This window comes from Scyliorhinus canicula, chromosome 13 (genome assembly GCF_902713615.1).
Source record: "Scyliorhinus canicula chromosome 13, sScyCan1.1, whole genome shotgun sequence".
Classification (NCBI taxonomy): Eukaryota; Metazoa; Chordata; class Chondrichthyes; order Carcharhiniformes; family Scyliorhinidae; genus Scyliorhinus; species Scyliorhinus canicula.
The window spans coordinates 50,261,389-50,405,567 of NC_052158.1; the positions used below are offsets into that span (position 1 = coordinate 50,261,389).

At 48.0% G+C, this 144,179-nt stretch overlaps 3 protein-coding genes and 1 non-coding gene across 7 annotated transcripts in view; 2 read left to right on the plus strand and 2 right to left on the minus strand.

Moving 5' to 3' along the window:
- Positions 1-30,945: 30,945 nt before the first annotated feature.
- On the minus strand, positions 30,946-33,140 carry LOC119976582 (gastrula zinc finger protein XlCGF71.1-like). Of its 3 annotated transcripts, none has more exons than XM_038817183.1 (2): positions 32,892-33,140; positions 30,946-32,345 (listed from the first exon to the last, which is right to left on the minus strand). In XM_038817183.1, exon 2 carries the CDS (start codon positions 31,941-31,943, stop codon positions 31,236-31,238), a length of 708 nt encoding a protein of 235 aa, XP_038673111.1. In that variant the 5' UTR covers positions 31,944-32,345; positions 32,892-33,140; the 3' UTR covers positions 30,946-31,235. The 3 variants fall into 3 exon arrangements, with proteins under 3 accessions (XP_038673111.1, XP_038673114.1, XP_038673113.1); XM_038817186.1 differs by having other exon boundaries at positions 32,867-33,140; XM_038817185.1 differs by having other exon boundaries at positions 32,965-33,127.
- Positions 33,141-48,615: 15,475 nt separating this feature from the next.
- LOC119975600 (zinc finger protein 271-like) lies at positions 48,616-99,630 on the minus strand. Its single transcript, XM_038815386.1, has 7 exons — positions 99,381-99,630; positions 98,448-98,583; positions 94,958-96,400; positions 83,310-83,440; positions 54,247-55,009; positions 49,555-49,711; positions 48,616-49,464 (listed from the first exon to the last, which is right to left on the minus strand). The coding sequence occupies exons 3-7, from the start codon at positions 96,056-96,058 to the stop codon at positions 48,740-48,742; spliced, it is 2,877 nt and encodes a 958-aa protein (XP_038671314.1). The 5' UTR covers positions 96,059-96,400; positions 98,448-98,583; positions 99,381-99,630; the 3' UTR covers positions 48,616-48,739.
- A 12,046-nt stretch (positions 99,631-111,676) lies between these two features.
- Positions 111,677-111,833, plus strand: LOC119976854. Its single transcript, XR_005463028.1, has one exon. It is a non-coding gene; the product is annotated as a U1 spliceosomal RNA (small nuclear RNA).
- An 18,594-nt stretch (positions 111,834-130,427) lies between these two features.
- LOC119976465 (zinc finger protein 420-like) overlaps positions 130,428-144,179 on the plus strand; it is a 15,603-nt gene continuing 1,851 nt past the window's right edge. Inside the window, exons 1-2 of one of the 2 annotated variants that reach the window (XM_038817002.1) lie at positions 130,428-130,619; positions 131,568-132,521. In XM_038817002.1, the coding sequence (XP_038672930.1) occupies positions 132,021-132,521 (501 nt within the window). In that variant the 5' untranslated portion in view covers positions 130,428-130,619; positions 131,568-132,020. Of the gene's footprint in view, positions 130,620-130,720; positions 130,887-131,567; positions 132,522-144,179 lie in introns of those variants that run through there. The other variant, XM_038817003.1, reaches the window with a different exon arrangement.

The window sequence follows — 144,179 nt, forward strand, 5'->3', positions numbered from 1 at the left end:
GCTCCCCTCTTGCTCAGTATATATGAATAAAAATCCTTGGGATTTTACATAGAGCAGGAGGAGGCCTTTTGGCCCTTTGAGCCTGCTCCGCCATTCATCACGATCATGGCTGATCATCCAACTCAATAGCCTAATCCTGCTTTCTCCCCATAGCATTTGATGCCATTCACCTGAAGTGCTATATCTAGCCACCTCTTAATTATATTAAATGTTTTAGCATCAACTACTTCCAGTGGTCATGAATTCCACAGGTTCCCCACTCTTTGGGTGAAGAAATGTCTCCCTATCTCTGTCCGAAATGGTTTACCCTGAATCCTCAGACTGTGACCCCTGGTTCTGAACACATCCATCATTGATAACGTCTTCCCTGCAACTACGCTGTCCAGTCCCGTTAGAATTTTATAAGTCTCGATGAGACCCCCCTTCATTCTTCTGAACTCCAGCGAGAATAATCCTAACCTAGTCAATCTGTCCTCATATGACAGTCCCGCCATCCCTGGAATCAGTCTGGTAAACCTTTGCTGCACTCCCTCGAGAACAAGAGCATCCTTCCTAAGAGAAGGAGACCAAAACTGCACACAATACTCCCGCTGTGGCCTCACAAAGGCCTGTATAATTTCCTTAATCCTGCTGGCTAATGACTTTTCGCAACCCGCTTTACCCCTCCTGATTCCTTGATTAGGTTTCTTTCTACTTTCCTTGTATTCCACACTTGCTTTGTGTGTTTCCAACCTCCGAGCCTTGACAAATGCTTCCTTTTACCTTTTGACTAGATTTACATAGAACATAGAACATAGAATGTTACAGCGCAGTACAGGCCCTTCGGCCCACGATGTTGCACTGACATGGGAAGTCAAAAACTAAAGGCCATCTAACCTACACTATGCCATTATCATCCATATGCTTATCCAATAAACTTTTAAATGCCCTCAATGTTGGCGCGTTCACTACTGTTGCAGGTAGGGCATTCCACGCCTCACCACTCTTTGTGTAAAAAACCTACCTCTGACCTCTGTCCTATATCTATTACCCCTCAATTTAAGGCTATGTTCCCTCGTGCTAGCCACCTCCATCCGCTGGAGAAGGCTCTCACTGTCCACCCTATCTAACCCTCTGATCATTTTGTTTGCCTCTATTAAGTCACCTCTTAACCTTCTTCTATCTAACGAAAACAACCTCAAGTCCATCAGCCTTTCCTCATAAGATTTTCCCTCCATACCAGGTAACATCCTGGTAAATCTCCTCTGCACCCGTTCCAAAGCTTCCACGTCCTTCCTATAATGAGGCAACCAGAACTGTACGCAATACTCCAAATGCGGCCGTAACAGAGTTTTGTACAGCTGCAACATGACCTCATGGCTCTGGAACTCAATCCCTCTACCAATAAAGGCCAACACACCATAGGCCTTCTTCACAACCCTATCAACCTGGGTGGCAACTTTCAGGGATCTATGTACATGGACACCGAGATCCCTCTGCTCATCCACACTACCAAGAATTTTACCATTATCCAAATATTCCGCATTCCTGTTATTCTTTCCAAAGTGAATCACCTCACACTTCTCTACATTAAACTCCATTTGCCACTTACAATATCTCTCATTATCGAAGATTCCAAAAACTTGTCATACTTATCATTCATTCTTCCAGGAACGTACTGGTCCTGAATTCCTATCAATTTACACTTGAAAACCTCTCACATGACATACATTGATTTGCCCTCAAACATCTGCCCTCAGTCTACACCCTTCAGTTCCTGCCTAATAGTGTTGTAATTAGCATTCCCCCAATTTAGCGCCTTTTCCTGAGGACTACATTTGTCTTTATCTATCAGTCCCTTAAAGCTCAATAAATTGAGGTCACTGATCACGAACTGCCCCCCTATTGAAACATCGAGCACCTGGCCGGGCTCATTCCCCAGTACCCGGTCCAGTATGGCCCCTTCACTCGTTGAACTATCTAGATACTGTTTCAAGAAGACCTCCTGGATGTTCCTCACAAACTCTGTCAGATCCCGCCCCTCGTAGTGAGTCCCAGTCAATAGAGGGGAAGTTAAAATCATCCACCACAACAGCCCTGTTACTTTTACACCTTCCCAATATCTGCCTACAAATCTGTTCCTCCATCTACCATTGGCTGTTGGGAGGGCTATAGGATACCCCAACATTGTGACCACACCTTACTATTCACAGGCTCTTGTATATTGCCACGTTGAATGAACCCTCGGAGGGGTCCTCCCACAATACTTGTGATATTATCCTTAACCAGTAGTGAAACTTCCCCACCCCTTTTACACCCCCACCTATCCCACCTGAAACATCTATATCCTGGAACGTTCAGCTACAAATCTTGTCCTTCCCTTAACCAAGCCTCTATCATGGCAACATCATAGTTCCAAGTACTAATCCAAGCCCTAAGTTCACCTGCCTGATCTGTTACACAACTTGTATTGGTATAAATGCACTTCAGTCCTCCAGACCCTCTTTGATCAGCAACCACACCTTGCCTGCTCCTCCTCTGAGTCTTACTGGCCCTATTCTCTGGTTCCCCTTGTTAGTTCACCTTTGCTTTGGTTCTCACCTCCCTGCCAAACTAGTTTAAATCCTCCCGTGTGACACTAGCAGCGGCACTAAATCATTGGTCAGACATTTGGAATATTATGATCAGATCTGGGAATATTATTTAAGGAAGGACGGTGAAGCCCTGGAGATAGTGCAAAGGATATTTACAGGGATGATATCAGCAATGAGGGACTGGATTCTCCGACTCTGTGGCAAAGTACCGACACAGGCGTGGGAACTATTGCATTGTACAACGCTAAAATTTGCGCCGAACCCTCACCGATTCCGGGACCAGTGAGGGCCTAGCAGTGGCGCTACGTAAAACTCATGTGTCAGAAATGGCCGGAGAATGACCAGGTCCGTGGGTGCGCATGTGTACGGGGACGACCTGCAGCGGTCGCGTAGTACAACATGAGGCTTGGCGCATGCAGACCCGACCTGCCAGACAGTGCCTTCCGGATCCCCATCGCCACCCTCGGACCCAATGCCCACCAGTCCCCCAAGCCCTCGCTAAAGCAGCCCTGACCAGGGCCACGGCTTCCCCCTGACCGTGGCACCGCTGAATACTCTGCAACTGCCACACAAAGTTGACAAAAACTGAGAGTACAAGTGATCCGCGCCATTGTGAACTCGGCCCATCAGGGGCGGAGCATCACGGTGCCTTTTGGTGATATACTGAGGTGGTCCTAACGGCGTGCGGCATACTCCATTTTGGAGAGGGCGGAGCTTCGGAAAACAGGCTCTTCACCTGATTCGGTCGTAAAATGTGATTCTCCGTCTGATCACTGATTACGATATTGGCTCAGGCAAGGAGAATCCCACCTGCGGAATTTTAAATACAAGGAAAGATTGGAGAAATTGAGCTTGTTCTCCTTGGAGCAAAGAAGATTAAGAAGTGACCTTATTGAGGTGTTCAAAATTCAGAACAATTTTGACAAGGCAAAGAAGGATATTCTGTTTCCACAGTTGGTATGCGAGTGACTACAGGGTCACAATTTCAAGAGGGTCAGCAAGGGAGCTTGCAAGTGAGATGAGGAGGAAGTCCTTTGCTCAGAGAGTTGTTAGGAATTGGAATGTGCTACCTGGGAGAGTGGTGGAGGTGGATTGTATACAAGGTTTCAAAAGAGAGCTGGATATATATTTGAAAGTGATTAATTTAGAGGACTACAGACATAGGCATGGGGAATAGGACCAGCTATGTTGCTATTTGGGAGCCGATGCAGACACGATGGGCCATGCTGTAAATAACAAACTCACAAAAAAACAAAGGTATATTTTACTGTCTGGATTTAACATTAATTCAAACATTAATTGACTCACTGATTTTAATGATATAATTTCTGGAATTATTGATTAATTGGGCACATTTTTTCATGTTGTGGATAATGTGAGGTCCGCCACCTGTTCTCCATTTTTCCTGATGTTATTTCCCCTCATATTAATGGAAATGAAAATCAGTAGAAAGTAATAATGACAAGGTGATCCGACAATGCTTATTTTACACTGTCATCCATTTTCTCATATTCAAAGAACAAACAAAATTAAAGCACAGGAACAGGCCCTTCGGCCCTCCCAGCCTGCGCCGATCCAGATCCTTTATCTAAACCTGTTGCCTATTTTCCAAGGTTTACTTCTCTCTGTTCCCAACCCATTCATATATCTGTCCAGATGCATCTTAAATGATGCTATTGTGCCCGCCTCTACCACCTCCGCTGGCAAAGCATTCCAGGCACCCACCACCCTCTGCGTAAAAAACTTTCCACGCACATCTCCCTTAAACTTTTCCCCTCTAACCTTGAAATCGTGACCTCTTGTAATTGACACCCCCACTCTTGGAAAAAGCTTGTTGCTGTCCAACCTGTCCATACCTCTTATAATTTTGTAGACCTCAATCAGGTCTCCCCTCAACCTCCGTCTTTCCAGAAAACAATCTACTCAACCTTTCTTCATAGCTAGCAGCATCCATACCAGGCAACATCCTGGTAAACCTCCTCTGCACCCTCTGTAAAGCATCCACATCCTTCTGGTAATGTCAAATCCTCAAATATTATTTCTAATATAGACAACAAAAGGAACACGGGGAGAACTGCAAAATGGGATGTCTCCACATTATCGTCCATTTAAACCATTGCAAACTCCTGATCTAACCCGTGAGCAATTTAGGTGACTTCTCAGAAACGGTGGAAGAAGATTATGTGCCCTTGGCGAAAATTGAACCTTGCCCTCCGCCATCATCCCCACCACCACAAGTAGCTTTTGAAAATGAATATTGTCACTTCCGGTGGCTGTGATGGATCAGTAAGCCACACATTTGGGACCTCCCATTTTAAAGAGATTTTTCGGCTCTTTTGAGAGCCCAAAACGGAAATTTTTCGACGTCTCCCGGTGGGGGAAGGTGTGCTGAACGACTTTCCCTGCAGTCCATGACTCGAACTCGGAGTGGAAAGGGGGAAAAAACAGCAGCAGCTCCTCAGAAAAAACGGGGGAAGGGATCCAAGATGGCCGCTGACAGAGCTCCAGAGGAGTGGAGGCTGTGGGCCCAGGAACAACAAACTGATCTCCTGCGCTGCTTTAAAGAATTCAAGGATGAAGTACTGAGCTCTCTGCAGGAAACGAACAGAAGGCTGTCAGAGATTCAGTCCACCCAGGGTGCTGCCGTCAAGAAGTTGCAGACGCAGGCCATTGAAGGAGAGGAGGAGGCCGTGGTCCTCGTGAGTAAGGTGGAGGGGCACGAAGCACTCCACAAGAAGTGGCAGGAACGCTTTGAGGAGCTGGATCACCGCATGAGGCGGAAAAACCTGCGGATCTTGGGCCTTGCAGAGGGGCTGGAGGGATCGGACCTGACAGCCTATGTGGCTGTAATGCTGAATTCGCTAGTGGGGGCCGGATCTCTCCATTTGCCCTTGGAGCTGGAGGGAGCGCACAGGGTGCTGGCCAGGTGGCCCAAGGAAGATGAACCCCCGCGTGCGGTGCTGGTGAGGTTCCACCGGTTCAGTGATCGGGAGTGCGTGCTGCGCTGGGCCAAGAAGGTGAAGAGCAGCAATTGGGAGAATGGGGTAGTGCGGATCTACCAGGACTGGAGTGCGGAGATGGCTAAGCGGTGGTCCGGATTTAATCGGACGAAAGAGGTGCTTTATAGAAAAAAGATAAAGTTCGGAATGTTGCCGCCCGCGCACCTGTGGGTAACTTATTTGGACCGGCACCATTATTTTGATTCCCCGGAGGAGGCGTGGGCCTTCCTGCGGACGGAGAAACTGGACTTGAACTAGGGGTTGGGGGTTGCGAGGTCGGCTGTAAGATATTAGTGCTGGATTCTGCTGTTGCTGTGTTCTCTTTTTCTTCTGTTGTTTTCTTCTTGTTTTAGTACTTTTGCAATTTTGATATGGTTATTTACGGAGGGGTTGTTCTGCTATGTTTTTGTTTTTGTGCTGTGGGGCATTGTCTGGGCTGTGTATCTTGAGGGGAGGGTCGGGGGGGTATGTTGTATTCTATGCCGGAGTGGGGGTATGGATTGGGGCTGATATTTGGGAGCTGCGTCAGAAGGGTGTGGTGGGGCAGTGCAAAAGCGCGGGCTTTCCTCTGGTTTCCCGCGCTGCGGGGCTGGGGGGTGGAGAGGGTGACGGGGGAGGCGGGGCCTTAACTGGTTCTTCCCCGCGCTGGAGCCGTGCCTGGAGGAGGGATAGATTGGGGGATGATCCCATTTCGGGAGGGGTCGGGCTATTGGCGGGAGTTTCCGGGGTCAGCAGAAGTTAGCTGACCCACGGAAGTACAATGGAGGACGGTTCGCAGCTGGGAGGGTTCCTAGCCTGGGGGGGAAGGGAGGGGGGAAAGGGGAATACCGGGTTGCTGCTGGTAGGGTCAAGAAGGAGCTGGTGGGGGCTGGGGGGACAGAGGTGAGGGGTTGTCGCTATGGGGACGGGGTCGAGCAGGGGGTGCTGGCCTGGGGCGGGCAGTCAACGGGCTATGGCTAGCCGACGGGGGAGGGGGCGGGACGCCCTCTGATCCGGTTGGTCACCTGGAATGTGAGAGGGTTGAATGGGCCGGTGAAGCGGTCAAGGGTACTGGCTCACCTGAAGGGGCTAAAGGCGGATGTGGCAATGCTTCAGGAGACCCACCTGAGGGTGGCGGACCAGGTCCGCCTGAGGAAGGGATGGGTGGGGCAGGTTTTCCACTCGGGGTTGGATGTGAGGAACCGGGGAGTGGCGATTCTGGTGGGGAAAAATGTGTTGTTTGAGGCATCGGAGGTGGTGGCGGATAAGGGGGGTAGGTATGTGATGGTTAGGGGCAGGCTACAAGGAGAGAAGGTGGTACTGGCTAGTGTGTATGCCCCAAAATGGGACGATGCGGGCTTTATGAGGCGTATGTTGGGACGGATCCCGGATCTGGAGGCGGGAGGTCTGATCATAGGGGGGGACTTTAATACGGTGTTGGATCCTTCACTGGATCGGTCCAGCTCTAGGACGGGTAGGAGGCCGGCGGCGGCCAAGGTACTGAGAGTGTTTATGGACCAGATGGGTGGGGTGGATCCATGGAGGTTTGTAAGGCCGAGGGCACGCGAGTACTCTTTCTTCTCCCGCGTACATAGGGTCTACTCTCGGATAGATTTCTTCGTGGTGAGTAGGGGACTGATTCCGAGAGTGGAGGAGGCCGAGTATTCGGCCATTGCAATCTCCGACCACGCTCCGCATTGGATAGAGTTGGAGAAGGGAGAGGTGCGAGACCAACGTCCATTGTGGCGGTTGGATGTGGGGTTGTTGGCGGAGGAGGAGGTGTGTAGGAGGGTCCGGGCAAGTATTGAGGGGTACCTTGAGGTGAATGATACGGGGGAGGTTCAGGTGGGGATGGTCTGGGAAGCCCTGAAGGCAGTAATTCGTGGGGAGCTAATATCCATCCGGGCACACAGGGAGAGGAGCAAGAGGAGTGAGAGGGATAGACTGGTAGGAAAGATGCTGGAGGTGGACAGGAGGTATGCAGAGGCACCAGAGGAGGGACTGTTGGGGGAGAGGCGCAGCCTGCAGGCTAAATTTGATTTGCTGACCACTAGAAAGGCGGAGGCACAGTGGAGGAAGGCACAAGGGGCAGTGTACGAACATGGTGAAAAGGCGAGTAGGATGCTGGCTCATCAGCTGCGTAAGCGGGATGCGGCTAAGGAGATTGCTGGAGTGAGAGATAAGAGTGGGAATGTGGTGCGGAAGGGGGTAGAGGTGAATGAGGTCTTCAAGGATTTTTACGGGGAACTGTACCGGTCGGAGCCAACGGGGGAGAGGAGGGGAATGGAGAGGTTCCTTGACGGGCTTTCTTTCCCGAAGGTGCAGGAGGAGAAGGTGGAGGGGTTGGGTGCGCCGATTGAGCTGGAGGAGCTAGTTAAGGGGATCGGGCAGATGCAGTCAGGGAAGGCACCGGGGCCGGATGGGTTCCCGGTGGAATTTTATAAAAAGTTTGTCGATCTAGTGGGCCCCTTGCTGGTGCGAACACTCAATGAAGCGTGGGAGGGGGGGACTTTGCCCCCGACGATGTCACGGGCGCTGATCTCGTTAATTTTAAAGAAGGACAAGGACCCCCAGCAGTGTGGTTCATACAGGCCCATATCTCTCCTCAACGTGGACGCTAAGGTGCTGGCAAAAATCCTGGCCACCAGGATAGAGGATTGTGTGCCAGGGGTTGTGCACGAGGATCAGACAGGTTTTGTGAAGGGAAGGCAGCTGAACACGAATGTGCGGAGATTGCTGAATGTCATTATGATGCCGGCGATTGAGGGGGAGGCAGAGATAGTGGTGGCGCTGGATGCGGAGAAGGCCTTCGATAGAGTGGAGTGGGGGTACCTATGGGAGGTGTTGGGGAGGTTTGGATTTGGTGAAGGGTTCATTAGATGGGTAAGGCTGTTATATGAGGCCCCGATGGCGTGCGTGGCTACGAATAGGAGGAGGTCGGAGTACTTCCGGCTTTACCGAGGGACCAGGCAGGGTTGCCCCTTGTCCCCCTTGTTGTTTGCACTGGCAATCGAGCCGCTGGCGATGGCATTGAGAGATTCAGAGAGGTGGAGAGGCTTGGTGCGAGGTGGAGAGGAACATAGGGTGTCGTTGTATGCCGACGACCTGTTACTGTATGTGGCGGACCCGGTGGGAGGGATGCCGGGAGTGATGGAGTTACTATCCGAGTTTGGGACCTTCTCAGGTTATAAATTAAACTTAGGCAAGAGCGAGGTGTTTGTGGTGCACCCTGGAGACCAGGAAGAAGGAATTGGTAGGCTCCCGCTTAGGTGGGCAGGGGAGAGCTTTAGGTACCTGGGGGTGCAAGTGGCCAGGGACTGGGGGACTCTCCACAAGCATAACTTTACCAGGCTGGTAGATCAGATGGAGGAGGAGTTCAGGAGGTGGGACATGCTGCCATTGTCGTTGGCGGGGAGGGTGCAGTCCGTCAAAATGACAGTGCTTCCGAGGTTCTTGTTCCTTTTTCAGTGCCTGCCCATATTTATCCCCAGGGCCTTCTTTAGGAGAGTGACTAGCAGTATTCTGAGTTTTGTGTGGGCACATGGGACTCCGAGAGTGAGGAGGGTGTTCCTGGAGCGAGGAAGGGATGGAGGTGGGCTGGCACTGCCCTACCTTCTGGGGTACTATTGGGCAGCCAATGTGTCAATGGTGCGTAAATGGGTGATGGAGGGGGGAGGGGCGGCGTGGAAAAGAATGGAGATGGCGTCATGTAGAGGTACGAGCCTGGGTGCCATGGTAACGGCACCGTTGCCGCTCTCCCCTAAGAGGTTTACCACGAGCCCGGTGGTGGCGGCGACCCTAAGAATCTGGGAACAATGGAGACGGCATCGGGGGGAAACAGGGGGTTCGATGGAAGCTCCACTGGGTGGCAACCATCGGTTCATCCCGGGGAACACGGATGGGGGATTCAGGGGGTGGCAAAGGGCGGGCATCAGCAAATTGAGGGACCTGTTTATTGGCGGAAGGTTTGCGGGCCTGGGGGAACTGGAAGATAAATTTGGCCTTCCCCAGGGGAACATGTTCAGATACCTGCAGGTAAAGGCGTTTGCTAGGCGACAGGTAGAGGGATTCCCTTTGCTGCCCTCGCAGGGGGCGATGGACAGAGTGCTTTCGGGAGTGTGAGTAGGAGAGGGGAAGGTGTCTGACATCTATAAGGTAATGCAGGAGGTGGAGGAGTCGTCAGTGGAGGAGCTGAAGGCTAAATGGGAGGAGGAACTCGGGGAGCAGATAGAGGACGGGACTTGGGCGGATGCCTTGGAGAGAGTCAACTCTTCCTCCTCATGTGCGAGGCTTAGTCTCATCCAATTTAAGGTGCTGCACCGGGCCCACATGTCCGGGACTAGGATGAGTAGGTTCTTCGGGGGTGAGGACAGGTGCACCAGATGTTCGGGGAGTCCTGCGAACCACGCCCATATGTTCTGGGCATGCCCAGCACTGGAAGAATTCTGGAAGGGGGTGGCGAGGACGGTGTCAAGGGTGGTTGGATCCAGGGTCAAACCAGGGTGGGGACTCGCGATTTTTGGAGTTGCGGTAGAGCCGGGAGTGCAGGAGGCGAAAGAGGCCGGTGTCCTGGCCTTTGCGTCCCTAGTAGCCCGCCGAAGGATTCTGCTACAGTGGAAGGATGCAAGGCCCCCAAATGTGGAGACCTGGATCAGTGACATGGCGGGATTTATAAAATTGGAAAAGGTCAAATTTGCCCTGAGAGGATCAATACAAGGGTTCTATAAACGATGGCAGCCTTTTTTGGACTTCCTGGCTCAGAGATAGGTAACTGGGTCAATAGCAGCAGCAACCCGGGGGGGGGGGGGGGGGTGCATTATTGTAGTGTTTATTCTGTAACTTTATAGTGTGTTAATATGCGTTGTTGTTAAAATGCTGGGTTGTTCATGGGGATGGGGCGAATGTATATGATTGTTAATATTATTGTTATTTTCGGTATTTTACTAAGGTGCGTCAATGTTGTATAAAATCAAAATTTCTCAATAAAAATTATTTTAAAAAAAGAAAGAAAATGAATATTGTGCCAAGTATGAATTTAAATTATGAATTCATAATTACAGATTTACTTTATGTGACAAAGTGGAGTATTGTTAGCTTGACTGTGCATTCGCATTGCTCTGCACTTTTCCCTCAATATGTACTGGAAGAAACACAATTTGTAATGTGTAACAACACTCACATGATGGAATTCATGATTTCCGCAATAGTTACTTGGTGATTTTGTGAGGAATTTACATAAAAAATAATCATTTCCATCGAGTGAACCAGGCTAAATGGAATTATTCGAAATTACTCACATGATCATAGTTTTGCAATCATTACAGAAATAGACTGATCAACACAACATGAAATATTTGGAAAGACTAATTGGTGCAGACTCTATGGGCTGAATAGCCTCCTTCTGCACTGTCGAGTTTGCCGTGATGTGGAGATGCCAATGTTGGACAGGGGTAGCTTTCGGAGCACAGCTCCTTCATCAGGTGAGTGACCCTGATGAAGGAGCTGCGCTCTGAAAGCTAGTAACTCCAAACAAAACTGTTGGACTTTAACCTCGTGTTGTAAAACTTCTTACTGTCAAGATTCTATGACATAGTAACTCAAATATATATATATAAATATATATATATATATATGTAAACACATGGAAATCTATATATGTCAGTATATATAGATACATATGAGTAGAGCTCTATTTTTCATTTCCACTGTTGAAACCTGTGTGTACACTTATGGAACTTCATGTATAGTTTGCAGTTTTTGCTTCCCCAAAATGTTGTCTCTCTCTCTGAGGGGCCGTCCAGAGTGCCTGGTAGTTTCACCGGCCCTGTTGCTTCTTGAGTGGTCCCATGAACAGTAAGGAAAGTTCACTCTGTCACTGTTTTGCATGTGGCTTGGTGCGAGTTACCTGGGAAATGTCAGTCCATTCTGTGACTGGTACTTACTGTTGAGCGAACATAATCTGTAAATCTCACCTGACACTCACCTGATGAAGGAGGTGCGCTCCGAAAGGTAGTGACTCCAAACAAACCTGTTGGACTTTAACCTGGTGGTGTAAGACTTCTTACTGTGCTCAGCCCAGTCCAATGCCGACATCTTCACATCATTGAACATAATCTGGGCTCATTGTGAAACTGGTTATGAAACTGGTGACTCATCTGCCATTGCCGGCTGAGGCAAAATCTATTGGCAGACAAAGAAACTGAATTGAGTGACATCAAAAACTTTAGATGTAAATTTTGTCTGCCACATTCTCAAGCTAATTACCCCTGTGAATTGAATCATTTTAATTTCCATTTTATTTTTTCGTTTTCTTGCCGGTAATCTGGTGACAATTGTCACTCTTTCCCGAGGGAGATGCGGCCTTTCTAAATGTATCACTCATTACCTGGTGCCATATTTGATGTCATATATTGAGATTAATGTCACTTATTTCTCATATTCTTTCTTGGACTGCACACCGGTTTGTAGCCTCTGGTTTCACAGCCATTGGTTGTTCTGTGCGGTTAACTGTCTCTTTCACCTTTGATCAATTCATCGCCATTTGTTACCAGAAGATGAGAGAAAAATAGTGCACTGAAAGAATTGTGGCCATCGGTAGAGCGACAGTGTTTCGACTGAGCTTTGTGGAAAATGTTCCCATTTACGTTAAAAATGAGCACTTGGTGATGATTGACAATATAACATAGTTCTGCATTGCAAAATCAAGCCTTTCTAGTTTTCCTCCATGGGAGTCATTCTTCTTTGATATCATTTTAACACCATTTGTATTGTTTGCGTTGATCGTGCTGCTCAATGCATTGACCATTCGGCACAGAATGCGGGTTAATAGAGTGAGGGGATACGGGCTGCAGATCATAGAGCCGTTGTGTCATAGATTTTTACAGCACAGAAAGAGGCCCTTCGGCTTATCCTGTCTGAGTCAACCATCAAACACCAATCCATTCTGATCCCATTTTCCAGCAATTTGTCCGTACCCTTTTATGCTATGAGGTTTAAGTACCCATCTCAATTCTTCTCAAATGCTGTGATGGTTCCGTCTCCACCAGCCTTTCAGACAACGATTTCCAGATTCCCACCACTGTTGCAATGACCCAGAAATGGAGAACCAAAGAAAGTCGATGATATTCCTCCAGGCCATCTCTCGTTGTTTTATATCATTATGAATGGTGTGTACATTTGCAGACAGCCAATCACGGCGCATACATTACAATGATTCTCCATCATCGCTAAATGCTTCAGTATTTGAGCTGATGTACAAACACATATATCTCTGCAGCCGCTCAGTACAAACACAGAGGAATTGAATTATATCATGAAATATCCAATGACTCTAACTTAAGGTTTTCACAAAATTGAAACTCAATGTGTAGGATCTGATTTTATTTTGTTTCAAATCATCTTTTTATGTTTTTAATAAATCCTTTTATTTTACGGATAAATCACAAAGCATCACTGTTAACGTTGCCCAAATCATGTCAGAAGTAAGTGTTCATGGAATGTCCTGAGTAAAAAGAAATGGGTTTCACATAACAATTGATTAATTGAATCAAGGAAGAGACAATGGAAGAAGGAACTTATCTAACAATTATTTAAACTGATCAAGCAAGCGTGGGTCAAGCGATTATTTAGCGAATAAAAGTAGAGACTTTCTGGTCTGAGGTCATGCAGCTATACCACAAGTGTTTCTCCGCCATGTTTCAGAATGCAGCCCCCTTGCTTCCTCAATACTACCTGTTCCTCCGCATATCTTTGCATCATCTGCAAAATTAGGAACAGTGCTCTCAGTTCCTTCTTCCATATTGTTAATGTATATTGTGAAAAGTGTATCACTAACCCCTGAGGCACACCACTAGTCACCGGTTGCCATCTTGAAAAAAGACCTGTTTATCTGCACTCTCTGCCTTCTGCCAGTCAGCCAATTCTCTATCCTAGCCAGTTTCTTACCCGTAACACTTTGAGCTCTTAATTTATTTAACAGCCTCCAATATGGAACCTTCTGGAAATTGAAATAGATCATATCCACTGGTTCTCCTTTGTCTAACTTCCTTGTTACCTCCAAAAATAATTCCAACAGATTTGTCAGACATGACCTCCCCTTGGCAAAGCCTTACTGACTCAATCCTAGTTTATCATGCACTTCCATGTACTCCACAATCTCATATTTAATAATGGACTATAAAATCTTACCAATGACCGGTCAGGCTAACCAGCCGATAATTTCCCATCTTCTGCCTCCCTCCATTCTTAACAGGGGTGTTCCATTAACTATTTTCCAGTCCTCTGGGACCCTCCCTGGCTCCAGTGATTCCTGAAAGATCACCAGCAATGCCTTCACAATCTCCTCAGCGATCTCTTTTAGAACCCTGGGGTTCTTGGTCCTTCCGGTCCAAGTCCCTTATCCACCTTCAGACCTTTCAGATTCCACAGTAGCTTCAACTTAATGATGGCCACTTCACTCATCTTTCCCCATTGATTCTCCTGAAGTTCTGGTATCCCAGAGAGGAAATTGCTGAGACCTTGACAGAAATCTTTGGATCCCCACTGACTTCAGGTGATGTCCTGGGGGACTGGAGAATAGCCAATGTTGTTCCTTTATTTAAGATGGGTAGCAAGGATAATCCAGAGAACTACAGGCCGGTTTTACCTTAAGTGAACCTTACGTCAGTGGTAGGGAAATTACTGGAGAGAATTGTTTGAGACAGGATCTACTCCTATTTGGAAGCAAATGGACGTATTAGTGAGAGACAGCATGGTTTTGTGAAGGGGAGGTTGTGTCGCACTAACTTGATAAGAGTTATTTGAAGAGGTCACAAAGATGATTCATGCAGGTAGGGCAGTGGATGTTGTTTATATGGACTTCAGTAAGGCCTTTGACAAGGTCCCTCATGGTAGACTAGTACAAAAGGTGAAGTCATGTAGGATCAAAGGAGAGCTGGCAAGGTGAATACAGAACTGGCTACGTCATAGAAGGCAGAGAATAGCAATGGAAGGGTGCTTTTTCTAATTGGAGGGCTGTGACTAGTGGTGTTCCGCAGGGATCAGTGCTGGGACCTTTGCTGTTCATAGTATATATAAATGATTTGGAGGAAAATGTAACCGGTCTGATTAGTAAGTTTGAAGACGGCACAAAGGTTTGTGGAATTGCGGATGGCGATGAGGACTGTAAGAGGATACAGCAGGATTTAGATTGTTTGGAGACTTGGGCGGAAGGATGGCAGATAGAGATTAATCCGGACAAATGTGAGGTAATGCATTTTGGAAGGTCTAATGCAGGTAGGGAATATACAGTGAATGGTAGAACCCTCAAAAGTATTGAAATTCAGAGAGATCAAGGTGTACAGGTCCACAGGTCACTGAAAGGGGCAACACAGGTGGAGAAGGTAGTCAAGAAGGCATATGGTATGCTTGCCTTCATTGGCCGGGGCATTGAGTATAAAAATTGGCAAGTCATGTTGCATCTGTATAGAACCTTAGTTGGGCCACACTTGGGAGTATAGTGTTCAATTCTGGTCACCACACTACCAGAAGGAGGTGGAGGCTTTAGAGAGGGTGCAGAAGAGATTTACCAGGATGTTGCCTGGTATGGAGGGCATTAACTATGAGGAGTGGTTGAATAAACATGGTTTCTTCTCACTGGAACAACGTAGGTTCGTAGGTTGAGGGGCGACCTGATAGAGGTCCACAAAAGTCTGAGGGGAATAGACTGAGTGGATAGTCAGAGGCTTTTCCCGAGGGTAGAGGGATCAATTACTAGGGGGCATAGGTTTCAGGTGTGAGGGGCAAGGTTTAGAGGAGATGTACGAGGCAAGATTTTTACACAGATGGTAGTGGGTGCCTGGAACCCGCTGCCAGAGGAGGTGGTTGAAGCAGGGACGATACTGACATTTAAGGCGCATCTTGACAAATACATGTATAGGATGGGAATAGAGGGATACGGACGCAGGAAGTGCAGAAGATTTTTGTTTAGACGGGCAGCATGGTCGGCATGGGCTTGGAGGGCCGAAGGATCTGTTACTGTGCTGTACTTTTCTTTGTTATTGTCTTGCACCATGAGGACTGATGCAAAGTAACTATTCAGTTTCCCTGCTATTTCTTTGTTTCCTATTACTACTTCTGCAGCCTAATTTTCCAGTGATCCAATGTCTATTCTTGCCTTTCTCTTACATTTCATATATTACCCTTTATGGGCAGCACGGTAGTATGGTGGATGGCACAATTGCTTCACAGCGACAGAGTTCCAGGTTTGATTCCCGGCTGGGTCACTGCCTTAGTGGAGTCTGCATGTTCTCCCTGTGTCTGCCTGCGTTTCCTCCGGGTGCTCCAGTTTCCACCCACAGTCCAAAGATGTGCAGGTTAGGTGGATTGGCCATGCTAAGTTGCCCTAAGTGTCCAAAAAGGTTAAGTGGGGATTACTGGGTTACGGGGATAGGGTAGATACGCGGGCTTGAGTAGGATGCTCTTTGTAAAGGCCGGTGCAGACTCAATGGGCCAAATGGCCTCCTTCTGCACTGTAAATTCTATGATCTATGAAAAAAACTCTTGCTATTGACTTTCATATTACAACTAGCTTACACTCATATTTTATCTTTTCCCCCCTTATTGCTATTTTTGCAGTCCTCTGCTCGCTTTTAAAGACTTCCTCATCCTCTGGCTTCCCACTGAGCCTCATCACTGTGTATGAATCTGCTTTTGCTCTTATGCTGTCCTTGACTTACCTTGTCAGCCATTGATGCCTCGTCCTCCCTTCAGCATGTTTCCTACTCCTGGGTTGAATTTCTGTTGTGTCTCCTGAATAACCCCCAAAAACCCATGCCACTGTCTCCCCTGCTAAGCCTCCCCTTCCAATCAACTCTGGCCAGCTCCTCCCTCATGTCTTTGTAATTATCTTTATTCAATTGTAATACCGTTATGTCTGATTGCAGCTCCTCCCTCTCAAACTGCAGAGTAAAGTCTATCACATTGTGCTCACTGTCCTCTAAGAGTTCCTTCTCCTCAAGCTCCCTAATCAAGTCTGCCTCATTACACATCACCGAATCCAGAAATGCCTGTGCCCTAGTAGGCTCTGTCACAAGCTGCTCAAAGAAAACATTTCTTAGACATTCCACAAATTTATTTTCTTGGGATCCACTACCAACCTGATTTTCCCAGTCCACCTGCACATTGAAGTTCCCTATGATATTTGTAATATTGCCTTTCTTGTATGGCTTTTCTATCTTATGATTTATTTTCTGCCCCACAAAAGGTTCGGTGTGGTTACTCAGCTCCGGGGATAGGGTGGAGGCGTGGACTTAAGTAGGGTTTTATTTCCATGGGCTGGTGCATATTCAATGGGCCGAATGGCCTCCTTCTTCACTGCAACGGACTCCCTGCATCCACCACCCTCTGGACTCATGAATTCCACAGATTCACAATCCTTTGGGAGAAGTAGTTTCTCCTCAAATCTGTTTTAAATTTGCTACATCTTATTCTAAGATAATGACCTGTTGTTTTAGAATGCCCAAATTATGTCCTGGAATTTTTTAGAGATAAAGTTAGAACCGTGGTCAGATTGTACTTCTAAGTGTAAACCATAGCTTGAGAAAAATTGTCAACTTTTCCATTACTACCTGAGCTGCAACTGTTCTCAAAGTGAGATCTTCCAGAAATGAGGCAGCCTTGTCCATTACCATAAGAATGTACTGATGCCTTTTTTGAGGCAATGGTCCTATGCAATTTACTACTACCCAGCTAAATCGTCCTTCAAACACTGCGATGGGTATTAAAGGTACTGTTTTAATCATATGATGCGGTTAAACTATTGTTACAGATATAACAGATTCTACAGGATTGCATTCATCCTTATGCATTCCTGTCCTGGAAAAATGCCTGTTGACTGATGCATGAGTTTTCTGAATTCCCACATGTCCTGCCATTGGTGTCGCATGCACTAGCTGCAGTACTTCCCTCAGCTATTTGGGTGGTGCGACTATCTGATGAACAACTGTCCATTCCTCATCCACAGGACTATGAGGATTTCTCCACTTCCTCATCAGCACTCCGCTCCTAATGTAATTGCTAATTCTTAATGTAGTGATGGGCTGAATGGCCTACTCCACCTATTTTCCATATCTATGTGTAATCACACTCTGGAACCCACACACCTTGAGCCTCTATGAGAGCTGGCTGCACTAATCTAGGTATTTCTGGATCTTCCTCCGGGGTCTCAATTAATTAAATTCTAACAAACATTTCCTCGGAATTATCCTCATTCCCAAGGATAGTTTTGACTACTCTACCATCTGATTGAGGCATGACTTTAATCTCTGGTGGTGAACTTTGTTTAGCCATTTCCCTGGTCACCACACACAATGGAAAAATATCTGGAAATTGTTCCTGCAAGTGTTCTCTCTTATTTTTCCTCCAACTCTCTGTAATCATGGGTGAAGTAACAACCTTCACCCTTGCCAAATCATTCCTCAAAGGTGAGTCTACTCCGTCCACTGGTAACCTCTTAAACACTCCATCAATAGTTGGACCGAACAATAAATCAGACTCCAGTTGTACTTTATACAATGCAACTGGGATATAATCTCACTTATCCCTTTCACTAACACCTTAGCTTTCATTGAACTCTCTGGAGGAGAAACCAAATACCTCTCCAGTAAGAGAGTTTGTGTAGAACCTGTGTCCCTTAAAACCCTTTGGGGTTAGCACCATGAGTTGATGAACATAGGACATCTTCCCCGGAGACAGAAACCCTGCATGTCTTTCATCTCCCTCATTCATCACACCTGCTCCCACAGGAGTGTTTACCTCAGGTCTCCTAAGTCCAGTTAGAGCTAAAGTCTGCCCTGCAGTATTTTCCAGCTGTGCTCCCTTTTCAGAATCCTCCTCATGAACTCCAACAGATCCCATGCGCTTTCCTCGCAACTTCCAACATGCTGAACTAAAGTCCTCCACTTTATTGGTGGTAACACCAGGCCTTCAGGTCTCACCACTTTCCTTTCTGGTATGAGGAGGAGATCTCCGAGCATTACCAGCTATCTGTTCTTTACTTTGAACACCTCCTATCCTTTTCAAAATTATGGGGTGACAGAACAAAGGTTTAAATTTATGGATCTGTTCATAATTATCAGCCATTATTGCGGTTTGTCCAGTGGTCACAACCTTTTGGTCTTCGACATAAGAACATAAGAACTAGGAGCAGGAGTAGGCCATCTGGCCCCTCGAGCCTGCTCCGCCATTCAATTAGATCATGGCTGATCTTTTGTGGACTCAGCTCCACTTTCCGGCCCAAACACCATAACCCTTAATCCCATTATTCTTCAAAAAACTATCTATCTTTACCTTAAAAACATGTAATGAAGGAGCCTCAACTGCTTCACTGGGCAAGGAATTCCAATAGATTCACAACACTTTGGGTGAAGAAGTTCCTCCTAAACACACCTAAATCTACTTCCCCTTATTTTGAGGCTATGTCCCCTAGTTCTGCTGTCACCCGCCAGTGGAAACAACCTGTCCGCATCTATCCTATCTATTCTCTTCATAATTTTAAATGTTTCTATAAGATCCCCCCTCATCCTTCTAAATTCCAACGAGTATAGTCACAGTCTACTCAACCTCTCCTCATAATCCAACCCCTTCAGCTCTGGGATTAACCTAGTGAATCTCCTCTGCACACCCTCCAGCGCCAGTACGTCCTTTCTCAAGTAAGGAGACCAAAACTGAACACAATACTCCAGGTGTGGCCGCACTAACACCTTATACAATTGCAACATAACCTCCCTAGTCTTAAACTCCATCCCTCTAGCAATGAAGGACAAAATTCCATTTGCCTTCTTAATCACCTGTTGCACTTGTAAACCAACCTTCTGTGACTCATGCACTCGCACACCCAAGTCTCTCTGAACAGCGGCATGCTTTAATATTTTATCGTTTAAATAATAATCACGTTTGCTGTTATTCCTACCAAAATGGATAACCTCACATTTGTCAACATTGTATTCCATCTGCCAGACCCGAGCCCATTCACTTAACCTATCCAAATCCCTCTGCAGACTTCCAGTATCCTCTGCACTTTTCGCTTTACCACTCATCTTAGTGTCATCTGCAAACTTGGACACATTGCCCTTGGTCCCCAACTCCAATTCATCTATGTACATTGTGAACAATTGTGGGCCCAACACGGATCCCTGAGGGACACCACTAGCTACTGATTGCCAACCAGAGAAACACCCATTTATCCCAACTCTTTGCTTTCTATTAATTAACCAATCCTCTATCCATGCTACTACTTTACCCTTAATGCCATGCATCTTTATCTTATGCAGCAACCTTTTGTGTGGCACCTTGTCAAAGGCTTTCTGGAAATCCAGATATACCACATCCATCGGCTCCCCGTTATCTACTGCACTGGTAATGTCCTCAAAAAATTCCACTAAATTAGTTAGGCATGACCTGCCTTTTATGAACCCATGCTGCGTCTGCCCAATGGGACAATTTCTATCCAGATGCCTCGCTATTTCTTCCTTGATGATAGATTCCAGAACTTCCCTACTACCGGAGTTAAGCTCACTGGCCTATAATTTCCTGCTTTCTGCCAACCTCCTTTTTTAAACAGTGGTGTCACGTTTGCTAATTTCCAATCCACCGGGACCACCCCAGAGTCTAGTGAATTTCGGTAAATTATCACTAGTGCATCTGCAATTTCCCTAGCCATCTCTTTTAGCACTCTGGGATGCATTCCATCAAGGCCAGGAGACTTGTCTACCTTTAGCCCCATTAACTTGCCCATCACTACCTCCTTAGTGATAACAATCCTCTCAAGGTTCTCACCTGTCATAGCCTCATTTCTATCAGTCGCTGGCATGTTATTTGTGTCTTCCACTGTGAAGACCGACACAAAAAACCTGTTCAGTTCCTCAGCCATTTACATAGAACATAGAACAGTACAGCACAGAACAGGCCCTTCGGCCCTCAATGTTGTGCCGAGCCATGATCACCCTACTCAAACCCACGTATCCACCCTATACCCGTAACCCAACAACCCCCCCCTTAACCTTACTTTTTATTAGGACACTACGGGCAATTTAGCATGGCCAATCCACCTAACCCGCACATCTTTGGACTGTGGGAGGAAACCGGAGCACCCGGAGGAAACCCACGCACACAGGGGGAGGACGTGCAGACTCCACACAGACAGTGACCCAGCCGGGAATCGAACCTGGGACCCTGGAGCTGTGAAGCATTTATGCTAACCACCATGCTACCCTGCTGCCCAAGATGATTTCCAAGATGATTTCCTCATCTCCCATTATTAAAACTCCCTTCTCATCCTCTAAAGGACCAATATTTACCTTAGCCACTCTTTTTTGTCTTATATGTTTGTAAAAACTTTTACTGTCTGTTTTTATATTCTGAGCAAGTTTACTCTCATGTTCTAGCTTACTCTTCTTTATAGCTTTTTTAGTAGCTTTCTGTTGCCCCCTAAAGATTTCCCAGTCCTCTAATCTCCCAGCAATCTTTGCCACTTTATATGCGTTTTCCTTCAATTTGATACTCTCCCTTATTTCCTTAGTATCGACGGTCGATTTTCCCTCTTTCTTCCGTCCTTCCTTTTTGTTTGTATAAACCTTTGCTGAGCACTGTGAAAAATCGCTTGGAAGGTTCTCCACTGTTCCTCAACTGTTCCACCATAAAGTCTTAGCTCCCAGTCTACCTTAGCTAGTTCTTCTCTCATCCCCTTATAATCTCCTTTGTTTAAACACAAAACACTAGTATTTGATTTTACTTTCTCGCCCTCCATCTGTATTTTAAATTCCACCATATTGTGATCGCTCGTTCCGAGTGGATCCCTAACTATGAGATCATGAATCAATCCTGTCTCATTGCACAGGACAAGATCTAGGACCGCTTGTTCCCTCGTAGGTTCCATTACATACTGTTCTAGGAAACTATCGCGGATACATTCTATAAACTCCTCCTCAAGGTTGCCTTGACCGACCTGGTTAAACCAATCGACATGTAGATTAAAATCCCCCATGATAACTGCTGTACCATTTCTACATGGGTTCTTATCACAAAAGGTAGTGAATTCTTAAATTTTTCAAAGAGAATGACTTCTCTCAGAGCCTCAAAGGTAGTTTCAACTCCCAACATTCGTACCAATCTATTAACATTTTTCTGTGTAACCCTTTCAAATGCAGGATAAGTCTGCCCTTAAAATTCCAAAACGTTTGCCTCTATGTGTTGGGAACTTATTCACATGCACCCAGAAGAGCATTTTCTTTTTAGAAATTTAGAGTCCCCAATTAATTATTTCCAATTAAGGGGTAATTTAGCGTGGCTAATCCACCTAGCCTGCACATCTTTGGGTTGTGGGGGCGAAACCCATGCAAACACGGGGAAAATGTGCAAACTCCACACGAACAGTGACCCAGAGCCAGAATCTAACCTGGGACCTCGGCGCGTGAGGCAGCAGGGCTAACCCACTGCGCCACCGTGCTGCTCTCAGAATGGCATTTTATACCTCACCATAATACTTAGACACCCCGTCTGTCAGGAAAATATTAACTATGTGCCCGCCTCATCAATTTACTTTTTTTTCGGCCACTCCATTTCGGTTTCTATTTTCTTAAATGCCATTAAAAAATGTTTCTATTTCATTTCCTTCACATTTTGGGAGGGCCTGTATAACTTAAACATATAATAATAATCTTCATTCTGACCCTGTGAAAAGCCCCTAATCGCCACATTCCGGTGCCTGTTCAGGTGCACAGAGGGAGAATTCAGAACGTCCAAATTACCAACAGTGCGTCTTTCGGGACTTGTGGGAGGAAACCGGACCACCCAGAGGAAACCCATGCAGGCACAGGGAGAATGTGCAGGTTCGACAGACAGTGATCCAAGCCGGGAATCGAACCTGGGACCCTGGCAATGTGAAGCAACCGTGCTACCCACAGTGCTACCGTACTGCCCAGAGTGGTTGAGCTTTAATAAGTACTGTAATAAATGTTAGCTTTATTATTGAATTTAGCTTCTGTAGTCTTTGTGAACACTACAACATCCTTTCTGAGAATAAGAATCAAAAAGAACACCACTCTCTTATCTCTCTCCCTCTGCCAGTCCTCTATTTTCTCCCTCTCTCTCCTTTAGCATTACAAATATGACAGGAACGAGGGAGCATTCACCATTTTAAACTCTGTCATAAATGAAAAAAAAATCAGAAACTCCGGTCAATATTATTGAGATAATGATGTGATAATAATTTGCTTGAGCTATTTTTACTATTTAAAAGAATACAAATAATACAAACAATATTATAGCACAGGAAGAAGCCCTTCAGCCCTCCAAACCTGCGCCGATCATGATGCCTGTTTAAACTAAAACATTCTGCATGTCCGGGGTCCATATCATAGAATAATGCGGTGCAGAAGAGGCTCTTCGGCCTGTTGGGTCTGCACTGATGCATGAAGAACATCTGACCTGCCTATCCAATCCTATTTGCAAGCATTTCACCCACAACCTTGAATGTTATGATGTGCCAAGCGCTCATCCAGGTACTTTTTAACGGATGTGAGTCAACCTGCATCTACCTCCCTCCCAGGCAGTGCATTCCAGTGCACCACCCTCTGGGTAAAAACGTTTTTCCTCAAATCCCCCTTAACCTCCTGCCCTTGAGTCACCTCGTAACTGACCCATCAACTAAGAGGAACAGCTGCTCCCTATCCATCCTGACCATGCTCCTCATAATCTTGTATATAGAACATAGAGCATAGAACATTACAGCGCAGTACGGGCCCTTCGGCCCTCGATGTTGCGCCGACCTGTGAACCCATCTGAAGCCTATCTGACCTACACTATTCCATTTTCATCCATATGTCTATCCAGTGACCACTTAAATGCCCTTAAAGTTGGCGAGTCTACTACTGTTGCAGGCAGGGCATTCCACACCCCTACCACTCTCTGAGTAAAGAAATTGCCTCTGACACTGTCCTATATCTACCACCCCTTAATTTAAAGCGACGTCCCCTCGTGTTGGTCATCACCATCCGAGGAAAAAGACTCTCACTGTCCACCCTATCTAACCCTCTATATTATATGTCTCTATTAAGTCACCTCTCAGCCTTCTCCTCTCTAACGAAAACAAACTCAAGTACCTGAGCCTTTCTTCGTAAGACCTTCCCTCTATACCAGGCAACATCCAAGTAAAGCTCCTCTGAACCCTTTCCATAGCTTCCACATCCTTCCTATGTGGTGACCAGAACTGCACGCAGTACTCCAGGTGCGGCCGCACCAGAGTTTTGTACAGTTGCAGCATGACCTTGTGGCTCCGAAACTCAATCCCCCTACTGATAAAGGAAGGCACACCATATGCCTTCTTAAAAGCCCTATTAACCTGGGTGGCAACTTTCAGGGATTTATGTACCTGGATGCCGAGATCTCTCTGTTCATCTACACTACCAAGAATCTTGCCATTAGCCCAGTACTCTGCATTCCTGTTACTCCTTCCAAAGTGAACCACCTCACACTTTTCCGCATTAAACTCCATCTGCCACCTCTCAGCCCAGCTCTGCAGCTTATCTATGTCCCTCTGTAACCTATAACATCCTTCAGCACTATCCACAACTCCACCGACCTTCGTACATCTGCAAATTTACTAACCCATCCTTCTAAACCATCTTCCAGGTCATTTATAAAAATGACAAACAGCAGTGGCCCCAAAACAGATCGTTGCGGTACACCACTAGTAACTGAACTCCAGGATGAACATTTGCCATCAACCGCCACCCTCTGGCTTCTTTCAGCTAGCCAATTACTGATCCAAACCGCTAAATCACCTTCAATCCCATACTTCCGTATTTTCTTCAATAGCCTACCGTGGGGAACCTTATCAAATGCCTTACTGAAATCCATATACACCACATCATCCGCTTTACCCTCATCCACCTGTTTGGTCACCTTCTCAAAAAACTCAATAAGGTTTGTGAGGCATGACTTACCCTTCACAAAACAGTGTTGAGTATCGCTAATGAACTTGTTCTTTTCAAGATGATTATAAACCCTATCTCTTATAACCTTTTCCAACATTTTAAGGCTCACAGGTCTATAATTACCACGGTTGTCTCTACTCCCCTTCTTGAACAAGGGGACAACATTTGCTATTCTCCAGTCGTCCGGCATTATTCCTGTCGACATAAAGATCAAGGGCAAAGGCTTTGCAATCTCCTCCCTGGCTTCCCAGAGAATCCTAGGATAAATCCCATTTGGCCCAGGGGACTTATCTATTTTTACACTTTCCAAAATTGCTAACACCTCCTCCTTGTGAACCTCAATCCCATCTAGCCTGATCGACTCTACCTGAGTATTCTCCTCGACAACATTCTTTCTCCAGTGTAAAGACTGACGAAAAGTATCCATTTAACGCTTCCCCTATCTACTCTGATTCCACACACAACTTTCCAATACTGTCCTTGATTGGCCCTAATCTTACTCGAGTCATTCTTTTGTTCCTGAATACCTATAGAAAGCCTTAGGGTTTTCCTTGATCCTATCCGCCAACAACTTTTCGTGTCCTCTCCTCGCACTTCTTAACTCTCCCTTGAGGTCCTTCCTGGCTAACTTGTAACTCTCAAGTGCCCTAACTGAGCTTTCATGTCTCATCCTAACATACGCCTTCTTCTTCCTCTTGACAAGTGCTTCAACTTCCTTAGTAAACCACGGTGCACTTACTCGACAACTTCCTCCCTGCCTGACAGGTACATAGTTATCAAGGACACGCAGTAGCTGTTCCTTGAAAAAGCTCCAAATTTCGATTGTACCCATCCCCTGCAGTTTCCTTCCCCATCCTATACATCCTAAATCTTGCCAAATAGCATCATAATTGCCTTTCCCCCAGCTATAATTCTTGCCTTGCGGTATATACCTATCCCTGCCGATCGCTAAAGTAAACATAACCGAATTGTGATCACTATCACCAAAGTGCTCACCTACTTCTAAATCTAACACCTGGCCGGGTTCATTACCCAGTACCAAATCCAATGTGGCATCACCCCTTGTTGGCCTGTCTACATACTGTGTCAGAAAACCCTCCTGCACACACTGCACAAACACTGACCCATCTATAGTACTCGAACTATAGTATTTCCAATCAATATTTGGAAAGTTAAAGTCTCCCATAACAACTACCCTGTTACTCTCGCTCCTGTCATTAATCATCTTTGCTATCCTTTCCTCTACATCTCTGGAACTATTCGGAGGTTGATAGACAACTCCCAACAGGGTGACGTCTCCTCTCCTGTTCCTAACCTTGGCCCATACTACCTCAGTAGACGAGTCCTCAAACGTCATACCACCGTAATACTTTCCTTGATTAACAATACCACACCACCCCCTCTTGTACCATCATCTCTGTTCTTACAGAAACATCTAAATCCTGGAACCTGCAACAACCATATCTCAATGAAATCACCCCTCAGTCTTCTCTGCTCTTGCAAAAACAAACCAAGCCTATCCAACCTCTCTTCATAACTTAGATGTTCCTTCCCAGGCAAGGTAGAATAGCCTCTGCACCTTTCCAGTACATCCTTCCTATAATGTAGCGACCAGAATCGCACGCAGTTCTTCAGCTGCGACCTCACCAAAGTTGAATACAACTCCAACATGACCTCCCTGCTTTTGTAATCTATGCCTCGATTGATAAAGGCAAGTGTCCCATATGCCTTTTTCACCATCTTATTAACCTGCTCTTCTGCCTTCAGAGATCTTTGGAGAAACACACAAAGGCCCCTATGTTCCTTGGAACTTCCCAGTGTCATGCCATTCATTGAATACTTCCTTGTCACATTTAATCCTTTTCAAGGTTAAATTCCATCAGCCACTTTCCTGTCCATTTGACCATCCCCTCTATGTAACCCAAGATACTCAACCTCACTATTACCTAACTAGCCTATCTTTGTAGCATCTGCTAACTTACTGATCCTTCACCCCACATAGCCATCTATGTCACCTATATAAATGACAAACAATAGGAACCCAGGACAGATCCCTGTGGTACACTATTGACACTGGCTTCGTCATTAAAGCAGCCATCTGTCATCACTTCTGTCTCCTACACTAAGCCAATTTTGAATCTACCTTAAGTTACCGTCTCCCATGTGCATTTACCTTCTTTATAAGTCTCCAATTTGGGACATTCTCAAAAGGTTCCCACTATTCTCATCCTATTCATGTTTTTGTGAAGATGTCTTTTAAACGCCGCTTTTTGTTTCTTCTTTCACCACCACCCTGGCAGCGGGTTTCAGGCACTCACCACCATCTGTGTAAGAAACATGCCGCACAAATGTCCTCTGAACTTTGTCCCTCACACTTTAAACGTATATCCCCACAGTAATTGACTTTTCCACCCTGGGAAAAAGCATCTGATTGTCCACTCTGTCCATGCCACTCATAATTTTGGAAATCTCTATCAGGTTGCCCTTCAACCTCCATTGCTCCATTAAAAATGATCAGAGTTTATCCAACCTCTCCTCACAGCTAGTACCCTCCAGACCAGGCAACCTTCTGGTAAACCTCTCTGTCTCCTCTCCAAAGCCCACACCCTTCTAATACTGTGCCGACCAGAATTATACACAATATTCCAAGCGTGGCCTAACTAAGGTTCTGTGCAGCTTCAGCATGACGTGCCAATTATTATACTCAATGCCCCACCTAAAGAAGGGAAGCATGCCTTATGCCTTCATGGCTACCTTAGGTCACTAGTGCTTCCACTTTGAGTGATCTGTGGCCCTGTACTGGAGGGGCACCAATATCCTGTGCGGGAGGTTTGCAAGTGCTTTTCGGGAAGGGTGGGAACCAGAATAGCAGACCAGTAAGTGTAGAGACTGGGGGAAAAAGTGAGACTGAGATAAACGTAGCGCAGAGTAAAAGCAGGCAGAGGGAAGTTGCAGGGTTCAGGGCTCAGGAAGACTGTAGTTCTGGAGTGCATTTGCTTCAATGCAAAAAGTATAGCAGGTAAAACAGATGAACTGAGAGGCTGGATTACTGCATTGAACTATGATTTGATTGCTATGATGTAACCCTAACATGAACATTCTGGATATCATTGTTTTAGACGGGACAGAAGGTGAAACAAAAGAGGTGAGAGAGTAGCATTGCTGATTAGAAAGCAGATCACAGCTCTGTTGAGGGAGGCACATTGGAGGTAGCTTGTAGTGAGGCATTATGGGTGGAGCTCAGGAATAAGAAGGATGAAATCACAATGTTGGGAGTGAACTGTAGATCTCCCAATACCCCACAGGAGACAGGGGAGCAGTTGTGTAGTCCGATACTGAAAAGGTGTGAAAAAAGCAGGGAAGGTGTGATGGGTGATTGTAACCTCCCCATTTTGACTTGGAATCCTTTACAGCCAGGGGCTCGGATGGAGAGCAATTTGTTAGATTTGTCCAGGAAGGCTTTTTGATATAGTATGTTGACAATCGAACCAGGGAGGGGGCCATACTAGACTTGGTATTGGGGAATGAGCCAGGCCAGTTGATATTTCGGTGGGTGTGCCTTCTGGGCTTAGCAACCATAATTCCATAACATTTTGAGCAGTCATGGATAAGGACAAGAGTGACAGATCAAAATTATGTCAAAAGATGTGGTGTATTTGGACTTCCAAAAGGCATTTGATATAACAGATCAAAAGTTACGACACAAAATAAGAGCTTGTGGCAATGGGGTAACATATGAGCAAAGATAGAGGATGGTTAGCGAAGAGGGATCAGAGAGAATGCATAATTGGCCATTTTGTGGTTGTGAAGCTGTAAGTAATGGTGTGTCACAGGGATCAGTGCTGGGACCTCAACTGTTTACAATTTAGATGAAAGAATTGAATGAAGGGCCAAACGTTTGGATGCCTCTTTTGCTGACGGCTCAGACAGGATAGTAAGTTACAAACATACAAAATATGAAACTTTCTCCATCTGCCCAGCAAGTTGTGAGAAGTACATAAGCATATGCAGAGAGGTACAGATTGATTATGTGAGTGAGCAAAGTTTGGCAGATAGCATAGAAAGTGTGAAAATGCAAATATGCCCAATTTTGAAGGAATAATTGATAAGCAGTATATTATTCAAATGAAGAGAGATTTTAGAACTCTGAGGTCCATCGTGATCTGGGTGTCCTTGCACATGAATCACACAAGATTTGTCTGCACGTACAGGGTAAGATCCTGGCATGGATAGAGGATTGGCTGACTGGCAGAAGACAAAGAGTAGGGATAAAGGGGTCTTTTTCAGGATGGCAGCTGCTGACTAGTGGTGGGCCTCAGGAGTCTGTGCTGGGACCACAACTTTTCACAATATACATTAATGATCTGGAAGATGGAACTGAAGGCACTGTTGCTAAGTTTGCAGAGGATACAAATATCTGTTGAGGGACAGGTAGTATTGAGGAAGCAGGGGAGCTGCAGACGACTTGGACAGGCTAGGAGAATGGGCAATGAAGTGGCAGATGGAATATAATGTGGCAAAGTGTGAGGTTATGCACTTTGGAAGGAGGAATGGAGGCATAGACTATTTTCTAAATGGGGAAATGCTCAGGAAATCAGAAGCAGGAAATACTTGAGTCTTTTTTCACGATTCTCTAAACATTAACGTGCAGGTTCAGTCGGCAGATAGGAAGGCAACTGCAATGTTATCATTCATGTCGAGAGGGCTAGAATACAAGACCTGGGATGTACTACTAAGGTTGTATAAGGCTCTCGGCAGAATCCATTTGGAGCATTGTGAGCTGTTTTGGGTCCTGTATCTAAGGAAGGATGTGCTGGCCTTGGAAAGGGTCCAGAGGAGGTTCACAAGAATGATCTCTGGAATGAAGAGCTTGTCGTATGAGCAACAGTTGAGGACTCTGGGTCTGTACTCTTGGTTTAAAAGGATAAGGGGGGATCTTAGTGGAACGTACAGGATACTGTGAAGCCTGGATAGAGTTCCACTTGAAGAAAAAACTAGAACCAGAGGACACAATCTCAAACTAAAGGAATGATCCTTTAAAACAGAGATGAGGAGGAATTTCTTCAGCCAGAGGGTGGTGAATCTGTGGAACACATTGCTGCAGTGAGGCCAAATCACTGAAGTGTCTTTACGACAGAGATTGCTATATACGTTATTGATTAATAAGGGGACCAGGGTTATGGGGAGAAGGCAGAAGAATGGGGATGAGAAAAATATCAGCCATGATTGAATGGCGGAGCAGGCTCGATCTGCTCCTATGTCTTATGGTCTTACAGTCAGTGATTCGGAAGGTAAATGGTATGTTGTTATTTACTGCAAGGGGATGGAATATTAAAAGACACTTTCTACAGATGTACAGGGCGCCGGTGAAACTACCTCAGGAATATAGTAAAGTGGAATACGGACTCCAAAAGTTAACTCTATTTCTCAGTCTACATGTAGTGCCAGACCTGCTGAGTTTTTCTAGCTTTTTCTGTTTTATTTCTGGAGTACTGTGTACAGCTTCCATCTTTTTATGTAAGGCTATAATTGCATTAGATAATTGCATAATTAGGATTAGACAGTGGCCTAGTGGCAATGTCACGAGGCGATTAATCCAAACGGTCAGGCAAATTCTCTCATCATTGGTTCAAATCCCACCACAACAGGTGGTGGTATTTAAATTCATTGCAAAGTCTGGAATTGGAAACTAGTCTTAGTAATGGTGACCATGTAACTATCCTCGACTGTTGTTAAAAACCCATCTCGTTCATCAGGACCCTTAAGGGAAGGAAATCTGCCAGCCGTACCTGGTCTGGCCTTCATGTGACTCTAATATGGTGACTCTTAACATCCCTCTGAAATGGCCGAGCAAGCCATCCAGCTCCCGGGCAATTAAGGATGGATAACAATTCAGGCCCTACCCAAATGCCAACATTCCATGAAAGAATAACTAAATAAAAGCAGTTCACTTGTTTACTTGACACTGGTTTAAACTTTTCCTGTATGCACTGGAGTTTAGAAGAATGAGAGGTGGTCTTACTGAAACATATAGGACCCTGACGGGTCAACAGGGAAGGAGGTTGTCCCTTGTGAGAGAGACCAGAACCAAGGCCGTTTTTCAATAATCTTTATTGTCACAAGCAGGCTTACATTAACACTGCAATGAAGTTACTCTGAAAAGCCCCTCGTCACCACACTCCAGCGCCTGTTCGGGTACACGGAGGGAGAATTCAGAATGTCCAAATTGCCTAACACCACATTTTTCGCGACTTGTGGGAGGAAACAGGATAACCCGGAGGAAACCCATGCAGACACGGAATGTGCAAACTTCGCACAGTGACCCAAGCCGGGAATCAAACCTGGGACCCTGGCGTTGTGAAGCCATAGTGCTAACCACTATGCTACTGTACTTCCCCAAAATTTAAAAATAAGAAACGTTTTCTCTCAGAGGGTTGTTGGTGTCTGAAATTCTCTTCCACAGAGAGCAGTGGTGGTTGGGTCATTGAATATTTTCAAGGTTGAGTTGGATAGCTTTTTGATGGACAGGGGAGTAAAGGGGTATGAGGGGAGGCAGGAAAGTGGAGTTGATACCACAATGATGAGTAATGATCATATCAAATAGCGGAGCAGCCCCAAAGGGCAGAATAGCCTCCCCCTGCTCCAAATCAGTCTGTTTGAATGGAAACAGTGTGGATATCTGTTATTCATGAGTCTGGCTGACTGTGGAAGGCTCAGTCACTCACCTCACTTGTCTTCCCTGCTGTGTGAATGCGACGGTGATCCAACATGCCCCATAACTGTTCAAAATTCTTATTACACAAGTCACACGTGAATGTTTTCCTCTCCCCTGTGTGAATGTGCCGGTGCTTCACCAGGCCCGATAGCTGTGTAAACTCCTTATTACACACCTCACATTTGAATGCTTTCACCCCAGTGTGAAGACGTTGGTGTTCGTGGAGGTTCGATGACCGTGAGAACGGTTTCTTGCACACTTCGCATTTGAATGGTTTCTCCCCAGTGTGAATGCGTTGGTGTACACGAAAGTGAGATGAACGTGAGAATGATTTGCCACACACCTCACATCTGAATGGTTTCTCCCCAGTGTGAGTGCTCTGGTGTTCCAGGAACCTTGTAGATGTTGCAAAAGCTTTATCACAAAATTCACACTTGAAGGGTTTATCCCCTGTGTGGATTGTCTGGTGGACCTGGAGGCTTGATAACTGTGTGAAGGCTCTGTCACACACCTCACATATATATGGTCTCTCCCCTGTGTGAATACGTTGATGTCTGCGGAAGTTTGATTGGACAGAGAATGATTTGTTGCACACCTCACACTGAAATGGCTTCTCCCCAGTGTGGACACATCGATGACTCACAAGCTTTGATGTCTGTGTCAGAGCTTGATCACACACCTTGCACTTGAATGATTTCCCTTCCATGAGGCAGCCCTTATGTTAACGATCATACAACAGTGACTTAGGATATTGTATGAGACTGTGGATGCCTCCTCACACCTGTAGGAATGAGTCAGTGTTTCTTGAGGCTCAATGAATGTTTGAAGCTCTCACTTGGGAGCCCATTCAGACTTCTTCCCAGTCCTGATTTGGGCTTGATAGAAGGTTCCACACCATTGACCAGTTTCAGATCTGATATGTCAAAGCTCCCCAGACCCGACCGATTTCCAGATGGTTGTTTAACTGCCCAACCTTCTCTGCGTTGAACAATGCTGTGAAGGGACTGGAGTCTTCCCACAGTTATGGCGTTGTTCTTCGGTGATGGTCAGGATTTATCTGCAGTGTCTTTGCTCGCTGTATTCTCTGGTGTAGTATGGTGCATACCTTCTGTAAAACAGGAAAAGGAAACATGATTTTGTACAACTCCCTCTCCTCCTTTCTGAAGGGGCTGACTCCTCAGTTAGAGACTGTTAGTGACTGCCAATCTGCTATTCCAATGCGGGGATCAGCTACAAGTCCTTTCTTTTTCCTCACTTGACTGTCACACACCCTCTGTTTCCAGCAGGGTCACTGGATAGTGACCAGGAGCAGACAACGTGGATACTTTCTTTTCTTCGACCATACCCCAGTGCAAAACATTCAAAACCAAGCCCAGGCTTTTGGGAAAGGCCGGGGCCTTCAGGGAAAATCTTTAAAGAGGACATTAAAAGCCATTTCAGTAACTATGTCTGTGCCCCGCCCAGATAATTACACCTCAGCTTCTCATATTCAGCAATGACCCATCAACAAAACTCAGCCTGTAAATTAGAAGGGAAATGCTTCCAATAAACACACTCAATATCCAACAGACAATCAAACAGCTCAACTCTCTGATTGACGATTGCAGTAGCAACCGTGCCCATACGGACTTGTCAATCGGTCGTTGAAGCCAACCTCGCTGTCTCCGGCCTGCATCCACTTTAATGGCAGCTTTCCAGACACTCTCGTCCGGTCGGAACGACAATACCTGGGTTCCATGTCCTCTCGGAGCCTGCGCAGTGAGGAGTATGGAATCGCGGGGAGGGGCAGAGAGAGCGCGAGACGGAGAGGGAATCCACGCCAGCCAGCCCGCGGTGCCTGATGGGGGTTGTAGTTCTTCCGCGCGCAGCAACGGTTGGCGCACAGCCACAGTGTTCGGTAGTTGGAATGTGGGGAAGCGCGAGCCCGAGTGGCTGAATCGAATTGAAAAGCAGAGATTGACCCTTGGGAGGAACCAGAGCGATGGCGGTGGGAAGATTCACCATTGCAGCAGATTCTCTGCATACAGCTGAACTGATTGGACAATACAGAAGAGTTGCAGGAGGAGGACAGTGACGTAGGTCATGTCAAAGGCTGCAGAGAGGCTGCTCTCTCCACAGATGTTCCCTGACCTGAGCATTTCCAGCATTTTCTGAATCTCTGCCACATTTCCACAATTCGCAGTATTTTGCCCCATTCGATTCCAAGAGCTGGCTGTGTGCTTTACGGAAGTGGAGACTATGGGCTGATTTGATGCAGATTTGAAAATAACAACAGTTTGTCTTCATGTGGACAAATTATTTCAATTGGAGAGATTAGGGAGGATCAAAGGTTCTATTTACAAGTTGCGCAAGAGCAGAACAGATTCATCAATTATTAAAAGTAACAAGGCAGCTCAAAAGGGACAATTATTTAAAAATCAAACATAGGGCAGCACAGTGGCACAGTGGGTTAGCCCTGCAGCCTTGCGGCGTCGAGGTCCCAGGTTTGATCCTGGCTCTGGGTCACTGTCCGTGTGGAGTTTGCACATTCATAGAACATAGAAAAATACAGCACAGAACAGGCCCTTCGGCCCAGGACGTTGTGCCGAACTTTTGTCCAAGATTAAGAACAAATTAATCTACACCCCATCATTCTACCGTAATCCATATCCAATAGCCGCTTGAAGGTCCCTAATGTTTCCGACTCAACTACTTCCACAGGCAGTGCATTCCATGCCCCCACTACTCTCTGGGTAAAGAACCTACCTCTGACCTCCCCCCTATATCTTCCACCATTCACCTTAAATTTATGTCCCCTTGCAATGGTTTGTTCCACCCGGGGAAAGTCTCTGAATGTCTACTCTGTCTATTCCCCTGATCATCTTATAAACCTCGATCGTCGCCCCTCATCCTTCTTCGTTCTAATGAGAAAAGGCCAAGCACCCTCAACCTTTCCTTGTAAGACCTACTCTCCATTCCAGGCAACATCCTCCTAAATCTCCTTTGCACTTTTTCCAAAGCTTTCACATCCTTCCTAAAATGAGGTGACCAGAATTGCATAGTACTCCAAATGTGGCCTCTCTGCTAATGAATGCTAGCACACCATAGGCCTTCTTCACAGCTCTATCCACTTGAGTGGCAACTTTCAAAGATCTATGAACATAGACCCCAAGATCTCTCTGCTCCTCTACATTGCCAAGAACCCTACCGTAAACCCTGCATTCCACATTCATATTTGTCCTTCCAAAATGGACAATCTCACACTTTTTAGGGTTAAACTCCATCTGCCAGTTCTCAGCCCAGCTCTGCATCAATGTCTCTTTGCAGCCGACAACAACCCTCCTCACTATCCACAACTCCACCAATCTTCGTATCGTCTGCAAAATTACTGACCCACCCTTCAACTCCCGCATCCAGTCATTAATGAAAATCACAAACAGCAGAGGACTCAGAACTGATCCCTGCGGTACGCCACTGGTAACTGGGCTCCAGGCTGAATATTTGCCATCCACCACCACTCTCTGACTTCTATCGGTTAGCCAGTTTGTTATCCAACTGGCCAAATTTCCCACTATCCCATGCCTCCTTACTTTCTGCATAAGCCTACCAAGGGGAACCTTATCAAATGCCTTAGTAAAATCCATGTACACCACATCCACTGCTTTGCCTTCATCCACGTGCTTGGTCACCTCCTCAAAGAATTCAGTAAGACTTGTGAGGCAAGACCTGCCACTCACAAATCTGTGCTGACTATCCCTAATCAAGCAGTGTCTTTCCAGATGCTCAGAAATCCTATCCCTCAGTACCATTTCCATTACTTTGCCTACCACCGAAGTAAGGCTAACTGGCCTGTAATTCCAGGTTATCCCTATTCCCTTTTTTGAACAAGGGCACGACATTCGCCACTCTCCGATCCCCTGGTACCACCCCTGTTGACAGTGAGGACGAAAACATCATTGCCCATGGCTCTGCAATTTCATCTCTTGCTTCCCATAGAATCCTTGGATATATCCCGTCAGGCACGGGGGACTTGTCTATCCTCAAGTTTTTCAAAATGCCCAACACATCTTCCTTCCTAACAAGTATCTTCTCGAGCTTACCAGTCTGTTTCACACTGTCCTCTCCAACAATATGGCCCCTCTCATTCGTTAATACTGAAGAAAAGTGCTCATTCAAGACCTCTCCTATCTCTTCTGACTCAATACACAATCTCCCGCTACTGTCCTTGATCGGACCCACCCTCGCTCTAGTCATTGTCATATTTCTCACATATGTGTAAAAGAGGGCAGCACAGTGGCCTAGTGGTTAGCACAACCGCCTCACGGCGCTGAGGTCCCAGGTTCGATCCCGGCTCTGGGTCACTGTCCGTGTGGAGTTTGCACGTTCTCCCCATGTCTGCATGGGTTTCGCCCCCACAACCCAAAAATGTGCAGAGTAGGTGGATTGGCCACGCTAAATTGCCCCTTAATTGGAAAAAAAATGGCTAATATAAATTTATTTAAAAAAAAAATGTGTAAAAGGCCTTAGGGTTTTCCTTGATTCTACCCACCAATGGTTTTTCATGCCCTCTCTTAGCTCTCTTCATCCCTTACTTTAGTTCCCTCTGAGGTATCTTGTATCCCTCAAGCGCCCTGTCTGAACCTTGTTTCTTCAGCCTTACATAAGAATCCTTCATCCTCTTAACAAGACATTCAACCTCTCTTGTCAACCATGGTTCCCTCACTCGACCATCTCTTCCCTGCCTGAAAGGGACATACATATCAAGAACACGTAGTATCTGTTCCTTTAACAAGTTCCACATTTCAATTGTGTCCTTGCCTGACAGCCTATGTTCCCAACTTATGCAATTCAGTTCTTGTCTGACAGCATCATATTTACCCTTCCCCACAATTGTAAACCTTGCCCTGTTGCACGCACCTATCCCTCTCCATTACTAATGCGAAAGTCACAGAATTGTGGTCACTATCTCTAAAATGCTCCTCTACTAAGAAATCTATCACTTGCCCTGGTTCATTACCAAGTACCAAATCCAATATGGCCGCCCTTCTGGTCAGACAATTTACATGCTGTGTTAGAAAAGCTTCCTGGAAACACTGCACATACACCACCCCATCCAAACTATTTGATCTGAAGAGTTTCCACTCAATATTTGGAAAGTTGAAGTCACCCATGACTACTACCCTGTGACTTCTGCACCTTTCCAAAATCTGTTTCCCAATCTGTTCCTCCACATCTCTGCTGCTATTGAGGGTCTGATAGAAAACTCCCAACAAGGTGGCTGCTCATTTCCTATTTCTGACTTCACCCATACTACCTCAGTAGGCAGATCCTCCTCGAACTGCCTTTCTGCAGCTGTTATACTATCTCTAATTAATAATGCAAACCCCCCCCCCCACCTCTTTTACCACCCTCCCTAATCTTATTGAAACATCTATAACCAGGAACCTCCAACAACCATTTCTGTCCCTCTTCTATCCAAGTTTCCGTGATGGCCACCACATTGTAGTCCCAAGTACCGATCTGTGCCATAAGTTCACCCACCTTATTCCTGATGCTTCTTGCGTTGATGTATACACACTTCAACCCATCTCCGTGCCTGCAAGTACTATTCTTTGTCAGTGTTACCTTCCCCACTGCCTCACTACACGCTTTGCTGTCCTGAACATCGGCTACCTTAGTTGCTGGACTACAAGTCCGGTTCCCATTCCCCAGCCAAATTAGTTTAAACTCTCCCGAAGAGTACTAGAAAACCTCCTCCCAGGATATTGGTGCCCCTCTGGTTTGGATGTTACCCGTCCTGCTTGTACAGGTCCCACCTTCCCCAGAAGGCGCTCCAATTATCCAAATACCTGAAGCCCTCCCTCCTACACTATTCCTGTGTCCACGTGTTCAACTGCACTCTCTCCCTATTCCCAACCTCGCTATCACGTGGCACTGGCAACAAACCAGAGATGACAACTCTGTCTGTCCTGGCTTTTAACTTCCAGCCTAACTCCCTAAACTTGTTTATTACATCCACACCTTGTTCCTACCTACGTGGTTGGTACCAATGTGCACCACAACTTCTGGCTGCTCACCCTCCACGTTAAGGATCCTGAAGACACGATCCGAGACATCCCTGGCCCTGGCACCCGGGAGGCGACATACCACTCTCCTATCTATTCCCCTAACCATTGAGTCTCCTATCACTATTGCTTTTCTATTCTACACCCTTCCCTTCTGAGCCCCAGAGCCAGACACAGTGCGAGAGACCTGGCCGCTAGGGCCTTCCCCCAGTAGGTCATCCCCCCCTAACAGTATCCAAAACGGTATACTTGTTTTGAAGGGGAACGGCCAAAGGTATCCCTGCACTGTCTGCCCGTTGGTTTTCTTTCCCCTGACTGCAACCCAGCTACTCCTGTCCTGTATCTTGGGTGTGGCTACCTTTCTGTAACTCTTCTCTATAACCCCTTCTGCCTCCCAGATGATCCGAAGTTCGTCCAGCTCCAGCTCCAGTTCCCTAACAGTTTCTGAGGAGCTGGAGTTGGGTGCACTTCCCACACGTATAGTCAGCGGGGACACCTGTGGTATCCCTCACCACCCACATCCTACAGGACGAGCATGCAACTGCCCTAGCCTCCATCCCCTCTTACCTTACAGAACACAGCTGCACTGTGGACCAACTGGAACTCCGCCCTCCGACTCTGCTCCCAGTCAGCTGTACTCTCTGTAAACTCCTGGCTCCCTTCACGCTCTTTGAGGAAATGAAATGAAAAGGAGCACCTTACTCCCTCCTCACCTAACTCCCTCAGTCACCAAACTCTCACTATAGTACTCAAATGCACCCAAATTCAGCACTCCCTCAGTCACCAAACTCTCACTATAGCACTCAAAAGCACCCAAATTCAGCACTCCCTCAGTCACCAAATTCTCACTCTCAAATGCACCCAAATTCAGCATTCCCTCAGTCACCACATTCTCACTCTCACACTCAAATGCACCCAAATTCAACACACCGTCAGTCACCAAACTCTCACTCTCAAATGCACCCAAATTCAGCACTCAGTGCAAATAAAGTCTGCACTGTAACTAGCTCAGATTTATACTGTGACTCTAGCCTCTGAAAACTGGCCTAATCCAATTAACTATGATGGGTATGTCCCTGTCAGGCAGAGAGAAAATGGCTGTGTGAGGGAACCATGGTTCACAAAAGAGGTTGAATGTCTTGTCAAGAGGAAAAAGGAAGAGTATGTAAGGATGAGAAAACAAGGTTCAATTGGGTCGCTTGAGGGTTACAAGGCAGCAAGGAATGAGCTAAAAAACGGGCTTAGGAGAGCTAGGAGGGGGCATGAGAAGTCCTTGGTGGGTCGGATCAAGGCTTTTTACTCAGATGTGAGATAGAAAAGAATGACGAGGGTGAGGGTAGGGCTGGTCAAGGACAGTAGTGGGAACTTGTGCATGGAGTCAGAAGAAATAGGATTCTTTGGGAGGCAAGGGATGAGATTGCACAGTCTTTGGCTTTGATCTTTGAGTCCTCACTGTCCACGGGGATAGTGCCAGAGGACTGGAGAGTGGTGAATGTTGTTCCTCTGTTCAAGAAAGGGAATAGGAATGACCCTGGTAATTATAGGCCGGTTAGTCTTACTTTGGTGGTTGCTAAGTTAATGGAAAAGGTCCTGAAGGATAGGATTTGTGACCATTTGGAAAGATGCAGCTAAATCCGGGATAGTCAACACGGATTCGTGAAGGGTAAATCTTGCCTCACAAATTTGATTGAATTCTTTGAGGAGGTAACAAAGTGTGTAGATGAAGGTAGAGCAGTTGATGTTGTATACATGGATTTTAGTAAGGCATTTGATAAGGTTCCCCATGGTCGGCTCATGAAGAAAGTAAGGAGGTGTGGGATAGAGGGAAATTTGGCCAATTGTATAAGTAACTGGCTATCACATAGAAGACAGAGGGTGGTGGTGGTGGTGGATGGAAAGTTTTCAGACTGGAGACCAGTTACCAGCGGTGTACCACAGGGATCAGTGCTGGCTCCTCTGCTATTTGTGATTTTTATCAATGACTTGGAGGAGGGGGCTGAAAAGTGGGTCAGTAAATTTGCTGATGTCACCAAGATTGGTGGAGTAGTGGATGAGGTGGAGGGCTGTTGTAGCCTTCAAAGAGACATTGATAGGATGCAGAGCTGGGCCGAAAAATGGCAGATGGAATTTATCCCTGATAAGTGCGAGGTGATTCATTTTGGTAGTAAAAATTTGAATGCGGATTACAGTGTCAACGGCAGAATTCTGAGGAACAGAGAGATCTTGGGGTTCATGTCCACAGATCTCTGAAGGTTGCCAATCAAGTATATAGAGCAGTGAAGAAGGCTTATAGTGTGTTTGTGTTTATTAACAGGGGGCTTGAGTTTAAGAGCCGTGGGGTTATGCTGCAACTGTACATGACCTTGGTGAGACCACATTTGGAGTATTGTGTGCAGTTCTGGTCACCTCATTATAGGAAGGATGTGGAAGCATTGGAAAGGGTGCAAAGGAGATTTACCAGGATACTGCGTATCCTGGTTTGCAGGATAGGTCTTATGAGGAAAGTTTGAGGGAGCTAGGACTTTTCTCTTTGGAGCGGAAGAGAATGAGAGGCGACTTAATAGAGGTTTATAAGATGATGAGGGTGATAGATGGAGTGGACATTCAGAGACAATTTCCTCGGGTGGATGTAGCTGTTACAAGTGGGCATAACTATAAGCTTCAGGGTGGGAGATACAGGAGGGATATCCGAGGGAGGTTCTTTACTCAGAGAGTGGTTAGGGTGTGGAATGGACTACCTACTGTGATAGTGGAGTTGGACACTTCAGGAACTTTCAAGCGGTTATTGGATAGGCACATGGAGGACACCAGAATGACAGGGAGTGGGATAGTTTGATCTTGGTTTCGGACAATGCTCGGCACAACATCGAGGGCCGAAGGGCCTGTTCTGTGCTGTACTGTTCTATAACAAGCTCCAGCTGCAAGTAGTTACAAGTAGAACCTTTGTTTAAAGCTGACTGAAAATTCTCCTTCTTCTCAACAAATTCAGACTGTGAACTCTGGCTGGAATCTAAAGCAAAACAAAAACAAAATATCCTGGATAATCACAGCAGGTCTCACAGCATCTGTGGAGACAAAAGGGAGCAACCATTTTGAGTCTGGACGACTGTTCATGCTAGGGAGATCTGGAAATAGGATCAGATTTATACTGTTGTGGGAGTCATGGAGTGGTGGGGCTGGATAGGAGCAGCAATAGGTGAAAATTGACAAAGATGAGGACAGAAAGATAAATGCAAATGAGGGTGATTAATATGAGGAAACGTCCTGATAGTGGCACATTAAGAGGTTAGAATGTGGGCCTTCCGGTGGCGCATGCGAGCAGAGCTGTCAGGCTGGAGAGGGGCTCCCACCGGTCGGCGGCAATTCGGCATTTTCCAGGGGTTTACTCATGGTTTTTCCGGTTGCGATTTCTTCGGCCGTTGGGGCATGAGGGACGGGCGCCGGGTCGGGCAGGTTTGGATTCGGTGTGGACTCCCGTGACTTGGGGAGCAGAGGCATCGAGCCCGAAGCAAGCGGCGGGGGAGGAGCATGGCCTGAGGCGAGGCCTGAATCCAGCACCAGCACAGACGTACAGGGGGGAGGGGGGGGCAACGCACATCGGATGACCCCCCCCCCCCCCCCCCCCCCGCTGAAAATGAAGTTTAGGGTGTTTGAAGTCTGGTCCCAGGAGAAGAGATCTTTTGAACTTTGAGTTTTGAAAAAAAAAATGTATTCTTAAAAAAAATTATTTTTAATTATAAAATTTTTAAAAAAAATTTAATTTTTCATTTTTTTATTTACTTTATTATTTATCTCAAGATGCAAGAAAGAAGGAGAAAACATTAAGTGGTTTTGGGATACCAAAAACAGCTGTGAAGAAGGGAGGAAACGCGGGCTCTCCGCCAAAGGAGAGGATCAGTAAATGCGTTGACAAGATGGCGGATGCTGGACCCCGTGGTGGGGCCGCACTACTTAACAGTGGAAAGGATGACCGAGATGATGGCTGTGGAGCTGGAGAAGCAGTTTGCGAGGCATATGAAGGTATTCAGGAAGGAGATGGCGGTCGCAGTGAGATCATTGCTGGAGGAGGAAATTGCGTGAGGGTAGATGTGGCAAAGACATCACCCGAGGTGAGAGAACAGGGTGAAAAGATGAAGGAAGTGGAGGAGGCCATGTCGCAGCACACCGATCAGCTCACCTCGATGGGAGACGAACTACAAAGGGTGGTGGAGGTCAACAAAGGACACCGAGCAAAGTTCGAGGACTCGGAGATCTGCTCGAGGTGGCAAAATCTGAGAATTGTGGGCTTACCTGAAGGGGCAGAGGGCTCAAGGCCAACTGAGTACGTTGATTAGAGGCTGACGGAGTTGATGGGGGAGGGTGAAGACCCCTACCGGTATGAACTGGGCCAAGCTCATCGGTCGTTAAAGCCGAAACCCGAAGTAAACAAGCCGCCGAGAGCAGTAATTATCTAATTCCATAAATACCACATGACGGAGAAGGTTTTAAACTGGGCGAGAGGTGCAGTGGGATGGTGCTCGAGTTTGGATTTACCAGGACTTGATGGTGGAGTTGGCAAAGAGACGAGCGATGTTCAGCTGAGTAAAGGTGGCACTGTGCAACAAGGGACTACGATCTGGTTTGGTATACCCGGCAAAGTCGAGGGTGACGTACGCCAAAGCTTTTTATTTTGAAACGGTCTCAATGTGACCCAGACTATCTACACACCCGTCTCCACACACAACTTCCACCAATTCCTTCTCTTTGGTGAATACTGATGCAAAGTACCTCGTCCGTTTCCTCTGGCTCCACACATAGATTCCCTCGCCTGTCCTTCAGTGGGCCCACCCTTTTCCTGGCTAACTTCCTTACCTCTTATCCACCATCATCATACCACTGGGCCCTGCCCCATGAGCCTGACCCATCCTTTTCCATTATTAACATCAAACCCCCTCCCCCCTCCCAGAATCCCCCCTCACTTCCCCTCGAATAAATCTCACCCAGTGTCGATCCTGTCCCCCCCCCGCCCCCACCCCACCCACTTGCTTGTCTCGTAGGCCCATCAAAACCTGCTAACCAGGCTCAAATGTCCGCAGCCCTCTTCTCACCTCACCTCGTTCTCCAGCCGACTTTAAATAGCTAGCGCGCGTAGTCCTCTTTCCCCCAAAAAGGCACACTGTCTCCTCCCACCCAGTCCCAGAAGAAAAAGAAAATCAATCTAACCCATGCAATTCAATAAATATATAACCGTTGCAATAAAAAAAAGGAGTAAACATGGCAATCACCATTTATACATTTCCAGTTCCCCAATCACAGTCCACAATCTCTCTTCCAGCTCCACTCCTCACTTCTGTCCCAAGCCTAATGCCTTCATGAACGTCTCAGCCGCCTCCATTGAGAACCAAAAAGACGAGGTGTTGGGCGTCTTGAAAAATATTAAGGTAGATAAGTTCCCAGGGCCTGATGAGATCTACCCCAGAATACTGAAGGAGGCTAGAAAGGAAATTGCTGAGGCCTTGACAGAAATCTTTGGATCCTCTCTGTCTTCAGGTGATGTCCCGGAGGACTGGAGAATAGCCAATGTTGTTCCTTTGTTTAAGAAGGGTAGCCAGGATAATCCAGGGAACTACAGGCCGGTGAGCCGTACATCAGTGGTAGGGAAATTACTGGAGAGAATTCATCGCGACAGGTTCTGCTCCCATTTTGAAGCAAATGGACGTATTAGCGAGAGGCAGCACAGTTTTGTGAAGGGGAGGTTGCGTCACACGAACTTGATAAGAGTTTTTCGAGGTCACAAAGATGATTGATGCAGGTAGGGCAGTAGATGTTGTCGATATGGATTTCAGTAAGGCTTTGACAAGCTCCCTCCTGGCAACCTGGTACAAAAGATGAAGTCACACGGGATCAGGGGTCAGCTGGCAAGATGGTTACAGAACTGGCTAGGTCATAGAGAGTAGCAATGGAAGGCTGATTGGAGGGCTGTGACTAGTGGTGTTCCGCAGGCATCAGTGCTGGGACCTTTGCTGTTCGTAGCATATGTAAATGATTTGGAAGGAAATGCAGCTGGTCTGATTAGTAAGTTTGCAGATGACAAAAAGGTTGGTGGAATTGCAGATAGCGATGAGGACTGTCAGAGGATACAGCAGGATTTAAATCGTTTGGAGACTTGGGCGGAGAAATGGCAGACGGAGTTTACTCCGGACAAATGTGAGGTAATGCATTTTGGAAGGCCAAATGCAGGTAGGGAATATGCAGTGAATGATAGAACCCTCAAGAGTATTGACTGTCAGGGATATCTAGGTGTACAGGTCCACAGGTCACTGAAAGGGGCAACACAGGTGGAGAAGGTAGTCAAGAAGGCACACGGCATGCTTGCCTTCATTGGCCGGGGCATTGAGTATAAAAGTTGGCAAGTCATGTTGCAGTTGTATAGAACCTAAGTTAGGCCACACTTGGAGTATAGTTTTCAATTCTGGTCGCCACACTACCAGAAGGATGTGGAGGCTTTAGAGAGGGTGCAGAAGAGATTTACCAGGATGTTGCCTGGTAAGGAAGGCATTAGCTATGAGAGGTTGCATAAACTCGGTTTGTTCTCACTGGAATGACGTAGGTTGAGGGGCGACCTGATAGAGGTCTACAAAATTATGAGCACATAGATAGAATGGATAGTCAGAGGCTTTTTCCCAGGGTAGAGGGGTCAATTATAGGTTTAAGGTGCGAGGAGCAAGGTTTAGAGGAGATGTACGAGGCAAGTTTTTTTACGCAGAGGGTAGTGGGTGCCTGGAACTCGTGCCGGAGGTGGTGGTGGAAGCAGGGGCGATAGTGACGTTTAAGGGGCATCTTGACAAATACATGAATAGGATGGGAATAGAGGGATACAGACCCCGGAAGTGTAGAAGATTTTAGTTTAGACGGGCAGCATGGTCGGAGCTTGGAGGACCAAACGGCCTGTTCCTGTGCTGTAGTTTTCTTTGTTTGGGTGTGAGAGACCCCCAGTTAGGATAGTCACGTGGAACGTGAGGGGGTTAAGAGGCCCAGTCAAGAGGTCAAGGGTGCTTGCGCATCTTAAAAGTTTGAAGGCCGATGTAGCAATGTTGCAGGAGACTCACCTTAGGGTGAAAGACCAAGTGAGACTTAAGAATGGCTGGGTTAGTCAGGTTCTGGATTTAACGGAAGAGCTCAAGGGGTAGCGGAAATGGTCAGCAAAAGGGTACGGTTACAGATGGAGAAAGTGGTTGCAGATCAGTGGGGTAGGTATGTGATTGTGACAGGGGCACTGGAGGGGAGGTTAGTGGCACTGGTAAGTGTATATGGCCCCAATTCGGATGATGTGGGATTCGTGAAGGTGTGTGGGGCCATCCCTGACGTGGACACAAACTAATAGTGGTGGCGGGGAGAAAGACTTGAACTTGGTGCTGGAGCCAAAATTGGACAGGTCGGCCCCGCTGACTGGTGCCATCAGGGGGGGGGGGGGGGGGGGAGCGAAGGCGCTGGCTGGGCTAATGGTGGAATTGGGAGGGGTGGACCCTTGGAGGTTTCTGCACCCGATGGAGCGGGAGTACTCGTTTTCTCAGCGGTCCATAACGTGTACTCGTGGATTTACTTTTTCATGGTGGGTAGGCGCTATTACCCTTAAAGGGTCGGAGTACTCGACAATTGCAATACCAGATCATGCTTCGTATTGGGTGGATATGGTACTGGAGAAGGGGATGGTGCAGAGACCATGGTGGAAGTTAGATGCGGGACTGTTGGGGGACCGAGGGTTCTGTGACAAAATTGAAAAAGTAATCGAGGAAAATGTAGGTTTTAACGTCATGGGTGGGCTGTCAAAGGCGGTGGTGAGGTGATCTCATTCAAGGCTAGGCTAGACAAAGAGGAGAGGTTGGAGCATCAGAGGGTAATAGATGAGATGCTGAAGGTCGACAGGCAGAAGATAGGGATCCAGCGCAGTTAGAAAAGAGGAAGGAACTCCAGACGAGCTTTGACCGACTACCAGGAAGGCAGTACGCTAATTGAGGCGAGCAAGGGGTGCAGTTTATGAGCATAGAGAGAAGGCAGGCCTATGTTGACGGCTCAGCTCCGGAGGGAGGATGCGGCAAGGGAAATTTTCCAGGTGCGGGACAGGACAGGGAAGGTTAGGGGAAGGTGACAGGGCTACATTAGAGGGGCCGATAGTGGAGAAGGAGATAAAGGATGCGATTGGGAGGGTGCAGGGCCGGATGGGTTTCCAGTGGAATATCATAAAAAATTCAAAAATAAGCTGGTACCGCTAATGGTGGGGATGTTTGAGGAGGCGATAGGGAAGGGGGTGTTACCACAACCTTTGGGGCAGGCATCGATTTCCCTGTGACTTAAAAAGATAAGAATCTGATGAAGTGTGGGTCGTATCGGTCCATATCACTTTTAAACGTGGACGCAGAGATATTGGCGAAGGTACTGGCAGGTAGGCCACAGGAGTTCCCGAAGGTGATAGGTGAAGATCAGACGGGGTTTGTGAGAGGGAGGCAGCACTTTTCGAACATTAGGAGGGTACTGAACGTGGTTATCGTACCGGCGGAGGGGAAAGAAACAGAGGTGGTTGTAGCACCTCGTTGTTATGGCTGTACGTGAACCAGAACATATAGTTACATGTGGACCGAGCCCACCAGGATGCCCGGGCAGCGGGGTTCGCTGCCGTCACGGCGATGCCCCAGGTCCAGGGGGTGATCGGCGGGATGAATGTCGCCCTACGGGCACCGATGGATAACAGGCCGCGATACACCAACAGAAACAAAAAGAGGTTCCACTCCATGAACAAACAGCTGGTCTGCGATCAACAAATTTGCATCACACATGTCTGCGCCCGATACCAGGGCAGCGTGCACGACTCATTCATGTTGTTACACTCAGTGATCCCTGAAATGGTTGAGGGGCACCTACCCCACCCCCTGCTGCGAGGCTGGCTGCTGGGCGACAGGGGTAACCCGATGCGGTCATGACTGATGGCACCTATCCGGAGGCCACAGACCGGCACAGTGACCCGATACAATGACGCCCTTACAGCGACCAAGGGTGTGGTCGAGCAGTGCTTCTGCATCCTCAAGATACGCTACAGGTGCCTGGACAGCTCAGGAGGGACCCTCCAGTACGACGCTGAGAGGGTCACCCGCGGAGTGATGGCCTGCTGCATCCTCCACATTATAGCACAGCAGAGGGGCGATGTGCTGGAGGACGTGAAAGACAGGCCTCGTCCCATGAGAAGGATTCAGGGGAGGGGGTCGATGAGCAGGAAATGGGGCCGAGGCAGACACAGGAGGCCGCACTACGCTATTGCCAGGACCAGCCCTCATCACAACACGGTTCCCGGCTAGGAGGGGGTTGCTGGCCAGGGGCACGGACACCATCATCCCAGATCCCCCCCTAACTGCCCGCATCACACCTCCTCCATGACACATACCTGCAGCGCTATGAGCTGGGGGCCCTGGGTTGATAGTGACAGCGGGTCTGGTCCATGGGATGAAGAATGATGACAACCAGCTCTATGATGAGCTCTGGTGCTCCGCATCATACGGCAATGTCTGACTCCTGCCCACAGCAGCACCTTCCACCTGGGTGATCAATGCATGCAAGCTGGCCAGTCCATCACCTTGTCCCGTTGAACCCCTGGGGTGGGGGAAGGGAGGGCGTGGAGGACGGTCTACCTATGGGGCCTGCACTGGTCCCCAACCCCCACTCCCCCCCCGACCAGCACTGATCGGCCCACCCCCACACCCATCAGATAAGGGCACCGAGGTTTCAACAATGTTAACAGGTGTTTATGGCCAACATAATGCCAATTCAATCTCGCACATGCCCCCCACCCATGGCCACAATACACCAGTATCTAGAATCCGCAAACCTCTGGACCCACGTTGAGGTTAAATAAAATTACGTTGCAAGTGTCTGTCGCAGATTTCAGTTTTTTCAGCCATTCATTTATTTAACCAGAGCCGGGATCGAACCTGCGATATCGGTGCCGTAAAGCAGCATTTCTAACCACTGAGCCCCAGTGCTGCCCTGCACAAACTATGAAATAATGGAAATTTGGCCTCTGGTAGATATCAGCAGCTTAGATACACAATATAATCATCATGATTGTCATACTAACATTGGAGACATTTACATTCCTTATTCATATCATTCAATTGCTTATTTCTGTCTAAAAAAGCATTGAAATTCATAGTCCCACATCAAGTGTCCATAACCACTTCGGTTTGTCAATCAAAATGATATGGCAGGCACCCTGCTGTGATAATGGATAGTAAGAAGTCTTGCAACACCAGGTTAAAGTCCAACAGGTTTTTTTTGAATCATTAGCTTTTGGAGCACAGCTCCTTCCTCAGGAGTCATTCATTCATAAGTAAGACTTCTTACTGTGCTTATCCCAGTCCAACACCAGCATCTCCACATCATGTGCTAATGGATGGCTGTGAAATGTGTCATCCAACATTAATACAGCGAATCCATGAGGCTTATATCAACAGAGAGTGAAAGGCTATAATTTTAATACTCCAGTTTCTTCAAAGTTTAAGGGAGGAGGTGTTTAGCACAATGGACTAAACAGCTGACTTGTCATGCAGAACAAGGAAGCAGTGCGGGTTCACTTCCCATACTGGCCTCCCCAAACAGGTGCCTGAATGTGCCTTTCAGTAATGTCATCAGGCAGCTTATCTCCAAACAAATCTACAGAGTTCAGACCTGCACCTACTGGGTCGAGTTTCAAACATCTCTCACTCAAATCCACACGTGCGGAGGCAGCTGCTGATTTCATTGGCAGCTGCTTCTGTGAAACATGGAAATCGCAACCTGGCCCACAAAAATGGGAGATGCTATAATTGGGGGACAGAATTCATGCTTCATCCACCATTGTACACGAGTCATTTCTGTCATGGAAAAAATTGTGACAGACATTCCTCAGGATTGGGAGATAAGGGGCTCGAAGAGGCAGTGTTAGTGGGAGAGACCCTAATACCTACTGTGTCTCCCCAGTTCCTGCAATGTGACCTCTCCATTACTTTTCCTGGTATGTCCAGCATCAAATGTCTCTGCACTGGGTTATAATAATCACTTAAGGGCAGCACGGTGGCCTAGTGGTTAGCACAGCTGCCTCACGGCGCTGAGGTCCCAGGTTCGATCCCGGCTCTGGGTCACTGTCCGTGTGGAGTTTGCACATTCTCCCCGTGTCTGCGTGGGTTTAACCCCCACAACCCAAAAATGTGCAGAGTAGGTGGATTGGCCACGCTAAATTGCCCCTTAATTGGAAAAAATAATTGGGTAATCTAAATTTTTTTAAAAATCACTTATTGTCACAAGAAGGCTTCAATTAAGTTACTGTGAAAAGCCCCCAGTTGCCACATTCCGGCTCCTGTTTGGGGAGGCCGGTACGGTAATTGAACCAACGGCTGCTGGCCTTATTCTGCATTACAAGCCAGTTGTTTAGCCCACTGTGCTGAACAAGCCCCTATTGCTGTTGGTCAGAAGGTGCAGGTGTTACAATCTGTGAAAGAATCTGTCTCATTTCATTCAAAGTTTCATTGCTTCTTTGCAGAAGCTGACAAAGAGCTTCATTCTGCTGCTGAAGAATCTCATTGTTTCTTTTTAGATGCTGGTTTTGAATCTCATTCTGCTGTCTGAGAACCTCATTTTGCTGCTGAAGAATCTCACTGTTTCTTTGCAGATCCTGCTGAAGAATGTCATTGTCTCTTTGTAGATTCTGGCTGATGTCCGTCTTAAATTCAGTCAAAGTTTGCCAAGGCAATTTAGACGTGGCCTGATAACTCAACGTACTTTCAACCTGTTCCTGATGTAAGTGTACAAGAGGTTTCAGATCATCTTCATTTTCTTCACCAGCAGCACCGGCCTGATGTTGTCCGCATGCTCGTGGATATGGCTGAGCTTCTGCTCCCAAAGCTGCAGGTTCCTCTCCCTCCACCACAGCAGCCAGAGCATCACAGGCTTCCTCCTTTGTACAAGCCACAATGTTTAACTTGAAATCACTAACACTACCCTCCAAATCAGACATCTTACTCTCTTGACACTTCTCTCCCTCCTCCACTGCAGCTGCCATGCCACATTGCTGTGAGGTATTCACCTCTGTCCCGTCCTCATCAGCCCTTTCAGGAATCTCGGACACTGCTGCCAACTCTCCTCCATCACCATCTGATGTGTCCAGTGATACCTGTGTATCTGTCAGAGGAAGAAAATCACAATTATTATTTTTTGTCACATAAATTAACTCTCCTCTTGATGGTTTAAACACTCAGCTGCTGGCATCACCTTCCCTCATCCCCATATCTGATCCACCATTGGTTATCCAGGGTTTGGAGAGGCCAAACAGCTTCCTCGTGAACTCCTCCTGTTCCGACAGCTCCTTGATGTATGGAACCCGCCCTCCAGTCAACGGGTGCTCCTGGGTGTTATGGGTCAGCTTTACCTAAAGGAAGAAATGAAGATTTAAAATGAATCATGGTCCAGACTGCTGTGTCATGTGACACATTTTCCAAGCGTTGGAGACATTTTTCAGCCTGCACCTTGTCTTCTGATTAGACATCAATCTTATGACAAAGTCAGAGGCATCTACAAGTTAACTGCATTTAAAACCCCTCAGAAAATTAGTAAAGACACATAATGTGATTTTTTTGTATTTTCAACTCAAATACTACAATTTAAAGTCTCAAAAATGAACATGTAAATATATTTAATATTCAGAAATTTCCCTTTTGCCCAATGTGGGGAAACTTGTGCATAAGCTGTTGGGGGGGGGGGGGGGGGGGGGGGAGAGGCCCTAGCAGCCAGGTCTCTGGCACTGAGTCTGGCTCTGGGGCTCAGAAGGGAAGGGGGGAGAATAGAAAAGCAATAGTGACAGGAGACTCAATGGTTAGGGGAATAGATAGGAGATTCTGTGGTCGCGAGCGAGACTCCCGGAAGGTATGTTGCCTTCCCGGTGCCAGGACCAGGGATGTCTCGGATCGTGTCTTCAGGATCCTGAAGGGGGAGGGTGAGCAGCCAGAAGTCGTGCACATTAATTGGTACCAGAAGTCGTGCACATTGATTGGTACCAACGACGTAGGTAGGAAAAGAGGTGTGGAGGTAATAAACAAGTTTAGGGAGTTAGGCTGGAGGTTAAAGGCCAGGACAGACAGAGTTGTCATCTCTGGTTTGTTGCCGGTGCCACGTGATAGCGAGGCTAGGAATAGGGAGAGAGTGCAGTTGAACACGTGGCTGCAGGAATGATGTAGGAGGGAGGGCTTCAGATATTTGGATAATTGGAGCGAAGGTGGGACCTGCACAAGCAGGACGGGTTGCACCTGAAGCAGAGGGGCACCAATATCCTGGGAGGGAAGTTTTCTAGTACTCTTCGGGAGGGTTTAAACTAATTTGGCAGGGGAATGGGAACCGGATTTGTAGTCCAGCAGAGTACTTGCAGGCAAGGAGATGGGTTGAAGTGTGTATACTTCAACGCAAGAAGAATCAGGAATAAGGTGGGTGAACTTATGGCACGGATCGGTACTTGGGACTACAATGTGGTGGCCATCACGGAAACTTGGATAGAAGAGGGGCAGAAATGGTTGTTGGAGGTCCCTGGTTATAGATGTGTCAACAAGATTAGTAAGGATGGTAAAAGAGGTGGAGAGGGGGGATGGTGGTATTGTATTAGAGATAGTATAACAGCTGCAGAAAAGCAGTTCAAGGAGGATCTGCCTACTGAGGTAGTATGGGTGAAGTCAGACATAGGAAATGAGCAGCCACCTTGTTGGGAATTTTCTATCAGACCCCCAATAGCAGCAGAGATGTGGAGGAACAGATTGAGAAACAGATTTTGGAAAGGTGCAGAAGTCACAGGGTAGTAGTCATGGGTGACTTCAACTTCCCAAATATTGAGTGGAAACTCTTTAGATCAAATAGTTTGGATGGGGTGGTGTTTGTGCAGTGTGTCCAGGAAGCTTTTCTGAAACAGTATGTAGGTTTTCTGACCAGAAGGGAGGCCAAATTGCATTTGGTACTTGGTAATGAACCAGGGCAGGTGATAGATTTGTTAGTGGGGGAGCATTTTGGAGGTAGTGACCACAATTCTGTGACTTTCACTTTAGTAATGGAGAGGGATAGGTGCGTGCAACATGGTAAGGTTTACAATTGGTGGAAGGGTAAGTACAATACTGTCAGACAAGAATTGAAGTGCATAAGTTGGGAACATAGACTGTCAGGAAAGGACACAAATGAAATGTGGAACTTGTTCAAGGAACAGGTACTAGGGTCTTTGATATGTATGTCCCTGTCACGCAGTGAAGAGATGGTCAAGTGAGGGAACTATGGTTGACAAGAGAGGTTGAATGTCTTCGTAAGAGGAAGAAGAAGACTTCTGTAAGGCTGAGGAAACAAGGTTCAGACAGGGTGCTGGACGGATACAAGATAGCCAGGAGGGAACTGAAGAAAGGGATTAGGAGAGCTAAGAGAGGGCATGAAAAATCTTTCGTGGGTAGGATCAAGGAAAACACCAAGGCCTTTTACACATATGTGAGAAATATGAGAATGACTAGAGCGAGGGTAGGTCCGATCAAGGACAGTGGCGGGAGATTGTGTATCGAGTCTGAAGAGATAGGAGAGGTCTTGTACGAGTACTTTTTTTCAGTACTCACAAACGAGAGGGGCCATATTGTTGGAGAGGACAGTGTGAAACAGACTGGTAAGCTCGAGGAGATACTTGTTAGGAAGGAAGATGTGTTGGGTGTTTTGAAAAACTTGAGGATAGACAAGTACCCCAGGCCTGACGGGATATACCCAAGGATTCTATGGGAAGCAGGAAATGAAATTGCAGAGCCGTTGGCAATGATCTTTTCGTCCTCACTGTCAACAGGGGTGGTACCAGGGGATTGGAGAGTGGCAAATGTCGTGCCCCTGTTCAAAAAAGGGAATAGGGATAACCCTGGGAATTACAGGCCCGTTAGTCTCACTTGGGTGGCAGGCAAAGTAATGGAAAGGGTACTGAGGGATAGGATTTCTGAGCATCTGGAAAGACACTGCTTGATTAGGGATAGCACGGATTTGTGAGGTGTAGGTCTTGCCTTACAAGTCTTATTGACTTCTTTGAGGAGGTGACCAAGCATGTGGATGAAGGTAAAGCAGTGGATGTAGTGTACATGAATTTTAGTAAGCAATTTGATAAGGTTCCCCTTGGTAGGCTTATGCAGAAAGTAAGGAGGCATGGGATAGTGGGAAATTTGGCCAGTTGGATAACGAACTGGCTAACCAATAGAAGTCAAAGAGTGGTGGTGGATGGCAAATATTCAGCCTGGAGCCCAGTTACCAGTGGTGTACCGCAGGGATCAGTTCTGAGTCCTCTGCTGTTTGTGATTTTACTTAATGACTTGGATGAGGGAGTTGAAGGGTTGATCAGTAAATTTGCAGATGATACAAAGATTGGTGGAGTTGTGGATAGTGAGGAGGGATGTTGTCGGTTGCAAAGAGACATAGATAGGATGCAGAGCTATGGCTGAGAAGTGGCAAATGGAGTTTAACACTGAAAAGTGTGAGGTTGTCCATTTTGGAAGGACAAATATGAATCCGGAATACAGGGTTAACGGTAGGGTTCTTGGCAATGTACAGGAGCAGAGAGATCTTGGGGTCTATGTTCATAGATCTTTGAAAGTTGCCACTCAAGTGGATAGATCTGTGAAGAAGGCCTATGGTGTGCTAGCATTCATTAGCAGAGGGATTGAGTTTAAGAGCCGTGAGGTGATGATGCAGCTGTACAAAACCTTGGTAGGGCCTCATTTCGAGTACTGTGTGCAGTTCTGGTCACCTCATTTTAGGAAGGATGTGGAAGCTTTGGAAAAGGTGCAAAGGAGATTTACCAGGATGTTGCCTGGAATGGAGAGTAGGTCTTACGAGGAAAGGTTGAGGGTGCTAGGTCTTTTCTCATTAGAACGGAGAAGGATGAGGGCCGACTTGATCGCGGTTTATAAAATGATCAGGGGAATAGATAGAGTAGACAGTCAGGGACTTTTTCCCCGGGTGGAACAAACCATTACAAGGGGACATAAATTTAAGGTGAATGGAGGAAGATATAGGGGGGATGTCAGAGGTAGGTTCTTTACCCAGCGAGTAGTGGGGGCATGGAATGCACTGCCTGTGGAAGTAGTTGAGTTGGAAACATTAGGGACCTTCAAGTCGCTATTGGATAGGTACATGGATTATGGTAGAATAATGGAGTGTAGATTAATTTGTTCTTAAGGGCAGCACGGTAGCATTGTAAAAGCACAATTGCTTCACAGCTCCAGGGTCCCAGGTTCGATTCCGGCTTGGGTCACTGTCTGTGTGGAGTCTGCACATTCTCCCCATGTGTGCGTGGGTTTCGTCCGGGTACTCCGGTTTCCTCCCACAGTCCAAAGATGTTCAGGTTGGGTGGGTTGGCCATGATAAATTGCCCTTAGATTATCATAGAATTTTGGACACTATGATTAAACTAGGACAAAAGTTCAGCACAACATCGTGGGCCGAAGGGTTGTTCTGTGCTGTATTTCTCTATGTTCTTTGTTCTATGTAAGCAGCAACTTCTATACAGATTGATGTCTTCTTTGGGTGATGTTTGGCGATTTGGTCAACGGTTAAATTGATTTTCTTGAAACGATTGGAATGATAGTGGGAAAGGTTGGAGTTAGACCTGCTGAGACAGACAGTGCTTTGGATGGGCAGCTCCCCTGTGTGAGCACTGGAGAGTAATTAACACAGACAACTCTCAGTGTAAGGGGAGTAGGTGAGCCACTGTGTGGATGTGCTGGTGTCTGTGCAGGTCTGATGACCATGAGAATGATTTGTCGCACATGTCACATATGAATGGTTTGTCTCCTGTGTGAATTGAGCTGTGCGCAGAAGGAAGATGACTCAGGGAAAGATTTGTCACGTATCATACATGTGAATATCTCAGTGTACACAAGAATCCAATGAGTTCAAGAATAATTTGTCACATACCTTGCATGTGAGGTGTTTCTCCCCTATGTGAGTGTGACGGTGTTTCCGGAAGGTCGATAACTGCGAGAATGATTTGTCACACAGCTCGCATGTGAATGGTTTCTCCCCCGTGTGAACGCGTAGGTGGTTACGGAGGGTTGATGACTGCGAAAATGATTTGTCACACACCTCACATGCGAATGGTTTCTCCCCTGTGTGAACACGTCGGTGTCTGTGAAGGTTGGAGAACTGTGAGAATGATTTGTCACACATTTTGCATGTGAAGGGTTTATCCCCTGCATGAAGACGTTTGTGTTTACGGAGGCTTGTCGACAGTGAGAATGATTTGTCACACACCTCGCAATTGAAGGGTGTCTCCCTTGTGTGAATATGCTGGTGTTTACGTAGGGTCGACGACTCCGAGAATGATTTGTCACACATTTTGCAACTGAAGGGTTTCTCTCCTGTGTGAAGATTTTTGTGTTCAATGAGGCTTGATGACCGTGTGAATGATCTGTCACACACGTCACACGTGAAGGGTTTCTCTCCGGTGTGAACACGTTGGTGTTGAAGGAGGGTTGATGATTGTGAGAAAGACTTGTCACAAACATCACACTTGAATGGTTTCTCCCCCGTGTGAATCATCTGGTGCCTCAGGAGCCTTGTAGAATTCACAAAGCTTTTGTCACAAGCATTGCATCTGAATTGTTTCCCTTCCATGTGGCTGCCTTTGTTGTAAAGTTGGAACAAATGCACCTTCGATGGTCTTATGAACCTGTGGAGTCTCCGACACACACCTCACACTTGAACAGCCTCTCATGTAAGAATGCTTCAGTGGTTCATGAGGTTTGATGAATGATTGAAGCTCTCACTTCACTTGGCGCCCACTCACAATTCTTCACAGCCTTACCGTGACCAATTGCCATAGCTGAAAGGTTGGTTCTGATGGAAGGTTCCACACAACTGAACAGTTTCAAGAATTCTTCTATGTCAAAGCTCCTCTGATCTGACGGATTTCCAGATGATGGTTTCACCGCCCAATGTTCTCTGAGTTGAGCAAAGCTATGAAGGGACTGGATGCCTTCTCAGAGTTTTGCAGTTGTTCCTTGGTTGATGGTCAGGATTTATCTGCGGTGTCTATCCTCTCTGTGTAGTGTGGTGCAATCCTTCTGAAAAAGAGGAAAAGAAAACATAATTTCTTCCAAGTCCCTCTTCTCCTTTGCTGAAGGGGCTGACTCCTCAGTTAGAGACTTTTCCACAGTGGCTGTGTGGGAGATCAGATACAAGTCCTTTCTTTGTCCTCACTTGACTGTCGGAACCCCTTTTTTTTCAGCAGCAGCACTGGACAGTGACCAGGAGCAAACAGCGCGGCTACTTTCTTTCCTCCGCCCAGACCCCATCCACAGGGCACTGTGAGGGCATTGGAAAAGACAGTTGGGCAGAGTGTAAAACGGGCCATCAATTCACTATGAAACCCTAGTTGTGTTGGCAAAGGCCAGTTTTACCTGCTGAGTATTTGTTTGATATACAAATACTCAACAGAAATATTAATTCAATTGAAATTTTGCAATTTCTCCACTTGTTTCCCCAAATTATTTGAAGAAAAACTGAAGCAAAGGAAAATATTGCTTCAGTGGAGCTCACTGAAGGGTTTGGGTTTATCCTTGGAATTAGATACACTGCACTCACTCAGACTGCACATCCCAAATTCAGCTCTCACACACAGCACTGGGCAAAACTATCAAATCCAAGCCCAGGCTTCTGGGAAAGGCCGGGGCCTTCAGGTAAAATATTCAAAGAAGACATTAATAGACGTTTCAATAAATGTGCCTCTGCCCTTTCCAGATAATCACACCTCACCTTCTCAGAGTCAGTAATGACCCATCAACAAAACTCAGTCTGTAAATCAGATGGGAAATGCTTCCAATAAACACCCTCAATATCCAACACACAGCCAATCAAACAGCTCAGCACAAAGCACCGAGTAAACAGGTCTGTGAGCTGGATCTTCTCACACAGCATAAGGGGCATTTCCACACCTGATTGCCCACAGGATAGTCAGACTGCCCTGAACATTAGTGTGGATATTGTGCAATGTAATGATTGTAAATTCTGCTCCTTCACTCACCATCTCCTGACTTGGTTTGGAGTCCCTACAGGAAGTGAAGCAGCTGTGGTAGAGGAAGAGGAGAGAATGGGCAGAGTGGGTGGGCTCTCTGATTGACGTCTCTCACAGACAATCCAAATATTTCTGCAGTAACAGGAGTTTCCTGAAGTTTGGGAAACAGACCGGGGAAACGGAGGTGACTTTGAGCAGCAGATCAGGTGGGGATTTAAACTTGTCATCGTCCCATCTGAATAAAACCTCACTTATTGCAGCTGCTGTCTCAGTTCCCCTGGCAAACGTTTGACAGAGATTTTGTGAACTGCGCGAGAGCAGTGGGAGAGAGGCCACATGTAGAGTGAGTTTAATCTCGGGAATTTGAAGCAGAGTGGAGATTTGGTGCAGAGTTTTCCTCCCTTGCTTTGTTACTTTTAAATCTTCAAAGAATGGTAGTGCCCTGTTGAAGACGAGGCTACAAGGGAGAGAGTTAATTGTTAAGTGGTGGGGAAGATTGTGAAGTCTTTGCAACTTTCATAAATTATTATGTGGAGATGCCAGCGTTGGACTGGGGTGAGCACAGAGACTTCTTACAACACCAGGTTAAAGTCCAACAGGTTTGATTCAAACACGAGCTTTCGGAGCGCAGCTCAGGATTCACCTGAGGAAGGAGCTGCGCTCCGAAAGCTCGTGTTTGAATCAAACCTGTTGGACTTTAACCTGGTGTTGTAAGAAGTCTCTGTGCTCACCCCAGTCCAACGCCGGCATCTCCACATAATAATTTATGAAAGTTGCAAAGACTTCACAATCTTCCCCACTACTTAACAATTAACTTTGGGTTGTGGGGGCTACATTGGTCGAGTCGCACGAGTATGTGTCGCGTACCTGGTGGGTGGTGTTACCACGTGTAATGGTGGTATCCAAGTCGATGATCTGGCATATCATCGACTTGGATACCACCATTACACATGGTAACACCACCCACCAGGTACGCGGCACGTACTCGTGCGACTCGACCAATGTAGTCTACCTCTTACGCTGCAGGAAAGGATGTCCCGAAGCGTGGTACATTGGCAAGACCATGGAGACACTGCGACAACGAATGAACGGGCATCGTGCGACAATCACCAGGCAGGAATGTTCCCTTCCAGTCGGGGAACACTTCAGCAGTCAAGGGCATTCAGCCTCTGATCTCCGGGTAAGCGTTCTCTAAGGCGGTCTTCAGGACACGCGACAACGCAGAATTGCCGAGCAAAAACTTATAGCTAAGTTCCGCACGCATGAGTGCGGCCTCAACAGGGATCTTGGATTCATGTCACATTACATCCACCCCCCACCATCTGGCCTGGACTTGCAAAATCCTACCAACTGTTCTGGCTTGAGACAATTCACACCTCTTTAACCTGTGATTATCCCTCTCCCTGGATCTGTAATGATTTGATTACCTGCAAATGCCTGCATTCCAAGCATTGTCCAGCATCTCTGACTTTGTCTATATAAATGTTTCTGGAACATACCTCGCCATTCACCTGAGGAAGGAGCTGCGCTCCGAAAGCTCGTGTTTGAATCAAACCTGTTGGACTTTAACCTGGTGTTGTAAGACTTCTTACTGTGCTCATAAATTATTGTTTGAGGTTTTGTGGTTTATAATCTGGAAGGGCTATAATTGTTAGCAACGAAGACAAGCAAAGGAGGGTCATAGATAATTGCTTCTAATATCCAGCATCGAAAGCTTTAATTTAAAAGGGTAAGTCGTGGCAGGAGAACTCAAAGCCTTGGTTTGTTCCTCGTTTCTTATTTGGGAAGCTGAGAACATTTCCAGTGCCCGGGGCCAGCATGTGTGGAGGAAGTGTCTCCAGCTACATGTTGTGGAAGCCATGTTTTTAAGCTGGGGATACTGTGGAGTATCCGTGAGGTGCAGAGTATTGTGGATAGCACTTATATAGATGTGGCCGAACTGCAGGATTGGACTCCACAGGCAGGAAGGGAATGGGTGACCACCAGGCAGAGCAAGAGAGCTAGGCAGGCAGTGCAGGTATTTCCTGTGTCCATTCACCTGCAAAACAGATGTACCATTTTGGATTCTGTTGAGGGGAACGACCTCTGAGGGGAAAGCAGTAACAACCAAATTTGTTGCACCATGGTAGGTTCTGCTGCAGAGGGGAGGTGTAAAAAGTGTGGGAATACAATAGGTAGAGGGGATTTGATTGTGAGGGGAATAGATAGGCGTTTCTGTAACCGCAAATGAGACTCCAGGATGTTATGTTGCCTCCATGTGCAAGGGTTAAGGATATCTTGAAGCAGTTACAGGACATTCTGGAGGACAGTGTTACCAGCTAGTGGTCATGGTGCACATCAGGACGAGGTCCTGAAAACAGAATATCGGGAGTTAGTAAGAAAGTTGAGGTCGGACCTCAAAGGTAGTGATCTCAGGATTACTACCAGTACCACGTGCTAACCAGAGTAGAAATCGTAGGATGTATCGGATTAATATGTGGCTGAAGAAATGGTGTGAGGGGGAGGGTTTCAGATTCCTGGGGAATGGGGACTGGTTCTTGGGGAATGGGGAAGTGGGACCAGTACTACCTGGAGAGGTTACACCTGGGCAGGAGCGGACTGATGTCCTTGTGGTGGTGGGCGGGGAGGCCCTTGTGGTTGGGGGGGGGGGGGGTACTGACTGGAGCAGTTGGGGAGGGTTTCTGGCAGGGGAATGGGAATCTATAAGGATTCGGAGCAGGAGGAATCAAGAACAAGAGAAAAAGACAGAATGGAGAATAAGAGGTGCAGCACGGTGGCACAGTGATTAGCACTGCTGCCTCACAGCTCCAGGGTCCCAGGTTCAATTCCAGCCTTTGTCTGTGTGGAGTTTGCACTTTCTCCCCGAGTCTGCGTGGGTTTCCTCCGGGTGCTCCGGTTTCCTCCCACAGTCCAAAGATGAACAGGTTAGCTGGATTGGCCATGCTAAATTGCCCCTTAGTGTCCAAAAGGTTCGGTGGGGTTACTCAGTTACAGGGATAGGGTGGAGGGGTGAGCTTAAGCACTTTCCAAGGGCCAATGAAGACTCGTTGGGCCACATGACCTCCTTCTGCCCTTCAAATTCTATGAAATCTGTGAAAAGTGATCGGCAGAGAAACCCAGGGGCTATATCAGATAATAATGCTGTAAAAAATAATAGGGACAGAACAAGGTATGTTAAAAGGAGTAACTTTAGGGCAGCACGGTAGCGCAGTGGGTTAGCCCTGCTGCCTCACAGAACTGAGGTCCCAGGTTCGATGCCGGCTCTGGATCGCTGTCCGTGGAATTTGTACATTCTCCCCGTGTCTGCGTGGGTTTCGCCCCCACAAGCCAAAGATGTGCAGGCTAGGTGGATTAGCCACGCTAAATTGCCCCCTTAATTGGAAACAAAAAATGAATTCGATACACTAAATTTATTAAAGGAAAAGGACTAACTTTAAGGTTTTGGGGCGATTCACCACAATGGAGACAAAGCGTTCGTGCCGTCGTGAACGCCGTCGTGTTTCACGACAGCGCAAATGGGCACGGGGACGACCGATTCTGTCCTACAGGGGCCCAATTGCAGGCCAGACCCCATCGGAGGCCCCCCCCCGGTGAAGAAGCGCTTTTCCCCGCCCCACAGGCCGCACCTCCCCCGACCCTTCGCGCAGAGTTCCGCCGGCAGCGACCAGGGGTGAATGGCGCCGGCAGGACTCTGTCGTATCCGTGCGGCTACTCAACACATCCGGGCCAGAGAATCAGCGGCCCTGCCAATTCCAGCGGCCCATGGCCGGCGCCCCATCAAACACACCGACGCAAATGCGCCGATTCTACGCACATCGGAGAATCGCGCACCGCGTCGTGGCGTGGTTGTGGTGATTCTCCAGCCCGGCGCGGGGCTCGGAGAATCGCCCCCTTTGTACCTGAACGCTTAGAGCATTTAGAGAAAAAGGATTTAATTAATTGAGCAGATAGATGTAAAGGGATATGACATAGTTGGGATTACAGAGACATGGCTCCAAGGTCACCAAGGATGGGAACTAAACATTGAGGTCAAATCAGTCATTAGGAAGTACAGACAGAAAGGAACAGGTCGTGGAGTTGCATTGTCGATTAAAGAAGATATTGATACAATATTAGAGGAAAGATATTAGCACAGACGATGTGGAATCTGTCTGGGTGGAGTTAAGAAACATCAAGGGGCAAAAAACATTTGTAGGGATGATATTCAGACTACCAAACTGCAGTGGTTGGGAATAGGAAATCAGAGATGCATATGATAGAGGAACATCTATGATTATGGCTTACTTTAATCTGCATGTAGATTGGGTGACTCGAATTAGTCACAGGATGACAGAGCAGGAATTTCTGGAGTGTATATGGGATGGCTTTATGGTCCAGTATGTTGAGGAACTAACAAGGGACCATAAGACATAGGAGCAGAATTCGGCCACTCGGCCTATCGAGTCTGCTCCGCCATTCAATCATGGCTGATATTATACTCATCCCCATTCCCGTGCCTTCTCTCCATAAGCCCTGATCCCTATATTAATCACGAACCTATCGATCTCTGTCTAAAAGGCACTCAGTGATTTGGCTTCCACCGCCTTGTGCAGCAACGAGTTCCACAGATTCACCACCCTCTGGCTGAAGAAATTCCTCCTCATCTCTGTTTTAGAGCGTTGTAACTTCAGTCTGAGGTTGTGCCCTCTGGTTCTAGTTTTTCTACTTGAGCCGCACAATCGTACAGTGGTCAGCACTGTTTCTTCGCAGCTCCAGGGATCCTGGTTTAATCAGTGGCTTGGGTCACTGTCTGGGTGGAGTCTGCATGTTCTCACCGTGCCTGCGTGAATTTTCTCCAGGTGCTCCGGTTTCCTTCCACAAGTCCCGGAAGACGTGCTTGTTAGGTGGAGTGGGCATTCTGAATTTTCTCTCAGTGTACCGTACAGGCGCTGTAGTGTGGTGAGTGGGGGACATTTACAGTAACGTCATTGCAGTGAGCCAACTTGTGACACTAATAAATATTATTATTAGTGGATATGTCCTCTCCACATTCATCCTATCCAGGCCTCGCAGTATTCTGTAAGTTTCAATAAGATCCCCCCCTCATCCTTCTAAACTCCAATGAATACAGAACCAGAGTCCTCCTATGACAAGTTCTTCATTCCAGCGATCATTCTTGTGAACCTCCTCAGAACCCTTTTCCAAGCCAGCTCATCCTTCCTCAGATATGGGCCAAAACTGCTCACAATATTCCAAATGGGGTCTGACCAGAGCCGTATACAGCCTCAGAAGTACATTCCTTGGTCTTTTCATCTAGCCCTCTCGACATGAATGCTAACATTGCATTTGCCTCTCAACATGAATGCTAACATTGCATTTGCCTTCCTCACTGCTGACCGAAGCTGCACATTAACCTTATGAGAATCTTGAACGAGGATTCCTGAGTCTCGTTGTGCTTCTGATTTCCGAAGCATTTCCCCATTTAGAAAATAGTCTAATGCCTCAATTCTTCCTTCCAAATTGCATAACCTCACACTTTTCCATCTGCAGCCCCCTGCTTCCTCAATACTACCTGTCGCTCTGCATATCGTTGTATCATCTGCAAACTTAGCAAAGTACCCACAGTTCCTTCTTCCAGATCATTAATGTACATTGTGAAAAGCTGTGGTCCCAGCCCTAACTCCTGAGGCACAAAAGTAATCACCAGCTCCCATCCTGAAAAAGATCCCTTCATCCCCAATCTCTCCATTCTGCCAGTCAGCAAATCCTCTATCCATGCCAGTATCTTAACTTAACAACATGGGCTCTTAACTTATTTAGCAACCACCTATGCAGCTGCTTGTAAAGGCTTTCTGGAAATCTAAATAGATCACCTCCACTCATTGTCCTTTGTCCAACTTCCTTGTTACCTCCTCAAAGTACTCTCAGATTTGTCAGACATGACCTCCTCTTGACGAAGCCATGCTGACTCAGTCCTATTTCATCAAACACTTCCAAGTACCCTGCGATCTCATCTTTAATAATGGACTCTAAAATCTTACTAATTACCAAAGTCAGGCTCGCAACATGAATGCTAACATTGCATTTGCCTTCCTCACTGCTGACTGAAGCTGCACATTAACCTTATGAGAATCTTGAACGAGATTCTTCAAGATTCTCTTGAAGGCCTATAAATTCCCGTCATCTGCATCCCTCCCTTCATAAACAGGGGGCATTTTCACATTAGCCATTTTCCAGTCCTCTGGGACCCTCCCTGCCTCCAGTGATTGCTGAATGATCACCACCAATGCCTCTTACAATCTCTTCAGCTATCTCTTTTAGAACACTGGGCTGTAGTCCATCCGGTCCATGTGATTTATCCTCGTTCATATTTTGCAGTTTCCCCAGAACCTTCTCCTTAGTGATGACCACTACACTAACCTCTGCACCCTGATTCTCCTGGAGTTCTTGTACAGAGAAGACTGATGCAAATTAACTATTCAGTACCCCTACCATTTCTTGGTTTACTATTACTACTTCTTCAGCCTCATTTTTCAGTGTTCCAATGTCTATTCTTGCCTCTCCCTTACCTTCTATATATTGAAAAATACTCTTCCTATCTTCTTCTATATAACTAACTAGTTTACACTCATACTTCATCTTCTCCCCCTTTATTGCTTTTTAGTTGTCCTCTGCTCGCTTCTAAAGGCTTCCCAATCCTCTGGCTTCACACTAATCCTCACCACCTTGCATGGTTTTTCTTTTGCTTTTATGCTGTCCTTGACTTTCTTAATGGATGCCTCATCCTCCCCTTAGCACGTTTCCTCCTCTTTGGGATGAATATATATTGTGCCCCTCAAAAAAAAACCCCAAACCCCTGCCATTTCTGATCCACTGTCTTTCCTGCTAGTCTCCTTTTCCAATCAAATCTGGCTATCTCCTCCCTCATGTTTTTGTAGTTACCTTTATTTAATTGTAATACCGTTACATCTCATTCCAGCTTCTTCCTCTCAAACTGGAGGGTAAATTATTTCATATTGTGGTCACTGCCCTCTAAGGGTTCTTTCACTTTAAGCTCCCTAATCAAGTCTGCTTCATTGCACATCACCAAATGCAAAATTGTCTGTTCCCTCGTAGCCTCTGTCACAAGCTGCTCCCAAAAAAAATCTTAGACATTCCACATATTCCTTTTCTTGGGATCCACTACCAAACTGATTTTTCCAGTCCACCAGCATATTGAAGTCCCCCATGATTATTGTAATATTGTCTTTGCAATCTTTTCTATCTCCTGATTTAATTTCTGCCCACATCCTGACAAATGCTAGGGGGCCTGCACTTAACTCCCATGAGCGTATTTTTTCCTTTGCGATTCCACAACTCTAGCTGGGTAGCACGGTAGCACAGTGGTTAGCACTGTTGTTTCACAGACCCAGGGTCCCGGGTTCAATTCCCGCTTGGGTCACTCTCTGTGCGAAGTCTGCACATTCTCCCTGTGGGTTTCCTCTGGGTGCTCCGATTTCCTCCCGCGAGTCCCGAAAGACGTGTTATTAGGTGAACTGGACATTCTGAATTCTCCCTCTGTGTACCCGAACAGGCTCTGGAGTGTGGCGACTTGGGGATTTTCACAGTAACTTCATTGCAGTATTAATATGAAATGAAATGAAAATCGCTTATTGTCACAAGTAGGCTTCAAATGAAGTTACTGTGAAAAGCACCTAGTTGCCACATTCCAGCACCTGTTCAGGGAGGCTGGTACGAGAAGCCTACATATAAGCTGACCTGTGACAATAATAATGATTATCTATTATCTACCCACACAGATTCTATGCCTTCTGATCCTATATCGCATTTGCTATCGATTTAACTTCATTCCTTTCTTCTGCCTGTCTTTTGATATGACACATATCTTTGGATATTTAGATGCCAGCCCTGATGCCCTTGCAGCCACGTCTCAGTGATGCCCACAACATTATACCGGCCAATTTAAATGTTCGCAACAAGCTCATTTACCTTGTTCTATATATTGTAGGCATTTAGGTAGAACACCCTCAGTCATGAATTGACCACCTCCTTTCTCATATTTTTCCGCTTTTTGTTCTGCCTGAAGTTAGATTCCTACCACCTTTTATACTCTGTTTTATTATGTGGTCTGGAAACTTTACTGATCTCTCTTGAGCCCTTGGCTCCTTAAACTAATTTAATATCCTCATCATTAACCTGTGCTTCTACCTTCTCCTTTAACTTTGATTATTGAATTCTCCATACAACTGAACCCTCCCATCTTGGACTGGGTGTTGTGCATTGTTGTGAGTGAACCCTTGGGTATGAATGACCATAATATGGTAGAATTCTTTATAAAGGTGATAGTGCGGTAGTTAATTCTGGGACCAAGGTCCTGAACTTCAATGAAGATTATTAAATAATGGGTGTAAATTGAGAGGTGGATATCCATGAGACCTTAGTGTCCTGTTCCATCAGTCGTTGAAAGTAAGCGTGCAGATACAGCAAGTAGTAAAGAAGGCAAATGGTATGTTGGCCTTAGCGAGGGGATCTGAGTACAGGAAGAGATGTTTTACTGCAATTGTATACGGCATTGGTGAGGCCACACCTGGAGTTGTGTGTGCAGTTTTGGTATCCTTATCTGAGGAAGAATGTTCTTGTTATAGAGTGAGTGCAGCGAAGGTTTACCAGGCTGATTCCTGGGATTATGGGACTGTCAGATGAGGAGAGACTAAATCAGTTAGGATTATATTCATTGGAGTTTAGAAGAGTGAGAGGGGATCTCTTGGAAACTTACAAAATTCTAACCGCATGAGACAAAATAGATTCAGAAATAATGTTCCCATGCTAGGGGAGTCCAGAACGAGGGGGTCCTAGTTTGAGGATAAGGGGTAAACCTTTTAGGACTGAGGTAATTAGAAATTTTGAAGAATAATAATCTTTATTATTGTTGCAAGTAGACTTGCATTAACACTGTAATGAAGTTACTATGAAAATCCCGTAGTTGCGACACTCCGACGTCTATTCGGGTACACAGACGGAGAATTCAGAATGTCCAATTCACCTAACATGCACATCTTTCGGGATTGCGGGAGAAAACCGGAGTACCTGGAGGAAACACACACAGATATGGGGAGAAGTTGCAGACTCCACACAGACAGTGACCCAAGCGAGAATCTTCACCCAGAGAGTGGTGAATCTGTGGAATTCGCTACCATAGAAAGTTGAGGCCAAAACGTTGTGTAATTTCAAGAAGGAATTTTTGGGGCTGAAGGGATCAGGGATATGGTGGGGGAAGGCCGGATCAGGGTACTGAACTGGATGATAAGCCATGATCATAATGAATGGTGGAGTAGGCTCGAAGGCTGAATGGCCTCTTCCTGTTTTAATTTTCAATGTATCTAGTGTGGGAATAGCATTCTTTATCCTCTTACAGCAGATCAGAAGAGGATGATTCACAGCAGCCAATGATAGGCAGTGGTGGGATCAGCACATGCACAGGAGAGAGGGACACAAGCGAGAGGGGTTCAGGAGTAAGGAACATGAGACAGAGCAAGGAATTTTCTCCTCGCTCTCATTCTCACTCTGCAGCTAATGTTGGGGTGTTCAGAATTAGATTTTACTTAAAGGAGTGAAAGATATCAACTAAGGGCAGCACGGTTGCGCAGTGGTAGCACTGCAGTCTCACGGCGCCGAGGTCCCAGGTTCGATCCCGGTCACTGTCCGTCTGGAGTTTGCACATTCTCTCCGTGTTTGCGTGGGTTTTGCCCCCACAACCCAAAGATGTGCAGGGTAGGTGGATTGGACACGCTAAATTGCCCCTTAATTGGAAAAAATGAATTGGGTACTCTATATTTCTAAAAAAAAAAGAATCAACTAAAGCTAAGAGTCTTAATTAAGTGAATAAAACAAGGTCATTTTGACATCAAGGATAGTGGCGTCAGCAATTTTGTATCCTGCATTTTGTATCACTGGACATTAATTTAATACTTTGAATACACCTTGATTAAGTTATCAAAAACCGACAATCAATAATTTTTTATTGATGTATTTTTGATTTCAGCATATAATAAGTAAACAACAGGAATGATTCTTTGATTTTGAGTAATGTAAGTTTTAACCTCTTAATTTTACAAATGTGAGAGCCTACACCGAGGACATCATAAGAAAACCCCATGAGAAGGGAACACCGAGACACTGAGGCCTCTCGCCCAAATGAAAAGAGCTTTGTTCAAAATCAGATTAAATCTGGTGGTAAAGAAGCTGTTGTTCTTTATGGGAGATAGAACATAGAACAAACAGTCCAGAAGGAGGCCATTTGGCCCATTGAGTTTGCACCGACACACTGAAGCCCTCACTCCCACCCCATCCCCGTAACCCAATAACCCCACCTAAGGATACTAAGGGCAATTTAGCATGGCCAATCCACCTAACCTGCACGTCTTTGGACTGTGGGAGGAAACCGGAGCACCCGGAGGAAACCCACGCAGACACGGGGAGAACGTGTAGACTCCGCACAGACAGTGACCCATCGGAGAATCGAACCTGGGACCCTGGTGCTGTGAAACCACGGTGCTATCCACTTGTGATACCGTGCTGCCCACCATTTGAACTGGGTCTCATGAACTGGACAATGTAATTAAAAAAACAATTAAATCAACTCAGTGACGGTCAGGACCACATGAAATAAGAACCGGAGTAGGTTGTTTGGCCTCTCGAGCCAGGTCTCCGACTTTCGGGGGCTAAGTGTCTCTCATGCTAATAATATCCGTCGCTGGGCTACCAGGGAAGCAAAGGCCAGAACGTCTGCTTCTTCTCCTGGATTCACGGATCTTCCGACACCCCGAAAATTGCCATCTCTGGACTTGGTGCCACCATTGTTTTTAACACCGTGGACATGACAGCTGCAAACCCCTGCCAAAATCCCCTAAGCTTCGGACATGCCCAAAACATGTGGACATGTTTCGCTGACCTTCCCGCAAACTTTGCACTCCTCTCTTCCACCCCAAAGAATCTGCTTATCCGAGCCACTGTCATGTGAGCCTGGTGAAGACTTTGAATTGTATCAGGCTGAGCCTGGCACAAGTTGTAGACATACTGACTCTACTCAACGCGTCCGCCCATAGACCATCCTCTATTTCTCCGCCCAACTCCTCTTCCCACTTGTGCTTCAGCTCCTCAGTCTGCGTCTCCTCTGACCCCATAAGTTCCTTGTAAATGTCAGAGATGCTCCCTTCTCCCACCCACCCTCTGGAAACTACCCTGTCCTGTATCCCCCTTGGTGGTAGGTGTGGGAAGGTTGAAACCTGTCTACGTAGGAAGTCCCGCACATGCAGGTACCTGAATTCATTTCCTCTCGTCAATCCAAAATTATCCTCCAGCGTCCCCAAATTCAGAAAGCTCCCCTTTATAAACATATCCCCTTCCTCTTAATCCCTGCTCTCTGCCATCTCCGAACCCCCCCCCCCCCCCCCCCCCCCATCCATACTTCCCGGGGCAAACGGTAGATATTACAGATTGGAGACCAAACTGATGCTTCCTCTGCTCCCACATGTCTCCTCCATTGCCCCAGACTCTCAGAGCCGCCACTAGCACGGGGTGGTGGAGTAGCGTACCGGCGGGAACGGCAGAGGCGCCGTTACCAATGCCTTCAAACTGGTGCCCTTCCATGAAGCCGCCTCAATACGCTCCCATGCCAACCCTCCCCCCACTGTTATAGTTTTAGCTGCTGTTGTATAAAGAGTCAAAGGTTCTGCTCCTTTTCCACAAACACCTTTAATTTGCTTCAACAGACTGCACAAAACTCTAACATCACATCACCTGACACAAAGGCCACCTGAAGCCCCTTTACATAATCATTGTCAATTATTGGATACTTAACATGAATGAGACAACTAATTGGAATGTCTCTTAACCCATGACTTAACACCCACCACCCACTTCCTGATCATGGCTATATTCGCCGCCCAGTTGTAGTTACTAAAGTTTGGCAACGTTAGCCCGCCCTCTCCCCGGTTCCGCTCAAGCATCACCTTCCTTACTTGCAGGGTCTTGCCCGCCCAGACAAAGCCAGTGATCACTTTGTTGACCCGTTTAAAAAAGGACCGTGGAATAAAGATGGGGAGACACTGAAATACAAACAGGAATCTCGGGAGGACCGTCATCTTCACTGTCTGCACCCTCCCAGCTAGTGACAACGGAAGCGTGTCCCACCTCTGAAAATGGTCCTTCATTTGGTCTACGAGTCGGGCCAGATTTAGTTTCTGCAGCTGATCCCATTCCTGTTCCACTTGGATGCCTAGATACCTAAAGCTTCCCCCTACTACTCTAAACGGCAGCTCCCCCAATTACTTCTCCTGTCCCCTCACCTGGACCGCAAACATCTCACTTTTCCCCATATTTAGTTTATACCCCGAAAACAGGCCAAATTCCCCCAGAATTCTTATGATTTCTTCCATTTCCTCTATTGGGTCGTATACATACTGTAGCAGGTCACCTGCGTAAAGTGAGACTCTGTGCTCCAGCCCCTTGAAGCTCCCAGTCCAATTACCAGCAGCTCTATGGCTAATGCGAACAACAGTGGGAGAGGGGGCATCTCTGACTCGTTCCCCGATGCAGCCTAAAGCAGTCCAATGTTGTCCTTTTCGTCCGTGCATTCGCTACAGGAGCCTGATACAGCAACCTGACCCAGTCAATAAAGCCCCGCCCAAATCCGAACCAGCCCAGCACCTCCCACAGATATTTCCATTCTACTCGATCAAAGGCCACCTCTGCGTCCATTGCAACCACTACCTCCACTTCCCTACCTTGATCATCATGATCATGTTTAATAGCCTTCTTATATTGGCCACCAACTGCCTTCCCTTAACAAACTCCATCTGGTCCTCCCCAATAATGTCCGGAACACAATCCTCAATCCTGGATGACACAATTTTGGTCAGCAGTTTGGCATCCACATTCAACAACGATATCGGCCTGTAAGACCCACGGAACTCCAGGTTCTTGTCCCACTTCACCATCAGTGAAATTGTGGCCCGTGACATCGTTGGGGGCAGCACGCCTCTCTCCCTTGCTTCATTAAATGTCCTCACCAACAATGGTCCCAATATCCTAGAGAACTTTTTATAGAACTCCACTGGATACCCGTCCGGCTCCGGAGCTTTACCCGACTGCATGGCCTTCAGACCCTCCACTATCTCTTCCAACCCGATCAAGGCCCCCAACCCTTCTCCCAGCTCCCTGTCCACCTGCGGGTTCAGCCTCCCTGGGAAATGCCTCACCCCCTCCGGCCCCATTGGTGGTTCCGACCCATACAGCCCACTATAAAACTCCTTAAACGCCTTATTCACCCCTGCTGAGTCTCCCACCAGGTTCCCGTCTCCATCCTTTACTTTCCCTATCTCCCTGGCTGCCTTCCTCTTTCTAAGCTGCTGTGCAGGCATTCTGCTGGCCTTCTTCCCATGCTCATAGATCACCCCCCTCGCCTTTCTCAGCTGCTCTACCACCTTCCCTGTGGTTAACAAGCCGAACTCCGCCTGTAGCCTCCGCCGTTCCCTTAAAAGCCCTGCCTCTGGGGTCTCTGTATACTTCCTATCAATCTGTGGGATCTCCTTTACCAGTCGGTCCGTCTCTGTCCTGTCCTTCTCCCTGTAGGCCCGTATCGAGATCAGCTCCCCTCTAACCACCGCCTTCAGTGCTTCCCAGACCACCGCTGCCGAAATTTCCCCCGTGTCGTTGACTTCCAGCTAGTTCTGAATACATTTCCTCAGTCGCCCGCACACCTCCTCATCAGCTAAAAGACCCACTAACCTCCATTGCGGGCGCTAGTTACTGTCTTTACTAACCTATAGGTCAACCCAGTGCGGAGCATGGTCTGAGATTGTGATCGCCGAGTACCCCGTGTCCACCCGTCAGTAGAGCCCTGCTCAGAGTAAAGAAATCAATTCGGGAGTGCACTTTATGCACGTGTGAGTAGAAGGAGAACTCCTTCACCCTCGGCTGCCCAAATCCCCATGGGTCCACACCCCCTTCTGCTCCATAAACTCTTTTAGTTCCTTTGCCATTGCTGGCACCCTGCACGTTTTTGAACTTGACCAGTCTAAGCCAGGGTCAATAACTGTGTTGAAATCCCCTCCCCTGACCAACCTATGTAAGTCTAGGTCCGGTATCTTCCCCAGCATCCTCTTTATGAACTCCACATAGTCCCAATTTGGCACATACACATTTACTAGTACCACCTGCACCCCCTCCAATTTCCCACTGACCATAGTGTACCGACCTCCCACATCCGAAACTGTTCTACCTGCCTCAAACTCCACCCGCTTGATGATCAGGATCGCGAGCTCTCTAGTCTTTGAAACTAGCCCCGAGTGAAAGACCTGACCGACCCAACCTTTCCGCAATCTGATCTGGTCAGCGACTCTAAGGTGCGACTCCTGCAGCATTACCACATTCGCCTTCAGTCCTCTCAAATGCGCGAACACGTGTGCCCTCTTGACCGGCCCTTTTAGCCCTTGTACATTCCAGGTGATCAGCCCCCTTCACCGATCAGCCATCCCCTTTCTTGGGCCAGTCTCCAGCCTGCGCTCCGTGCCTCCACCGGCCCGCCCCCAGGTAGCCTCCGCCCCCGACCTCTGTCCCTCAGCCACAGTCCCTCCCTCGTCAGCAGAACATTTCCCCCCCCCTCCCCCTAGTAACAGCATAATAGAAATCAACCCCTTTGATAAGCCTAACATCTGCTAACCCCCCTTCCGTGAGCTAGCCCGCCCAGCTACCTTGGTGGCCCCCACCCCTGGCGCCAGAAAGTCTCCCTCCCCACCCTCCACCCCACTCAAACACACATATTCCAATGACAAACAATCCCAACACAATTGCCCGACAGACAAAACAGGAAAAAAAACTCTGCTAACAAAGAAAAGATCAAGCAAGAGATCCAACATCTAAACAAAGACACCTCCATCCCCCAATAGTGCAAATGTAAACTTTAACTCACTCAGCTCTGCACCTGTCCCAAAATCAATAGAAGGCATTACAAATTGCGTCAACAAAATGAAAACCGATCAACTTTTTAAAAACATGATTCGACTTCCGGGCGGCGAGCGAGGAGGTCGCAGGGAGAGGGGCTCCCGCAAGCGCCAGGAAGGAACCCCCCCGACAGGCCGGACGGCGGAGGAGGAGAAGCGGCAGCGGAGGAGAAGCGGCAGCGGAGGAGGAGCGGGCGGCGGAGAGGCGGAAGGCGGCGGCGGAGAGGCGGAAGGCGGCGACGGAGAGGCGGAAGGCGGCGGCGGAGAGGCGGAAGCGAGGAGCAGCGGCGACAGGAAGGCCCAGCAGCGGCGGGTCCAACCCCTCTCCCCCCCCCCCCCCCACGCGGGCCGGGAACGGTGCGGCAGCGGCGGGCCCTCTTCTCTCTCCCCCCCCCCCCCCCCCCCCCCCCAGACGCGGGCCGGAAACGGTGCGGCAGCGGCGGGCCCTCTTCTCTCTCCCCCCCCCCCCCCCCCCACGCGGGCCGGGAACGGTGCGGCAGTGGCGGGCCCTCTTCTCTCCCCCCCCCCCCCCCCCAGACGCGGGCCGGGAACGGTGCGGCAGCGGCGGACCCTCTTCTCTCCCCCCCCCCCCAGACGCGGGCCGGGAACGGTGCGGCAGCGGCGGGCCCTCTTCTCTCTCCCCCCCCCCCCCCCAACCAGCAGCGGACACACCCCCCCCCCCCCCAACCAGCAGCGGGGACACCCCCCCCCCAACCAGCAGCGGGGACACCCCCCCCCAACCAGCAGCGGGGACACCCCCCCCAACCAGCAGCGGGGACACCCCCCCCCAACCAGCAGCGGAGACACCCCCCCCCCAACCAGCAGCGGGGACATCCCCCCCCCCAACCAGCAGCGGGGACACCCCCCCCCCCCAACCAGCAGCGGGGACACCCCCCCCCCAACCAGCAGTGGGGACACCCCCCCCCAACCAGCAGCGGGGACACCCCCCCCCCCCCCAACCAGCAGCGGGGACACCCCCCCCCCCAACCAGCAGCGGGGACACCCCCCCCCCCCCCCCAACCACCAGCGGGGACACCCCCCCCCCCCAACCAGCAGCGGGGACACCCCCCCCCCTCTACCGGCAGCGACCACCGGCCCACTCGCCCCTCCCCCCCCCCCCCAACTGCAGTGACCACCACGTCGCAAGGACAAAGGGACTCTCTCTCTCTCTCTCCTGGGCGAGTGGGGAGAGAAAACAAAAGAAAAAAGAGACTTATATTTCTGTTCTTTTTAAAAAAAAACCCCAAAAGAAAACTGGTAAAGAGAAAAGGGGTAAAGGAAAGAAGGGGGGAAATAAATTTTTATTTAAAAAAAATATATATATATATTTTTATATATATATATATATATAATAATAAATAAAATTAAAATAGGGTGCGGAAAAGGGGGAAAAGAAGAACAAGGAGAGAAGAAACGATGAAGGGGAAGGGGGAGAAAAAAATGCCAGAAGGGAGCCAAGAGAAAGGGGGCACCAGAAGTAGACGGGGCAAAGGGCAAACCAGCTTGGGCGAACGAGTCAACACGCGAAGCAGCGGGAAGGAGGTATCGCCGCATCCAAAAGAGCTGGACGGGCGGGCAACCTCTCCCCTGGGGTTAGAGGGGGGCGTGAATTGGAAGGAAGCCTTTGCTGAGGTGGTGAGGGAGCAGCTGCAGGCAATCAAGGCAGAGTTAAAAGCTGACGCAGAGGCCGCAGCACAGGCAGCAGTGACCAGGGCCATGTCACGGGTGCAGCAGGCTCTGACCAGAATGGAGGAGAAAGTGGATGCCCAAGGGAAGATACTGGAAGCCCAGGGGGCAACCATTAAAGAGCTGGAGAAGGCAGCGACTGACGTGAGCGACCGGGTCATGTCCCTGGAGAGGGAAATGGCGAAACTGAGTGCAACACAGGGGAGCCTGAAGGGCAGGGTAGACGACCAGGAGAACAGCTCGAGAAGGCAAAATATTAGGATAGTGGGCCTGCCAGAGGGGATCGAGGGTAGAAATCCCACAACATTCGTGGCTGCGATGCTGGGCTCCTTAGTGGGGCGGGAAACTTTTCCCACCCCACCGGAAATGGACAGAGCTCATCGGTCACTGCGCCCGAAGCCCAAGGAAGGGGAAAAACCGAGAGCAGTTATAACCAAACTGCACCGGTACCGGGATAGGGAGACAATCCTGCGCTGGGCCAAGGAGAATAGAGCCTGCAAATGGGACGGGCACGCCATCCGAATCTACGAGGATCTTGGAGCGGACATAGCTAAAAGACGGGCGGAGTTCAACAGAGCGAAAGCAGCTCTCTACAAGAACAAAGTACGTTTTGGTATGCTGTACCCAGCAAAACTCTGGGTCACATACCAAAACAAGGAATATTTCTTTACAGCCCCTGCCGAGGCGAATAGATTCGTCGAGGAGCACGGGCTGGAAAAACGCCATGGGAAGTAGGGACGAGGGGCCCATGGCAAGGAGAAACGTCATGCCGACGGGGGGGTGGGGAGGGGCGAGGCAAAGCCAGCCCCCTCCCCCCTGGCAGGAACACCCAGAACGAAAAACAACCCAATGCCCAAGGGCCCGCTCCAGGTGGGAGGCCAGGCCCCGGCACGAGGGAACGGGAGTACTGGAGAGGGGAGAGGAGAAGCGGGACAGCAACCTCCTAGAGGGGAGCAACCGTGCTAGCAGGAAAGCTAGCGACGGGGGCGCGCAACAGAGCAGGGCCGCAGCGCACCCCCAACAGGGGGGAAGGCGCCAGGCAGGGGAGGGGGGGGATCACCCATCAAAGGTGGGAGAGCAAATGGGGACAGGAATGGGGGAGAGAGGGGCAATGGAGGGGTATACAGGGGAGGGGGGAAAAGGGATAGAGCGGGGGGGGGGGGCACTCGGGGGGCGAGAGACCAGGGAGGGGAAATGCAGGGACGAAGGGACAAAAGAGGCCAGAAAGGGAATAGGGCCACAAAGTGCCACGGACAAGGGCTCGAAACAGGGAACCGCTGCAAGCACCCACCCAGTACGGTCTGTGGGTGAAGGGGCCCCCCGGAGTGCAGGGGACTACCCGCGTGGCGGACACACAGTGGACGGCCATGGCGGGTGTCCCCGGGACAAGGGGGAACCCCGGAGCGCAGGGACCCGACCGCATGGGGAGAGCAGTGATAGTGGACATCCTGGACGGCCCCCTAACAAAGGGAAACCCAAGAGGGCAGGGGCACGTCCACCGGACAAATATGGTTAACCCCACAGGAGCAAGGGGGCAGAAGCCCCCCACCAGAATAGTCACCTGGAACGTAAGGGGACTTAACGGCCCAGTGAAGAGATCTAGAGTCCTCACCCACCTTAGGAACATGAGGGCCGACATAGTCTTCCTCCAAGAGACGCACCTGAGGGAGCAGGACCAACTGCGGGTAAGAAAGGGCTGGGTGGGACAAACCTATCATTCCTGTTATGGGGCAAGGGCCAGGGGGGTGGCGATCCTGATTGGCAAGAGGACAATGTTTAGGGCGACAAAGACGGTTACGGACCCAGGGGGACGGTATGTCATGGTCAGCGGGGCCCTGGATGGGGCGCCGGTAGTTCTAGTTAACGTGTATGCGCCCAACTGGGACGACACGAGCTTCATCCAAAAGACCATGGCAGAAATCCCGGACATAGCAACGCACCGACTAATCATGGGGGGGGACTTCAACTGTGTACAGGACCCAAAGACGGACAGATCAAACTCCAGAACGGGGAAAACCTCAAACATGGCAAGGGAACTCAGTCACTATATGGAGCAGATGGGAGCAGTGGACCCCTGGAGATTCGCCCACCCGGGGGAGAAAGAATTCTCTTTCTTCTCCCCAGTACACAATGTGTACACCAGAATTGACTTCTTTGTGGTGGGGAAAACGGTGCTTCCAGGGATAGACAAGGTGGAATATTCCGCAATTGTGATATCAGACCACGCCCCACACTACATGGACGTGCGGCTGGAGACGGGAAGGGCCCAGCGCCCCACATGGAGGCTGGACGGTGCCTTACTAGCTGACAAGGCCTTCAGCGAAAGGATAGCGCGGGCCATAGCGGAATACACGGAGAACAACCAAAACGGGGAGGTCTCATCCTCCACGTTCTGGGAAGCGCTTAAGGCCGTACTAAGAGGGGAAATCATTGCCTACAAAGCGCAAAGAGATAGGGAGGAAAGGGTGGCTAGGCAGAAGCTGGTCGACTCCATACTGGAGGTAGACCGTAAATACTCCGAGGCCCCGACCGTAGAGCTCCTGGCGGAGAGAAAAGAATTACAAAGGAACTTTGACCTGCTCTCCACCAGGAAAGCAGTACACCAACTCCGCCAGGCACGCGGGGCCCTGTACGAACACGGAGACAAAGCCAGCCGCCTGTTGGCACACCAGCTGAGAAAGCAGGCAGCCAGCAGGGAAATTGCGCAAATCAGAGGTACCAGAGGCACGTGGGAAACAGAACCAGAGAGGATTAACGAAACCTTCAAGGCCTTCTACCAAGAGCTATACACCTCGGAGCCCCCAACGGGGAAGGCTGGGATGAACCGGTTTCTTGATGGACTGGACATACCAGTCGTGGGAGAGGGCAGAAAACGGGATCTGGAAGCACCACTAGCACTGGGAGAGATCATGGAGAGCATTAGCTCCATGCAGACGGTGAAGGCGCCGGGACCGGACGGATTCCCGGCGGACTTCTACAAAAAATTCGCGTCAGCGCTGGCCCCGCACCTGCGGGAGATGTTCACAGACTCGCTAGCTGGGGGCACACTGCCACCCACGTTAGCACAGGCCTCAATCTCGCTGATACCTAAGAAAGACAAAGACCCAACGGAATGTGGGTCATACAGACCCATATCCCTGCTGAACGCAGACGCCAAAATACTGGCCAAAATCCTAGCCAAAAGGCTAGAAGACTGTGTACCTGAGGTGGTCACAGAGGACCAGACGGGCTTCGTCAAAGGTAGACAGCTTACCGCGAACATCAGGCGCCTGCTGAACGTGATAATGACCCCCTCCGGGGAGAGAACACAAGAGGTGATCGTCTCCCTGGACGCAGAAAAGGCCTTCGACAGAGTCGAATGGAAATACCTCATAGAGGTACTGGAGCGGTTCGGGCTTGGAACAGGGTTCACCGCTTGGGTAAAGCTCCTATACAACGCTCCCATGGCGAGTGTACGGACCAACAATACCAACTCCCAATACTTCCAGCTGCACACGGGCACCAGACAAGGATGCCCACTGTCCCCGCTGCTGTTCGCACTAGCAATCGAACCGCTAGCAATCGCGCTCAGGGCAGCAAAAAATTGGAGGGGGATCCGAAGGGGAGGTAGAGAGCACAGAGTCTCACTCTATGCGGATGATCTGCTCCTCTATATCTCGGACCCACAAAGCAGCATGGACGGAATCGTAGCGCTCCTGAAAGAGTTTGGAGCCTTCTCGGGCTACAAACTCAACATGAGCAAAAGTGAGATCTTCCCAGTACACCCGCAAGGGGGGGGGGGGCAGCGCTAAAGGGCCTGCCGTTCAAACAAGCCCGAAATAAATTCCGCTACCTGGGGATCCAAATAGCCCATGACTGGAAAGGGGTCCACAAATGGAACCTCACCAGCCTGACGGAGGAAGTTAAAAAGGACCTGCAAAGATGGAACACACTCCCGCTCTCCCTCGCGGGGAGAGTCCAGACGATCAAAATGAACGTACTGCCCAGGTTCCTTTTCCTGTTTAGATGCATTCCGATCTACATCCCCAAGGCCTTTTTCAAAGCGCTGGACAAACATATCATGGCGTTCGTATGGGGGGGTAAAAATGCTAGGATCCCAAAGAAGGTCATACAAAAAACAAAATCCAGGGGGGGGCTAGCCCTCCCGAATCTACAATTCTACCACTGGGCGGCAACAGCCGAGCGAGTAAGGGGATGGATCCAGGAGCCAGAAGCCGAGTGGGTGCGTGCGGAGGAGGCCTCCTGCATGGGAACCTCCCTCCGGGCCCTCGCCACGGCAGCACTCCCATCCCCACCCAAAAAACACTCCACCAGCCCAGTGGTGACAGCCACCCTCCAATCCTGGAACCAACTGCGGCAGCAATTTGGCCTGTACAAAATGTCGGACAAGGCTCCCATCTGCAACAACCATAGGTTCAAACCAGCACTGACCGACGCCACCTTCAAAAGGTGGAGGCAGGACGGGGGGACACTGACAGTCAGGGACCTATACACGGACGACAGGATCGCAACACTGGACGAACTGACAGAGAAATTTCAGCTAGCTGGGGGGAACGAGCTACGGTACCTGCAGCTCAAAAACTTCCTACGAAAGGAGACAAGGACGTACCCACAACCGCCACGACAGACACTATTGGAAGACCTACTGGCCGCAAGTATCCTAGAGAAAGGGAACTGTAGTGACATGTATGACCGACTGGTAGACAGGGACGACACCGTACTGGACGCAACAAGAAGGAAATGGGAGGACGACCTGGGGATGGAGATAGGGTGGGGACTCTGGAGCGAAGCACTGCATAGGGTCAACTCCACCTCCACGTGCGCAAGGCTCAGCCTGACGCAACTAAAAGTGGTACATAGAGCCCACTTAACGAGAAACCGTATGAGTAGGTTCTTCCCGGAGGTGGAGGACAAATGTGAGCGGTGCCAGAGAGGCTCGGCCAACCACGCCCACATGTTCTGGTCTTGCCCCAGACTTGTGGAGTACTGGACAGCCTTCTTCGAGGCTATGTCCAAAGTGGTGGGGGTGAGGGTGGAGCCATGCCCGATAGTGGCGGTCTTCGGGGTTTCAGACCAGCCAGATCTATTCCTGGGGAGGAGGGCGGACGCCCTTGCCTTTGCCTCCCTGATTGCCCGCCGTAGAATCCTGTTTGGCTGGCGGTCAGCAGCACCACCCAGAGCTGCAGACTGGCTGTCCGACCTCTCGGAATCTCTCCAAATGGAGAAAATCAAATTCGCCATCCGAGGGTCGGACGACGGCTTCCACAGAACGTGGGAGCCATTCATGCAACTGTTCCGGGACCTGTTTGTGGCCAACGTACATGAGGACGAATAGTCGGGTGGCCAAGAACCAGGGGAAAATGGGCGGGAATCGGGGGAAGGTAGCCGGGGGGGGGGAGGGGGGGGGGGGGGGGGGGCTACGGGCTCGGTATGGGGGTTTGATGGCAAGCCAAGGCCCAAAACCAAACTATAAATAAATGCCTATAAACATGTGCCTCGGCCATATTGGGGAATGTAAAATATGTATGCTGGCTAAAGGGGGCGGCCACAATTATTGTTATGAAGATGCTTACCTGTAAATATTCATGTAAAAAAATTTTGTGTTTTCCTTTGTTTTTTTTTGTTTTTTTTTCTCTCTCTAATAACTTGTAATTTGTCATATATAAAATATGAAAACTCAATAAAAAACATTTATAAAAAAAAAAACTTTTTAAAAACATGAACGTTGCAGCAAAGTTCCAAAGTTCTCAGTCCACCATCAGTCATTTCCTTGTTGCGAAGCCCAGAATTGGCAAGTCATGTTGCAGCTATATGGAACCTTAGTTAGGCCACACTTGGAGTATAGTGTTCAATTCTGGTTGCCACACTACCAGAAGGATGTGGTGGCTTTAGAGAGGGTGCAGAAGAGATTTGCCAGGATGTTGCCTGGTATGGAGGGCATTAGCTATGAGGAGCGGTTGAAAAAACTCGGTTTGTTCTCACTGGAACGACGGAGGTTGAGGGGCGACCTGATTGAGGTCTACAAAATTATGAGGGGCATAGACAGTGGAAAGTAAGAGGCTTTTCCCCAGGCTAGAGGGGTCAATTATTAGGGGGCATAGGTTTAAGGTGCGAGGGCAAGGTTTAGAGTAGATGTACGAGGCAAGTTTTTTACACAGAGGGTAGTGGGTGCCTGGAGCTCGCTGCCGGAGGAGATGGTGGAAGCAGGGACGATCGTGACATTTCAGGGGCATCTTGACAAACACATGAATAGGATGGGAATAGAGGGATATGGACCCAGGAAGTGTAGAAGATTGTAGTTTAGTCGGGCAACATGGTCGGCGAGGGCTGAAGGGCCTGCTCCAGTACTGTACTTTTCTTTGTTCTTTGACTCAAAATAAAAGTGTTGCTCCTCGTATGTGACCTAGAGACGGGCCAGATACAGCAGTCTGAACTTCACCTTTTTCTTAAAAAGGGTCGACCTGATCTGGTTAAAGCCCGTTCTTCTCCTGGCCACCGCACTCAGGTCCTGATAGATCCTCAGCATACTGTTGGCCCATTTATAACTCCGTGTCTGTCTGGCCCACTCTAAAATGCGCTCCTTATCCAAGTACCTGTGGAATCTCACCACCATTGTCCTCGGTAGGGGTGGGGGAGGGGGGGGGGGGGGTGCTGGTCTCCCATTCGCGGCTTCATCGCGAGTGCTCTGTGAGCCCTGTCCACCTCCAAGGGTCGGGAGAATGCCCCATCCCCCAGCAGCTTCTCGAACATGTCTGCTCTCTATGCCCCAGCATCCGTTCCTTTGGACCCCTCCGGAAGCCTGATGTTTCTCAAGTTCTGCCGGCGGGACCTACTCTCCAGGTTCTCCAACTTTTCCAGGAGCCTTTTCTGCTAGTCTCTCAGCATCCCCGCCTCCAACTCCACCGGAGTTTGATGTTCCCCCAGGTTAGCCAGCACCGTCTCTACTTTCTGGATCGCTCTATCTTGGGCATCCAATCTAAGCTCCAGCCGCGCAATGGACTCTTTTATTGGGTCCAAGCAATCTAATTTCTGCTGGGCGAAGCCCTCCTGAAAAACTTGCATCAGCTGCCCCATTGACCGCTGTGTCAACAAGCCAGAGGTCCGGTCCTCCGCCATGCTTCCACTCACCGCAGCTTCAGTCCAAGCCTTCTCCGTTCGTCTGTTTCTGCCTTTGCGAGCACTTCTACTCCTCCTGTCCATGCACCGATGTGGGAATTCAGTACACAATACCTCTGTCATCAATTTTCCAATTCAAGTCTGGTAAAAAGATCTGGGGAAAAGGTCCAAAAGTCCGACCCGAGCGGGAGCCACCAAATATGCAACTTACTCCTTCATAGCAGCTACCGGAAGTCCTTTTCCCGGTAACTCTTGGCTCCTTTACTGATCAAGAATCTATGTATCATAGCCTAAAATATAAACAAGAACTCTGCCCCCACAGCTCTCTGTGGCAAGGAGTTCCAAAGACACTCAACCCTCGGAGAGAGAAATTCCTCCTTATCTCAGTCTTAAATTGGCACCCCTTTATTCTGAGACGATGCTCTTTGGTCCTCGACTCTCCCATGAGGGGAAACAGCCTCTCAGCATTTACTGTGACAAGCCCCTCAAGAATCCTATAAGCTTCAATGAGATCTCCTCACATTCTTATAAATTCCAATGAGTTGCCAGTTTCACGTTAGCAACCGGGCATCGTCAAGTGAGCCTTCTCTGAACCACCTCCATGAAATAATATCTTTTCTTAAATAAGGTGTTAGATTCGGGAAAAGTAGACCAGGTTCAAAATGTGGTAGGCTCTTTTCAGAGGCCATTAACGTGGATCCACGTGAAGGTGGCCGGGAGACAAAGTCTGACTCATCCTTCCTTAAGGAGTCAGCCAAATTCCTCTCGACTTACAGACACAAGAGCACAAGTTAGATATCTTTTTTAGACAGTTTTTACCGCGCCTCTTTCCTCATCCCACTATTCTGTATCCTGCCTTTTTCTAACAAATTATGTTTAATCAGGATTCCAAGTCCAGTCTCTGGGGCTGGCGTCTGATCCTTGTCGACCGCTGGAGAGGTGGTGGTGGGGACGACGGCGCCTTGACAAGCAGGATGGAAGCCTGACTGGTTGCCTCCTAGTTCAAGGTATCAGGAGGTGGCAAAACAACGGACGGAAACGGAGAAGAAAGCGGTTGTGGGCAGGCAACTTTGCTCAGTGCCCATCTGTTTTGTCGCACAACAGAACCATCAGCCATAAGTACAAATGCGAACAACGACAGCTGGAGCAGACCAGCCACCATCCGATATCTTGATCCTGACAGTGTCTGCCGGGGATAACACGGGCAAATTGGTGGCATGAGCATCATAGCCCTGCTTTTGTTGGTTTCGGAGCTGCTGCACCTTCTGCAGCACGGGAGGTGATACAGGTTGGGCAAGTGTGTGGTTGGAATTGTCGTCTGCAGGTCCCTGTTCATCAGGCGTTGAGCCGGTGACATGCCAGTGGACAGTGGGATCGCCCTGTACGCAAGCAGCGTGAGGTAATGTCAGAAGCAGAATCTGCGTTCTTGCAGATGAGCTGTTTCACAATGTGCATCCTTTTTCACCTTTCCCATTGGACTGCGGATAGTGTGGGCTGGAAGTGACATGTTTGAAATGGTATGACTTGGCAAACATCGACCACTCGTGGCTGTTGAAGCATGGGCCATTGTCACTCATGACAGTGAGTGGGATACCATGCCTGGAGAACGTCACCTTACAGGCCTTGATGATGGTCCGAGATGTGAGGTCCGAGAGCTTCACGACATCAGGGTAGGTGGAGAAATAGTCAATAATCAACACGTAGTCACGACCATTCCCTTGAAAGAGGTCGATGCCAACCTTGGACCATGGGGAGGTCTCGATTTTATGCTGCTGGAGCGTTTCCTTGCTCTGCGCTGGCTGGAATCGTTGACAGGTCGCACAGTTGAGGACTATGTTAAAGATGTCCTGGCCAATACCGGGCTAGTAGACAGCCTGCCTGGCTCTGCGTCTGCACTTCTCGACGCCCAGGTGTCCCTCATGGATTTGGCAGAGCACCAAGCTCTGGAGACTGAGTGAAATGACAATACGGTCCAGCTTGAGGAGGACAAAGTCATACCTTCTGAGTTTGAGGAGGATGTGCTGCAACCGGGGTGTCATGTCGTTCAGGTCCTTGTGGATAATGAGGCCTATGATCCATCTTGACAGTAAATGTCGGCAGGCCGTAGAAATAGTCGTGAAACTTGAGAATGCCAGTGAGAAGACCCAGGTATTCCTTCTCTATTTGCGCATACCTTGTTTCGCTGGGCGTCATGGCCCTCAATGCGTAGGCTACCAGTGCCCAGAATGAAGTGTCATCGCGTTGAAGCAGCACCGCACCGATGCCATCCTGGCTCGCAGCTGTTGAGATCTTTGTCTCCCTGTCTGGGTCGAAAAATGCCAAGACGGGTGCAGTGGTGAGCTTGGCTTTCAGCTCCAACCACTCTGCCTGATGTGTTGCCTTCCACTCAAAGGCAGTGGACTTTTTCACCAGGTTTCGTAGGGAATGTTTGGGATGAACTTGCCCAGAAAATTAACCATGCCCAGGAAGCACAACACCGCCTTCTTATCAACTAACTTTTAAAAGCCTCCCACATGTCAGATGTTGATTTACCGTCAAATATCTGCCCCAATCTAGATTCTTCAGTTCCATATTCCATGTCATGATATTCCATATCAGTTCAATATTGTTATAATTAGCGTTCCTCCCAATTTAGCACCTTCTCCCGAAGACTAATCTTCCCTTTATCCAGCAATCCCTTAAAAATTACTGAGTTATGGTCACTGTTCCCAAAATGTTCCCCAACTGAAATTTCAACCGCTGGGCTCATTCTCCAATACCATCAGATGTGTTTGTTATGGAATCGCTTTGCTCTGTATATTACTTGCTGCTTAAGCTGTTTTGTTGCCAACACAGTTTTAGTTTTTACTCCATTATCACATTGCCAATGATTGGTCAGGTAGAAGCCAGGAACAAAGATAGTGCTGCTCAAATAATCACAGCTGTGTTTTAGGTGGCAGTGTTTAATTCCCAATTGAAGCAGATTAGCCAGATCGCCTGTCACTGATGGAGAGGGCGTCAGTTTTGCAGGTGGAAGCCACATTCAGACTCGGTCTGAGGGAGAGTCAGATATTTGTTTATCAGAGATGGGATTTTGTAGACATGAGAGAGAGATCGTTCAGCATAAGATTTATATTGATTCATGTACCAAACTGTTAAAAAGCCTTTTAAAACCCCATGTTTCTAACCTTTGCTCTGGCTACAATTGCAATGTGACAAGAATTGTGGCAGAATCATTCACATATTGACCTTTCATTGCTGCTTTCTTCAGTCTGATGTGTTGTACAGCAACTCTCATTCCATTCAGCTTGTCTACCTCCAACAGTTCCAGCATCTGTTACTCAGAATAGTAAAGTAAAAGTAAGTAAAGTCACCATAGTCTCAGATGACCGTAGGCAGTTTTCCTTTTGAGGGGAGAGCTGACTGGTGATGATTTAACCTGAGAGTCTCCACACCTCAGGCGAGGGGCAAGGTTGAGAAGGCAGGGCCTTCATGAATAACCTCAGCTGGTACGGGAATGAAATCCGTACTGCTGACCTCACTATACTTCACAAAGCAGCTGTCAAGTCAACTGAGCTGAACCATTATGAACAAGTTAAAATGAATGGATTCATTAATATGTAAGATTTTAGACAGAAGCATAAAAAACACTGCCAGTAACTAATGAGACGAAATAACCATTGCAGAGTATTTACAACACAGAATCAGGACGTTGGTGTATGTGCATGGTGATGCCATTGACATATGTGCAGAGGGTACCAGCAGGCTGTGTGCAGGGGTGTGACATCATTGGATATCTGCACAATCGCAAATCCGTGCGCCTGTGCAGACTGGTATTGGTGACCATCTTGTATTGGCAAGAGACATAGTGCAAGAGAGAATAGGTAGGGAGAAAGCTCATTTAGAGCATAAACTAAGTAGATGGACTGAATGAACTGTTTGTGTGCTTTAAAAACTAGAATCAAATAATGCTGGAAATATTCAGCAGCGTAGGAAATAGCCCACTTCTTCCCTCACCAGTTGATGACCCCTGCTGCTAATACGACCACCACAACCCAAACACACACCATCCCTGCCAAGATCTCATGATCAAATGTCCCTTATTTTATCAGTTGGTCACTTTGGAGTAAATCTCCGAGCCATTGTTACTTCCCAAGCAAGAGGAACTCTCCAAGCACAGTTTCTACCCGAAACAGTGTTACTCCCCGAGCCAGAGTGTTACTCCCCAAGTCAAGGCAGGAGGTTTAAATGCCTGGATAGGTTGGCATCTCCTTTTGACAATACTGGTTGGCTCTTCAGACAATTATTTTTGAGTTCCATGAGCTCTCCGTTCCAATCAGCTTATACACATTTCATGCAAATTAATTTCTACTTTCAGTAATGTCAAAGGACAGTTTACCTCCCAAAAAGATGTCTGGGAACCATGACTTCTTCAAAAGGGGACCTTATCAATCCAAACAAATCCACGGAGTTCAGACTGGTTCCTACTGGATGTAATCTGCATGTGTCGGGTTTCTGACATCTCTCACCCAAAACTGTAGAAGTGGATTTCATTTGGAACTTCGCTGATAGGGTTAATATAACAGTTCTGAAAAGCTCTGTGAAAGAGATGTCAACAGGTCAAGGGATGAAATAAAGGGAGTGTGTCTGACCGGCATCTGTAAAAGCAAAGATGTCAGAAGGTTATGGGATGGAATATAGGGAGTGTGGCATTGGTACTAATTAATGTTCTGACCGTATCTGTAAAAGCAAAGATGTCAGAAGGTTATGGGATGGAATATAGGGAGTGTGGCATTGGTACTAATTAATGTTCTGACCCGTATCTGTAAAAGCAGAGAGGTCAAAAAGGCAAAGAATGGAATGAATGGGAACCGTTACTTTATTGCAGAGATAACATAATTAAGCTCGTTTGACCAGTTGGAACAATTAAACATTGAAATGTAAAAGGAAGGGCCTTGGAATGAGATAAGCCAGATGGCCATGGGATACAAAAACCTTTGTATTAATATTGATAGTGACTTGTGCTAATGATTATGTCAAAAATAACCTCCCGACCTCGAAGAATAATTCCATATATGTACATGTTCTGGATCCTTGCCAAATCATAGGTGTATCTAGGAATTTAAAGGGACCTCCCCTAAGCTGTAAGATGTATAAAGATACCGTCCTTATTCTGGGATTTTGGCACTTCTCGAAGGTGGTTACCCGACTGCTTAGAGATTTGTCCCGGCCGTAAATAAACGAATATTCGTTACTGACGTGTTCGAGTGTTTTACTTCTGGACTGACGATCAGATACGTGAAAGCGCAATTCACATTTGGTGGCCCGTACGGGGATCTCCAGAGGGGTCTGCGCAACTAACCGGCGTAATTGACTGAGCTCGTTCAAAGTAGAGGACGAATTTGGCCCCCAACGTGAGTAAAAATTTGTTTTCCACCTTGGTATTCGCCTACTACCAGTTTGATCGTTGCTCAGCCTTGCCGTTGGTTGTCGAGAAGCCTCTGCGAGATCCAGGTCAGTCCAGCGAACCCGTTTTAAAGAGGGTAAGTGAGTGAACCCTGCAGTTATCGTCTCTAGGGGCAGCCTGGGACTGCCGCCGTGATTCCAGGCAGCGTTCGCTGGAGTTACGGGCGGGGTTGCCAGGACTGCTAGGGGCAGCCTGAGGAGCCGCCGTGATTCCAGGCAGCGTTCGCTGGAGTTACGGGCGGGGTTCTCAGGATTGCTAGGGGACGGTTAACGGGCTAGGGGCAGCCTGGGACTGCCGCCGTGATTCCAGGCAGCGTTCGCTGGAGTTACGGGCGGGGTTGCCAGGACTGCTAGGGGCAGCCTGAGGAGCCGCCGTGATTCCAGGCAGCGTTCGCTGGAGTTACGGGCGGGGTTCTCAGGATTGCTAGGGGACGGTTAACGGGCTAGGGGCAGCTTGGGACTGCCGCCGTGATTCCAGGCAGCGTTCGCTGGAGTTACGGGCGGGGTGGCCAGGACTGCTAGGGGCAGCCTGAGGAGCCGCCGTGATTCCAGGCAGCGTTCGCTGGAGTTACGGGCGGGGTTCTCAGGATTGCTAGGGGACGGTTAACGGGCTGTGGGCTCCGGACGGGACTGCCGCCGTGATTCCAGGCAGCGTTCTCTGGAAGTTACGGGCGGGGTTCTCGGAGCCTATCCCCCGGTATAACCCATACCTTCACCGAAGAATTTTACCTACTTACCCCTTAATAGCATTGGTGTCCTGGGTCCTGTGTTATTAAGGAAGTGAAGTATGCTAATAACCACTTAAAATCTGGTCTTCTTGAGTTGTATTAGCTGTTTAAACTCGGCTGCTTTCCTTGTCTTTCTCCAGCAGGCTGCGTCTCTCTCTCTCTCTCTCTCTCCTGTTGCTGTTGCAGAGTGCTGCTACTTCTGCTCCCTGGGTTTATATTCTCTTTCGAAGAGTTATTAAGTTTTAACGACTGTATTGTATATGGGCTTGTTTCACTTTGATAGTTTAAAAGTATCTTTGATGTAAACATCTTACTACAACTAATTATTCATTTCAGGCATATCGTCTCCTCTCAGATTTGATTTAAAAAATGCTTTCGTTTCAATAGTTAACTTTTATTTCTGTGATTTCAAATCGTTCAATTTTCCAATTGTCCCCAGTTCATAACTTTGCCTTTGATTTTGACTTAAATGATGTTTCTCGTAGCCAGGTCATCTCCAATTTTCTTTTAATTAACTTGATGTTCGTAGAATTTTACCCCTTAAATTGACACTAAATTCGACTGAGCATCTTCCATTCTTTCCAGCTGTTTACTAAGAGAGTTTATTTCAATTAAGGTGTGAAACTTTGCTCTTAGCTGTATGCTAAAATTTAACTTGGTTGTGACTTGAAAGACTTGCCTGTTTTAAACATTCGTCACTTAATGCAATTGAAACTCTCATCCATGCTTTTTCAGATGCTTTCTGAGATAGTTACATTCCATGAAGGTGTGAGCCATTGTTTCTGCTGAAGCCTGCTTGTGAGCAAGAATCTGCATTTTATAACCCTGCTCTTTGCAGTTGCTATTAACCTTTTGTGGGATCTTTCCCTGTACCCTCTCAAACCAGATATTGCCAGACTTTCATGTTTCAAATGACACATTTTTCTGTATTATCAAGAACCCACCGCAAAGAAATTAATTGCCTTGTGGAGGGAATACTGTCAGTCATTGAAAGATGCATCTATACTGGCTAGCTGGCAGGAAAATGCCTCAAAATTGGGTATTGGCCTCACTGAAGGGGGAATTGTTAAAACAGTAGAGGTCTTAAAAAGGGAATGTAAAGAATATAAGAAACGTAAGAATGCTACTCCTCCCCCCGGCGCCGGTCAGCAATGCGAAGCAAGGTTGGGGGGGAGGGGGACGATTAGGATGAGGAACATCTGTTCAATTGCGGGGGACGTCAGAAGCCCCCACAGCCCCCACAGCCACCTCCGCCACCGCCCCTGGAATGTGATCAGTATTATGAGTAACTCAGTATGTTCAGAACTACATTGGTCTCAGAATAAACAGATAAAGGATTTGTGCTGGGCAGTTTCGAAACTGCTGCGTTGAAATTGACACTGCATGGCTCCGCAGGGTCCTAGTGCCCGCTGATCACAAACAGTCACTAGCAGAACCGCCTCAAGGAGGCACTCCTCCGGGCCCCTGCCCTTGGTCGACCCTTATATGATCGCCCTTTTCAGCTCTATTGCACAGTCCTTGCCGACTGCGCCACAGCTGTCCTGACCCAACGCCACGGCGACCGCTGTCGCCCGGTTGCATACTACTCCTCTAAACTCGATCCGGTAGCCCTTGGCTATCCTATCTGTACCCAAATTCTTGCGGCTATCTACAACAGCCTGCAATCGGCTGCTAATATTACCCTCCAACAAGATATCACTGTCTATAGTTCCCATTCTGTTACGGCCTTTTTGGGACAGCTACTGACTCAGCATCTCACGATGGCTCGTCAGAACAAATATGAGATTGCTCTCCTTAATAACCCGAAGGTCCAGTTTGCCCACTGCACCACTATCAACCCTGCTAACTTTTTGACGCATCCTCCCACAGACATGCTCGACCCAACTCATGACTGTCTGCAACTGTTGCAAGAAGTCTCCTCGGTTCGCGACGACCTCTCCGATATACCCATCCCGAGTACAGATTGTTCCTTTTTCACCGATGGAAGTTCTTCCGTCGGCGAAAGGGGGGATAGACAATCTGGCTATGCAATCATCGATCAAGACGGTGACGTAGTAGAAGCAGCAGCATTTGAAGTTCCCTTTTCTGCCCAACAGGCAGAATTGTTTGCGTTAATACGAGCATGCATATTGGCACAGGGGAGGAAGGTTAATATTTATACAGATTCCCGATACGCCTTCGGGGTAGTACATGATTTTGGGCAATTATGGAAAAACAGAGGATTTCTAACCTCCGCTGGTACACCCATCTCACACCAGCAGTTAGTAACCCAGTTATTGCAGGCCCTTATGCTCCCAGACAAGATAGCGGTGATAAAATGCGCAGCGCATACAAAAGGCACAGGACTGGTGGAAACGGGCAACAGGAGAGCGGACGAGAAGGCAAAAGAAATGTCTAAATCTGGCAAACTAATGGTGCCTAGAATGATGAGGCAGACTAAAACCCCCTCGGGAAAGTCCCCCTCTGAAAAACCTATGCCAACCATTGCTGACATAATCCAAATGCAGGAGGACGCTCCTGCAACTGCTGTAAATATGTGGAAAAACTTAGGATGTATATATGATATCGAAAATAAGCTGTGGGTCACCCCGGTAGGACAAACATGTATGACCGATGCATTAGCAGCCTGGGTGACCGAATGTGTACACTTTGCAACTCACTGTGGAGCTCGTGCCACAGGGGACATATTGTTAAAAAGCTGGTGGCACCCACGACTGCAAGAAATGGCCCAACAAATTAGCAGTCGGTGCCTAATCTGTCAACAGCACAACCCCGGTAAGGCCGTCCCCTGTGATCCTGGCACAACCCCCTTACCTGAGGGTCCATTTGAGACCCTGCAAATGGATTACATTGAGTTGGAAAGATGTCAATGCTATAAATATGTGTTAGTCATTGTGGACACTTTTAGCAAATGGATCGAGGCCTACCCGACTACGGATAACAAGGCCTCGACAGTAGTTAAGGTGTTAATGCGAGAAATTGTTCCGCGATTTGGAATTCCAGCCCGGCTGAGCTCTGACAATGGTCCCCACTTCATAGGTCAAATCAATAAGGAATTCTGTGCTCTGCTAGGAATAAAGCAACAGTTTCATTGTGCCTACAGACCACAAGCCGCTGGAGTGGTGGAAAGGGCTAATCAGACTCTAAAGACTAAACTCGCTAAACTACAAGCAGACACTGGGGCCACTTGGCTCAAACTCCTGCCTTTAGCACTCTTCCAGCTACGTGCCACCCCCGCAGGAAAAACTCGCCTAAGCCCAGCGGAAATACTATATGGCAGACCCTTTCGAACGCCTTGGGACAGCAGTGTTCCACGGAATGTTCAATTCCATTACATGACTACCGAGATGGCTAATTATATATTAACACTAACTAGAATTTTGAAAGGATTACACTCCCGAGTTCGTGCCACCCAGGAAGAAGTCCCCTCCATTACTCATGACGTCTCCATCAACCCTGGGGATTATGTCCTAATTCGAAATTGGACACGTAAGGGTTTGGAACCTCGATGGGAGGGTCCCCTACAGGTTCTACTCACTACCCCCACTGCAGTCAAAGTGGAGGGCCGGAACGCATGGGTACATATGCACCATTGTAAGTTAATTAAGTATCCATGATGTTCTAAACTTTTCCTTTAAGTCCTAGGAACACGAGTACCAGGATGAAGTCCCTCTTCACCGTCACAATACTCGCCACCCTGCTCTCTCTCTCGCTGCATCCGGAAGGAGATGCCCGTATGGAAGCCGACGTCCACCCCTGTGCCGAGAAGGAACCCCACGATGTGGAACAACGACAGATCTCCGATGGATCACCACCGCTATCAAAACCTGCCCAACCACCGGTCCTCCCGATGACCAGAAGCGCCGATTCCTGATTACGTACATGGTTCTAATGTACGATCGCCGCACATGCAGGTGGAACCACCGGTGCATTGATAAGGACAGGGTACAAATTTTACCATCAAGGACTACTCACCCCTACTCGCCTTCCAGAAGGAAGCGGGCAACGCACCATGTAACGGCAAATTCTTTTCTGTTTATGTCCTATGTCTATGCTAAGAAAGTGGGTGTCTCCTCTTGCTGGGTATGTACACAGGTCCCGACCCATGCCCATGGAGGCGTTCCCTTGATATCTGTTCCTTTCTCGATCGAACAGACGGCTGAATGGGTTATATTCCAGAACAGGACAGTAACTAGTCACTCTGCCTTACCAACCAGGACCTCCAGGTCCTCCTCTGTAAACCACAGGGAAGCAGCCCAAGAATGGCTGAGTGCCGGCTACCCTTTGCGGGATTTCTTTGGTTGGCGACAGCCATCTTCCTCAGCAGATCGCACACCCCCGTTCTTCAATATCCAGAACCCCCAGACCGGAACGGTCTGCTTACTCCGGGAAGTACGAACTCCTGGAACATATGTGTTAGGAACCAGTTCATGTAAGTACACTTTTGGTCTTACTGACTGGAAAGGCCACGCCATCATCAATAACATTATTAACCACACAGGGGGACCTGTGCTATCATAGGGACCGAATGTTGCACTTACATTCCAGACAGTTCAGAGAATATCACGCGTCTGGTAACCCATATCAGAGATGGAGTACAGCGCTTGCGACTCGCCGGTCAGGCTGACTGGTGGAGCTGGATGTGGTCCAATTCTTGGGCCACTTACCTATTCCATGGGCTCATTATCTTCGTTACCATCTGTTTGTTGCTCTGTATCATAGCTACTGGTGTGAAATGCCTATGCAACCGTTTGGGTGCCACTGCATTACCACAGATGCTTCAGAGATCCGCCCTAGACGAAAAAGAAACACTGGTTCCACCTACCCCTGACCTATATGAGGAAGTGGCATCCTGCCGGAGCCTAGTAGAGGAGGAGTACCTCCGCCTCGCTCTCATTTCCATCTAAAGTATCCTGAGTGTTATGTGATCAAGGAATGATCAAAGGGGGGAATGTAGAAGTGGATTTCATTTGGAACTTCGCTGATAGGGTTAATATAACAGTTCTGAAAAGCTCTGTGAAAGAGATGTCAACAGGTCAAGGGATGAAATAAAGGGAGTGTGTCTGACCGGCATCTGTAAAAGCAAAGATGTCAGAAGGTTATGGGATGGAATATAGGGAGTGTGGCATTGGTACTAATTAATGTTCTGACCGTATCTGTAAAAGCAAAGATGTCAGAAGGTTATGGGATGGAATATAGGGAGTGTGGCATTGGTACTAATTAATGTTCTGACCCGTATCTGTAAAAGCAGAGAGGTCAAAAAGGCAAAGAATGGAATGAATGGGAACCGTTACTTTATTGCAGAGATAACATAATTAAGCTTGTTTGACCAGTTGGAACAATTAAACATTGAAATGTAAAAGGAAGGGCCTTGGAATGAGATAAGCCAGATGGCCATGGGATACAAAAACCTTTGTATTAATATTGATAGTGACTTGTGCTAATGATTATGTCAAAAATAACCTCCCGACCTCGAAGAATAATTCCATATATGTACATGTTCTGGATCCTTGCCAAATCATAGGTGTATCTAGGAATTTAAAGGGACCTCCCCTAAGCTGTAAGATGTATAAAGATACCGTCCTTATTCTGGGATTTTGGCACTTCTCGAAGGTGGTTACCCGACTGCTTAGAGATTTGTCCCGGCCGTAAATAAACGAATATTCGTTACTGACGTGTTCGAGTGTTTTACTTCTGGACTGACGATCAGATACGTGAAAGCGCAATTGATGGAATATAGGGAGTGTGGCATTGGTACTAATTAATGTTCTGACCCGTATCTGTAAAAGCAGAGAGGTCAAAAAGGCAAAGAATGGAATGAATGGGAACCGTTACTTTATTGCAGAGATAACATAATTAAGCTCGTTTGACCAGTTGGAACAATTAAACATTGAAATGTAAAAGGAAGGGCCTTGGAATGAGATAAGCCAGATGGCCATGGGATACAAAAACCTTTGTATTAATATTGATAGTGACTTGTGCTAATGATTATGTCAAAAATAACCTCCCGACCTCGAAGAATAATTCCATATATGTACATGTTCTGGATCCTTGCCAAATCATAGGTGTATCTAGGAATTTAAAGGGACCTCCCCTAAGCTGTAAGATGTATAAAGATACCGTCCTTATTCTGGGATTTTGGCACTTCTCGAAGGTGGTTACCCGACTGCTTAGAGATTTGTCCCGGCCGTAAATAAACGAATATTCGTTACTGACGTGTTCGAGTGTTTTACTTCTGGACTGACGATCAGATACGTGAAAGCGCAATTCACAAAACCACACCGGTGGAGGCAGCTGCTGATTTCTCTGCACAATTGCCTCTGTGAAACATGGAAATCCATATCCGGCCCATTCCTGATCCCACAAAAATGGGAAGTGCTGTTATCGGGGGTATAGGGCTCACTCATTGTAGTCACGATGGAGAGGTTCTCTGTCATGGCACAAATCCAGGCATAAAAATATCCCTCAGGAAGGGAGGATAATGGGGTCGAGGAGGCAGTCTTGGTGGGAGGGATCCTAATACCTACTGTGTCTCCGCTGTCCCTGTCTCATGATCTTTCTTGTGTCCGGTGTATTCAGCAGATGTGCCTACATTAGGCTGCAGCTGGCAAGAACGTGCAGGCTCTACACCCTAAGACAGAATCTACCTAATTTCATTCAAAGTTTCATTTCTTCTTCTCAGAAGCTGTCAATTAACTAATTCTTCTGCTGAAGAATCTCATGATGATGCTGAAAAATTTCATTGTCACTTTGCAGATTCTGGCTAATGTGCATCTTAAATTCAGTCAAATTTTCATCTTCAGTCAAAATGAATCATGATCTAGCTGTGCTGTCTTAGAACATAGAACAGGCCCTTCGGCCTGATGTTGTGCCAAGCTTTGTCCGAAACCAAGATCAAGCTATCCCTGTCATTCTGGTGTGCTCCATGTGCCTATCCAATAACCGCTTGAAAGTTCCTAAAGTGTCCGACTCCACTATCACAGCAGGCAGTCCATTCCACACCCTAACCACTCTTGAGTAAAGAACCTACCTCAATGCCACTGCATTTTCGAAGAACCATAATATGAACTAAAGGACAGGAGTAATAGAACCAGGCTTGTGACACATTTTTGAGTATTGGAGACTACTTTCCGCCTGCACTCAGGGGAATTTCTGATTAGACATCAATATTATGTCAGAGTCATCTCCAAGACAAATGCATTTTCAAAACCTCAAAAAATTGGTAAAAAAAGCTTTTTATCTTTATTTTCAATTCAAACTATGATTTAAAGTTTCAAAAATTAATACATATTTTTAATATTCCGGTTTGCACTCTTGTATATCACGGGTAAACTTGTGCATAAGCAGTTGCTTCAAAACAGATTGATTTCTTCTTTTGGAGATCTTTAGCGATCAGGTTGTTAGCCTTCTTGAAATTATTAGACTGATGGTGGGAGAGGTAAGGGTAAACACTGCTGAGACAGACAGTGCATTAAAAGTACAGCTCTCCTGTGTGAGCACTGGAGGGTAAACAACACAGACAACTGTGTAAAGGAAGCAGATGTACCGCAGTATGAATGTGCTGGTGTCTGTGGTCTGATGACCATGACAATGATTTGTTTCCTCCGGGTGCTCCGGTTTCCTCCCGCAGTCCAAAGACGTGCAGGTTAGGTGGATTGGCCATGATAAATTGCCCTTAGTGTTGCGTGGAGTTACTGGGCTTGGGTAGGATGTTGTTTCTAAGAGCCAATGCAGACTCGATGGGACGAATGGCCTCCTTCTGCACTGTAAATTCTGTGACGTGAATGCTTTCTCACCAGCTTGTGCACAGGGCTGATTAGTCCGAAAATGATTTGTTACATACCAGACATGTGAATGGTTTGTCTTCTGTGTGAATGTGTTGCTGTGCGTGGAGGTAAGGTGACTACAGGAATAATTTGTCACATACTGTTCATGTGGATGGTTTAGCTCCTGTATAAATGTGATCCTGTTTGCAGAAGGAATGATTTGTCACATGTCTGTCATGTGAGTGTCCCTTTAAGAAATGTTTTTGTCTTATCACGTGGCTCCAGTGATATAATTGTGTGGGTGGAGCTGGGCTGTGACTCTGGGAGTTGATTTTACTTTCGCTTTGAGTTTGAACTGGTTTTGTTCTGCACAGATTGAAAGAAGGTTTTTTTTCTCTATCTGCATTTTAAAAGCTGTTTCCAGACTGCTTGATAACTTCAAAAGAAATAACTTTTCTGGAAGGAATTCAAACCTGCTGTTTTGGAAAGGAAACAAGAAGTACCCAAACCAAGTTTTAAAGATAGTAAGAGTGCCTGCCGTGTGTTGGGCCACACCTTTCAAAAGGGGGTACTAGTTTATGGGATCTAGTTATTAAATTGAAACTGTTAAAGGGGGAAATTTGTTAAGGGTGATATAGAGATTACTGTAGTTGTGTGGGGTATTTATGTTTGTAGTTGATAAAAATGCTTACTGTGTGTGTTTATAAAAATGTTAACTAAATTCGTAGAATAAAGCTTGTTTTTGATTAAAAGTGCTTCAGACCCCTGTTGAATAGCATCTGAAAGGTAGGCCCTTGTGCTCATCGTAACCAAAAGCGATAAACAGTTGCAGGTCAGGTGCACTCCATGATATACTTTGGACTTTTCTAAACCCTGGCCCATAACATATCATGCATGTGAATATGTCGGTGTACAAGAAGTCAATGAGTCAGAGGGAACTTTGTTGCATACCTTGCATGCAAATAGTTTCTCTCCTGTGTGAACGCGTTGGTGTCTGTGAAGGTTCGATAACTGCGAGAATGATCTGTCACACACCTTGCATGTGAATGGTTTCTCCTCTGTGTGAATATGTTGGTGTTTAAGAAGGGACGATGACAATGAGAATGATTTGTTACACACCTCACACTTGAAGGGTTTCTCTCCTATGTGATTCCTCTGATGTGATAAAAGATGGGACGATTGGTTGAAAGCTTTCTTACAAAAATCACATTTGAAGGGTTTCTCCCCTGTGTGAAGACGTTGGTGCTGACGGAGGTTCGATGACCTCAAGAATGATTTGTCACACACTTTGCATGTGAAGGGCTTCTCCCCTGTGTGAATCCTCTGGTGTGATAGAAGGTTGTAATTTTGGTTGAAAGTCATCTGACAAACATCACACTTGAAGGGTTTCTCCCCGGTGTGAAGACGTTTGTGTTCAATGAGACTTGATAACTGCGAGAATGATTTGTCACACACCTCGCACGTGAAGGGTTTCTCACCTGTGTGAACACGTTGGTGTTTACGAAGGGTCGATAACAACGAGAACGCATTGTCGCACACCTCACAGGTAAAGGGTTTCTCACCGGTGTGAATCCTCTGGTGTGATAGAAGATGGGAATTTCGATTGAAAGTCATCTCACAAACATTACACCTGAAGGATTTCTCTTGCTCCCCTGTGTGAATAAGTTGGTGTTCGCTGAGGCTTGATGACCGTGTGAATGATTTGTCACACACCTCACACGTGAAGGGTTTCTCACCTGTGTGAACGTGCTGGTGTTGACGGAGGGTCGCTGATGCAGAGAAGGACTTGTCACACACCTCACAGTTAAAGATTTTTTTCCCTGCGTGAGTGTTTTGGTGCTTAAGGAGGGTTGAAAATCCACAGAATATTTTGTTGCACATCCTGCATCTGAAGGTTTTTTCGTCTGTGTGAATCATCTGGTGCCTCAGGAGCTTCGTAGAGGTCACAAAACCTTTATCACAAATATCACAACTGAATCGTTTCCCTTCCATGTGGCCGCCTTTGTGCTAACAGTAGATGTAACAAATAGACCTTAGAAGATCTTAAGAACCTGTGGAGTCCCTGACACACACCTCACACTTCAACAGCCTCTCACTTGGAGGAGTGAGTCAGTGGTTCATGAGGCTTGATGAATGATTAAAACTCTCATCACACTTGAAGCCCATTAGCACTTCTTCCCAACCTCAGCCTGACCGATTGCCCAAAGCTGAATCTTCTGAAATATTGGTTCTGACAAAAGACGCCACACCACTGACAGTTTTAGATCTGATGATATGTCAAAGCTCCCCAGACCCGACACTATCCAGATATTGATTTAACTTCCCAACATGTTCCTGTGAAAATGAGAGATAGAAATGGCAAGATTAGGGAACCATGGATGACGGGTGGAATTGTAAGACTAGCTAAGATGAAAAAGGAAGCGTACATAAGATCGAGGCGACTCAAAACTGATGACGCTTTCGAGGAATATCGGGAAAGTAGGACAAATCTCAAACGCGCAATAAAGAGGGCTAAAAGGGGTCATGAAATATCTTTGGCTAACACGGTTAAGGAAAATCCCAAAGCCTTTTATTCGTATATAAGGAGCAAGAGGGTAACTAGAGAAAGGATTGGCCCACTCAAAGACAAAAGAGGGAATTTATGCGTGGAGTCAGAGGAAATGAGTGAGCTTCTTAATGAGTACTTTGCGTCGGTATTCTCCAAGGAGAGGGACATGATGGATGTTGAGGCTAGGGATGGATGTTTATATACTCTAGGTCATGTCGGCATAAGGAATGGTGAGGTTTTGGGTATTCTAAAAGGCATTAAGGTGGACAAGTCCCCAGGACCGGATGGGATCTATCCCAGGTTACTGAGGGAAGCGAGGGACGAAATAGCTGGGGCCTTAACAGATATCTTTGCAGCATCCTTGAGCACGGGTGAGGTCCCAGAGGACTGGAGAATTGCTAATGTTGTCCTTTTGTTTAAGAAGGGTAGCAGGGATAATCAAGGGAATTATAGACCTGTGAGCTTGACGTCAGTGGTAGGCAAACTGTTGGAGGAGATACTGAGTGATAGGATCTATTCACATTTGGAAGAAAATAAACTTATCAGTGATAGGCAGCATGGTTTTGTGTAGGGAAGGTCATGTCTTACAAACCTAATAGAATTCTTTGAGGAAGTGACAAAGTTAATTGATGAGGGAAGGGCTGCAGATGTCATATACATGGACTTCAGTAAAGCATTTGATAAAGTTTCCCATGGCAGGTTGATGGAAAAAGTGAAGTTGTATGTGGTTCAGAATGCACTAGCCAGATGGATAAAGAACTGGCTGAGCAACAGGAGACGAGAGTAGTGGTGGAAGGGAGTGTCTCAAAATGGAGAAAGGTGACTAGTGGTGTTCCACAGGGATCCGTGCTCGGACCACTGTTGTTTGTGATATACATAAATGATCTGGACGAAGGTATGTGGTCTGATGAGCAAGTTTACAGATGATACCAAGATTGGTGGAGTTGCAGATAGCGAGGCGGACTGTCAAAGAATACAGCAAAATATAGATAGATTGGCGAGTTGGGCAGAGAAATGGCAGATGGAGTTCAATCCAGGCAAATGCGAGGTGATGCATTTTGGAAGATCTAACTCAAGAGCAGACTATGTGGTCAATGGAAGAGTCCTGGGGAAAATTGATGTACAGAGAGATCTGGGAGTTCAGGTCCATTGTACCCTGAAGGTGGCAACGCAGGTCGATAGAGTGGTCAAGAAGGCATACAGCATGCTTGCCTTCATCGGACGGCATATTGAGTACAAGAGTCGGCAGGTCATGTTACAGTTGTATCGGACTTTGGTTAGGCCACATTTGGAATACTGCGTGCAGTTCTGGTCGCCACATTACCAGAAGGATGTGGATGCTATAGAGAGGGTGCAGAGGAGGTTCACCAGGATGTTGCCTGGTATTGAGGGTGCTAGCTATGAAGAAAGGTTGAGTAGATTAGGATTGTTTTCATTGGAAAGACGGAGGTTGAGGGGGAGATCTGATTGAGGTCTACACGATTATGAGAGGTATGGACAGAGGTGGATAGCAACAAGATTTTTCCAAGAGTGGGGGTGTCAATTACAAGGGGTCACGATTTGAAGGTGAGAGGGGAAAAGTCTAAGGGAGATGTGCGTGGAAAGTTTTTTACGCAGAGGGTGGTGGGTGCCTGGAATGCTTTGCCAGCTGAGGTGGTAGAGGCGGGCACGATAGCATCATTTAAGATGCATCTGGACAGATATATGAACGGGTGGGGGACAGAGAGAAGTAGACCTTGGAACAGGTTTAGATAAAGGACCTGGATTGGCGCAGGCTGGGAGGGCCGAAGGGCCTGTTCCTGTGCTGTAATTTTCTTTGTTCTTTGTTCTGACCTTCTTGCGTTGAGTAAGGCTGTGAAGAGACTGGATGTTTTCCCACAGTTGAGCAGTTGTTCCCTGGGTGATGGTCAGGATCTATCTGTGGAGTCTATTCTCTTTGTATTCTCTGATGCCGTGCAGTGCAATCATTCTGTAAAACAAGAAATGGAAACATTATTTAATCCAACTCCCTCCTCTTTTGCTGAAAAGGCTGACTCCTCAGCTCGAGGCTGTTCCACAGTGAGTGCCAGTCTGCTCTTCCAGTCGGGGGGGGGGGGGGGGGGGGGGGGGGGGGAGAGGAATCAGGCACAATTCCTTTTTTTTTCTTCATTTGACTATCACACACCCTCTGTTCCAGCAGGGTCACTGGATAGTGACCCGGTGGACTCTGTCTACTTTCTTTCCTCAAGCCGGTCCCCATTATCTCAGGCACCATGCGGACAATGGAAAAGACAGGTGGGAAGAGTGTAAAAAGGACTATCAATTCACCATGATGAGCTTGTGGTGTTCTGATAAAGACCTATTTTACCCTTTCAGTGTGCGTTTAATAGAAAACGCTCAGGAGAAATGTTAATTTAATGGAGATCTTGAAATTTCTCCCCTTGTTTTCCCGCATTATTTGAAGAAAACACACTGACCAGGAAGTGCTGGCAGCTAAGGAAAATATTCCTGCAGTGTAACTGATTGAAGGGTTCTGGTTTATCGTGGGAAATTAGATAAACTGCACTCACTGAGATTGCACATCCCAAATTCAGCTCTCACACACAAACTGCACTCACTCAGACTGCACATCCCAAATTCAGCTCTCACACACAACACTGGGCAAAACTATCAAATCCAAAGCCCAGGCTTCTGTGAAAGGCAGCGGCCTTCAGATAAAATCTTTCAAGACATTAAAAGGCATTTCAGTAAATGTGTCTGTGCCCCTCCCAAATAATTCCCCCTCACCTTCTCATATTCAGTAATGACCCATCAACAAAACTCAGCCTGTAAATCAGAAGGGAAATGTTTCCAATAAACACCCTGAATATCCAACACACAGCCAATCAAACAGCTCAGCACAAAGCACCGAGTAAACAGGTCTGTGAGCTGGATCTTCTCACACAGCATAAGGGGCATTTCCACAGCTGATTGCCCGCAGGATAATCAGACTGCCTGAACATCAGTGTGGATATTGTGCAATGTAATGATTGTAAGTTCTGCTCCTTCACTCACCATCTCCTGACTTGGTTTTGAGTCCCTACAGGAAGTGAAGCAGCTGTGGTAGAGGAAGAGGAGAGAATGGGCAGAGTGGGTGGGCTCTCTGATTGACGTCTCTCACAGACAATCCAAATATTTCTGCAGTAACAGGAGTTTCCAGAAGTTTGGGAAACTGACCGGGGAAACGGAGGCGACTTTGAGCAGCAGCTCAGGTGGGGATTTAAACTTGTAATTGTCCCATCTGAATAAAACCTCACTTACTGCAGCTGCTGTCTCAGTTACCCGATAAATGTTTGACAGAGATTTCTCGTGTGGGAATAGCATTCTTCATCCTCGGAGACATTCAAACCTATAGAATCAGTGTGGGATGTGTGGGCTCGGATGTGTTTGACAGTAGAACAGAGGTGGAAGACCCACAGCATCCAAGGCAGTGATGACGTGTAGTGGTGGGATCAGCACATGGACAGGAGAGGTCCAGAGAGGAGAGGTTTACCCAATGTTCGGGAATTGTCTCTATTCGGAGGAGAGTGACTTGGTGACTCAGAGAGTCTCCTGGGCTTCATTATATGACTAGATGCCCAAGGGTTTGATATCTTGCAGCCCTTGCCTTGTTCAGGAATCGCCTGCTGTGAGGTTCAGCTTCCTTCAGCTCCAATTTCTGAGACTCAGTCAGCCCTTCTGGTTAATTTCTGGGATGTCCTCTCTCCCGGGATATCCCAGTGGTCAGGCGCCTGTCCCGGGATGTCGGTTCATTCACATCACATGGGATGTCCCAGTCCATTCAACTTTCCTGGGATGTCCTGTTTCAGGCACCTCCCTCTGGATGCCCTGATCCTTTCAGATGCCCCGGTTCATCTTCCTCCTGGAATGTCCCAGTTCAGTGACCTCTCCTGGGATGTCCCGGTTCAGCGACCTCTCCTGCCCGGTTCAAGGACCTCTCCTTTGATGTCCCGGTTCAGGGACCTCTCCTTGGATGTCCCGGTTCAGGGACCTCTCCTGGGATGTCCCGGTTCAGGCACCCTTCCTGGGAAGGCCTGGTCCAGGCACCCTTCCTAGGATGTCCCGGTCCAGTCGCTTCTCCCAAACTTCCCCATGGTCCATTCATCTCTCCTTGGATGTCCTGGTGATTTTACTCTACTGGGATGTCCTAGTTCATTCTCCTGTCCCTGGATGACTCATCACCAGGCAGTTGGTGCCTGAACGCCCCAAAACCCTGAGTGTAATTTGAAGAGACACCTCAAACTGGCAGAAAGTCACCAGAAAGTCGCCGCTCTAATTATTCCCATCTGGGGCCATGGTAATTTCTGCGGTTGGTACCAGCTTCCTGAGCGATGTTTGAAAAACCAGTGTTAAAGATCCCGAAAGTTCAATTTACATTTTACATCTAAAATTCCTGATAATTTCAGCCGGATTGCATTGACAAAATTAACACAAACTGTTGTAAACTCTCAATCACAAGCTGTGCATTTGTGGTTGTTGCATACTTGTCAAGGGGTTTCACTAAAGCAAACTTAAAAAATTGTGTATGACCAATTGAAGCAGTTTTATTTAAGGATTATACATTGTTATCTGTTTGGCTTCCAGATCTGTACAATGTTTAAACATGACTGTGGCGGCATGGTGACACAGTGGTTAGCACTATTGCCTCAAAGCTCCAAGGACCTGGGTTCAATGCCAGCCTCAGGTGACTGTCTGTGTGAAGTTTGCACTTTCTCTCCCTGTCCGCATGGTTTACCTCCGGGTTTCCTCCCACAGTCCAAAGACGTGTAGGTTTGGTGGATTGGCCATGCTAAATTACCCCTTTGTGTCCAAACGATCAGGTGGGGTCACTGGGTTGCGGGGATAGGGTGGAGGTGTGGACTTAAGTAGGGTCCTCTTCCCTGGTGCAGACTTGATAGGCCGACTGCCTCCTTCTGCACAGAAGGAGGGATTCTATGATTCTATTGCAGGATAATTTCTTCACTCATTTTACAACTTGTTTGTGTTTCAATAATGTTGGGTGGGGTTTGTAGAGGGAGCCCAGAGTCCGAGGAACTACTTGTGTGGCCTGACAATAGCTTTAACCCGTGTTCATGGAATAATCCATCTGGAGTTGGCTTGAACCCACAACTTTGTTCTCCGAGTCAGAGGGTTGTGAATTCAAGTTCCATTCCAGGACCTAAGCACAAGAACATTCTGGCTGACACTCCAGTTCCACTGAGGGGTGGAATAGAGAGATAATGAGAGGAGAGGCCATGGGAAATTTGAACAAAAGCTTAAAAATCTAATTAGAACAATCAAAATCACAGAATAATGCTGTTCAGTAGAGGCCCTTCCGCTCATCAAATCTGCACAGCATGAAAAACACCTGACCTGCCTACCGAATCCCATTTGCCAGCACTTGGCCCAGAGCCTCGAATGTTATGACGTGCTCATCCAGGTACTTTTTAAAAGATGTGAGGCAGCCCGCCTCTATCACCATCCCAGGTGATACATTTCAAACCATCACCATCCCCTGGGTAAAAAGGCTTTTCCTCAAATTCCCGCTCAACCTCCTGCCCCTCACCTTGAACTTGTGTCCGCTTGTAACTAACCCTTGAACTAAGGGGAACAGCTGCTCCCTATCCACTCTGTCCATGCCCCTCATAATCTTGTATACCTCAATCAGCTTTTCAGTTTTCTCTGCTCCAGCTAAATTAACCCAAGCCTATCCAACTTCTCTTCATAACTTAAATGTTCCATCCCAGTTCAATATCCTGGTGACTCTCCTCTGCACCCCTCCAGTGTAATCACATCCTTCCGCCACATAATGTGGCGACCAGAACTGCACGCAATGCTCCAGTTGTGGCTTAACCAGTGTTTATAACACATCCCCCCACCCTTCTCGGTAAGCTGCTACTGCCGACATTCTAAATCTCTCCAAGAAAGTCGACGAACAACTGCCACCTGCGGGAGAACCCGAACATTGATCCTCTTAAGACGAACATTATTTTCTCGAGGCTGAGGAACCCAGCCATGTCATTGACCAAGCCTCTACACTCGGGGGTTTCGAGTCCCTCCACATTAAAAGGATCCGTCTCCAGGCTACCAGGGAGGCAAAGGCCAGATAGTCGGCCTCTTTCACTCCCTGAACTCCCGGATCTTCTGAACTTCAAAGATCGCCACCTCTGAAGTCGGCACCACCTAGCACCTTGGACATTGCCTTGGCAAACCCCTGCCAGAACCCTCCAAGCTTCGGGCATGCCCAAAACATATGGACATGGTTTGCTGGGTGTAGAAGCCAGGTATTTCTAATACACCTAATATAGGTAAAAGATAGCTGTTTAAGCGTAAATATTAAGCCCCAGTTTTAAAATTAAGGATAAAAAAAACACATATATTCTGCAAATTCATTGACATAGTTTTAAAGTAACACAGAAGTCTGATAAGACAAACACTTTTCATTACGTTTCTCCAAGGACAAGGGCTGAATCCATGGCAACGAGGTGGCAGGAGTGAGGGTTCTACTGTTCTCACGCCATTCGAGATTAGGGTGAATCACACTCCATAACTTATAGAAGCTGAAACATTTTAGACTATGTTGCCTTGTTTTTAATAAATGGACAGTTAGAACATCGAATCAAATATATATTTGATTCCAACATTCTCAAAACAACAATTTTATAAAATCAGCATAATTTACTTTACTAGATTGAAATAGACAGTTTCAATTATATTTTTCAAGTCATTGTCCAGCATGGCATGACAAGATAGCATGAGGTCTCCATTGTTGCATGTGGTCAGGTCAGCATAAAACCAGTTTTTGCTGGCTTTGATAAAGCACAATATCGCATTATTTAATGTGCTCAAGTATGCAGATAGGCAACAATTAGAAGTAATGTTACATATTGAAGATGCACAGCTTACCATCAAATCAAATGTGTTTGAGTCTAACCCAAACCAATTAGGATTATATTGGGGTGTGATCAAATGATTTAAGACAGATATGAAACAGTATAACAGAAGAAGACTTTGCCGCCATTTTAGAGGGAAGAGAGAGAGAGAGAGGGAGAGAGAGAGAGACTAGTTTTTAGAGGAGATAGGATAGTTTTTAGGTTAGGTTGGGGTAGGTAGCTTCAGTTAGTCTTTGGTAGGTTAGAAGATTCTATACTATTCACTGTCTCTCTGTATTCATATTTCATTTTCAGACTTTGACTTCAGACTTTCACTTTTAAAAGTTATGTTTCGAGCTGTTTACATAAGAAGATAATTCCTGTGTCTCTTTGAAAGCTTCAAATTGTCTACGAATTGCCTTTTAAATGATTTTCAAGTTGTAATCAATAGAAGACAAATAAAACAATTCTTATTTGCACCTGACAAGTTTTAACTTGAATTTCTACTGAGTTCCAGTAATCGCAAGTGCAGCTGGTAACCTTGAATTGAATTGATGGTTTCAAAATCCCTCAACTGATACAGTCGAAATCCTACACTGGGCTTCCTGCACACCTCGCACATCTGTTTTCTACTGCGAAAAACTTGCTCATCCTTGCTGCCGTCATGTGTGCCCGGTGGGCCACCTTAACCTGGATTAGACTGAGCCTAGCACATGATGAGGAGGAATTGACCCTACTTAGGACTTCCGCCCACAGACCCGGCTCTAACTCTCCTCCTAACTCCTCCTCCCATTTGCCCTTAAGCTCCTCCCCCGAGGTTCCCTACGCTTCCAGCAGTTCGTTGTAGATGTCCGACACCTTCCTTTCCCCATCCAGGTGCTGGAAACTACTCTACCCTGTACCCCCTGTGGCGGCAGAAGAGGGAAGGCACCACCTGTTTCCTCAGGAAGGCCCGCACTTGCAAATATCTAAAGCTGTTCCCTGGCGGCAGTTTAAATTTGTCCTCCAGCGCCTGCAGGCTGGGAAAGCTCCCATCTACAAACAGGTCACCCATCCTTTTGATACCTGCCCTCTGCCAGCTCTGGAACCCGCCATCCATCCTACCCAGTAGAAACCTGTGGTTGTTACATATCGGGGTCCAGACTGACGCGCCTTCCACCCTCTTGTGTCTCCTCCACTGCCCCCAGATCTTCAGCGCCGCCACCACCACTGGGCTTGTGGAGTAACGGGCCAGCGAGAACGTGGGAGGTGCCGTTACCAGCGCTCCAAAATTGGTGCCTTTACATGACGCCGCCTCCAACCGCTCCCATGCCGACCCCTCTCCCAATACCCACTTCCTAATCATGGCAATATTGGCCACCCAGTAGTAGTTGCAAAAGTTCGGCAACACCAGCCAACCCTTCCCCCGATTGCGTTCCAGAAGAACTCGCTTCACTCGCAGGGTCTTATTCGCCCACACAAATCCCGAGGTGATCTTATTCACCCTCTTGAAAAAGGCCTTGGGGATAAAGATGGGAAGGCACTGAAATACAAATAGAAATCTGGGGAGGATCGTCATTTTCACGGTCTGTACACCCCCCGCCAGTGACAGCGGGAGCATGTCCTATCTTTTACAGTCCCCTTCCATTTGTTCCACCAGCTGGGTCAAATTAAGTTTATGCAACGAATGCCACTTCCAAGCCACCTGTATTCCCAGGTAGCAAAAGCTCTTCTCTACCCTCCTCAGCGGCAGCTCACTCAGTCTCTTCTCCTCCCTTTAGCCTGGATCACAAACAACTCGCTCTTCATCACGTTCAGTTTGTACCCCGAAAAACCGCCAAATTCCCTCAAGATCCGCATGACCTCCCCATCCCTTCCAGTGGGTCCGAAATGTTCAGGAGGAGATCATCCACATAGAGCAAGACCCGGTGCTCCACCACCAGCCCCCCCCCCCCCTCCCCCCCCCACCCCTCCGCCTCCCAGACCCCTCCCCCTTACCGGACCAGCCTCTGCCAGTTCCTTGAAGCTCTCGATGCCATGGCCAGCGGCTCAATGGCTAGAGCAAATAATAGCGGGGAGAGGGGGCACCCTTGCCTCGTACCCCGGTGCAATTTAAAATAAGCTGGTTCGTACACAAGCTTGCTACAGGCTCCTGGTACAGCAATCACACCCATCGAATAAAGTCCTCACTTAACCCAAACCTACCCAGCGCCTCCCACAGGTACTTCCACTCCACCCGATTGAAAGCTTTCTCTGCATCCATTGCTGCCACAACCTCTGCTTCCCTTCCCTCTGAGGGCATCATAACAATATTTAAAAGCTTCCGCACATTGGCATTAAGTTGCCCGCCCTTAATAAATCCAGTCTGGTCTTCCTCTATCACCCCGGGACACAATCTTCGATCCTTGTGGCCAATATCCCAGACCGCCGCTGCCGATACCTCTCCTGTGTCGTTTGTTTCCAGGTAGTTCTGGATATTCTTATTTACCTGCCCGCAAACCACCTTATCCGCTAGCAACCCCACATCTAGTGTCCACAGTGGACGCTGCCCTCTCTCCTCCCTAAGCCACAATCCACCCAGTGCGGGGAATGGTCCGAGACCGTAATCGCCGAGTATTCCATCCCCGCCACCTTCGGGATCAATGTCCTGCCCAGAACAAAAAAGTCAATACGGGAATAAACTTTGTGGACATGGGAGAAAAAAGAAAACTGCTTTCCCCTCGGCCGTGTAAACCTCCATGGGTCTATGCCCCCCCCCCCATCTGCTCCATAAAGCCCTTCAATTCCTTTGCTGCCCCCGGCCTCTTCCCTGTCCTGGATTTTGAGCGGTCCAATTCAGGTTCAATAACCGTATTAAAGTCGTCTCCTCCCCCCCCCCCCCCCCCCCCTGATCAGGCTGTGTGACTCAACGTCCGGGATTTTGCCTTACAAGCTCCTCATAAAGTCCACGTCGTCCCAGTTCGGGTCACAGACGTTCACGAGCACCACTCGGACACCCTCCAGCTACCCACTCACCATTATATACCTACGCCCTTTATCAGCCACAATTCTCCCACCCTCAAATGCCACTCGCTTATTGATCAAAATTGCTACCCCCTTGGTCTTCGAGTCCAGCCCTGAGTGGAACACCTGACCCACCCAACCCTTCTTTAATCTCATCTGGTCTGTGACCTTTAGAAGTGTCTCCTGAAGCACTGCCACGTCTGCCTTTAGTGCCTTTAAATGCGCGAACACGCATTCTCTCTTAACTGGCTCATTCAGACCGCTCACGTTCCACGTAATCAGCCTGGACGGGGGCTACCAACCTCCCCCTCCTGCTGTCTAGCCCTTCACCCTTTTTAGGCCAGCCCCGAGCCTGTGCCCCCCGCTTCCCTGAGCACCCCCTTAAGCAGCAGTCGACCCTGACCCATTTATTCCCTGAAAATAATTTCCCCATTGCCAGTAAAGCAGCCACCCCATCCCCTACCGCGCCCACCCACCCCCTCCCCCCACCATAACACCAGAAACCTAATCTCCCAAGTCAGACACCAACCAACACTAGCTCACCCGCCACTACGCTTCCGAGAGTCAGATGACCCATGCTGAACCCGATAACCCCGCCTCTGGCGCCATAGAACATAGAACATAGAACGATACAGCGCAGTTAAGGCCCTTCGGCCCTCAATGTTGCACCGACATGGAAAAAACTAAAGGCCATCTGACCTACACTATGCCCTTATCATCCATATGCTTATCAAATAAACTTTTAAATGCCCTCAATGTTGGCGAGTTCACTACTGTTGCAGGTAGGGCATTCCACGGCCTCACCACTCTTTGCGTAAAAAACCCACCTCTGACCTCTGTCCTATATCTATTACCCCTCAATTTAAGGCTATGTCCCCTCGTGCTAGCCACCTCCATCCGCCGATCAGACTATCACCCGTGTGTGCGTGGGTTTCCTCCGGGTGCTCCGGTTTCCTCCCACAGTCCAAAGATGTGCGGGTTAGGTGGATTGGCCATGCTAAATTGCCCGTAGTGTCCTAAAATGTAAGGTTAAGGGGGGGGGTTGTTGGGTTACGGGTATAGGGTGGATACGTGGGTTTGAGTAGGGTGATCATGGCTCGGCACAACATCGAGGGCCGAAGGGCCTGTTCTGTGCTGTACTGTTCTATGTTCTATGTTCTTAGTGTTCGGGGCCCCTCTCCCCACATAGAAAAAAACAATTTACTGGATCACATTCCCAGGAAGTAAACAACAGCTCTCAAGAAGACATTAACATAACCATAAACCAGAACAGAAAGCCTCACTTAAAACAAGACCCAGTCTCCCGAAGGATAATGCTAACTTCAGGGCCCCCCTCCCCTCCCCTGTATCAACTCCTTGCAAAACAAAACACCCTCCTCCACCCCCATCCCTCCAGCCCACTCTCTCGCCCAAGATTAAATACAATCTTGTTTAAAACAGAACACAATTTCAAACCACCGCCACATCCCATCTCTGGAGCTTAAGTGTCTTTTAACTCGAGTCCAACTTCTTCTCTTTAGTAAATGACCAAACATCATCATGCGACTCAAAATAGTAGTGTCGATCTTCATGCATACCCACAGCCTCGCTGGGTATAACACCCCAAACTTCACTCCCTTCTTAAAGAGGGTCGCCTTTGCCCGGTTGAACCCAGCAAGTCTCTTGGCCAGCTCCGCTCCCAGATCCTGATAGATGAGCACCTCACTGTTCTCCCATTTGCTGCTCCGTTCCTTCTTGGCCCACCGCATGATGCGCTCCTTATCTGAAAAACAGTGAAAACGAACCACCATGGCCCTCGGCGGGTCATTCGCCTTGGCCTTCCTTGCGAGGGCTCTGTCCGCTCCATCCACTTCTCGGTTCGAGGGAAAGCCCCCGCTACCATCAGCGACTCCAGCATACCGGACACATATGCTCTCGCATCTGGTCCCTCAATGCCTTCAGGAAGACCAACAATTCTGAAATTCTGCCTCCTGGTCCTGCGCTCCAGCTTCTCCTGCAGCTTCCTGTGGCGGTCACCTAGCAACTCCACCTTGTGCTCTAGTGCAGTTATCTCGTCCTCTTGGTTGTATAGTTTTAGCTCAATCTCCTTAATCGCTTTCCCCTAGGTCGCCATTTGGTCGATCGATGCTTTAATCGGGTCAAGCGTATCCCTTTTTAGCTCGGCAAACCAACTCTTGAAGAACTCTTGAAGGGCAGCACGGTAGCCTTGTGGATAGCACAATTGCTTCACAGCTCCAGGGTCCCAGGTTCGATTCCAGCTTGGGTCATTGTCTGTGCATCCTCCCCGTGTGTGCGTGGGTTTCCTCCCGGTGCTCCGGTTTCCTCCCACAGATGTACAGGTTAGGTGGATTGGCCATGATAAATTGCCCTTAGTGTCCAAAATTGCCCTTAGTGTTGGGTGGGGTTACTGGGTTATGGGGATAAGGTGGAGGTGTTGACCTTGGGTAGGGTGCTCTTTCCAAGAGCCGGTGCAGACTCGATGGGCCGAATGGCCGCCTTCTGCACTGTATATTCTATGAACTCCATCTGCTGCTCCTTTGGGCAATGAGCCGCCGCTCCCTGGTCATTGCCGTGGCCATGCTTCGCCGCACTGCCAGCCCCCCTTGCTTCTCTCTATTGTGTCTAAATCATTTTACACAGCCACTTCTGGTCCAGCTATCCATACATCGGGGGGAAATCCTCCTTACTATTGCTCACTCCACCGATTTAGTTCATAAAGTCCACAAAAATCCAGGAAAAAAGGTCCAAAAGTCCGTTTCAGGCAGGAGCTATCGAATGTGCGACCCACTCCTCCATGGCCGCCACCGGACGACCCCCATATGCCTTCTTAACTACCTAATCAACTTGGCCTGCCACATCCGGGGATCTGTGAATATGCACTCCAAGGTCCCTCTGATCTTCAGTACTTTCCGTGGTCCTATCATCCCTCGTGTAATCCTTTGCCTTGTTAGCCCTGCCCAAGTGCATTACCTGACACTTTTCCAGGTTAAATTCCATTTGCCACTGCACTGCCCAGCTGACCACTCCATCGATATCCTTAGGCCGTCTATGGCTATCCTCCTCGCTATTTACCAGTGTTAAAATCCCCTTTGTGGGCCAAGGACTGCGCTCCATTCGGTTACCCCCTTACACAGCTGAGTATGAATTCCCTCGATAATTGAGGGCAATTTTTCCCCTTAACAAGGGTGATCAACACAGCATAAAAACCCTGACTTGGGTGCAGGTCAGGGAGGGTGACCCTTCGGAGAGAGGTGTTATAGTTTGTCATAGTTTTGTGTACACTGTAATAAACCTGTCATTAATTCTGACCCCACTGTTCCTGTCATCTCTGCCATTCGATTACTACATTGGCGACGAGGACAAAGTGCCGCTGACGCACTTCATTCAGGCCCATTGGAGCATCCACTCCGGCTGGGGAGATGTCGCACATCGGGAAACTCAACCAGTTCGACGCAGGTACCACTGACTGTACCCGAGACATAGTCGTACGATCTTTCGGTCAAGTCGAATGGGATCAGTGGGGATGAAAGGCAAATGTTAACCTACTGGCGGAAGTTGGGAGACCCACCTACATGATCATCAAGATCCTCATGCATCCGGACAGACCAGACTCCCAAGTCTTTTGCCACGTTGTTGACCCTTGTCGAGGTGCACCTTAACCCATAAATCCTAATGGTCTGCCAATTCCGGTTCCACACCGCCATGTAGGCTAAAGGAGAATCAAATGGTGTGTTTTGGCGCACTTGAGGATGCTCGCCACTGCATATGACTTTAGGGCTGCACTGTCCGAATGCTTGCTGGACGGGTTCATTGTCGGCTCCGAGCCGCCGATACCCAAAGATGACTCCTTACGGAGATTGACTTATCCCTCCAGAGGACAGTGGACATTGCCATGGAGCGAGGGATTCAAGAGTTACAGGACCTGGTGGCCCTGAACCTCTGCCCCCGAATGACCGCCGACCAACTGCTCCTGGACCATGACGACACGAGATGTCGTGAAGCGAGAACCGCAGGACCCAAGGCCATCGCAAAGGCAACCGGGAGGATTCTCCCGAGACTGAATGCCACAATGGCACCATGAACAAGGCCGGGATGCCAGAGAAGCCCGGAGGGCCCCATTGCCCGGTGGAATCCCAGGCGTTACTGCTCCCCTCGAGGCCGAGCGTTCAATGTGGAGGACCAGGAATAAGAGTAACAGCAATTACACTGCATTGCTATCCCCAGGTTTATGTCTGTCCGAATTGCGTTAAAAGTCAACTGACACCCATTGACATGGAGCTCGATACTGGGGCAACCTTCTCGGTGATCAACTGCCGGACGTTCAACGTTATCAAGTCCTGTCTCCAGACCTTGGAACTTCAGGACACGGATGGCAGATTGACAACATCCACTGGAGAGCCGTTGGCCATTGAGGGAACCACGTATGTGTCCATGGCGTATGGGGACAAGCCAGCATGTGTGCTCATGGTGGTAGTTCATGGAAGAGGACCCAGTTTACTGGGCCGCGATTGGCAACGCCACCTGAAATTGGATTGGAAGCTCATCTGTTGAATGTATCGCCACGGCCCGGAAGAAGTGTTGACAAAGTTTCCAGACATTTTCGCAGAGGCTTTGGTGTGGATTAGGATGCGCAGCCCCATTATTTCCAAACCCGCCCGAAGCCATACGCACTGCAACCAAAGGTCAGTTCCGAGCTGGATCGGCTGGATCCCCAAATGTAAGCCTATTGTGACACTAATAAAGATTATATTTATATTTTTTTAAATGGTAAAACAATGAGATTTTTCTGCTCCTTTGCCTTCGTAGAGTGAGGTGTCAGCCTGAGAGGTGACGGAGCAGCGACATCAGATGGACATTACCTGTATTGCAGGCAGCATTCAGCAGGGTGGTTCATTTCTATTTATGATGTGGAAATGCTGGCAATGGACTGTGGTGGGTATAGTAAGAGGTCTTACAATGACAAGTTTGTTTCAAATCACTAGTTTTCGGAGCGCAGCTCCTTCCTCAGGTGAGTTTTTTTAAGTATGGTAGTCCCTGTATCGATGCAGCCTTTCCTCGAGAGGAATAGTCCAACATATCACTGCAATTGTTGAGAAGAATTGATTTGTCCCAGTGGCAACAAATCTGAACAGAGGGATATTGTGACTAAACATTGTGTGAGTGTGAGAGGAGGTCTTGATGTGGGGTGACAATGTGTGAGAATTATTGAACGGACTTACCTGGCAGGAGAGAGTCGATGATCAGGCAGGTTTATCTCCCAGGGTGAGACTATACCATTGCTCTCTGCAATGTCACCTGCCATATCCCCAAATGCGGATAATCTGTTGCAGAATTTGTGGCAATGGGGAGGGTGTTTACAATTTCCCCTGATTTACAAATCAAACGTCGGAGCTCACAATTTGAAGTATTGAGTGGGTAAAACATTTTTTTGGTAGTTTTGATCTGGAAACTTGCAGCCATTATGTTGTGTAAGGAAATTAATTTCTCACCCACCGGTTTACTCAATCTTCACACCTGGTCCACTGCCACTACAGGATTTTCAAAGCTGCTTCCCAAAACATAAGTTCAGTCACAATGGTGGAAGGAAAATAAACCCCCAAACTCTCTGAAAGTGACATTGAAACAAAAAGTGTTGCAAGTACTCAGCAGGTCTGGCAGTATCTGTGTGGAGAGACAAAGTGCAAATAAGTGTGGAAGGCTCTGTGTCACTGCAATATGTTCTGTCGAGAAACATTCAAGCGTGTATTTCGATAACTGGGAAATAATTGACCTGTTGGAGTGGCAGCAGATTCTGAACGGACGAAGTTATGACTTTTAAAACGGACGGAGTGTTTTTCCTTTGTTATTTGTCATTGACTGAACTATTTTAAGTTCAACCAATTAAACTAAAACAAACAAACTGAGGGACAAATAAAAAGGGGCTGCTCCTTAAAAGGATACTGCCTGAAACAAAAGCAAAGAGCAAATTTGACCCTTTTATAGGCTGACCTGATTAATACTACACCCCTGTATGCTTCACCCAATGACGTTGTTTATGTAGTTACATTGTGTACCTTGTGTTGCCCTATTATGTATTTTCTTTTCTTTTCTTTTTATGTACTTAATGATCAGTTGAGCTGCTCGCAGAAAAATACTTTCACTGTACCTCGTACATATGACAATAAACCAATAAATGAAACTTAAAATAATCAGATCAAAAGGTGATTAAAAGAGTCAATAAAGCAGCCCAAAACCTCTAAAACCCACTGAGCATTGAAGGCCTCGATGCTGCCCTTGGACACCGCATGCTCCTGCGAATGAAGCTGTGGATAAGGAGCAGTCAGGCTGCACAGCCCTTATGGCAAGTTTTGTCAGGCCCAGGAGCAGGTTGACGAAGGGGTCCTCCTTCCTACCCGCCCCTCCCCGCACCGGGTGTGTGTAGACGAGGAGCGTGGGGCTGAAATGCAAACAAAACGGCAATAAAATATTTACCAAAAAACTAAAAAGAGGGTGCAGTCTAAAACAATTTAAGTTTACATGGCCCACAGACTCTGCAAGGCCACAAAAAAGACAGGAGTCCATGAACCAGCGCAGTTGATGGTGGTATGGGACTGCTGCGTGCAACACCCTGTTCCCCAGGTTCCCAAGAATAAGGGGAGGAATCTGCTGTAGAGGGACCTCCAGTCGGGACCACCACCACCGGATGGCAACAAGGCACGCCAAGGTGTATCCGTGTGAAGGGTGTGCAACAGCAGCTCTTACAGGAAACCCATCCGTGCAGTGCATAAGTGCATGGAGAAAACTCCTGCAAGGCGGCTATGGATGTGGGGCTCCGGCTCACAAGGTTGGGGGGTGGGTTGGGGGGGGGTGACCAATGTGAAATTCCTTTCGAGCAGGGGTCCGCTCAGACAGGAGTGTCGTCGAGTCCGAGCACAACTGTTTTGAACTCATGGATAGCATTGGCTGTGAGCTGGACATCCACTGCCATGTGACATGCCAATTCATGGAATGTCATCTAGCCGTCTGCCCCCAGTATGCCCCCGATTGTGGCCACCCAGGCAGCCACAGCCCGCCTCTCTGCTAGCCACTTGAGGGTGGTCTCTGGATCGCTGTCAATCACTTCATTAGGGGTCCATTCCCCCTGATCGGTTAAGACCAATCAGGGGTCGCCACATCGATTTTGGGGTGGGCACTCAGTGGCCAATCCTGGGCGTGTTCAGAGGGGCTTGGTGCCGCTGCGTCTGGTAGACGATGTGATGGATATGATAGTTCTATGGTTCCTGAGGAGGCCTTTAATTGTCTTTGTCATGTGTTCATTTCTGCATTATCTGAGCTACAGTTTGTATATTTGCAGGCTGCAGCCTTTCTATGTTCCTACGGCCAAATTTCCCATCACTCTCTGCGCGTGGCCAGTTTAGATGGCCAAAGGGCCTTCCCACCTGCATCGCTCCCATGCCATCCATCACCTCCCGCAGCCCAATTAGGGAGTCCAGCCACTGATGTTTTGGCTTGTGTAGGCTTGAGAGATGAACAGACACTTCCAACACAGATGAAGGTTCAACTCAATTTTATTAACTACTTATTAACTACTATATATTATGACAGCCACTGAACCCACCTCTACTCCACCTTTGGAAACTCCGATCCATCCAGGAACTGCGTCATCCCGTCTTTCCCCCTCGGGAGCTTTGACTCAGAGCCTTCTATAAAAGGCCTCAAATGCCCCATTCACCACCTCCAAGTCCATCACCACCCTGTCCCCCTTGTCCCTCTCTCTACCACTGTCCCTTGCCGCTGCCTATTTTCTCAACCAATGAGCCAGCATCCTACTCGCCTTCTCCCCTTACTCAAACTGCAACCCAGTACTCCCCAACTGCCCCACCGCCTTCCCCATAGATACAAACCCGAACTACATCTGGAGCTTCTGTCTCTCCTTCAGAAACCCCAGCTCCGGCACCACTGGGTACTTCCTATCCACCCTGAAATCCCTCAAGGTCCACCCTCAAGTTCTCATTGAACAGCCTTGCCCTCGCCTCCTGCTCCACCTGAATGGAAATAAACTCCCAACTAACAACAGCCTTGAGTCCCTCCCACAACATGGCATCTGTGATCTCTCCCATTCACCTCCAAGTAGCCCCCTATGGCAGCCCTCAGATCCACCAACAGCCCCAGTCTAATCACCACTGCGGATGTTGGGCCTCCCCCTGAACCACCCGCAAATCCACCCACGTCAGAGTCCACAATCACCCAATACCCTGAGTCTGCCACTCCTACCAACAGCGCCTTGTCCATGACAAAAAAGTTGATCCAGGAATACATCCGGCACACATGGGAGAAGTATGAAAACTCCTTTCCCCTCAGCCTCCCAAACCTCCACCGGTCCGTGCCCCCCCCCCCCCCCCCCCCCCCCCCCCTCAGCTCCCTAGCCACCGCCGATAACTTTGGGCTCGGAATGTCCAGGCTCGGGTCCAAGACCATGTTAAAATCATCCCCCATAATAAACCGGTGCATATCTAAATCTGGAATCCTCCCCAACACACACGTCATGAAATCCACATCATCCCAATTTGGGGCATAAACATTCATCAGGACCACCGTCCACCTTCCCGCTGACCACCACATATCTACCCCCTGGTTCGGCTACAATGCCCCCCCACCTCAAATTCCACCGTCTTATTGATCAACACCGCCACTCCCCTCATCTTCATATCCAGCCCTAGTGGAACACCTGCCCCACCTATCCACTCCTCAGCATCATCTGATCCCCTAACTTCAGGTGTGTCTCCTAAAAAACACCACGTCTACTTTCCAACTCCTCAGGTGCGTGAAACCACACGACCGTTTAACTGGCCCATTCGGCTCTCACACATTCCACGTGATCAGCCCTATCAGGGACGCTCCCCAGCACCCTTCCCTGCCAATCAGCCATAACCCTTCTTGAACCAGCCCTCGGCCCGCGTCATGCGCACTTCCAGGCCCACCCCTGGGTGTCCACCGCCAGCTCTCCCTTCCTAACTGCACCACACCAATCACACATTTTCAGCCACCCTCCAGCCCCAAAGAAAGAACCAACCCCATCCTCGCCCTCTATGCTTTCCTCCTGACAACCCCTACTTCACTTCCGTTAACTAGCCTGCCCAGCTAGCATGGTGGCCTCCACCCAAGGACTCAGATAACATGGTTGTGGGTTGAAGTCCACCTTCAGATGGATTATTCCAACAATATGGATTAAAATTGTTGTGAGGGCAATAAGAATAATTCCTCAGACACGGTGCTCCCTGTACAAATCCCATCCACCATTTATTGAAACAGAAAACTGGAAAATGAGTGAAAAAAGTATCCTGCAGCTATTTACACACTGCACTGATCGGGGCGAAATTCTCCGACCCCCAGCAGGGTCGGAGAATCGCCTGGGGCCGCCAAAATCCGGCCCCTGCTGTGGCAGAGATTCTCCGCCACCCGGGAAGTGGCGGCGGCAGGATTCTCACCACTCCAATCGGCGAGGCCCCTGCGGTGATTCTCTGGCCCGAATGGGCCGAAGTCCCGCCGCTGGGAGGCCTCTGCCGTCGCCGAGGTTTGAACCACCTCTGTAACGGCGGGATCAGCGGCGCGAGCGGGCCCCTGGGGTGCGAGGGGGGGCGATCGGACCCCGGGGAGTGCCCCCACGGTGGCCTGGCCCGCGATCAGGGCCCCCCGCACAGACTCCGGGCCAGTGCCCTGTGTGCACTATTTCTCTTCCGCAGCCGCCACGGCCTCCGCCATGGCGGAAGCGGAAGAGAAACCCACATCGCGCATGCGCCGGTGGTGACGTCCGCGGCTGCTGGCCGCGGACGTCACCGCCGGAGCATGCGCCGACCGACGAAAGCCTTTCGGCCAGCCCCGCTGCCGGGGGCGCTGGTTTTTTGCGCCAGTCTTCTGGTGCCAACCGCTCCGGCGCGGGGCTGGCCCCCAAAGGTGGGGAGAATTCCCCACCTTTGGGGAGGCCCGACCCCTGTGGTTGGCGCCACTCCCCTACGCCGGGACCCTCCGTCACGCCGGTTAGGGGAGAATCCAGCCCCTGGAAGCCAATCATATCACAATGTGCCACCTGAAAGAAAATTGCTTCAATCGGTTACAGACAAGTTTTTAAAAGTTTGCTTTGGTGAAATCCCTTGACAAATATGCAACAACCACAAATGCACACATTTTTTCCTTTTTTGATAAATTTAGATTACCCAATTATTTTTTTTCCATTTATGGAGCAATTTAGTGTGGCCAATCCACCCAGCTGCACATCTTTTTGTGTTGTGGAAGTGAGACCCACGCAGACACAGAACGTGCAAACGCCACACGAACAGGGACCCCAGGGTCTGGGACCGAACCCAGGTCCTCGGCGCTGTGAGGCAGAAGTGCCAACCACTGTGCCACCATGTCGTCCCACAAATACACAGTTTCTGATCGAGGGTTTTGTAGCCATCCGACATGGCCACTTCCAACTAAGTACAGAGCAACTCGCAAAGACTGATGGGTAAAACAGACAAGCCAAGAGTCAGGCAGGTTCTGAGCCTGAAATGCATATCCGTCAGCAAAGTCCAGACGGTATCGAAACCCCGTCCCATTAGCATGTTAATCAGGCCGATTAGCAGGTGATGGCCCATCTCCCCCAAATCAAAGGACTGGTACTCCAGCAACCGGGACAGTCCCAGACATTTCGGCGCCACTCCCTGTCCAAGGGAAATGCAAACAACGGGGTCAATGACCACTTGAAACACACCCAGTCATCCAGATCCCCGCCCACTTATTGGCTAAGGAATCGAACGGAGTGATCAGCGAGCACCCAATTAGTAAGGCCCAAATCGAAGGACCGCTCAAAAGAGCGTGAAACCCCCAAAGTATAAAGGAAGAGTTCGCCATATGCTCGCTCTCTTTTCGCCTTGGTTCCCCGGTCACGGTGATTGCGAATTGCAGCAACATCAGAAGCAAGTTTGAGTTCAACGCCCACTAACAGAAGGACGAGCCCAGCCGAGCAGCACGTACCCCCTTCAAACCCAAGAAATCCAGGATTGAACAGCGGCCGCTGTTTCTTGACCTAAACCGAGTGCCTGAAGTTAAGTGCAGGTTGTCTTAGCAACAAGTGTAGTTAACTAGTAGTGTTCATTTTGCACGACTCATTGTATGTTAATAAAGTACCCTTGACCTTGAACTAACGAACTAATGTTTGGCTCTTTGATCGATAGCCGGTTGAAAGTTCTGGTGGTATCATTCGATACCTGGCGACTCTAAGCATTCGGACATAGACAACATAGAAAGAAGGCAAATTCACTGATTGCCCTAATTGGAACAGAGCCTGAGTAAAGAGCATAGTAAAGAGTAAACGGCAACAGTTATTGGCGACATCTGACGGGACTTGACCCAGAAGTGACCGTGTCACTCCGAGAGAACCCACAAAAGCATTTGAATTAGAATCCAAATTGGCAAAGTAAAAGAAACCACAAGCGAAACCAGTATTGATCAAACATCCAGAATTCGGAAGTGTGTAATTTGCATGCGTATTAACAAAGGGGTGTAATTTGCATGTGTATTAACAAAGGGATATAAGCTAAACTCGATAGATTTTGTTGAGTGAAACTTTCGGGAGTTGCGTCAACCGGAAAATAGCGTAAGCCGTACCCGTGTTTGCACCACCGCTTTATTCCCCCTTGTTCCAAATTTCTGGTAAGAGACAGAAGAGTATTTGTAGGGATGGCCATGAAGGCAATGGAACGTCTTGTGCATCCACAAGAGCCCGAGGCCGCAGCAACCAATAGATCAGAACAGTGTCCCATTTGGGAGGAAGAGATTAGGAAATACCGAAAGGGGAAAGGATGGCCCCTATGGTCGGAATTTTGTTCCAATGAAGAGACAGGTCCTGGCAGCATAGGACAGACTTGGTGGGACAGCCTGACCGAGATCCATAAAAAGAGTGCAGCTCGGGTTCGTAAGCTGATGACAATCATGTCCTGTGGCACAATTGCGAGGCACAGAGGAGGTTGTTAAGACGCTCCGCAAGCAGCTAGAGGAGAAAGCGAAAAGTAGAGAGGTAGATTTAAGTGAATGCGAGAAATTAAATGTACAGCTCTGGGAGCAGTTAGAAGCGAGGGACAAGGAAATAGATGATATTAAGAGGGCACATCAATCTTGTCTCGCCCACCTTAGCAGCTTCCAAATCCAATATGATAAGGCCTGCCAGTACACACCGTGCTGTACTGGTAAGAGAAGAGACAGAGAATCAGGTACAGATCCTAAAGAAACAATGCGATGATTTAAGAGCAGCCCTCCGAGCACTCCATAGTTCCACCATGGAACAGAGGCAGAGTTCAGTGGATCATGCCAAATGCAGGCAACAAATTGCAAGGTTGCAATCCCTGCTATCAGTTCAAATAGGTTTAGAGACACCTTTGGCCCACAGCTAGACCAGGAAGACGGCCCCGATTCGCAGGAACTCAGTGAAACGGCCCAATGATACGTAAGCGAGACCGAGAATCAAAATAGAGCCCCCAGGCCCCGAAAAGAAAAGCCCCCGCACCACCCTGCACTGGCAGCACCCAACCCAATGAACCCCATTACCACACAGCTCAGGGTTACTACAGAAGGCCAGCCCGATTTTGTATACACCACCCCATTATCGATCGCCCAGTTAAGAGACGCCCGCGAGAAGATAGATACGTTCCACCCCACATCGGACCCACATCACTTTTTCAAGTTAGTAAAACAACAAGCCCTGATGTATGATTCAGACAAGCCGGAGCAGGTTAAGCTCATAGTTATGTACTTAGACTCCTCAGTTAGTTCAGCCCTTCCCGACCCACAAAATGTAGGTGGAGGTAGCCTCCAAGAATGAAAACGGCCATTTTAGACGCCATAGGATATAACAGAGGAGATCCGGTGGACGGACTCAACCGGTGCAGGCAGAAAAAGGGAGAGCACCCAACAGCGTTTGCTGGATGCCTTTGGATCCATTTCACTGCGGTATTCGGTGAGTTAGCCCGCGCCCATTTATCAGCAGACAATACGGCCAAATGGACATGGACGTTAGTGTCCCACGCCACAGAGGCAGGACAGGGCTTGCGCCAATTATGACCCCTCAGACCCAGCACACAATGAAGTGTGGGTTCTGAAATGATTGTCCAAAGCTTGGGAACAGTTGGTACAGAAAAAGACAGAACATGAGAGAGTAGACGCCACCATGAACCCAGTAAAGGCACACCAAGACCCCGCATGGGTAAATGAAGGCAGAGGTACGGTGCAGCACCCCAAGACACAGGAATGCTATAATTGTGGACTGAAAGGACATTATTCCTGACAATGTCAAGCCCCCCCAAAGCAGCAAAAGAATCAGCACCCGAACGCCCCCCCCCCTCCCCCAAGAAATAATACATGACCCATTCACAGCGTTAGCGACCAGATAATTCGGCCATGAATGGCACTGATTGACGGTGTTCGGGCTCCCCAACTTGGGTCTGCGATACCCTTTGGGATAAGTCCGGAAGACCGGTCGTTGCAGGCACAGTCCGGGAACACCCAGTAAAACCACGTTAAACTCCTACATCATGTTCCAGAAAGAGATATGGCCCACTACGGATACCATTACCCTTAGTGGCTTTACAGGTCACCTCCAGCAGGAACATATCACAGCCCCTGTGGACGTACAGCTCGGTAATATCAAGACAATACACTCGGTTGTTTTAGTAGACTTGCCCCAGGCAGCAGAACACATTCTAGGTATCAATTCCATGAGTACACACAACCTCACATTCGACCTAGTTAACTGATGCATCTGGAAAATGGCTAGAGCAGCATGAGCCCCCGCCATGCTCACAGTAGGAGATTATGCCCATAGAATCAGCTCAGTAGGGGATTACTGTTTTGATCCACAAACCATTACCACAAACAAAGCAGTTAGAAAAGTCTTGGAAAGACATAAGACAGCATTTGCCCAGCACAAGCATGACTGCGGTAAAATCCCAGGTGTTGTAAACATTACAGGTCCCGATCCCAAGCCCCAGAAACAGTACAGCTTCCCCCAGCAAGCCGACGGAGAGATAGACAAGGTAATTCAAAGTTTATTGAATCAAGGAGTGATTTGTCCCTGTTGCATCGACAAATAATGCCTCGATTTGGCCAGTAAGAAAACCCGATGGATCATGACGACTGACTATCGACTACCGGGAATTGAAAAAAGTAACCCCCCTAGCAGCCCCCACCGTTGCCACGAGTCCCAAGACCATGTTGAGACAGGGACTCCAGTCGAAATTTTTTTCTGTTTTAGACATCAGTAATGGCTTTTGGTCCATACCACTGGACAAAGCATGCCAGTATAAATTTGCGTTCACCTTCCAGGGACAGCAGTACACGTGAACGTGCCTACCACACGGCTTCCACAACTCCCCCAAATGGATTATCTAGATTTTCCCACCCTGAATGCCTTGTTCAGTACGTGGACAACTTGCTCCTACAGACTGACACCAAGGAAGAGCACATCTCACTTCTTTCTGAATTATTAGAACTCCTTACCATGATTGGATACAAAATTAACCCCAAGAAAGCCCAAATTCTTCAGGAGAAGGTCACTTATTTAGGTACAGTCATCACGCATGTGAAGCGTGAAATAGAACTCAAACGGATTGATTCTATCGTAAATTTGCCCTTGCTCCAGAACGTTACAGCCCTCCGGTCATTTTTAGGATGGGTTGGCTATTGTCGGAACCATATCGACGGATTCCCCACAAAGGCAGCCCCACTCTCCGATTTACTAAAGAAACAGGCACCATGGAAATGGCTTCCACAGCACACGGATGCCGTGGATGCATTGAAATGCCGCCTGAGCGCAGCCCCCGCTTTGTAAGCCCTGATCCACACTCCCCATATGCGATATAGGTAGCGACCACAGATCGCACCCTTTCAGCCGTACTGTAGGAAAGGCACGATCATCTGGGACCCATGGCCTATGCCTCACAAGTCTTAGATCCGGTCAAACAAGGATTTTCAGCCTATTTCCACTATGCAGGAACCCCACATGCGTGCGAGATCATAGCCCCAAGCACAGCGCAGGTCCCTTTGTTCCAAAGTCGATACCAAGAAAGACAGGTATCGGACCTCCAGTCCACAGACAAAGCCCTGAGAATTTATGTAGACGGATCGTCCACAGTCCTTGAGGGAAAAAGGATAACAGGCTGTAGTATTTATGTAGAGGATGCGCCGGGATGTGCATAGAAGAGATAGCTTTAAAATTGCCTGGACACTGAGGTTCGCAGGCAGCCGAGTTAGCAGCCATTGCTTACATTGCTCAGCACCCCGATTCATTCCCGACCCCTGCAGACATATATTCGGACAGTTTATACGTCTGCAACAGCCTTACAGAATTCCTACCCCTGTGGGAATCGAGAAGATTTATTTCCACGGACGGAAAACCTCTACCCTCAGCCTCACTGCTCAACATATCCTTCAGACTGCTAAAGGCAGAGAATACAGCATAATCAAAGTAAGAAGTCACCATCGTTCCTCCCCACCCGGTAACGTGAAAACTGACGCTCTAGCGAAGCCAGGCTCACGACATGGCCACTTTTGGCAACCCCCCGAGAGCGCCCCAGTACACGCAGTTCAGGTCTCACAGACGAACATCCAAGACTTAGCCCAGGCACAAAAGGAAGAAGAGACATTAAGGGAAATTTTGAAAGGAAACTTCCCAGCTCCCTATGAAAGGATTAGAAATTCTTTGATGGTCCATGAGGGAATTGTTTTAAAAGATGAAGTTTATGTAGTCCCTACCCAGGATAGGAACAAAATAACTTGCAACTTCCATGACGGACATCAAGGGATTGAATCCATCCTTGCCCACCTCAGACCCCTCTGCTAGTGGCCCGAGTGAAAAAGGACGTGTCCCACTACGTCGAGAATTGTTTAATTTGCGCTCAAAACGCACGATAGGTATGCGAGAAAAGCCCAGCTCCGACACCCATCCTGTAAATGGCCCGTGGACAAACCTCCAATTGGATTATATTGGTCCCCTCCCCCGCTGCAGAAATGGTTACAAGTATGTCTTAGTAGTGATGGACATATTCACGAAATGGGTTGAAGCGTCCCCAGTGAGAAGAAACACAGCCAAGGCCACCGCAAAGGTCTTAACAGACCAGAACAGATTTTTACAAGACTGGGACCAAGGTTCCCACTTTATGGGAAGAGTCATGAAAAATGTTATGACAATATTTGGAGTTGAACAAAAGTTCCACATTGCCTATCACCCGCAGTCCAGCGGCATAGTGGAGCGCATGAATCGTATGCTAAAAGCCACCCTTAGGAAAATGGTGCAGCAGCACAATACAACATGGGATACAGTGCTCCCATTCGCACTGATGTTTATTAGGAACACAGTGTTGAGCTCAACAGGATATACCCCCCACACCCTCATGACCGGACGATCCATGAAGGATACCGAATACGTACTCGAACTTGATTTGGCCAGCCCCGCAGTCACCACCCTGACCCATGAGAAAGCAGTCCAGCACATGGTGGAGAATATTAAAGCAGCACAGCTCGCTGCAGCTGTTCGACTAGGCGCTAAATGAAAGCAGAGTAGGGCCTGCTTTGACAAAACAGTACGCCCGACAGATTATACAGTCGGACAGCAGGTAATGATCACCTTGTACAACCCTCATTCGTTCCTCTCCCCGAAATTTGCAGGACCCTATTCAATTTCAGACAAGGCAAGCCCCGCAGTTTACAAAATCACGTTTCTCAATGGAAAATCAGAATGGTTCCATGTTTTTGGATAGTCAGAGGCTTTTCCCCAGGGTAGAGGCGTCAGTAACTAGGGGACATAGGTTTAAGGTGCGAAGGACAAGGTTTAGAGATGTACGAGGCACGTTTTTTACAGAGAGGGTAGTGGGTGCCTGGAACTCGCTGCCGGAGGAGGTGGTGGAAGCAGGGACTGTGGCGCTAAAAATTGCACACAAAGACTCGAGACATGTACAATCGAGGCTTTATTGCTGTGTGATGCTATTCCTCCGGCGGTAGCTGTAGAATAGGATCTCAGTGACTCTCACGCATATTTATACACAAGCTCCCTGTGGGCGGAGCTAGCCGGCAGGTGCTTACCGGAGGAACCTGTATTACAGGTACAATCATACATCCCCCTACTGCAAGTACACATATCTACAGTGGTTATATCGGCACATTCACCGCCTGTAAAAAAATGAGTCCGGCGGGGGTGACGTGTAACTATAACACAGATTTACAAAAGGGTTCAAACAAAGAAAACCAAGAGTCCATCCGGTTAGCAGGTTACAGGTTGAGCCGAATCGGCGGTCGAACGTTCCGCTGTGATCGGCGTAGCTGTGGTGGCGACGTCCGCACAGGCGGTGATGGCAACGATGTTGCAGGTGCTGGCTGTGTTGGTGCTGGCTGCATGACTCCGAGAGCGAGCCAAAATGTTCCGTGTCCTCCAGTGTGGGCAGGGGGACGAGGGATGGACCTCGTGGGGACGAATACGGGTGGCGCGGGGGAGAAAGGTGCGTGGGCATAGGATCGGCACCTGAGGGAGCCAGGTCCCGGAGCGAGACTGTGTCCTGGCGGCTGTCGAGGAACTCCACATAGGCATACTGAGGGTTGGTGTGGAGTAGGCGTACTTTGTCCACCAGGGGTTCCGCCTTGTGGTGCCGAACATGGCTACGGAGAAGGACTGGGCCCGGAGTTGTGAGCCAAGTCGGAAGCGACACCCTGGATGTAGTGACCGAATGGAATGGAGCACGTCAGGAAGGACCTGCTGCCAGCGAGCGGCTGGGAGGTTCTGGACCGTAGGGCCAGCTAGACGGCCCTCCATACCGTCCCGTTCTCCCTCTCTACCTGCCCGTTTCGCCGGGGGCTGTAGCTGGTCATCCTGCTGGAGGCGATACCCCTGCTGAGCAGGAACTGACGCAGCTCATCACTCATGAACGAGGATCCCCTGTCACGGTGGATGTAGTCGGGGAAACCGAACAGAGCGAAAATGGAATCCAGGGCCTTGATGATGGTGGCAGAGGTTACATCCGGGCATGGGATGGCAAAGGGGAACCTAGAAAATTCATCGACATTCTACAGATGCCACCGGAAGAATAGCATCACACAGCAATAAATTGTGGCGCTAACAATTGCACACAAACACTCGAGACATGTACAATCGAGGCTTTATTGCTGTGTGATGCTATTCCTCCGGCGGCAGCTGTAGAATAGGACCTCAGTGACTCACACGCATATTTATACACAACCTGTGGGTGGAGCTAGCCAGCAGGGGCTTACCGGAGGAACCTGTATTACAGGTACACCCGTACATCTCCCTACTGCAAGTACACATATCTACAGTGGTTATATCACCACAGGGACGATAGTGACATTTAAGGGGCATTTTGACAAATACATGAATAGGATGGGAATAGAGGGATACAGACCCAGGAGGTGTAGAAGATTGTAGTTTAGTCGGACAGCATGGTCGGCACGGGCTTGGAGGGCCGAAGGGCCTGTGCTGTACTTTACTTTGTTCTTTGTTCTAAATCAGCTTAAGGTTTATGGAACGCAGTGCAGTCGCTCGCACCAACTCTCATTGGCAATGGCAGACAATGAGGATCCGCCCACTGACAACCCGAGATCCCCCTCCCTCAGCAGCAGAGACACGAACCTGACCACGCCCCCAGAATCAAATTTCACCCTGATGCTTGATTCGGCTGCTAGCGACAGCGACTACCGAAGCCGCTGAGAGACCCGAACAAAGATCCCTTGAACCTGGAATTAGGGGCAGCAGGGTAGCATGGTGGTTAGCATAAATGCTTCACAGCTCCAGGGTCCCAGGTTCAATTCCCGGCTGGGTCACTGTCTGTGTGGAGTCTGCACGTCCTCCCCCTGTGTGCGTGGGTTTCCTCCGGGTGCTCCGGTTTCCTCCCACAGTCCAAAGATGTGCGGGTTAGGTGGATTGGCCATGCTAAATTGCCTGTAGTGTCCTAATAAAAGTAAGGTTAAGGGGGGGTTGTTGGGTTACGGGTATAGGGTGGATATGTGGGTTTGAGTAGGGTGATCATGGCTCGGCACAACATTGAGGGCCGAAGGGCCTGTTCTGTGCTGTACTGTTCTATGTTCTATGTTCTATGGTCCCAGTCACTACAGGCCCAGACACGCCGTCAACGATACACTCAGCCCCTTGAACAATTTATCTGCCCAATCGGAACCTGACCTGCCACCTGACGATAGTGATAGCCCCCTTGCAACCTTCCTACAGACCATGAAGCACTGGCACCGTGACAATTCCTGTCGCTTGACGAGAAATGACGCAATGGACCCCACATCAGCACATGTCGCGTTAGCACGCAAACTCCATGAAAGAGTTTGACACCCGGGATATGGAGACAGCTACGAGTCTGACTCCCACCACGGTAACCCCTTTGCAAATCTTTTTGAAATGGAATCTTGAGGTGTCCAGATGATAAACTGATGGAGATTTACGGTGTCCTGTACTCTGATGGAGCCTGCACATTTCTTTCTCTCTTTAATTTGTTATTTTTAAATGTTGAATGTTTGTTATTTATGTGACTATTCATGTGATCTCACTTAATTTCTTGACACAGTTTCTTATTTCGGTCTCACACCACCATTCTTGATACAGTCATAACTACTCTTCCACATGACAGTTAGTGAAACAAGTTTGTCGGCAACCCATATAGTTACACATTTGTTCCACTCTTGGAAGGTCACTCAGGCAGTGGAGTAACGTCACTGATCCCCGCCCTGCCTGGGAACCCCCTGTACATTTGGTCAGCCAAGCTCGGGTAGTGGAGCAACGGCACTGATCACAACCCTACCCAGGGATCCCACCCATTCTTGCCCTGCTGCGGATCATACGAACCACCCCATTCTACTACTTGGTTTCAAAACTCTTATTCTGTTCTTTTCTAGTCTTGTGGTTTAAAGAGTGCACTTTGCCACAACTTTTACCCTTTCCGGCAAGCCTTCGGTTGCTATTCCCCCACATACTATTTACATGTAAGAAACACTTGGTTAGAGAAAAGCAAGTTTGCAGAGGACGGAAAAATTGTCTGCCCACTCAGCTCATCGACCACAGGCTGCGAGAGTGCTCGCGCTGTGACACAGAACTTTTGGGATGTCTTGTCTCCGCAAATGGTTGTTTAAAAAAAAAATGAGGGAGTCACATTTGGCAGTGCTTTTCAAAGTTCGTGGCGCGAACCGCGTGTGGGTTGCAGGCGGGTGTCGGGAGGGTGGGAGGGTACGAGCCGTTGTCTGTGGCGCCCTCGATCGCCCAAATCCCTGCGCAGCAGCTGGCTTTTCATAACGCCGGCTGAAAGCGGCCGCAAACATGTTAAAAAAAATTTTGGCCCTATTGCGTGTGCGTGCACGATTTGCGCATGCAAAGTTCTATAGTGGTTTTTATTCATTTATTTTTTTCATTTAATTTTAGTTTTTTTCATTTATTTTCATTTTTTTTACAAGTTCGGGGGGAGGTTTTATTCATTTTTTTCATTTATTTTACTCATTTTAGATTTTTTTTGGAAGTTCGGGGGGTGGTTTTATTTGATAAAGCTTTACAAGAAAAACATTCAGAACTTTGGACAGATGGAGACTCCATATTTTCCTACACCGGAAGGCTTCACCTTCATCCAACAGGTTCCATTGCAGGAGCGTGTACGAGGGCCGAAGGGACCCAAAACCATTTCCTTCATTTTTGTTAGCAGGAAACATGGTAAGAGAAAATGGTGGGTCGCGCAGGTCGGCCCGCGTGGGTACCGAAGTTCGGCCTGGTTGGGTCGCAAAGGTTGGCCGGCGTGATCATTGCTGGAACAGTCCAGTTGCGCGCGTTATCCACCTCCACCCCCACTTACCACACAGGTGCCGAACACGACCACCCAACACAACATCCCCAACCCGGACACTACACCGCACACACACCCAGCCACCGATACCCCCACATGGTGTGAGAACCTCATCAAGTGGTATTCACTGTCCTACACAGTGAAAGCCTTACTAGAAATAACCATATTGTACAACGTCATTCAGACAATTAGATTGTGGAAATGGAGACGGAGAGCCTCCCGCCCCCCCAATATATATATATTCAGAGCCCCTTTCCTCGGACTCCAACAGACCCCACACTCTGAACCTTTTCTTTAATAAATTCCGTGGTTGTTGTTTTGTGAATAAAGTTTATTTTTCTGTGTATGTAAGTCTCAGTGATAGGAAGAAATGTGATGCTGCTATTGAATATTTTTTGTATTGTAACATAAGTTTTTGGATTGTAAATAGCAGCATGAGTGCAGTCGAGTTAGAGGCAGTTAGAGGTTCCCCTTTTACGGAATGTTTAATGGCCCTCTAGAGATTCTTAGACATGTTTTGTTTAGGGAAATTAGGTAAATGTTTTGGACCCATAGGACAGAGTAGAGAAGAACATGCCCTTGGTTAAGGGTTACCGGCATCCCAAGAGAACAAGGAAGACCCAATATTGTGATCCTTCATACTTTGCGTTGTGGATCAAGAGGACGGAGTGTAGCCATCTGACATGGCCACTTCCAACGAAGCACAGAGCAACTCGCAAAGACTGATGGGTAAAATCAACAAGCCAAGAGTCAGGCAGGTTCTGAGCCTGAAATGCATATCCGTCAGCAAAGTACAGACGGTATCGAAACCCCGTCCCATTAGCATGTTAATCAGGCCGATTAGCAGGTGATGGCCCATCTCCCCCAACACAAAGGACTGGTACTCCAGCAACCGGGACAGTCCCAGACATTTCGGCGCCACTCCCTGTCCAAGGGAAACACAAACAACGGGGTCAATGACCACTTGAGACACGCCCAGTCATCCAGATCCCCACCCACTTATTGGCTAAGGAAGCGAACGGAGTGATCAGGGATCACCCAATTAGTAAGGCCCAAATCGAAGGACCGCCCAAAAGAGCGCAAAAGCTCCCAAGTATAAAGGAAGTGTTCGCCATATGCTCGCTCTCTTTTGGCCTTAGTACCCCGGTACGGTCATCGCAATCGCAGCAACACCAGAAGCAAGTTCGAGTTCAATGCCGACTAACAGAAGGACGAGCCCAGCCGAGCAGCAGTTACCCCTTCAAACCCAAGAGATCCGGGTTTGAACAGCGGCTACTGTTTCCTGACCTAAACCGGGTGCCCGAAGTTAAGTACATGTTGTCTTAGTAATAGGTGTAGTTAACGAGTAGTGTTTATGTTGCATGACTGATTGTATGTAAATAAAGTACCCTTGACCTTGAACTAACTAACTGGTGTTTGGCTCTTTGATCGATAGCCGGTTGAAACTTGTGGTGGTATCATTCGATACCTGGGGACTCTAAGCATTCGGACATAGACAACATAGAAAGAAGGCAAATTCACTGATTGTCCCAATTGGAACAGAGCCAGAGTAAAGAGCATAGTAAAGCGAGATCGGCAACAGTTTACACCAATTTAGTGTTGATGTTGTCAGCGGAATCTGACTGAAATTTACCGTATCACGAATTTGAAATGTAAGTTAGATATAAAAAGTAAACTGAATTTTTGCGATCTTTAACATGGGTTTATTAAACAGCACCCAGGATGCTGATACCAATCACAGAATTGTCCACAGCCCCAGATGGAAATAATGAAAGTAACAAATTGCGACTGTTTAAGGCGGCTCTTCACATTGCACTCAGGTACCAACTGCCGATGTTTCAGACATCCCGAGGCAGGAGAATACACTGGGACATCCAGGGACAGGTATCTGAATCGCGACATCCCAGAGAGGTGCCTGAACCAGGACAACTCAAGAGAAGTGCCTGAACATGGACATCACAGGAGAGGTACCTGAATCGCAACATTCCAGGAGAGGTGCCTGAACTGAGACAACCAGGAGAGGTGCTTGAATTGTGACGTTCCAGGAGAGGTGTGACATCCCAGGAGAGGTGCCTGAACCGGGACAACCAGGAGAAGTGCCTAAACCGGAACAACCCAGGAGATGTGAATGGACCCCAACATCTCAGGAGAGGTGAATGGATCAGATCACCCCAAGACAATAACCAGTAGGGCTAAATGAGTCTCCAAAATTAGTGCTGAGGGAGGCTGAGCCTCCACAGCAGGTAACCCCCTGAACTGGGTAGTGCTGTAAAATATCTAACCCTACGGCATCTACTCACACAATGAGTCTGCTCAATCCCTGAATCACCAAGTCACTCTCCGGAGAAAAATGACAATCCCTGAACATTTGGGTCCATCTCCGCTCTCTGGCTTCTCTGTACAGTGCCCCTGTATCCTGCACATGTGCTGATCTCACCACTGCTCATTATCACTGTCTTGGATGCTGTGAGTCTCCTTCTTCTGATCTGCTGGAAACACATCCGAGGCCACACATCCCACATTGATGTTGTAGGTTTGAAAGCCTCTGAGGATGAAGAACGACACACTAGAAATCTCTGTCAAACATTTACCTGGGGGAACTGTCACAGCAGCTTCAAGAAGTAAGGATTTTTTCAGATGAGTCAATAACTTTAAATTCCCACCTTGTCTGCTGATCAAAGTACCGCTCAGTTTCACAAGCTTCAGTGAGTCCCTCTCTCGTTTGCCCCCTCTCTCATGTGCCCCCCTCTCGAGCCGGCTCTCTTGTGTGCCCCACTGTTGGGTGCCCCTCCCTACTGATTCCACTGTTGCACGTCATCACAGCCTTGGATGCTGTGGGTCTTACTCTTCTGATCTGCTGTCAAACACATCTGAGGCTACACAGCCATGATCTCATTGAATGGTGGAGCAGGCTCGAGGGGCAGGCTTCCTCCTGCTCCGAGTTCTTATGTTCTTATCCCACACTGATGTTGTCAGTTTGGAAGCCTCGGAGGGTGAAGAATGCTGTTCCCACTATAAATATATGTCAAACATTTACACGGAGAGCTGAGACAGCAGCTGCAATAAGGGAAGTTTTATTCACATTGGACAATGACAAGTTTAAATTCCCACCTGAGCTGCTGCTCAAAGTCGTCTCCGTTTCCCCGGTCAGTTTCCCAAACTTCAGGAAACTCCTGTTACTGCAGAAATATTTGGATTGTCTGTGAGAGACGTCAATCAGAGAGCCCACCCACTCTGCCCATTCTCTCCTCTTCCTCTACCACAGCTGCTTCACTTCCTGTAGGGACTCAAAACCAAGTCAGGAGATGGTGAGTGAAGGAGCAGAATTTACAATCATTACATTGCACAATATCCACACTAATGTTCAGGCAGTCTGACTATCCTGTGGGCAATCAGCTGTGGAAATGCCCCTTATGCTGTGTGAGAAGATCCAGCTCACAGACCTGTTTACTCGGTGCTTTGTGCTGAGCTGTTTGATTGGCTGTGTGTTGGATATTGAGGGTGTTTATTGGAAGCATTTCCCTTCTGATTTACAGGCTGAGTTTTGTTGATGGGCCATTGCTGAATATGAGAAGGTGAGGTGTAATTATCTGGGAGGGGTAGACACACACTTATTAAAATGTCTTTTGATGTATTTTTGAAAGATTTTACCTGAAGGCCTCTGCCTTTCACAGAAGCCTGGGCTTGGATTGATGTTTTAGCCCAGTGCTGTTCCTGAGAATTTGGGATGTGCAGCCTGAGTGCGTGCAGTGTATCTAATTTCCCAGGATGAACCAGAACCCTTCAATCAGCTACACTGAAGCAGTATTTCCCCTAGCTGCCAGCAATTCCCACCCAGTGTGTTTTCTTCAAATAATTTGGGAAAACAAGTGGAAACATTTCCATTGAATTAACATTTCTGAGTGTTTTTAAAACTGGTTAAAAACTGGACTTTGCCATGAGTTCATGGTGAATTGATAGCCTGTTTTACACTTTCCACCCCTGACTATTATTCCCATTGCCCTCATGATCTAGGATCTGGGTGGAGGAAAGCAAGACCCACATTGTGTGCTCTTGGGCACTATGCAGTTTTCTTGCTGGAAACAGAGGGTGTGTGACAGTCAAGTGAGAAAAATGAAAGGATTTGTAACTGATCCTCACACAGGGGAACAGCAGACTGACACTCATTGTGGAACACTCTCTAACAGGAATCTGTCCCTTCAGCAAAGGAGGAGAGGGAGTTGGAGGAAATCATGTTTTCTTTTCCTGTTTTACAGATGGTTTGCACTGCATTGTCCGGAGAATACAGAGAGGATAGACACCGCAGATAGATCCAGACTATCACCCAAGGAGCAACTGCACATCCAGTCATTTCAGGGCATTGCTCAGCACAGAAGGTTGGACAGTAAAATCATCATCTGGGAATCGTTCAGGTCAGGGGAGCTTTGATATAATCATCAGATCTGAAACTGGTCAGTGGTGTGGAACCTGTTGCTGATCAGTCAGGTTCAGGCTGTGAAAAAGCATGAGTGGGCTCCAAGTGTGGCGAGAGGTTGATTCATTCATTGAGCCTCATGAACCATTGACTCATGCCTGCAGTTGAGACGCTGTTCAATTGTGAGATGTGTCGATGACAGGATCATAAGTGGCGTGTGACAAATCATTCTCCGAGTCATCGACCCTCCATCAACACCAGTGCCTTCACACAGGAGAAACCCTTCACGTGCAAAATGTGTGACAAATCATTCTTGATATCGACCCTCCATAAACACCAACACCTTCACACAGGGGACAAACCCTTCTCATGCAAAGTCTGTGACAAGTCATTCTTGCTGTCATCGAACCTCCGAAAACACCAACGCCTTCACACAGGTGAGAAACCCTTCACGTGTGAGGTGTGTGACAAATCATTCACCTGGTCATCAAACCTCAGTCAACACAAACGCCTCCACACAGGGGAGAAACCTTTTAGCTGTGATGTTTGTGGGATGACATTCAGCCGAAATGACATCCTTCGATCGCACCAGAGGATTCACACAGGAGAGAAACCCTTCCCGTGCAAAATGTGTGACAAATCATTCACGTGGTCATCGAACCTCCGTGAACACCAACGGCTTCACACAGGGGAGAAACCATATACATGCGAAGTGTGTGACAAATCATTCGCACAGTCATCGTCCCTCGGTAAACACCAACGTCTTCACACAGGGGAGAGACCCTTCCGATGCAAGGTACGTAACAAAATATTCTTGGACTCATTGGCTTTGTGCGTACCATCATATTCACATGGATGGCATGTGACAAATCATTCACTGACTCACCTTCCCTGTGCGCACAGTGTCATGTGAGAGTACCTTTAAGAAATGGGTGTGTATATAAATATCTGTAGTGAGAGTACCTTTAAGACATGGGTGTATTACTGCAGTGATGTCAGAGTGTGGGTGGAGCTGGGGTGTCTTGTCAGCTTTTTACTTTTGTTTTAGGCTGTTTGCTACAGGGTGTATTTTAGTTTCGATTTCAGAGCTGGATAGCTGCAGTCACAGCCAGAATGTGTATTAGAGTCTCTCTCTGTAATCTAAAGACTGTAAATGGATCCTTTGGTGATTCAAAACTAATAACTGCTCTCAATAGTGACTTTAACCTGATGTGCTTCTGTCAAAGGTTTCTTTAAGTCTTATAGATGTTAAAACGACAGCTTAAGCATTACTTAGTGTTGTATTCTTTGGGGGTTGTATTTCAATTGATGGTTGCTAAGATGTTCACTGTATGTTTTAAAAAGGTTAACTTGAGTTCATAGAATAAACATTGTTTTGCTTTAAAAAATACTTTTCCATTTCTGCTGTACCACACCTGTAGATTGGGTCGTGTGCTCCCCATACCACAATCTATTAAAAGTTGTGGGTCAGGTGAACTCCATGATACACTTTGGGGTTCTCTGAACCCTGGCCCATAACGACAGCAACACATTTAGAAAGAAGGGAAACCATTCTCATGTATGATATGCAACAAATCATTCTCAGTTCCATGAGCCCTCTGCACACTCTGGTGACAAATTATACATAAGAACATAAGAACTAGGAGCAGGAGTAGGCCATCTGGCCCCTCGAGCCTGCTCCGCCATTCAATTAGATCATGGCTGATCTTTTGTGGACTCAGCTCCACTTTCCGGCCCGAACACCATAACCCTTAATCCCTTTATTCTTCAAAAAACTATCTATCTTTACCTTAAAAACATGTAATGAAGGAGCCTCAACTGCTTCACTGGGCAAAGAATTCCATGGATTCACAACCCTTTGGGTGAAGAAGTTCCTCCAAAATTCAGTCCTAAATCTACTTCCCCTTATTTTGAGGCTATGCCCCCTAGTTCTGCTGTCACCCGCCAGTGGAAACAACCTGCCCGCATCTATCCTATCTATTCCCTTCATAATTTTTAATGTTTCTATAAGATCCCCCCTCATCCTTCTAAATTCCAACGAGTACAGTGCCAGTCTACTCAACCTCTCCTCATAATCCAACCCCTTCAGCTCTGGGATTAACCGAGTGAATCTCCTCTGCACACCCTCCAGCGCCAGTACATCCTTTCTCAAGTAAGGAGACCAAAACTGAACACAATACTCCAGGTGTGGCCGCACTAACACCTTATACAATTGCAACATAATCTCCCTAGTCTTAAACTCCATCCCTCTAGCAATGAAGGACAAAATTCCATTTGCCTTCTTAATCACCTGTTGCACTTGTAAACCAACCTTCTGTGACTCATGCACTAGCACACCCAAGTCTCTCTGAACAGCGGCATGCTTTAATATTTTATCGTTTAAATAATAATCCCGTTTGCTGTTATTCCTACCAAAATGGATAACCTCACATTTGTCAACATTGTATTCCATCTGCCAGACCCGAGCCCATTCACTTAACCTATCCAAATCCCTCTGCAGACTTCCAGTATCCTCTGCACTTTTCGCTTTACCACTCATCTTAGTGTCATCTGCAAACTTGGACACATTGCCCTTGGTCCCCAACTCCAAATCGTCAATGTAAATTGTGAACAATTGTGGGCCCAACACGGATCCCTGAGGGACACCACTAGCTACTGATTGCCAACCAGAGAAACACCCATTTATCCCAACTCTTTGCTTTCTATTAATTAACCAATCCTCTATCCATGCTACTACTTTACCCTTAATGCCATGCATCTTTATCTTATGCAGCAACCTTTTGTGTGGCACCTTGTCAAAGGCTTTCTGGAAATCCAGACCTCCACAGACCCCAGCACATTTGCACTGCGGCTCACCTGCTTCCCTTACACTGAGAGTTATCTGTGTTGTTTACCCTCCAGTGCTCACACGGGGGAGCCACCGTTCCAAAGCACTGCCTGTCTCAGCAGTGTCTGTCTCCAACCTATCCCACCAGCAGTCCAATCATTTCAAGAAGGTGATTTTAACCGTTGACCATATTGTGGAAAAACAAATGATTAGGATTTATTAACAATAATCTATTCAGGCAATTAGCAAGTATTCTAAGGGATTTTGAATGTATATGGTGTAGTACAGTATACTAAAGCAATTTTCATGAAGATGTCAGCCAAAAACCCAAGTGGCACCATCTACAAAGATTAACAAACACCGTTTTCTAACTCAACCCAAGGACCAGACACATCAATTAGGGGGGCTAGGGAAAGATCCATAGAAAAATTAAGGGTAGATGAGGGTTACGCTATGTGACAAATTATTCCCGTGATCATCGACCCTCCAGCACTAATTTGTTCACATGGGAGAAACCCTTACCAGAAAAGATACGTGACCAGTTATTTTCAGACTCATTAGCTTCCATGTACACCGACATATTCATAGGAACATTGGAACAGGGGTAGGCCATTCAACCCCTTGAGCATGTCCTGCCATTCAATGAGATCATGGCTGATCTGTGACCCTTTTTTAAATTCATTTACGGGATGTGACTGTCGCTGGTAAGGCCCATCCCTAGTTGCTCTTCAGGTGGTGATGAGTTGCCTTCTTGCTGTTGCAGTCCTTGAGGTGTAGGAACATCCACTATGCTGTTAGGGAGGGAGTTCCAAGATGTTGTCCCAGCGACAGTGAAGGAACAGCGATATATTTCCAAGTCAGGATGATGATTGACTTGGGGGGGATCCTCCAGGTGGTGGGTTTACCAGGTATCTGCTGCTCTTGGCCTTCTAGATGGTAATGGTTATGTGTTTGGGAGGTGCTATCTAAGGAACCTTGGTGAGTTACTGCATTGCATCTTGTAGATGGTACACACGGCTGCCACCATTCTTCCTTGGTGGAAGATTTAAATGTTTGTGGAAGGGGTAGCAATCAAACGGGCTACTTTGTCCTGGAGGAGGTCAAGTTTCTTGAGTGTTGTTGGGGCTGCACTCATCCAGCCAAGTGGAGAATATTCCATTTGTTCCACTTCTGACTTGTGCTTTGTAGATGGTAGACAGGCTTTTGGGGAGGGGGGGGGGGGGGGGGGGGGGGGGGGGGGGGGGGGGTGGGGGGTGGGGGGGGGGGGGGGGGGAGTGGGCAGGAGGTGAGTTACTCACCATAGGATTCCTCGCCTTTGATCTGCGCTGGTAGCCACATCATTAATATGGCTAGTCCAGTTTAGTTTCTGATCAATGGTAATTCTCAGGATGTTGATTGTGGCGGATTCAGCAATGGCAATGCCATTCAATGTCAAGGGGTGGTGCTTAGATCCTCTCTTGTCGGAGATGGTCATTGCCTGGCACTTTTGTAGTGCGAATGTAACTTGCCACTTCTCAGCCCAAGCCTGGGTACTGCCCAGGTCTTGCTGCATTTGGACATGGACTGATTCATTGTCTGATGAGTCACGAATGGTGCTGAACATTGTGCAGTCATCTGCAAACATCCCCACTACTGACCTTATGATGCAAGGGAGGTCATTGTCAAAGCAGCTGAGGTGTACCTCAGGTTAGCCTGGAACGCTATCCTGAGGAACTCATGCAGTGATGTCCTGGAGCTGAGATGATTGACCTCCAACCACCACAGACATCTTCCTTTGTGTCAGGTATGACTTCAACCAGCGGAGAATTTTCCCCTAATTCCCATTGACCCCAGTTTAGCTAGGGCTCCTTGATACCATACTGGGTCAAATGCTGCCTTGATGTCAAGGGCAGTCACTCTCACCTCACCTCTGGCATTCAGCTCTTTATTCATGTTTGAACCTGTAATGAGGTCAGGAGCGAGTGACCTTGGTGGAACCCAAACTGAGCGTCTGTGAGCAGGTTATTGCTCAGTAAGTGCCACTTGATAGTACTGTTGATGACTCCTTCCACCACTTTGCTGTTGATGGAGAGGAGAGTGATAAGGCGGTATTTGGCTGGGTTGAATTTGTCCTGTTTCTTGTGTACTCCTGCAATTTTCCACTGGGTAGATGCCAGTGTTGTAGCTGTACAGGAACAGCTTGGCTAGGGGTGTGGCAAGTTCTGGATCACGTCTTCAGTACTATTGCCGGAACATTATCAGGCCACATCCCCATTGCAGTATCCAGTGCCTTCAGCCATTTCCTAATATCACGTGGAGTGTATCATATTGGCTGAAGACTGACATCTGTGATGCTGGGGATCTCGGGAGACTGAAATGAATCATCCGCTTGGCCCTTCTTTTTTGTTTTCTAAAATATTTATTTGAGGCATTTATAAATTTAACATTCTAAACAACAGAGCGGTCCAACCAAAAACTCCACAATAACATACCCAACATCCCCCCCCTAACTCCGAGCTACCCATATACCCATATATTAGATTCCCTGCCTTTATTCTTCACTTCCATGCCTCCCCTCTTCCTCCCCTACCTTCTGCTGACAGTCAGTTTTCCTTAAAGAAGTCGATGAACGGCTGCCACCTCCGAGCGAACCCCTGTAATGAACCCCTTAAGACAAACTTAATCTTCTCTAGCCTAAGAAACCTTTCCATGTCACTGAGCTACACCCTGACTTTGGAGTCTCTGAGTCCCCCCATCATAGGAAAATCCATCTCTGGGCCACCAGGGAGACAAAGGCCAAAACGTCCGCCTCTCTTCCCTCCTGGGCTCCCGGATCTTCCAACATTCCAAATATTGTCACCTCTGGAGTCGTAGTCACCCTCCCTTCCAGGACCTCTGACATGACATCCAAGAATCACTGCCAGAATCCCCTCAGTTTCAGACAGGCCCAAAACATATGTAGATGATTCCCCGGACTTCCCACGGAGTATCCACATCTGTCCTCCACCTCCTCAAAAAAGACCTACTCATCCGAGCCACAGTCATATGAGCCCTGTGGACCACCGTGAACGGATTAGGCTGATGTATTGATTCTCCTCAGAGCCTTCTCCCATAGCCCAACTTCCGACCCCCCAACTCTTCCTCCCACTTCGATCTTCAGATCACCTCCTCTTTGCTTCCGTGAACGAGCCCACCCAGCTGGCCTGGCATCTTCCGCCCATGGCATTTAGCATCTTACTCCCGACTGGTTCCCCCTCCTCCCCACTCTTAGCGCAAACATTCAAAACAAAGGCAAGAAGTAAAAACAAACAACCCATCCCTCCCAAGGTCTGATCCCAAATACCCACTCCTCCTCCTTGAACAAAGAACATATATCAGCCTAACCTCAAACAGGACAGCGCAAAACCACCGATAAATCCGAGCAATGCAAACCCAAAGTATTTACAGAATACAGTTCAGATATCAGTCAAAGTTCAAGGTCCTGCTTCTCCTGCCAGTCTATCCTCCTTCATAAAGTCCGCTGCCTCGTCCGCCAAGCCAAAGTACAACTTCCGGCCCCCATAGGCCAACCATAGGCGAGCCGGGTACAGTAGACCAAACTTTATGCCCTTCTTGTATAGGGCCGTCTTGACCTTATTAAAGCTCCACTCCTCTTTACAAGCTCTGCTCCCAGGTCCTGGTTCACCAGGATTTCAACATCTTCCCAGGTGCATCGCCTCGTCTGCCTGGCCCACCTCATAATATGTTCCTTATCCAAGAACCAATGTAATTGTATCGCCATCGCCCTCGGCGGCTCACCCCCCTGGGGTTTGCGCATCAGTGTCCTGTGGGCCCGATCCACCTCCAAAGGTCGATCAAACGCACCTTCTCCAAGCAGCTTCTCCAACATCTTTCCCACATATGTACCAGCATCTGGCAGACTCACGATCCCAATGTTCTACCTCCAAGAACGATTTTCCAGGTCCTCCACTTTCTCCAGCAGTCCCTTATGATGGTCACGCAGCAGCCCAATCTCTGCTGCCATTGAGGTGGACTGTTCCTCCTGCTCCTCTGCCTGCTCCTCCAACCTCTGGATCGCCTGTCCCTGGGCCGCCAGTTTCTTCTCCACACGTTCAACTACCACCTTGATCGAGTCCACCGCCCGGACCAGGTCCTCTGCACTCTCCATCTGTTGTTGGGTGAACTTCTCATTTAAGAGGCTTACCAACTGCTCCATCGACTACTGAGCTGACGGGCTGACGGGGTCCAACCCTGTTTGTCTGCCATCTCCACGTGTGTTGTCCGCTCCTCACTCGCCACCATCTGGTTTCATTCTTTTCCAATTACATCTGAACAGCAGCTCTGTAAACTAAGGGGCCTTCTGTTCTGACTTCTGCAAAATTCCTGCAACAAACTGGTGTAAAGGCCAGAAAAAGACCACCATGGGCGGGAGCTGCCAAATGTGTGACCGCTCACTCCATGGTCGCCACCGGAAGTCCATTGTCTCGGCACTTCTGACTGAAGATTGTTGCGAATGCCTCAGCTTTGTCTTTTGCACAAATGTGCTTGTCTTCTCCATCATTGAGTATGGGGATATTTGTGGAGCCTCCTCCTTCAGTGAGTTGTTTAATTGTCCATCATCATTTATGGCAGGACTGCAGAACTTAGATCTGATGCGTTCATTGTGGAATCGCTTAGCTCTGTCGATATACTTGCTGTTTGGCACACAAGCAGTCCTATGTTGTTGCTTCACTAGGTCTACACCTCGGTATGCCTGATGTTGCTCCTGGAATGCTCTCCGGCACTCTTCATTGAACCGGGGTTGATCCCATTGCTCGGTGATGATATTAGAATAGGGGATATGCCAGGCCATGAGGTTGCAGATTGTGGTTGAATAAAATTCTGCTGCTGCTGATGGCCCACAGCGCCTCATGGATCTCCAGTCTTGAGTTGCTATATGGGTTCGGAGTCTATCCCATTTAGCATGGTGGCAGTGCCACACAACACGATGGAGGGTATCTTCAATCCCAAAGATGGGAGATTTTTTCCACAAGGACTGTGCGGTGGTCACATCTACCTATGCTGCCATGGACAGATGCATTTACAGCAGGCACATTGGTGAGGATGAGGTCGAGGTCTGGTCTGGTTTATTTTCTCTTGTTGGTTTCCTCACCACCTGCTGCAGTCCCTGTCTAGCAGCCATGTCCTTTAGAACCTGGCCAGCTCGGTCTGTGGTGGTACTACCGAGACATTGAAGTCCTCCACCCAGAGCATATTCTGTGTCCTTGCCACCATGCTTCCTCCCAAGTGGTGTTCAACATGGAGGAGTACTGATTCATCAACTGATGGTGGCTGGTATGTGGTGATCAGTAGGAGGTTTCCTTGTCCATTTTTAACCTGAAGCCATGAGACTTCATGGGGTCCAGAGTCTAGCGCCTTTGGCCCATATCTGTTAATACGCTTGCTCAACAACAATCTATCTGTCAACTCCTGACCTGCTTTCTACTGGGAAAGCAGTGCACCAGATCTCCCAGTCACGGGGAGCCTTTTACGAACATGGAGACAAAGCCAACCTGCTGCTGGCTCACCAGCTCAGAAAGCAGTCAGCCACAAGGGAAATAGCCCATCTTAGGTTCGGTAGTGGGAGGCTAGTTGCCACACCAGTAAAGTTCAGGGGCCTCACGGTAGCATGGTGGTTAGCATCAATGCTTCACAGCTCCAGGGTCCCAGGTTCGATTCCCGGCTGGGTCACTGTCTGTGTGGAGTCTGCACGTCCTCCCCGTGTGTGCGTGGGTTTCCTCCGGGTGCTCCGGTTTCCTCCCACAGTCCAAAGATGTGCGGGCTAGGTGGATTGGCCATGCTAAAATTGCCCGTAGTGTAAGGTTAATGGGGGGGATTGTTGGGATACGGGTTACGTAGGTTTAAGTAGGGTGATCATTGCTCGGCACAACATCGAGGGCCGAAGGGCCTGTTCTGTGCTGTACTGTTCTATGTTCTATAACCTTCTACGAGGGACTGTCCACCTCCGAGCCCCCGAGGGGGACTTGGGATGAAGCAGTTCCCCGACAAATTGGACATGCCAATTGTGGGGGAAGAAAAGAGATGGGGTCTGGCAACACCATGTGAACTGGGAGGTCATGGAGAGAATCAACTCCATGCAGGCGGGGAAGGCCAGAGCCAGATGGATTCCCGGCGGACTTCTACAAAACATTTGTGCCAGCATTGACCGCGCATCTGGGAGTAATGTTTGCAGACTCGCTCGTAAGGGGCACCCTTGCACCAACATTGGCACAAGCCACAATATCACTGATACCCAAAAAGGACAAAGACCTGACTGAGTGCAGGTCCTACAGGCCCATCTCGCTACTGAATGCAGACACAAAGAAACTGGCAAAGGCCCTCACGAGGAGGCTGGAGAGCTGCGTGCCAGAGGTAGTCACAGAAGGCAGACGGCTTTGTCATGGGCAGGCAGCTAACATTGAACATTGGGCACCTGCTGAACGCGATAATGAAAACGAGAAGTGGTCAACCCACGGGAGGCGGAAAAGACCTGCAACAGAGGTACTGGATTTGGGTTTGGGTTCGGACCAGGGTTCACCATCTGGGTGAAACCACTATACAGTGGTCCCATGGCGAGCATAGGTACAAACACCACGAGCTCTAAACACTTCCAGCTTCACTGAAACACGAGGCAGGGATGCCCACTGTCCTCACTGCTGTTTGCTCTGGCAATCAAGCCACTGGTAATCACCCTCAGAACGGCTAAGGGGTGCAGAGGAATCCAACGGGGGGCAGACAGCACAGAGGCTTGCTCTATACAAATGGCCTGCTCCTCTACATCTTGAACCCAGACCAGCATGGAAGGGATAATGAATGACCAAAAGGAGTTTGGAGCCTTCTCGGGTTACAAGCTTAACCTGAGCAAAAGCGGGATCTTCTCTGTGAAGGGACAGCAGCAAGGGACAGAGTTGGAGGAACTGTCGTTCAAGCAAGCCCAGGCCAAATTCCGCTACCTGGGGATCCAAATAGTCCATGACTGGAAACGGATCCAAAAATGGACCCTGACATGTCTGATGGACAAAGTCAAAATGGACCTGCAGAGGTGGGGACCACTCCCACTCCCCTTGCAGGGAGAGTGCAGAAGATCAAAATAGGGGGGCTGGCGGGGGAGTAAATTTAAAAAAAAACTTACTGTTGGGAGTTTCCAGCTGAATCCGGTCAGAGTGAGGACAGAGTGACTGCTAGATAAGTAGTAAAGATTGAAATTGTTTGCGGGGACCCATAACAGCTGATTGCTGTTCTCAAGTGGGTACAGTGGTAGCTGGTGATGCGTTTTATTTTTGCCTGTATTTAAGTTGGGCGGTTCCTAAACCCTAGACACTACACTTGTAGTGTCCCCCACCCTTCCACCTCCTCTAACCTAAGGGGTAGAGTGAATAACAGGTAAGCTCTTTCTTTCTTTTTCATGTTTTATCTAGAGGGGATGGCAGGGAAGGCAGTGCAATGTTCCTCCTGCAGAATGTTTGAGGTGAGGGACGCCGTCAGTGCTGATTTCACCTGTGGGAAGTGCATCCATCTCTAGCTCCTCAGAAACCGCATTCGGGAACTGGAGCTGGATGAACTTCGGATCATAAGGGAGGCAGAGGTGGTCATAGATAGTAGCTTCAGGGATGTAGTTACTCCGAAGAATCAAGATAGGGTGACGGTGGGAGGGGCTGGGAGGAAGCAGTCAGTGCAGGGATCCTCTGTGGTCGTTCCCCTCAGTAACAAGTATACCGCTTTGGATACTGTTGAGGGGGATGACCTACCAGGGGTAAGCCACGGTGAACGGATCTCCAGCACTGAGTCCGTCCCTGTGGCTCAGAAGGGAAGGAGGAAGAGCAGGAGAGCATTAGTTATTGGGGACTCGATAGATCGAGGGAGAGATAGACGGTTCTGTGGCAACGAAAGAGACTCACGGATGGTATGACAAATGAAGCAACACTTCGGCCTAACCGAAATGTCCTCCATGGCCCCCATCTTCAACAACCCCAGGTTTACTCCCTCAGTAATGAATACCACCTTCAAAAAGTGGGAAAATGAAAATGAAATGAAAATCGCTTATTGCACGAGTAGGCTTCAATGAAGTTACTGTGAACATCCCCTAGTCGCCACATTCCGGCACCCGTTCGGTGAGGCTGTTACGGTAACAGGCGCCGGAGAGAGGAGAAGGGGACACTAACAGTTAGGGAACTGTACAAGGACAATTGAATAGCAATGGAGAGGTTCCAGTTACCAAGAGGAAATGACCTGCGGTATATGAATGTCAAAATCTTCCTCCATAAGGAAACAACGACGTACTCCCAGGACACTCATTAGAGGAGAAACTGCTAGATGCGGGCAACTTAGTGAAGGAAAAATATGCGGACCTTTATCGGACACTGTTGGAAAAGGCGGCATGGCCAACCACACCCACATGTTCTGAGCTTGCCCCAGACCTGGTGGGTACTGGATTACCTTTGAGGCCATGTCCAGGATGTGGAAGTGAAGGGTGGAGGCATTCCCAAAAGTGGCGGTCTTCAGGGTTTCAGATCAGCGAGAACTCTTTCTGGGGAAGGGGGGACTGTCACCTGAACGTTTGTCTCCATGATTGCCCACTGGAGAATCCTGCTCGGTTGGCAATTCGCAGCACCACCCAAAGACGTCCGATTTTCTCAGGCTGGAGAAAATTAAATTTGCCATCCAGGGGTCGGAAGAGGGTTTCCACAGAACATGGAATCCTTTCAACAACTTGCTCCAAGATCTGTTCGTAGCCAGAAACCAGTTGAGGTTCCAATTACCAAGAGAAAAAGAGGAAACGACCTGAGATATGTGCAGGTCAAACATCTCCTCCATAAGGAAACAACAACGGGGGTGGGGGGGGCTCGTGATGAAAACAAGGGACAAAGCTGCAGTAGTCTGATCCGAGGGCAAGCTGAAGTTGAAACTAACCTGTAATTATACACCTGTAAATATGTGCTCTGGCCATACTGGGGAGTGTAACAGGTGTATGACGACTAATGGGGGGACACGGACACGGCACAGTGGGAGGGCTAATAATTGCCTGTAATACGTGAAGATTTCTGTTTATCTTTTTTAGTTTCCTTTTTTGGTGCGGTTTTGTCATATGTAATTTATGAATTGTGAAATATAAGATGTGAAAACCCAATAAAAACACTTCATAAATATCTGCATCAGATTTGAAATTAACAGAGGATCTAGCTTCAACTGCTGTTCATGGAAGAAAGTTCGAAGTGCCTTCCAACATCTGAAAGGTCTAGCCCTAATTTTTAGACTGTGTCCCCTTGTTTTAGAATCTCCAAATTCACGTATATGGTATTTGATAGATCTTTCCCTCCGTCACCTTACCTCTGCACAAAGCAACACATTCACGCAGGAGACAAACTATTCACATGCAACATGTGCGACAAATCATTCTCACGGGCATCAGACCTTCACAGACTCCAGCACATTCACACTGCTGATCACCTACTTCCCTTCCAATGAGATTTGGCTGTTGACCCTCCAGTGCTCACACAGGGGAGCTGTCGTATGAAAGGAGTCTATCTCGGCAGTACCTGTCCAACCTCTTCCACCATCAATCCAGTCATTTCAAGGTCAATTTAACCTTTGATCAGATCGCCAAACATG

Coding starts and splice junctions, on each gene's coding strand:
- LOC119976582 (XM_038817183.1), bottom strand. CDS start 31,943: ATGGAAGGGAAATCATTCAAGTGCAAGGTGTGTGATCAAGCTCTGACA.
- LOC119975600 (XM_038815386.1), bottom strand. CDS start 96,058: ATGGAAGGGAAACGATTCAGTTGTGATATTTGTGATAAAGGTTTTGTG. Junction 83,441..94,957: donor CACCGACATATTCACATGCA/TGATATGTTATG, acceptor TCTGAGTAACAG/ATGCTGGAACTGTTGGAGGT. Junction 49,465..49,554: donor AGATATGGGGATGAGGGAAG/GTGATGCCAGCA, acceptor TTCCTCTGACAG/ATACACAGGTATCACTGGAC.